This window comes from Gavia stellata, chromosome 32 (assembly GCF_030936135.1).
Source record: "Gavia stellata isolate bGavSte3 chromosome 32, bGavSte3.hap2, whole genome shotgun sequence".
NCBI classification, from domain to species: domain Eukaryota; kingdom Metazoa; phylum Chordata; class Aves; order Gaviiformes; family Gaviidae; genus Gavia; species Gavia stellata.
Window position 1 is genome coordinate 4,203,002 of NC_082625.1, and position 142,436 is coordinate 4,345,437.

General features: G+C 47.8%; 4 protein-coding genes across 10 annotated transcripts in view; 2 read left to right on the plus strand and 2 right to left on the minus strand.

Annotated features, from left to right (window-relative positions):
* The first annotated feature begins 45,204 nt into the window (after positions 1 to 45,204).
* ACSBG2 (acyl-CoA synthetase bubblegum family member 2) lies at positions 45,205 to 62,728 on the plus strand. The gene is made up of 15 exons (XM_059831717.1): positions 45,205 to 45,237; positions 49,772 to 49,901; positions 52,451 to 52,530; positions 53,117 to 53,358; positions 54,368 to 54,456; positions 55,037 to 55,157; positions 55,605 to 55,685; positions 56,193 to 56,342; positions 56,545 to 56,721; positions 57,327 to 57,508; positions 57,772 to 58,005; positions 58,699 to 58,916; positions 59,843 to 59,982; positions 60,947 to 61,193; positions 61,599 to 62,728. The coding sequence occupies exons 2-15, from the start codon at positions 49,777 to 49,779 to the stop codon at positions 61,712 to 61,714; spliced, it is 2,202 nt and encodes a 733-aa protein (XP_059687700.1). The 5' UTR covers positions 45,205 to 45,237; positions 49,772 to 49,776; the 3' UTR covers positions 61,715 to 62,728.
* Positions 62,729 to 65,785: 3,057 nt separating this feature from the next.
* Positions 65,786 to 96,315, minus strand: MLLT1 (MLLT1 super elongation complex subunit). Its single transcript, XM_059831805.1, has 12 exons — positions 96,291 to 96,315; positions 93,040 to 93,220; positions 90,211 to 90,293; positions 81,274 to 81,417; positions 79,351 to 79,476; positions 77,067 to 77,612; positions 73,239 to 73,326; positions 72,307 to 72,418; positions 70,902 to 71,001; positions 70,605 to 70,676; positions 68,783 to 68,854; positions 65,786 to 68,265 (listed from the first exon to the last, which is right to left on the minus strand). The coding sequence occupies exons 1-12, from the start codon at positions 96,300 to 96,302 to the stop codon at positions 68,137 to 68,139; spliced, it is 1,665 nt and encodes a 554-aa protein (XP_059687788.1). The 5' UTR covers positions 96,303 to 96,315; the 3' UTR covers positions 65,786 to 68,136.
* Positions 96,316 to 111,200: 14,885 nt separating this feature from the next.
* Positions 111,201 to 121,334, minus strand: ACER1 (alkaline ceramidase 1). The gene is made up of 6 exons (XM_009820959.2): positions 121,242 to 121,334; positions 114,716 to 114,830; positions 114,213 to 114,351; positions 112,926 to 113,063; positions 112,192 to 112,329; positions 111,201 to 111,369 (listed from the first exon to the last, which is right to left on the minus strand). Exons 1-6 carry the CDS (start codon positions 121,332 to 121,334, stop codon positions 111,201 to 111,203), a joined length of 792 nt encoding a protein of 263 aa, XP_009819261.1.
* Positions 121,335 to 138,752: 17,418 nt separating this feature from the next.
* The window catches only part of LOC104260145 (acidic leucine-rich nuclear phosphoprotein 32 family member B), a 6,930-nt gene continuing 3,246 nt past the window's right edge, over positions 138,753 to 142,436 (plus strand). For all 7 annotated transcript variants that reach the window (XM_059831756.1, XM_059831760.1, XM_059831757.1 and 4 more), the window contains exons 1-3: positions 138,753 to 138,833; positions 141,472 to 141,621; positions 142,121 to 142,243. In XM_059831756.1, the coding sequence (XP_059687739.1) occupies positions 138,780 to 138,833; positions 141,472 to 141,621; positions 142,121 to 142,243 (327 nt within the window). In that variant the 5' untranslated portion in view covers positions 138,753 to 138,779. The remainder of the gene's footprint in view (positions 138,834 to 141,471; positions 141,622 to 142,120; positions 142,244 to 142,436) is intronic.

The window sequence follows — 142,436 nt, forward strand, 5'->3', positions numbered from 1 at the left end:
GGAAGGAACAGAAAATGCATTTCTAAATATAACTGAAAAGTAGTGTTGGAAAATTATTGTGTCATAGTGAGGCTAACTTCAGATCTGGAAGAGTAAGAGCATATTTTAAAAATAATTTTTTCTCTCCCACTGCCTTATCATGTTTAACTACTGCAAAAAAAAAAAAATTAATCAAATCTAAGCACATGTCTAGAGCTTAGCTAATGCTTTCATTTGGAAAGTGGGGTGGTCAATTTGGGTTTATAATCACAACCGATAATCAAATAATGAACAGCAGAAGAACAGCAATTGACCACCATTTTAAAACCTGCACACCACCCCCACAAAGAACCACCTCCAGTCTCCCACCCGCACCCCTGCCCCGACGTCCCATCAGCCTCCCCAAGGTCCCCAAACACAGACATGCCATCGCCCTCCGGTCCTGCTCCTGCATTGCCACCCTACGGGGCTGATGCCCGCAGCACCTCCAAGTCACCCCGGTCCCCCTGCCCAGCATCGCTCAGCCACCTTGGGAAGCATCCCAAGGGCCGTGCAGGAATGTCTCGGGGATGGAGAGGTGGTGCGAGAGCAGGGCTGAGCGCCTGCCCTGCAGCACAGGCTCTCCATCCCCTTAGGCTCTTCGCTCCCTTACGGCACTGCCCTGGCACCCCGTGTCCGTCCCCCGCGGGACACGGGGCATGTTACCGCCCAGCCGCCCATGGGACACCGAGGGTTGCTGCGATGGTGCTTCCCAAGAGCAATGTCATTTTGGGGTTTTTGATGTAATATGGAGAGTTGGGGGAGCCTTTTTTTCTCAGTTTCTTGTGAAAGTTCCTGTTTAAAAAACTATTTTAAGAGGGTTTCTGCTGTCACTTCAAAACCAAAAGATTCAGAAGCATCCAGATTTTGAGCAGTGTCATTTCTCCTTTCTCAGCCTCACTGCTGACCATAACGTAGCCTCCAAAGAACAATGTGAAATCTGTTCCGTTTTATTTCCCTCCTCCATCCAATATTTAAACTTTTTCCTCAACTCTGTGCAAGTTAAGAGGCAAAAGGAAAAATGAGAAACCGAGGGACACCGGGCCCTGCTCATTTGATAGCTCTTTGCAGTAAAAGGAAATGCAAGGGGGAGGTGAAGTTACAAAAATTACCTGTTTATTCTCATTCAACTATTAAAAAAAAAAAAAAACCACAATATTTAGATTCTTCACAAAACAGGTTTTTAAGATTTTTTTCCGGTGAGTGCTGACCCCATATTCCCACGCTACCCATTAGCAAATTACAGCAATTACTCTCCCGACTTCCCCGAAACCCCACAGCTTGCAAGTAATTTTCTCTTTCCCATCATCTTTCTTGCATCCAGGAGAAAGAGTAGATACAGCACCCACATAGTCACTGCTCCAAATACAACCACCAGATTAATTTAACAAGCCAGAAACAAGGTAAAGAAATTTAATCACTATCTTTCACCATTCGTGTCCCTTCGTAGCCCTCGAGTCCGCCCGTAGCGGACGTGCCCAACCCCACTCCCTGCAGCTCCGCTATATAAAGGCACCACCGGCTTCTCCCCATCACTGCCTCTGCGTGGTTTTTAGCCAAAACCTCTTTGCCAGAAGATACCAGTTGCAATAGCGCTGCGGGATCATGAAAATAATCATTCTCGCAGTAAATTAATGAAATAGCCTCCCGCCTGTTCCAGCCCAAAATCATTTGCAACTAAACATCTGGCCAGCACTGTTGGCCGAGGAGGCAGGTTTATAAAGATAAAGCTCACGTGAAGGTGCTCAGGCGGAAGAGAGGCGGCACTTTTAGCATACGTATTCTCCTAACTGTTGCAAGTGTGCTTTACCATCCACCATTTGTGCCCCGGGCTCCGGTTCACAGCTTTCTAGGGTTTTGCGAGTGGAAAAATATAGGACGGTGAGGTTGCAGAAGAAAGGTGGGTAAGTTGCCAAATATATTTTAATGATCTATTTGAGAATGGTCCTGGCAGGGTCAGATCTCGGCATTTCAGGTCTACGGAAAGGTCTCTTTTCAAGTGTAGTTATAATCGGAAAAGGACACTCAGAAGCGATGCTATCTCAAAATTACCACCTACTCATCTCTGCTGATAAATTTTGTTTTCTGCTTTCCCTCAGCGACCAAGAGACCAGAGAGAAGCAGGCAGGGTGGAAGATGAATTGTCTGCTGCCAAAATACATCATCAACATTATTTTCAGATTCCTTACAAAACGCAGGCTCTGTTAATGATGACAACCAAGCCAGACATAAAGACCCCAATGAAATCTGCGGCTGGTACTTCCAGACAAGGTAGACAGACACAGAAGTACTGGACTGCCAAGGGACACGTACAAGACTTATTATTTTGTTTATCAGTGAAACATCCTGGATAAAGAATAATTCATTTCCCATTAAAGCCATCCTGCGCTTCCTGAGAAATGAAGAGACAGATACGTGTGCGCCATCCGCTAACATTAATTTGCACTGATGAAAAGCTGACAACATAAACAGAATTCCTACGCTCTGAGAAACCATCGCAAGGTGCTACAAAGCTTTGCCGACATCCTGGGAGCACAGCTACCAAGCGAGTCAGCACCCGAGCCAAGGCTTCCGAGGATGAATAAAGCATCGGCTTTCAAGGAGGAGAGGAAACGTGGCAATCAAAGTCTTGCTCTTCTCTCTTCTTGGGAGTTGTGCGTGCAAAGTAAGGAACACCCTTGTAGCTCCTTAACGAACATCGGCTGCTGGAGCTCGGCCGTCTGCTTGTGCAGATCTTGGCAGTTCTGCCACATCCCTAAAGCAAATGCCCATGAAAGGACTCGCTGCTCTCCTTCGATTTCATTTTTCACCTCCCACAGGGGAGGAAGTTTTACAGTGTTCTTGATCATCCTCTCCTAACAGAGACTCGGTGGCCCAAAAGCGAGCCCTCCTGTTTCCTAAAGACCTAAGATTTGCTGCCTTCCTCTTAGATCTCATCTAAGAAAGAGAGGTTCATCCCAGCCGCACTTGCCTCCCACTCCTGGCTGGGGGAGAGCGCTGTAGATCTCTCGCAGCCAAAGTGACTGACAGACGCTATTAAAAGGTGTCTCGTGGTTTCTGACAGCCGGTGAAAGCCTGGCAGCTTGGCAGCCCCCCGGTACTGGGGAGTTTGCACAAACTGGGAACCCAATTAGTAGTCAACAAAGGTGCAGATGCGTCACAGAGAGGATCAGCATCCACAGTTGACTTTCTCAGCTCCAGGGCTCCTTACCGGGTTAAGGACAAGTCAAACGTCAAATGCCAAAAAGTCAATTATTTTTGCCAGGGGAATGAGCAGACGGGACCCGACCATGCACAAGGAATAAAATCGCGGTGAGAAGGGCCTTACTCAGACATTGGCGTTTCAGGTGGAGACAAGTTTAAAACACTGATTGCTCAACGCGGCGGTGATGTCAAGTGCAGCATCACGACTGTGGAAGGCATTGCAGAAATCTGGATTCCAGGTTGCATCATCGCTGAATGAATCAGGCAGATAACAAGGCTGCTGCGCTCTGGAAACCTCCTGTTTACACACAGCTATCTCGGTATCCAAGCAAACAGCAGTGACAGGAAAGGAAATACAGAAAAAACTAGTAACTTCTGGGTGCTATTTCTGGTTCTGCCACCAGCTCGCTCTGTGACCTTGAACAGGATGCTTCCCCTTCCCTGTGCTTCAATTTTCCCACTCCTAAAAAAGCCACAGTACTCCCCTAGATAAGGTATTTTTCGAGCACTGGTCTCCGAGGGCTGTCAAAGTGTGAATGCATTTGAGAAAGACAAGTAGTAATATTACCAGCCTTGAGGGCTGATAAAAACTCCAATTGTCACCGTTTCATTCATAAGCCACGTTGCCTTCATGTAAATAGCCTTGCCTTTGTTAATCTCTCCTGCCTAAACCAGCTCCAAAATGCTGGGAAAACAGAGATAAGAGGAGCATTTCAAAATATCTTTCACGTTCAAGTTTGCAGCGAGAGGGGGGAGAAAAGGAGGGGGCAGCAGAAGGATATCGCCCAGCTTTCTCCCGCGAGTCGCCTTCGAGTGCCGAGAAGGGAAAGCAGCAGCATCCTCTGCACCAGTTCCCAAGCTCCCAAAAAACTTGGGGAAGGAGGGGGGCTGATGCGATGCGAGAGCCCCCAGTAGCGAGGAGGGTGCCCCTGGGTGCTCGGTCTGTGCTGCAGCCCACGAGCTCTGCCATCCGGGAGATGAGGAGGAACCGCAAGTATTTTTCCACAGAATGTTTTAATATAAACTATCAGCTCCTGAACACTCAAACAAAAACGTTTCGGAGCTAAACGCCGAGACCTCAAACGTCTAATAACTGCTGCTGATTAGAGCCAGAGCAGGGAATCTGCCCCGGGGAAGTATTTGGTTTATTTTTCTCTGGTCTTCGCTCCACGGGACCTGCAAGCACAGGGCCAGCTGAGCACCCGCAGCCAGCCCAGGCGGCTCCCAGACTTCAAATAAAAGAGGATTTAAGCCCCTGCCTTCCCCAGGCCCAGGGTGGCTTCTGTCGTAACTGCGGGCTGACCTACTTGGTGTTTTTATACCAGAAGAAAATGTCAGCATTTGAAGTGATAGAACTCTCCCCCCCGCCGCCTTCTTGTTTTTTAAGAGCAGCCTTACATAAATCAGGAGGGGGACTGGCCCAGTCTTGGCTCTCGTGGGGTACATGGGTCTTGTATTTACAGATCTTCCATTTTTTAAGGTGAAATATAAAACATATTAGCTACCCCACACCAGCAACCAGTGAATGCTTTTTTTAATCCAGAATAATCATACAATATACTAGTGTTGCTTTCAAAATACTAAAATCGCTGCTGTTCCAGTGAACCACTTGCTCATTTGAAGACAAATCATGAACCATCTTATTTAATTTGCTTTTCAAAGCTTACTTGGTCATCCTTTGATCTTATTTAAACTTTTAAAATGCCTTTATTACATCCTTTTTTTCTGGAAGAACTTTTGAAATAGAATATAATACTGGAACATAAATGAGGGAAAGGAAAATGTCTTCGATGAGTTTTTTGTTGCTGTTTTTAAGAAGAAAAGCCAATTATTCTACCTCTGGGACAAAGTTTCTCACAGCTACTTATATTTAAGCTTCCCAGTAAACCTTGGTGGGTGTTATTACCTCTGCTGGGTAAGTAATTCCCTCCAGTTCCCATTTATAAATGGGCTTAACAACGTCTTCTCAAAGAAGATTTAAATGTGGAGCATAAAAATCCACCAGGAAAATGACTGCCTTGAAGTACAGGAATCAACGGTAAAGCAGATTTTTGATGACTGAAGGATGTACTTCGTGGCTTTCGTTTCAAATTAAGATATAAAGGCGGAAAAAGTTTATTTTTCCAGGTGAACCTGCTGTAATTATGCTTGCCTTTTTATTAATGAGATTTAGTATACCCAGCAGCCAGGATGCTCAGCGGTGCAGTTTGTGCTCCAAGTTTTCCTTCTGTTCAATGGATCTCGGGCTGACCAGGGTGTACAATAACCAGGGAATCACATACGGTCACATTTTCACATACAAGTTCATGACACAGCTATGCATTTTTAATAGAAATCTCCTGATATCTGGTATTTTGCCAAAAATAAAGGGAAGGTTGTAGTTTAATTTAAAAAATGAATTATTTCTCATCCATAACGTTGAGCTGCTAGGATCAAAACTCAAGCCGAAGTTTTTGGGGTTTTTTTTGTTTGGTTTTGTGCAGTTTTTGCATACTTTGAAAGGAAGGCTTACATATAAAAATAGTTATTTGGTTTCTGGAACTTTTATTCCGGTTTAGTTGGCTTGGAGCTTAGATAAATAGGAAAACCAGAACAGCAATAACTGAATTCAGAAGAAGTAAAAATGCTATTTAACCATCACATTCTACACAGGCTCTAAGTGGCAGTTTCTCCCCTGACTACAGAAAAAGGAACTATGGTTTTTACATTTAATAGATTCACTACTGAGGATCCTCAATGCTCTCAAAAGTGACTGAAAATAACAGGAATGCAGGGAATAGCAGATTTTGACTTTCTTTTCTAGCAGATGCACACTATCCATCAACTTTATCCACCACGCTCTATGCCACATTTATTTTACTAAAGAAAACCTTCTTAAATACTTTCCATTTCATTCAACATTTTTGGCTTAGTCTGTATTTAATAATTTGCCCTGAAAAGGCATTAGTTGTGTTTTAACCAGAGCACAGAAAGGAAGTGTTTCATTCTTTGGAAGAAGAAACTTTTTTATTTTATGTGAATGAAAATGCAACTGAGTGAATTATACCGCCTTAGAGCAGACCTAAGGCAAATACTTGTATCAAACCCAGCTTGCCTCCTGCCTCCACATGCATCCTTTATCCCCGCTGCGCATGTCTCCAAAGCATGATATCGCCAAGAAACAACAGGCGTTCCCCTGAAATTCCAACCAGGAAAATATTAATTTTTTTTTTCCATCGCCCATAAAACTGGGAAGCCGGAGGAGCACACGAGCAGGCACTTGCAGATGGCCAGCACGTGGCTCTGAACTGAGACCAAGGGCCAAGTATGCCCCCATCTTTGCACTCTCTTTGGAAAAAACACAATTCCAGCTCCCCCATCTGCGAAACCAAAAGAAACTCTTTGCTTTTGGAAAGCTGAGCCAAAGACAACCTGCTCTACCAGCATCCATGCTTGGGAGTTACCTTTTCCTTCAGACCATACAAGCGATGCTCAGAGCACAAAGCTCCCAACACGGCTGTTAGCAACGGGTGCAGCTCAAAGCATTTGGAAGTCTGGCTGCTTAGCACCTAAACTTAATCCTTGTCCGAAATGTTGTACAACTGGCAGTCATGATACTAGCTTGACTTAGGAGAGCTAGAATATTTCCTGGCTTTTTAACTGCTCTAAAAGCCTTGGAAGAAGAGCCTGCTATTCTGGCTTTCAGAGGGAGCCAGGAAACACGGGAGCAGGTTAGGACTAGACAGTCTTGGCTCATCAAAACCTTGGCCTCCGCACCAAAACCCCTCATCCCACGCTGAGGAGTGTCCGTAACGCCTGCAGCCACGCGACACCAAGCCACCCCACAGAGCCTGGGATACTGCGGGATGCTGCCCGGCATCCCGGCTAGCAGCAACAAGTGCTCGTGTACCGTTCGCATCCCGAGGGCTGGAGCGGCGTTCGCCTTTCGCATCCAGCCCCTCCTAAACCAGCATCCCCTTCCAACAGATGGGGGAGAGGTTTGGGCCATCTCTGGGCAGCGTGAACGTGCCCATGACCCCATAGCAGCTGAATGTGAGCTCTTCCAGACTAACAGGAGCTGGCACTTGAGCCGGCTCATCTAAAGAGTGGCCTGAACTGCGTGTCGTAACCTTTAGCCTTTTAATAAGCGGTGGTAAGTGGAGAGGATGGAAGGGGGAAGCAAACATGACAAGGAACTTGATAATAAGCTGATTCTGGAGAGGCTGCTTATTACATTGCTTCAAAATACTATAAACAGAGAAGGCACCAGAGCCTTCCACTGATTAGGTTAAATTAATTTAAAACAGAAGCAAACACTGCTTGTCTAAGAGCTCTAGTTACCTGGAAACACAGATAAACCCAAAACACGCATTTCAAGGGCAGCAGGCGGTATAGCTGGTTTTTTCAGAAACCTGGTCCTCATGGAAAAATACAAATTTGGAAATGGCTTTTATTAGCAATAGTTAATAATATACCAAAATACAAATATACACTCAGTCTTTAATTAGCTTTCATGGAATCAAGTCAAGTAATAGATATATACACACACACACGTAACTGTTGTGTAACAGCAGTTCCCTAATCTTCGCTGTTTCTTTAAAAGTAACTTTCAGAGGGGCAGAAGAGAGCAAGGAATGTATCTGTGCTGGCCGTATAATTTGGAGTTTCCTTAAGAGCCAGCTGAGACTGAATAGCAGAAGCCGTGACGGTTTAATGTTGCTGGCAGCAGCCTGAGGACAAATCCCATGCGCATGGATCTCAGACCTGAACACGGGCAAAGTAACGTCGCGAACCTCCCTCCCATACAAAAACCTGTCCCATTTTCTTTCTGGGTTAATAATACGAACACTCTCCAAGTGTCAAAAGCCAGGACTGGTTTCCTTCAGATCTGAATGATCCCTTCTGGTGCTCAGAAACGCAGGGGCCAGCATACAGCCTATTTACTGCCAGGCTGCACTTCACCCCCCTCTCCCGCAGACTTACCTGCACGAGTCCCAGCTCTTTGCTCTTAAGAAAAAGTCCAACAGCTTCCAGATTTTTAGCCTAGCACAACCCTGTCAACAAGTGCTTGAAACTCCTTGTTTCTTTCCTATTAACTAGCTAAATCTTCACTTCAGAAAAGTTTTGCTACAATGATGGCAAATAATGCTATCCCCCCCAAAAAAAAGTCTTGTTATCTGCTGAGCAGCACGGAAGCTTTCACATCTGGAAGGGAGTCACGCACTACACTGAACTCCATGTCCAGGCCTTTCAGATACCGGCTGCAACATACACACTGCTGCTATCTGGCAAAAGCAAGCACAAGTTCTGGGCTCAAATTAATAATTTTCCCATATTTTTACTATGTACATTGTAGGGGTTTCCCAGGGCTGTGATTCAACAGGGGAAATACAGTGTGTCAAGCAAAAATCTGGCACAAAAGCATTTCAAAGGTTCCTTTCTAGGACAAATCTTGAAGTTTCAATCATCAACCAAACCAGAACATCTGGTTACTTGACGCCTGCGGTCTGCAGCTCTGCTTCTGCATGCTCCCAGGACGATCCCAGGTACCTGCATACAGCTAATCCTCCCCCAACTGAACTGGGCTCATTTTGGAACAAGGAACTGGAAACCATGGTACTCAACTGCGTTTTTGCAAGACCCACTTTTATAGCTTGTCCTGTGGCAGAGAACTATGGAATATGTCACTTATTTTAAATTAATTCCAAGAGATCAGCTTAATTTAAACCTGTACGTTAGTCAGCCCTCACTTTTTACTTGTTTAAGTAACTTTTTACTTGTTTAAGTAACTTTTTACTTGTTTAAGTTACTTTTTACTTGTTTAAGCTGACTAGACAATCCATTCAATGGTCTTAAAGCTAGCCAGCCTTTTGACAATTTAAGTGTGAAGTAGGAGATCTGCTGCAGTATTTCATTTAGATGTGGGGCGGCATCAGCAGCTGCTTCCATCATGCCTATCCAGTGAACAGCAAATACAGAAGCAACTGCTGCCAACACAGACCAGTATATTGTTATTTATTTATATAGCACCATTCACAAGCATTGTGGTGCTTAACAAAGTTAAGCAGAACAAGCCACAAACATAAACTGTGGCCCTTCAGAGAAGAGAGAACTTTGTCTCAGATTTTACAGCGCCAGCCAAGTCAGCGCTCCGGAGGTCTCCGGGAGAGATTCCACCATGGGGTGGACTGAAACATGACACGAGGGGATAAATGAGTGGTCACGAGTGTTAGTGTTGCTGTGGGTTTGTACTGGGGAGTTTGAGAAGCCAGAAAGGAGAGCTGGAGCAAGGAGAGAAACAAGTAGTCGTCACTTTTCCCCTCTGAAAGGCAGGTAGTGCCTGGGTGGGCACGAGGAGGAGGAGGAGGAGGAGGAGGAGGAGGAGGAGGAGGAGGAGGAGGAGGAGGAGGAGGAGGAGGAGGAGGAGGAGGAGGAGGAGGGCTTGTTTGCTTTCTCCTGACACTAAGGGCAAGTTTCTTTGTCTCTCTCAAACATCTGCATGAGCTCTGACCCCACCGTCCTTCTGCCTGCACACGAGATGCTCCTCCAGGCTGTGCTAACTCCCGGGGAGCATTGCCCTGAGCAGGGACTGGTGTTACTGGGAAGGAACCACCACGGAGGTCTGGGCTCTGCTCCCGCACTCCACAGAAAATGGGGTCTCGCCCTTTACGTGATGGTGCCACAGCAAAACATCCTCATGGGGATGTGCAAACTTTTCTCACGAGAGTTTGGGATTTGCTTGTTGGTGATTCTGCTTCTACACGGGCAGTAAAACCGCCCCAATTCCAAAATCCGCGTTGCCTGAGCGCACTTGCAAGCGCGCTCATCAGAGTCACAGGCTGGCACGGGGGGTCCCAAAACTAAACTCACAGCTGTTGCTCAACTGTTCCATCGCAGTATTCAGTGCATGTTTCAGCAAGTCATGGGACAGAAGCAATTGCTTTCCAGATCACTGTGCTGCTACCAGGGAAGAGGGGGAACAAGCTGGGGCTTTTTTCTTGTGGAAATTTAAGGTACATGCAGCTCTTGGTGAGGGGTACTGCAGACTCCAGGACTAAAGAAGACCCCAAATAGAAGACACAAACTATCTAGAGACACGCAGTTCTTCCTGGAAAGGTAAAGAAATGAGAAGGCTCCTTTAGATGCCCTAGAAACACAGTTTGGGAATATGTATTTGAATATTCTGGAGAAAGGCACTACAATATTTTTGGTGAGGACACTAAAAGGACAGACTGTGTTCCAGATGAATGGGAGAAGATAAAGGCTTGTGACAACTGTACACTGCTCTAATAGCTCACACTCTCCCAAAGAAAGAGAATTGACCGTTACCAACCTAGACCTAACTGAGTTATATCTTTTATCCAGTCAACAAATTCCTGTGGGCAGTATTTCTGGCCTGGAGACACAAGCGGGTGGCTTTCCCACAGACATCTCAGCCCACTGAACTCTCTGTCTGCAGTCTGGCTGGAGCGGGGTTCAGGTAACACCCAGAAAACACTTTTTTTTATCCATTGAATAAGCAGGCAAGGCCAAGCTGCAGTTTTAAAAGCTCGTCCTCCAGGGCCGTGCTGATGGATCAGGATTGTGCTTAGTCCATCAAGCCGAGTGGGAAAGATTTAAGTCCTTATGAATCATAAACTAATGGGAGGGGGGGGGGGGTGTAGCTGTCTTTAGCCCTAGTTCTGAGGCTGCTCGGAGGGGTTAGGGGGGCCAGGGGTCCCCCCCCACGCCACATGGTGCAGCGGATGAGCCCGAGCCCCTCTGAAACGCGGTGCAGGGAGAGGAAGAGGCCGATGGTGGGGTGGGCGAGGGGGGGTAGTTGTCTTTAGCCCCCATTCTGAGACTGCTTGGAGGGGTTAGGGGGGCCAGGGGTCCCCCCACACGCCACATGGTGCAGCTGATGAGCCCAAGCTCCTCCAAAGCGCGGTGCAGGGGGAGGAAGAGGCCGATGGTGGGGTGGGTGAGGGGGGGTAGTTGTCTTTAGCCCCCATTCTGAGACTGCTTGGAGGGGTTAGGGGGGCCGGGGGTCCCCCCACACGCCACACGGCGCAGCCACTGAGCCTGAGCCCCTCCGAAGCGCAGTGCAGGGGGAGGAAGAGGATGATGGTGGGGGGAAGCAGAGGGGGGTAGCTGTCTTTAGCCCCAATTCTGAGATTGCTTGGAGGGGTTAGGGGGGCCGGGGGCCCCCCCACACCCCGCACAGTGCAGCTGCTGAGCCCGAGCCCCTCCGAAGCGCAGTGCAGGGGGAGGAAGAGGCCGATGGCGGGGGGGAGCGGGGGGGGGAGATGCGGGGCCCAGGCTGTTTGGGGAGCAACAGCGGTTGCCAGGGGCAACGCGGTCCCCTCCCGCGTCCAGGGCGCGTTGCTAGGCGACGCGGGGAGCGCTTCCCAAACCAACCCCCCCCCGCGCAGTAAATGTGTCCGCGGGTATTTTCGGAAGCGCGGCAGGGCCGGCAAATAATTTCTTTGCTATAGTAACTGCGCGGGGGGGGGGGAGGACTGGGGGGTTCGGCGCTTCGGTTTGGTTTTGTTTTCTTTTATTTAATTGTTAGTTCAGAATAAACGGATTAACAGGCTGGGCAGTGCTCCTCAAAGCAGATGCCCAGGAAAGGAACCTTTTTTTTTTTCCCTTTGTTTTTAAAAATATTCCGAAGGAGTGAACCTCTTTTGGAGGCAGCAGTAACTAACCATTACACAACCCCCCCGGTCCCCGCTTGCTGCCCAGGGAAGCACCACGCAGGCACCGGCACCCACAAACCCACAAGTCCCTCAGCAAGGACCCTCTCAACTTTTTTTTTTATCTTTTTTTCCACCTATCTGTAGATTCCTAGAAGTTTCCCAGCAGAATTTAGATCCCTTTAAAGCAGGATTTAGCTCACTTAAACCAGGTTTGCTTTTCCTGGTGGTATCTATGAGGCCGGGGAAGGTGGTCTGGCTGGGAAATAAACTTTCGTGCGAGGGCGTGCGTGGTTTTTGTGTCCTCTGATTTGATGAAGAGGAGAAACTCACCAGAAAGATGTTTTCTTCCAATTCCAGGAAGATGGGAAACTAATTTAAATTCTCTACTTTGCATTTTTTACATTAACATTTGAGTCAACTAATCATAAGCACAAATTTATAAACACTCAGAGGATTTTAAAGGGAGAGCTTGCTCTCCGTGGAAATAAAGAATAGAGAGAGGCTTTTGTTGGGCTGCTGGAAACAGATCATTGTCCCGGGCGCAGCGGTACGATCTAAAATATAAAGGTTCTGCTGTGCTTGCTAATCATCATTATGGCCACATGCTGCTGTCACAGGCTCCCAAGTTCAATAGGAGCAGAATTTGGGCGGAATTTCTCCCTCCAACTTTTCAATCTAAGCTTAGGCATTGGCATCACATCAGTTCACCTTCGGAGTGGTTAACAATAAAGCCTATCACTGAAGTTTCCAATTTCCACGTGTGCTTTTAGTGCTTCCTTTGGCATTTCTCCGGCCTTTTTCTAGGAAAGGCGCAGTCCTCCACGGCGCTGCAACAGAACTGCAGCAAGGCGTTCACTTCTCTGAGGCAGATGTCATGAAAAGCAGAAATCACTCATCCACTGGATGAAAAATAAAAAGTCATAGTCCTGGGCACTTCTTAAATAAAGTCTTTCAAAAATTCTGTTCTTTGTTTAAGGATTTTTTTTTTTTTTCAAAACTATTGCTGACCTCAGCCCCCAAACTACTCCTTGGTCTTCTAGCATTTGATTGCATTTACCTCCTTCTCAGGGGGACTCACATGCCTCTTGCATGAGAACAGTAGACCCAGGAACATTTTGAAGGAGGCAGCTGATCTTTTTCTTGTGATGTTCAGAGCAGCATTCAACAGAGAGCAGACACTCATGCAAGACAGCCAAGAGTTCGGCATAGCTTGGCAACTTAAAAATTACAACTGAAAGTTAAGAAATGTCACAACTTGAAGAATCTGCCCAGCAAAGGGATAAAATACGCACCATTTGCAGCTATTTGAGGTGATCTGGTAGCATTTGCACTCAGTACAGAAAAAAGTAAACTCAAAATAAGCTCCTTCACTTAACGGTATCCCTGCATACCCTACCTATTGCCTTATGGTAGACTTCAGCATTGACGTCTCCAAGCTGTCTGAAATACGGTTAAAAGATGCTTTAACATTGCAACGTTTGGCCAAGTAAAGGACTTCAGAAGATAATTCTGTCTGAGAGGAACATCTCTGCCATGACAGCAGAAGCAGCGTAGATGAAGGTGGACCAACCCCTTGATAACTCTGGTCTCGCTCAAATGCCAGCCTGCGAAGCAAGCCAAAACTCGCTGTCTAGACCCTCTTGCTCCTTGGTTCTTCCACCAAAATTACTAGAGTGATATTGTGCTGGCATTGACCCAAGACCTATCAACTCATTTCAGAGTGTAAAAGAGGCTAACTGCCCTGGAAGAGCCACTCTATTCTCATTTCTTATTAAGATGGGCAAATTAAGTAAGTCCAAGATTCTTCTCATTCCATTCCTTTTGGCTAAGTGCCCTCATTCCTGTATTATTATGCTAAAAAGTTACCGCTGGGATGAGGAAAACACATTAAAATTGAGAGCTGACACCGCTCTTATCTCCAGTGAGGATGCTAGTGGGGGGTTTTAGGGTTTCAGTTGCTGGAGTCCTGTTACTCCCACAGAGCTATGCCTGACAAGAAAAAAGGTTTCCAGCTTTCCAACTTTTACTGAAAAAGTAAAAAGAACCACCCAATTTCAGAAAGTCACTATTTAAACAGTCAGCCTGCCTTATTTTTATCTCTTAGTGGTTTTTAATCCAACCTTATACCTTGGGGAATTTCTGGCCCCATGGGAGAGGGGGCCGTTTATTTGCAATCATATAGATGCTCAACCCCGCTTTTTTTTTTTCCCCCAAAGTATCTTTCTACTTTTGCTTTCCAGAAAACGAAATGTACATCCACTTCTTGCAAGAACAAGAGCAACATTAGAAGCGTTAAGTGTGACTGCAGAAGCTATTTCCAGTCTATACAGCATTTACTGCATGTGCTGAGTAGTATATCGAAGAGGCCGTGAAATGCTAATGATCTCCAGACTGCTAGAGATAGAGTCCTAAATAGAAGGAAAAAGTCACTTTGAGAGATTTTTTTGCCCATTCCATCTCCAGAAACCATACAAAACTTTAACACCTCCCTTTGGCTCAAGCTTTCCAAGTTACACTTGAAAAACTGAAAAGGAAAAACAGATGGGGGTGGGGGAGTGGATAGAGATGATCCGACAGAGCTAAAATATCCATTAGTGGTAAATTCCACCATCTCCTCCCCCTCCCAAAAAAAAAAAAACCACCGGACTGCATGGGTCAGATTCCACCCGCAAACTGAGAAACCAGCTCCAACCACATTCACTCAGACAGCCCTTTTTATTCTCTTGCTTGTCTAACTGGCTGCTAGGCAACCTGAGCAGCATTGCTGCTCATATGCATTAAGTATTAACTATTATTTCATTCCTTCCCCCCTTTCTACAAAAAGGCAGCAACCTCAATTCATAGCAGACGGATCTTTTCCCCAAAGTGAATGCTGGCTAAACTAAGCTGGAAATAGAGTTAAAGCTGTATAAGGGTTGAATCTACCCAGTTTACCTATAGGATGCTCACGATGCAAGCGCTACGGGATGCATGGGATTTCCAGCACCCAGTGTTAGCCACCTACCCCAAGCACCCTCATCAGGGGCTGAAGCCCTCATTTTTGGTATACCAGGAGATGCAGCTACTCTGAGCCAATCTCTGGAGGTAACTGCCTCTGCGCTGCCTGCGCAGGGAGTCCAAAATCCTGATTTAAGTTTCGTGCTCAGAGTGAAGCAATGCAAACATCCCCACTGCTCCTGCTGCATCCAGCCCCGGAACGGCGGAAGGCGTCCCTTCTGAGATCGTAAGCTCTCCCATGATAATAAAGCCCCAATTTTGGGAGATGGACAGCAGAAAGGATGCTGCTGCCCTGCCCAAGGGCAAACTAAGATAGAATTTGAGAGACTACAGTGTGCAAGGCTTTCTGCTCGCCTCCCTCCTGTGAACCAGTTCTGCGGATAGCATCCCCATCATTGCCAAAGGCAACTCTTCCAGCAATTTCAGTAGACATTTTGCCTGAAGAAACAAAAAAATCAAAATCGGGACAGGACAAAAGAAAGCAGCAGCTGCCAGTGTTTAGAAATGGCAGGGATACGTCAGCTCAGCAAAGAAATTCAGTGACATATTCAGCTCCGCTTGAGAGCCTGGTCCCAAGCTTTGGTGACACTCCTGTATCCAAAGTCATTACCACAACAACCCTTTACAATAGAGGGGGAAGGTGCTGCTAAGGTCAATAAGGCCTCAGGACAACAAATTTTTCACCTGCAGGAAGACTCCAAAGGCAGGAGAAGGAGGTGGCTGCACACCGCTGCCCTGGGAGGAAAGGCTGCTGACAGGCAGAGCCCAGCACTCTTCCAGCCCAGTGACATTTTTGAGTAATTACAAAACCTTAAGATCCATTATAATGGTAATTTGCTGGCTAGTTGTTGTGGAGAAGTGTAATTAGATGTTGTATAGCTACGATGCAGACTGGAAGGAATGCTAAGAATGCCTCCACTTGCAAACTGAGCAACAGCAAGAAGACCAGGAGCAGAGAGGAGCATCCACACACCTCGAGAGGCTGGGAAGGAGTCCAGACACAGCGCAGGACCTGGCATCAGAAGGGCCTGGCATCAGATGCAGAAGGCCCCACCACAGCCAAAACACAAGCTGCCAAGCAATGGTGATGTTCAGCCAAGCCACCAGCTAACGAGCAATGAGAACATCGAGAACATCGGGCATGCTTCGCTGTACATCCTTACACACTCCTCCCCTACGCGTGCATCCTTTCAGGGACTAGAAGGGTACCACTCCGTATCACGGAGTATTATTATTATCCGTATTATGGTTGGACTTGATGATCTTACAGGTCTTTTCCAACCTTAGTGATTCTGTGATCACACCTCACATTGCCCTGATCCAAACAAATCACTATTTGCCTCAACTGAGAGCATCCTACTAATTTATGTCACCATCTTAATTCAAGTTTTCAGGCTAAGTGTTTTTTATAATACAGGCCAGCTGGAAAATGTTTGTTTTTCAAATTATGAGACATTTCCTGGGTTGGGGCTGCGCTCGTAAGCAACAATACTGGGCTACAGGTGAGGATGACAAAACCTTTTAAAATTAAAACAAATCTCTTTATACACAATGACTCTGCCCATTTCACTATGAAGAAAAGCAATAACGGTGGGGTTTATTTCGGCTTTTTTTTAAACACTAATCTCAAAGCACATTTAGAACCAGAATCAGACATCATTTCATTTCTGAAACATACCTATTAAAAGGACTGCCAGATTTGATATAAATTTTCTTCCACAAAATAAACTGATTAAATGAAAACTAAATTGGAGTCCCTAAAGCTTTGTAACAGTAAACTTCATGTAGCAGTTTTGTAATTTGCAGGTGGAAATACAGAAGAGTATTCATTTGCAGTCTAACGCAAGTACCTAGTTACTCTGCAAAATAATATTTTTAAGCTATCAATAGTACCTAAATTATTCAGGGATGGAAAAAAACAAATCCATCTCCTCTAGAAAGGAAAGCTATCAGCTGCGGAGAACAAAGTAACTACCCTCCTAAGGCCCAATAATCAGCAAGGCAAATACTAATAGAAAAGTGCAGTAGCGTTAGCAAAGAGAAAAGTTTTCTAAGAATACAGTCAAAAAGTGTTTTGTAACAGAGCACATTTTATACGATACAGCATTTTACAAAGGAGCCGAAAAGGCAGAGTGAGAAGCAATAGCCTAAGCATCACCATCTTCGCCTGGGTGATCGCACGGGGCAGTGAATCGACCTGACAAAGCGAGTGACCGCAGGCTCAGCGGTTGGGACACCTGCTTATTCCTTTTTTCACAGCTATTTCCAATGGCAACAGCCTGCCACTCTTGTTCGCTCAGGCAGAGTTTAAATGGCGAGAGACCTCCCCAGACGGGGCGGAGGGTCTCTCCTGTGCCACTCCATCACCGAAACGGCACGCGCTGCGCTCTTGTGTTCATCCCACCCCGATAACCTGCACGCTCTCGGTCCCTCATCAGTAAGAGTTGCACAGATTTTAATTCTTAAATCACATGAATGAGATGGCGGTGATGGGGGAGGAATCAGGCCTCTTCTGCCGGGTTCCTGGAGGAAGGTGGAACTCCCTCGGCCACCCAGATGTTTGCAAATGCACACAAAGAGCCTAATTAACAGTGCAAGGATTAACAAAACTTGTTATCATTATAAGCAAGGTCAACCTCCCTCACAGTGACACCACAGCTGACTTGAGACTTCTGTATCAAAGCTGCAAAACCCAGGAACAGCCATTTTCTTTCTGGAACAACCAAGGAGATGCGAGGATGTTGTCTGAGCTGTGGCACCCGGACACCCGTGCCTCCAGGAGCACCCACTGAACACTGCGGTTTTAAGCATCCTCCAGAATTGCCTGAAGCATCGACCCATTCTGGTTTTTTGCAAAAAGCACAGTGCAAGAAACACTGAATTGCTCTGAACCATCAGCAGCAACTTTTCCCCCTTACTCTGCTGCAAAGAACAATGAAGATTTGTCATTATATGAAGCAGAGGGAGATCAGTCTGAGACATTAAGAGCCAAGACCCTGCTCCTCTGCGTGGGCTGTGAAGCTTTCAATGGATTTTTTTCTGTACGAGAGATTGCAAGGGTGGCTTGATTAAATCACCTCAAACTGATTCTCCTGTCTGAGCTCGCAGCTTCAAAAGCATCAGAGGAATCAGTCAGCATTTATATCTTCCAGGGGTACTGGGGATTCACTTATCTTTTTTCTTTTTAAATTATGAATTGTTTAGCTATCAACCCATTATTGCTCTCTCTTAATTTTCCTTTCATTCACCGAATTGCATAAACCTGTCTTTAAAAAGAAAGCCAGAAGACACACGCTAACACTAATCTCACCAATCTCACCATTCCGTAGGGTAAATCCCCTATTTGCAGCATGCTTCCCCAAAAAGACAAAGAAAAAAAGACATTTATGAAGGGGAGAGAGGACAGGTCGAGGAGCATTAACTGTGGATGGGTTTTGGCACTGTCAAGTGAAACATCAGTTTATTCTGTTACTTGCAGTATTGGACTGGGGTTTCTACGACATCCATACTCGACCCGTTCCTACTCCCTGACTTACAGGTCTCTCATGGGCTATGATCTGTAGGTATTTATGAGCCAAACGTGCTTCAAACAACTGGAAGTGTTTTAGAAAAAGCTTCCAATACCTCTGGAGAGCCTCACTTCAGCAGGTAGCCAGTGAAGACCATTGCACTGCCAGGTTTAAAAGCAGAATGATTTGTTCTCTCAAAAACCAGTTAACTTTTTCAGTGGCTCCTTTATGTACCGAGAAGAGATTCGGGTGGGGAATAGAGGGAAGAGTTTCTTCAGCGCAGCCAGATGGAATTCCAGATCCAGACAGTTTAGTCAGGGAGCTAAGGGGAAGATGTCAAAACATGCTTTCCATTAACGTAATAGCAGAAAACACAACTGGCTTAAAATACTATATACAAACAATTACTCTTCTGCTAACAGAACCTTTGCCAATACGAGTGATTTTATACCCATAGTTAGTTTAAACCAACAGCAACAGGGTTATAAGTCAGCAATATGGTATTTTACTCTTAAATATTTGCTTGGGATGCTACTTGACATCAGACTTCAGTCAAAATAAACTTCAGCAAATTATATGTTAAATGATCCCATCTGCAAAAAAGTAGATTTTGATAATCCTGAATTTCCAGTTCAAGCTTCCAGAACAGAAGGGTCAGCTTCTGCTCTTATTTAGAATGTTGTAAATCAAAAGTGAATGGGTTTAGTTCAGTGGTATAGGTCAGAGGAATACATACAATTAAGACATTAACAGCAGTTTTTAAAAATCAAGTGTGACATTAATTTTCTTAGTGGACAAGTTCTACTTTCTGCAGGTGGAGAGAAAAAAGAAAACACCATCACCTTCTCTGCATCTGCACTTACGTTGCTCAAGCAAAAAGCACTCCAGTAGAAATAACGCACATTGTTCAGCTGAGCATTCACATCAGATTTTTTTTCCTCCCACCATCACTCTATGCCAAAAAAGTCAGCTAGCTCACCCTTCAACACTGACACGAAGCTACAGAGGGATCTTTCAAAGATACAATTCAAGAAATGGACTCAAAGGAGTACTACAAGCAGTTCATATTAAGTTCACAAGAGACATGGCTGTCTCTGGGAAAGAGGCAGTTACAGCAATGATGCCTGAGCCATTTGCGAAGAGGAGAAAAAAAAAAGAAATTAAAAAAATTGTGTTTGCAGCCTTGATTTCCAGTTCCGCGAGTGTGCACACACATGTGTCCAAGGGAGAACGTTGTTTGTGCTTCTGCAGTGGGGAAACACCCACCGTTTTTATAAACTCATAAGATGGCATCAGTACAGAGATTAGTTTACCTTCCAAAATAGGTTTTCAACACACTATTGTCTCAAAGGAATAACGCAGTCAACTTGCTGAGTATGATTTCTGGGGGGTGGAGAGGGGGGCAGACTTAAAATCCTCTGTTATTACATTATTGGACGATATTGTTGCATACCTTCTTCAACTGATCAGCATATGCTACTGCTGATTTGAGGGAGATCATACTTCCAGGGAACAGACAGCAGCTCAACCCTTATCTTAAGTTTCTGATGCAAAAAAATGAGTAAAATTTTCATAAACCTGATAAGAGAAAGAGGTATAAAAATTATTGCATAGAGGCCACAGGCTATCAGTTCTTATCAACTTTCAATTCACTATTAGCCTAGGATGGCTATAAGCCAGAAGTGTAAAGTAGAAATTAATCCATAGACAATTTACTTTTCTCCAGCAGATATACTGCATAATGTTCTGGCTAATCATGTCATTCAACCCTCATATATGAAGCAAGCAGTTCAAAATCAGGAGATGCATTCAAAATGTTCACTGCAGAACATTTTGATGTCCAACATCAGAATATAAATTCAACCAAGTAGCTGCCAAAATGAAAACTATCACAAAAATTCCTTAATGATAGACTAATAAGAGACTCATAACCAAAGTATTAAGTAATTCTTTGGGGACCATGAATAAGAATTGCAATGTATGATATATTAATACAGTTATTTGGTGGCATTTAAGAAAAAAGCTTGAGTTTTAAGGACATGAGGTTAGAATACAGCTGGAAAAATTCAAGCCACAACATAAATTGCCTCTTGAAATGTGCAAAGAGAGGGAGTGTCACCGAAGCTATCTTGGGTTTCTCATCGGGTACTGCAAACCAAGCAGCACGGAGCAGAGTTGTAGCTCGTCTATAGTTGATGCTCCCAAATATTTTTGTTCCAAAATTCACTTTTTGAGAGCACTCTACACGCGCATTCACTTGAAATGTAAAACAGCCACTCTTTTCCCAAAAAGCATTTCTCTAATTAAAATAATTTCTCCAGGGGTCAGTTGGTTGGTTTCCCTCTCTTAATTTTTCAGAATCAAAACATGGCTCTGAACATGGTTTCTGCATCTTCACCGGCTAGCACCCTGCAAGATTGCCAGCCCTCTGAAGAAGGGAGAGCAAACTGGGGGAGTCAAATCCTCTGAGGAGGTGCTTCTCCTGGAGGACTGTTCCCACGCACGTCCAGGGGAGCAAAGAGAAGCCAGCAACTGCATCGAGCGCTTCTCCCAAGAGGACGCCGAGCAGCCGCAGCCACGCAGCACGCATCCCCGCCCCCAGCGTCCAGAGGGTAAAAGGCAAGTGTCTCTCTGCACAAAGTATTCCGAGAGGGCATGAAGCAGAGCGATAATCATAGAATCACTGAGGTTGGAAAAGACCTTTAATAATGACACCGTCCAAGAAAACGTGTATGTGATTTTGATCAGTGAGTAAAGCAGCAATCACTTGAGGATTTCAAAGCACTTTACAAATATTAATCCTTACATGTCTACCCACCTCAACTTTCTGGCTCCTGGAAAAAAGGCAGGTATTGAATTCTTCCCTAATGGAAAATGGAAATGAAAGCACAGAGCAAATAAAGCAGGGTTTTCCAAACAGACTCAGAAGTACCAATAGATGTGGCGCCCAGATTAAAAAAAAGATGGGATTTGCTAGATCAGAGACTAATTTATGCCTCAGAGCACAGTCCCGCAGGAAAGTCTAAGGTGGTACAGAAACCCCAGCAGGGATGGGGTCTGGAGGCAAGGAGGTACATCAGAAATGTGGAATAAACATCCTTCAGCATGGTGGACTCTTGGAACTACACTCTATCATAATGTGTATATATATACACACATATACAGGTATCTTTTTATATATAGATGTGTGTGTATATATACAAAAAAATAAAATATACATGTATCTCCACATACACAGATATAGATACAGCCCCAAGGCCTGCATAAACACACAGAGAGATTTTATTGTGACAGACACACCCTCAGATGTTTTGATATTAAAATGTCTCCTTTCAGTCCCCGCCAAGGAAGTGATGATTAGTGCTTTTTACAAATGAGATATGAAGACAGAGCTTGCATGGTAGCCGCAGAGCTAAAGACAAAGCACATTTCCCTACAGGGCAACAGGAGGGGACTTAAAAATTCCTGAGCGTTACAATAAGGCGGATCATGTTTTTACGAGTGATTGCATCCATGAAAAAGATGCAGAAAAGTACCCGGTCCACAGTTTGTATTTAGGAGAGACTTACCCTGTAATCCACCATGACAATACAGTGGAATAAACAGAAAGGCACTGCCTGGCCCACAGTTGTGTAAGCTCTGTCCTCACGCCGTGTTAAGAATCAGAATACGGACTCCCAAAAATCACTCTAAAAATTAGGAGTTTGTAGTTTATTACGCACCAACATGACAGCTCACACATCATACATTCCCTCCGTGAAGGCACAGGAGGGTGTTTGCTCTCAGTGAAGTTGATCTCTAAAAGGGTTATGTATCTTAAATAGCCTAAAGATCCTTCACTTGAAGGCACATCGGGCTCTTCCCTGGTAACGACAGGCTGTGGCGACAGCCCTTCCCAACAGTACGGAGATGACGCAGCAGCAGCTGATGAGGCACCGCACTGGAATGTCTTGGATGGGGACTGCGGAGGAGGTTTCTGTGACGGATAAAACACGCTGCCAGCACAAAATAATTAACCCCCATCTTCGTCATAAGACAATCTTTGCTCTGCCTCTCCCACGAAACCACTGTGAGCGCTTTGGGGCAGAGACCGGCCCCCACTGCACTGCTGTACTGCACCCAGGATAATGGATTATCAGGGTACGGTGGGGCTTCCTGGCACTGTAACAGCTCAAACATTCGTCATTTTTAACTCATATTAGATAATCAGTCTGAAAGAAGCTACTTCTACTTAGTGCCTCTACCTCAAGAAAGATTAAATAATGAACTGACTCAAAATTTCAGTAGCCAGATAGAACTCCAGGAACACATAGTTTATTAAATGTTACAGAAATGTTGACTGCATTTTTTATCTAAAAACAAATTGGGCTGTTTGTTTGGGTTTTGGTGTTTTTTTTTTTTTAAATATTTAAGTTCTGAGCAGCATCTAGATTGGGAAGAATAAAAATGTGGAAATCAGCAGTAATAAGAATCAAAAAGCACTTTTGCTGCTCCAGTATAATTTGAAGCTTGAATTATCTGGCTTACAACTCCTTACCTTACACAATTATCTCTAAGGGTTGCAGCATACAAGACAATACTCTGAAATTTAAGTAAGTCCATTATTAGCACAGCAAGCAGCAGTCCTAACCATCTAAGTGTTTCCTGCCTGCCCATGGCTCCTAGCTGGTGAATATTATCTGATCACGGTGTTGGGAGCAATCTTATGGAAACTACCATAAGAAGTGCTATTCCTAAAGGAAAACGTCGATGCCAACAGATCTCTAGGCTAAGCCACGAGTAGGAATGACCTTTGCTTTTGCAACGCCCAGCTCAAATTGGAGTGCTGCAGGTTGCCAGCCTCAGCAGGGGAATGTAACAGAGCTGGTGCCTAAAACATGAAGGGTGAATTTTGTATTTATGGTTTGTGGGAAGGTAATTAATATAGAAAATTCTGCATTTGAGTTCAAATAGCTGTGGAGGAGAGGTAGCCTGCAGGCAAGCCCCAGTTTCTTCAAGGGTTTTAGCACCTGAGTGGAGGATATTTCACTTTCCTGGCGGGTGTAAGTCTTCTGAACAATGGTGTGCATCTATCATATTAAGAAGAATAAATATTTGCTAGGAAGAAGGAAGCTCTGAAGATTAGCTTGGTGACCAGAAGCCATTATTTCTCTTATTAGCTGCACCTATTAAAGAAAAATTTCCTGCCATGATTGGTCATTTAAGGTCATGAATATTTGAAAAGATCTGCATTTCATCTTCTTTTCGGGGAAAGGGGGTGGGGGTTTAAACAGCACATATAATATTTTATTTAAATGCAAGGACTGAAGATAAATTAGACAGAACTACTCCAGGTGCACTTATTCACATATACCCCCACGTTTCACAGCCCAGAGATGGATTTCAAGTTGGTTTTTTGACTGTACCACCCAACACAGCTTGAGGGAAGAGAAAGGAGAAAGATACCCCGGCACAGACCAGCGAGGTGACAACGCTGACGAACAGTGTACCTACAACACACCGAGAGGTTGGCCTTACCTCAGAACTTGCTTCCTCCCAGCTTTCTGCAAGCTTCATCTTATCAGAGGCTATGCGCAAATTCTCTTTACTGCCCAAACAAGAACACAGTCTGGGTAAGAGAAAACATGGGACTGCTGCCTGCTTGCTGGGAAGACCCCAGATCTGGCTGAACCAACTGGAATATCCATCTGTTGCGCAGAATCCGGCCGTCAGCCTCGCTTCCCATGAGCATCCCCTAGCTGCATGGAGATGGGCCATTTGTCCACCTAATGACACATCTCCAGATGCTTCCTTTTGCTTCCCTTCTCCAGCGGTAGCCTGGGTTGCAGCAGACTGGAAAGGTTTGTCAGAGCAGTGAAGAACAGGCGCACTCGCCCGCGGGAGGCAGCGATACACCCCTCGGTAAGGACAGGCTGCCTTCTCCACCCTTCTCAGCAAAGCCCTGCTTGGTCCAGGTGGAGACTCAGCTCTGTCCTCCGACACTGGTGAAACCCTCTCCCCACCACGGCCACGAGGCGATGGGGAGAGGGAGAGGAATGCCATTTGCATGCGGAGTTACTGTCCCTGTGCCTTGTTAACCAGTCCCACACCCTCGTTTATACACCGAGTAAAGGATACTTAAGAAATTGTCTAATTGTGAAATTGTCCATCACCAGCCAGTAAAGCCCTCTGAACCCGTCCTAGGCACAAGAAGCACGGATCCAACCCACACATCATCAAGCACTGGTTCAGCTCAGGATCAGATCTTGGAGAACACCAAGCAGGGAAAAGAAAGAAAAAGGCCTTTTCACATGAGCTGATTAGAGCTCCACTACATCAACACACAGTCCTGCGAGAAACAAAACATGGGAAATCCTTTGTGCAAAAGCTATCATCAGATGCAACATGCTCAGATCATCTGGACTAAATGTCTCTGGCTTGGAACACTGTTTTCCAAAAGGTGCCATTCTAGAAGACATATGCATAATAACCACCATAAATAACCTTTCCAAATTGAGTGAACAGAATAATTTCAACCAGTGTTGTATTCAGGCCATCACTGCATCAAAGTGTAGGGCTGCTGGATGTCTATATATGATAATAATAAAAGTTAAATGCTCAGTGCCCTGCTTTCTCTAATCACTGTAGCACTGTTAGAGGGAAAAAAAAGTCCTTGTAAAGTGTCCCACTGTCTACCTGCTCAGCTACACACCGGCAGGCTAGTCTAACTCAAAGACTCGTAAAACACTGTGTATTTGCTACTCAAGACAGACCAGCGGAACAGGATCTTTGCAGACTGTTGCTCTGCAATTTCACAATGGTCGTACTGAGGTCAGACAGTTCCTCAGCCTGGTACCCCACCATTCACACACACCCCCCACTAGCGAAGCATACGGAACAGTGATCCCCTCCGCCCAAAGCTGCCTACCTGTGGACTAACACGCAACATCAGAATTTTCTTTACACTCCCAATTATGCTCGTAAACATGAAGATTTAAGTTCCTCCTAAAATGTTGCCTTACCTAGCACAGGTAGGGGTATTCACTGTCAGCACTTTTTCTAAAACCCACTGAACTCCCAGCACCCCAGATACCCTCCACCAGGGATGAGAAGAAATAGATAACTAATACAATTCCCAAAAGAAGGGGAACGCTTGATCAGCTGTGTGTTAAGCCAGAAATCATCCAGAATAGTTCCAGGGTTGTCATGGTGGCAATGGGATCTTAAGCTGATACTAAAGAATAGTCTCACAATGACTGACTAGGTGGCAGCTAAGGGAATTGCTTATTATGCTCAGGTTGTTTGCTTATAATCATTCCATCGGCGCCTTTTCCTTTTTCTCTTCCTCCCCTGATGTTTCTTGTCAGTCTTAGCTAGTGACACTGCCAAAAGAAGGAGCATCCTTAATTATGGACTCAGTTCAGCGGGGCCCTCTGCCTTGCGTTAACCTCGAAGAACCACCAACCACATAATCCCAGGCAAACTCCTGAATAATTGGTGCATCACCGCGTAGATTCAGCCTTGATTTCATCCCAGCGCTTCCAAATGAGCTGGGCGCTTACAAAACTCAGCTATGGAGGCAGAACCATCTTTCTTCACAGCCAGATTCACTCTCACCATGTGGACTTTACAAGGGTTCACTCGTCCATAACACGCCTGCCAAGGAGACGTACACACGTTTGCAGCACACGTCTCCTGGTGCGCATGAGCATGTGTTTGGTTCCCGACGGGAAAGGCAAAATGCGTACTCCAAAGCTGCATGGGAGAAAAGTAAATCCAGCCGTGAACCTCTTCTCTAGAAGGGATGGGGAAAAAATAATTTCACATGCAAACATCTCCATCTGTGTACAACACCAGGAGCCACTTGGTGGCAAAGAGAGGAGGCAGCCAGGGGAGGTTTAGGCTGGATATTAGGAAAATTTTCTTTACTGAGAGAGCGGTGAAGCACTGGAAGAGGCTGCCCAGGGAGGTGGTGGATTCACCATCACTGGAGGTGTTCAAGGAATGCGTGGACATGGCACTGTGGGACATGGTTTAGTGGGCATGGTGGGGTTGGGTTGGTGGTTGGACTTGATGATCTTAAAGGTCTTTTCCAACCTTAATGGTTCTGTGATTCTGTGAGGCAGGTCGCCTGCTGCTCCTGCATGCTCCCCCAAACCCTGGAGCTTGCTGCCACGTACCACAGTACAACCCAAGTCCTTTCCTATGAGGGAGCTGAGCAGGCAACGTTTTGGAAACCCTGACCCACACTGCGAATTTCTCACAGCAGAACAGTGTCAGCTGGCAAGGGCGCAGAAAGGAAACATACCCCTTCGGCATCACGTAGCTATGGCAGCAAAATTCACGGCATAGATGCAGGAAGCGACAGAAAAGTGCTTCCATCAGCTCAGCTTGGGCTGCCCTGAAAGGGACCGGGACAACTCCTGAAGAGCCGGTGCTCATCTCCATGGAGAGACACTGCTACACGCGCCTTGGAGATGGCAGCATCCACAAAAGCCTTCTTGCATCCCGCTTTCACTTTGTTTGTGGTTGTGTTCTGCATTTTCTTTGTAAGGACTAGAGACTGTAAAAACTAGAGATGCCCTGAAGAAGTCTGAGCATGAAGTCACTCTGCCACAGAAGACAGGGACATGTTTCAAACCGCCAGTCTTCATCATAGCCTACACACAGGTACCTGCTGTCGTTTGTCCTCATGCACATTCAGACATTCCCGCACATAAAGCCAGAGAAGAACCACCTCAAACATAAAAAATCATTTGTGGAGACTGGACGGGCATAATATGCATCAATGAACAAAATGATGCAGCAGTGAGGGATATCGCTGCAGTCAATGCAATTATTTCTTCGGTCAGCTTCTTGCTAGAGACACTGAGGATTTCCTTCAGCAGAGTATCGCTTTGTGACAAGAAAATGAAGAATCTGGGGTTTTTTGCATTTACTTTATAGAAAAGTCATTGGCACAGCATTCTGTGACCTCTGTTTCTTTGAAAGTAACTGCAATGTTCAATTGGTAATCTCTTTCAAAGCTTCCTCAATACATTTGTACTATGCTGAGACTTCTTCAGCATTTATTAAGCTCAGAAAAAGAAATTCTTAATTTCTTAACAGAAATCAAATTTAGGAAAAAAGCAAGCTTGTCAATTGCCTTTAAATTACTTTTCAAATGCCTTCATTTGGCATTTCTACAGCTCTTAACTCCTGTGTAATACCAGATCAACAAAACAAAGCAGTTTATGAAGTTCTGTTTGGGAAGACTCTTGCTTCTGTTGCAATTTAAAATTCTCCTTGTAAATTTAATGCTGGCTAGATACTGCCTAACCTTCCAGTGTTGTAAGTAAGCAGGAATATCATCGGAAGAGGAAGATTTTTGCATTCATTGACATGAAATCTCATGTCTATACATAACTACCTGCTGTTTTAACAAGTCAGCTGAATTAAGGAAATTTAAACTTTTTGAGTCCTTCTGTTTTAGCTGAGTGAAATGCAGACACAGCCATCTTTCATACAAACATGACCCAAAGCTGAAAGGGGGGCTGGTTGTCTTTTTTCCTTTCCCCTCCACCTCAAAACAGTTTGTGTGCTGATGTGCCCCGAAATAATTTCCTCCCTGCTTTCTGTGTTAAGAAAAGTGATTTTTTGTAGGTAGTGCCTTGTACGAAAAGATTGCTCTTTGTTCAGTCTATTAATGGGTACCTCGCTTGCGCTGAAGAAATGTTTTGTTGTCTATTTATGTATTTACGGCATAATTAGTTCATATGCTACTTAGACAGAAACAGCCTAACGTCAGAAAGCCAGCATATTCTTAGGCACTAAGGTGGATTTGTGAATGTTTGAAGACAGGAATAAAGAACTGCCAGTCCAAGTAAGACAAAATACCGAGTCTCAAAGCGCAGATTACAGAAAGAAACCTTGCATATGTTTCAAATATCAGAAACATAATCCCGGATCACCGAGCTGCATGCGCTGACGCAGGGGGAGGTTAGGCGCTCCTCTCCGCAGCACCCACGGCAAGCCCTGGCACGCTGGTCCGGGCAGGGTTTGCTCCAGCTGGCGGGCGTCCAGACCTTAACTGCGCTGGCATTTGTTTCGAGGGAGGGAAAAGAGGGGAAAACTTGGTTTAAATATAACTCGGCAGCCTCCAGCAGAAACTTTGGCCGAGAAGCCGAGTGGTAAGATAGCCTGTTGAATCAGCACTGCCCTCCCTGTGCTGTGACTCTGCACACTGCAGGACGCTTTTAGCTCTAGAGTACTAAAACTGAACACGGAAAATATGCTAGAATACGTTAAAACAGCTATGTTTACAGGCCTGTATTAAAAGTGAAAACATGTTGTGATTAAACATAACAGCTGTCAATGCTCTGAGGTGTTACAAGCATGAGACTATTTAAAGACAATGACTGGCGCCATCTATTTTACTGCGATCGAGCTAGGAAAAGCTACAGTTATTAACCACTGAGTGAGGCTTTACATTTATGGCAACCCCGAAGAAGTTGTCACAGAGAGGGTAACAAGTACAGAGGTGACTTTCAGTGGCAATGAATACTCTCAGCTGGAGAATTTACCCCAGCAGATAGCCAGGACACACGACATCAGTGGCACTGGCCGCTCACATCTTCAACAATTATGGCCTTAAATTACCATTTCAGATTTACACATGCAAAAATATACAGAAAGCGTATTTTTAATGTACCTTCACATACATAACACATGATTTAACAGCTACTCTTTCTAGACCGCACTCAGCCTTAAACCTTGAGATGGGCGACCCCTTCCCTCCCTCCCACCACTGCTGCAGGGGACTCAACGGGACACATGGTGCCAAGACCCTTGATGAAGATTGGCCTCCATTTATACGCCAAACCTACAAATTAATACGCCAAACCTACAAATTAATACGCCAAACCTACAAATTAATACGCCAAACCTACAAAATATTCTTTGAGAAGGCAGATCTGATGCTAAGGGAGAATTTCCTGCACTGGGCCACGGCACCCAGCGCGTTGCCTGCACATCTTGCACCCTCTCCGGTTGCCGTAGCGCAGCGTTGGGATTTCACACTCACTCGGACCCTTCCACAGCAAAGAGAGCTGGCAGGCAGGGCCGCAGGACAGGGACACCATGCTATGAGAGGAATTCATGAGATGCAAATGGCACAGCAGGGAAATGCAAAGCAGGGACTGTCTGTGGGAGCCCCATGTGAAGTCTGAGGGACCTGGCTGTTGCATTCCTCTGATGCTGTTCTCACCATCCACAAATGCATTGGGATCATTCCTGTTTTGCAGAAAGCAAGCGCGGGGACAAAGAAATTTCAATTGTCGACCCCTCGCTTGCTTTTGCGTGCGTTCTCACCCTTAAGGCCAAGATCCCGCAGTTACCTGAGAACCCAGATTCCGTTTGAAAAGATGAGTATTTCCAAACCTTGCCAGTTCGGGAACAACTTTGAGAAAATGGACTCTAAAGGCTTAAAACAAAAAAACGGAGCATGCCCACATCTGCATACACGGAAAGACAAATGCAAAACATCTTACAAAATTCAAATGAACCTCATGTCCCTTGGGACAGCAATATTGAGAGGTAAAGAACTAGTTGGACATGTTGGGTTTTTTAAAATATGAACTAAGATTTTTCAAAATGAAACAATAAGCGTCACTGTCAGAGTCACCGCATCCCAGTCCCGATGTCAGATATCCAACACCCACAATTTTGTCCTACAAGTGTGGTTTTTTTCCTCACCTGACTTCAGCCATCTAGAAGGCAAACTTTGCTCATCCGAGACTCCCTCAACAAAGAAAGTTACCTTCAGAGGCTGATTCAACCCATCTTGAAATAAGTGACCATGAGAGGGCCTTCCGAGACGCCTTCCCTTCCACAGACTGCCTTCCACTAGATGTGTAACTTTTAAATAAAACCTGAGGTAAGACTGAATTAATCTTAAACTGACTGAAGCAAACTCACACCGAAAAGTCAAACAGCAGAGGCAAAGAATGAACCCCAGTCTTCGGGAGTTTAAGGCTTATATTTCGAGACTGATTTTTTTTTTTTTTTCTTTTTTTAAGCCAGCAATTACTCTCTATTCTGAAATTATCCGTAACAGAGATGAAGAGTTGAAAAGTTTGGGCAGAAGCAGACAAAAAAAGCCTTGACTAACAGATGAATCTGAAGCTCAGCATGATCAGTTTAAGGCTATTCTAAGCACAAAACCATAAAGTAGATTCAATAAAATTATTATTTATTCCTCTTTAATTAGTAAGATTTGCTTCTTTCAATAGCAAAACCAAAAAAAAAAAGACTTTAGAGTAGTATCTAAGTAAAAAGAATGGAAAGATTTAATCAGATTGCAGGAACTCACGCTTGAAATAGGCACGTACACAAAATCCTGCTTTAAGAGGAGATGAGTCTTGTTTCACAACGCACTTTATTCAAAACAAACAGGAGAAACCAAGTCAAGAATAGACGGCAGATGCTCAAAAATAGGGCTTAGTGCAATTTTCCCTCGTTTCTAAGACCAACAAGAAAGCAAAGTGCTGTTGTTTCAGAGCCCTGGCAAACTAAAGGGATGAGCTGGAGTTGAGATCAACCCCCCCACCCCCGGTAAGACTTGGAGGAGCTCCCGGGGGGAGACGGAGACAACCCAAGGGGGATGCAAGCTCCCTAACAAGGCGGCAGAGGGGCTGCAGGGCTGCATCCCCCCTTCCCGGCCCTCACCAGGCACTTGCGAGCTCACACCGCCGCGGGGGGGGCGGGACGGAGCCCGCCGGGGTCTGGAGCAGCCCAGGTTTGCTCCGAACCAAGCCTGATGCTCCGAGCAGGGAAGAACGAGCCGGGGAGAAGTTGGTTACCGCGGGAGCTGCTGCCCGCTCCCCCGCGGGGGGGGGGGGGGGATGCGGTCACCCCGCCGGGGCCGCCACCGGCACCGCCCGTCCGGAGGCGAGAGGGCGGTTTGGATTCCCGTTCCCCGGGCAGGGCGCGGAGCGGGGACCGCCGCGCGCCGGGCGGTTCCCCGGGCAGCGGCACCGGGGCCGGCGGGGGGGGGGGGGGGTTGTGCCGCCTCCCCCGCTCCGCCCGGGCGCGCCGCCGCTTCCCAACTTTCCGGGGGCGGCGCGGGAGCGCCCTCAGCCCCGGGCGGCACCGAGGGGCGGCGGACCGCGGGGAAACGTTCCGAGGCGCGAAGCCCGCGGTCGGGACGGGGCGGGGGGCCGGGACAGGGGGGGTCACCGCGTCCGCTGCCGCCCCCCGCGGAGGCCGCGAACCGCCTCACCTCCACCCCCCCCCCCCCGACCCCGCCGCGGGCCCCCTCAGCGGGCGGGCCCCCTCAGCGGGCGGGACCCCCCGCGGCCAGGCCCGCGCTCCCCCCCTCCACCGGCGGGGCGCCGCGCCCCCGCTCACCTGCCCTCCCCGCCGGGCGCCGCGGGCTGCGCTGGGCTCCGGCCGCCGGGGCCGCGCGTTGCTCCCGTTGGCAAGTAACAGTCTCCAGGGCTACGGTCACTATGGCGCCTGGCGCCGGGTCTCGAGGCAACTGTTGCTACCCTCTCCCCGCACGTCACCGCCCGGCCCCGCCCACTCCGCCGCGGGGCGCCGGCGGCGGTTGGCGCGACGGCTGTCTGTCGGTGGAGGGGCGGGACGCGGCGGGGATGGGCCAATGGCGGCGGGGAGGGGGCGGGGCGGAGAGTTGGCGCGCGCTTTGGCGCTTCAGCGCGGGGCGGGGGGGGCGTGGGGCCGCCGTGGGACGGTGCGGGCCCGCCCCGGGCACGGGAGGGCGGGGGGGCGGCCGTGGGAGGGGCGGGGGGGCGGGGGTTGGGCGGGTGCGTGACACGGGGCGCGGGTGGGCACAAAGCAGCGATCCCGTGAGCTCCGCGCTTGGATACTGGGAAAAAAGTTAATTTCCCCCCTATTAAATATTAATATTTAATATTAAATATTAAAAAGTTCCCCTTGGCTCCTGGGCAACGCATAAATCCGGCCCGCAGGCGGGCGGGCTCGCGGTTTCTCCGAGTTGCCGCTGGTTTCTCCCCACCTGAGCTCCCAGTTCCCCATGACATCGAACCGTTTCCATAGCGACCGGCTGTGAAGTCACAACGACAAAGCGCGGGGGGGGGGGCGGGAGGTGATGGAGAAACAGGGGTCAGGCGTCCTGGTTCCGTGCAAATTTGAGAAAGATAAGTGAATTGCTGGGCAGCATCCTTACGCACAGGTACGCGCTCCCGCTGCGCCGGCTGCGCTTGGAGTTCGGTTGGGGGATGCGATGGATAACGACAGGAGCGGCATCATCGGCCCATGATACAGAATTATCTGTCTGACAGCAAATGCTTCCTGATGGAGCGTCCGTCATGGGTTTTAAAGAACGGGCTAAGTCCACAAAACGCTGGGCTCGAACCCTCAACGGCTGCGGTAGCGTGTTTTCCATTCAGCTCCGTGCGGAGCCGGAGCGTGTCCGGGGGAGACATCTGCCAGCTGCCGGCAACTCGGGAACGGCTCCCAGCGCCGGCACTCAGCCGGAAAACGTGCAGAATCCAGTCACCCCGCAGATAGATATATTTGCACATGTGTGGCATGACAAGGCTTTGGGATACCGCACCGGGGAAAGCCCACGTAGCACCTGCTTATGGGTGGGAAGATGTAACTGAGGTTTTTATGTTGGTGGTGGAGGGAAAATGAAGCCTAAGCTATGGTCTCTGGACGCAGAGAGCTGCAAAAGCAGCAGCTACCTCGGCTCTACACTGTCGCCCCTTAAATCGACATCCCTGCTAGCCTGCGGTGAGAATCGGCGTCACCCGGCACGGACATCCTCTGCCCTCCTGGAAGCGGTTCAGGCTGGAAACTCAGCAGATTTTAGGTGGAGTTTCCTTGAAATCCCTTCCCTGAGTGGCCAGGACAGACTCGAAAGATTGTGCTGGGTGAAGAAGGAGATTTGTAGCCGAAGGCTTACCTTTCCACTCTGGACATGAGCGCCTGGCCTCGCCGGCAAGGCAGGGGCAGGTGTCCTGAACACATGCAGACTAAAATCTATCCATAAGAATAGCCTTTATTCCTTCATTTTGGGGGGAAACCCAGGCTTTTTGTTGTGGGCATCACAAATTCTGCCCCTGTGGGGTTGGGGCGCTCCTCTGGATACAGATTCCTATAAAAACAAATCAGCATGTACAAACCTTTCCAGGTAGTTAAAGCCACTCCCTTGGAAATGAGTATTAAGTACTTGCAAGAACCCCAGCTGGTGCAGAGCCATCTTGTCCTGGTCTTTTTGCAAAGAACAGCCAAATTCTCTTGTTTTCTGGCATTTCATGCAGGCTGAGTTTTGTGTCTGTCCCTAAGAAAGAGACAGTGAAGGACACGCTGACGCTGCTATTAACGTGATGATTTTTCTCTTTTTCACGTTGCATTGGTAATAGCTGAAAAAAATAACCATATTTGAAAGTTAAGATGGTTTTGTCGTTCACATTCTAAGAGGTTTCTCTTTGCAACCAAAGGGTCTTGACAGTATTATGATGAAGATGAGCCTGCTCATGGCTTTGTGGTTAAGGTTAAAGACAGTTGTGTTCCTAAAGAAGAGATCAGGAATGGAGGGATAGCTTTAAAAACAAGCGGGGATGTCTCCTGCCTCTTATTGGGGGTAATTACATCTCTTGCTAACAGACATCAACCTCGCTGCTTCAGAGCTGGCCTGACCCATGCAGAGTTAACCCAGTCCTGTATCCTGGGCATTCCTCTTCAGTTTAAAATGACTGCTACATCTGAGGTGGGTAGGACTCTTGCTTTAATCACAGGAGAGCGAGGTGCTCTGCTCCCCACGTCCTCTCCTGTTTAGTTTAATTCTGGCAGTAAGGGCTGCATAATGAAAACCAATACGTGCTCTAGGTCGGTCTCAGTTCTTCTCGGCGGTGTTTGAAGGCAGGTGCTGCCAAGGAAAGCAATGTTTTTTATAAAGCTTTACAGAATACTTTTGTTTGCGGGGTTTTTGTTGGTTTTTTCCCTCAGTTAAACCCAGGAGAATCACCACGCGTGCTTTTCAATTGCTTTGAAACATCCCCGTCAGAGATGTCAAGATTTCAAGGATCACCTTATTGACATGCAATAAAAAGCTTTTATGACGTATTTTTCTGTAACGTTTTCCGAAAAGTATGTCCCAGCCTAAGCCAAGGAAGTGTGTGGAATTTGTACCCATGGAGACTCCAATAACACAGCCAGCTCCAAACGCCGCAGGATTATTAGTTTTCTTACCTAACATATCAGGAAAGGAGTTACTGGGAAAGGGAGAGACGGAGAGAAAGTGACTGAGTGAAGCAATATAAATTGGAGAGGCCGGACTTGCTGGTTAGCATTTGGTCTGTCCGCAGATTCGGGGTTAGTATAGCTGCTTTCAATAGGTTACTACAAGAGTTATACCAGAAAAATCCACTGAATTGTGTGTCTGAGCACCAAGGACGTGCTGGGTGAGATTTTAAGAAGCTCCAAAGAAAACTAAGTTGCTCACTTAATGGGTTGTAGACCCTTAAGCCAAGGATATTTAAAAAGATCAACTTTTAGGTGAGGGTGTCAATTGCTTAATAAACAGTAAAATAGAAAATAGAGACGGGATAGTTTTTGAGAACTCATCTAACGCACATAAACATCCTCCTTTACCATGGGAAACGGAGACCAGATTAATAGCTTTTTCTTAATATCACCTGCTGATGTGCTTGAAGATAGTTCTCATTTCTTCCCTCAGTCTCTTGTTTTCTAAACGAAACAACCCTGTGTTTTTTCTCTAAGAAAAATCCAGGCCTTTCCTACAGCAGCGCTACGTAATTAGTTATTTCTGATCCTGCAATACTGTGGTCACTTATTCCTGCTTAAGCACCGCACTTCGCGTTTGGCCATATTGAACTGCATCATGTTTATTTTGAGTCATCACTCAAATTTACTAAGAGCTTAATGAAATCCTTCAGAAGTGCCTGCAGTCCTTCCCAGTTTACTATCACCTGCAACGGCTTGTTGCAAATCTGTTACCACTTTAGTTTTTTAGGGCACGATTCTCCACGGCACGGCATCTGTACCTCTGCAAAAGAAACATAAAACGCATTCGGATGGGCTCTTATTCTTTCTGAAATGTCAATTATTGTATGAAAAGCAGAGGTTCCCTGCCTTCTTGTACCCTGCCAGCAATACCCTGAAATTCTTGATAATGCCCAGCACACAACCTTTGATAAAGTCCTACAAACCTTGGAAGTTAGCCAGTTCCCTCCTGGGAACCTGGGGAGTAATCACAGGGCTGTTATCTTTAATTAGGGACCTATCTGTCACCTCTTGTGTCAAGTTGATGAGTGGAATTAATTTTTCCTTGTTTCTTGCAACCTGTTGCATAAGCCAGATCTCATCCCTCTCCGCCTGTGCGGTATCGGGGTGGGTCTGGGGGAAGCAGCCTTATTTAAGAAAGCTGCTGGTAAAGAAAGAGAAGAAACTAAGCCTGCTTGCAAAGAATTACATTTGCTGCAGCTGTGACAGATACCCACAGGAGGGCACGTTCCTCAAAGCAAACTGGAATTCAGCTAAAATCCAATCCCGCTCAAAGGATCCGTTTGACTTGATTTCACTAAAGGGAGGTTTTGACAAAAACTAGTCTTTTGATGGAAACAAACACCCTGCAAAGGTAGTGGGAGACTTTGAAATTTCATGTTTACCCATGAAAAATACTGTTGTTTTGGTTGCTGGTAATGAAACTTAAATGAAGCTATTCCCTTGAATTGTTTTACTGAAAAAATGAAAAAATTCCCAGAGGATTAAAACCAAATCAAAAAATTTGCCTTTGGGGATTTTTTGCTTAAAAAAAAAAAAGTTTGCTTGTGTTCAGCCAGTTTTAATGGGGAGAATCCCTATTTTTATACAGGTACCAACCCACACAGGGCTTTCCTACCTGAAAGCTTTCTGTGTCAGGTTCCCCCCTGTCCGTGCTGTATTTCACTGCTGAGTGATCCCAGTGCATCTGGTGCAAAATATAAGGAGCCTGAACTGGTGGCTCTCTGTGTCCATCCTACCACAGTATAAACAGCATCATCCCATGCAAGCTAAGATTGTCTAACCTGCAATAACGGGTTTTCTTTTAGTATCTCAGCAATAAGATTTAACTTCACAATGATTTTAAATTGCAATGCAGATGGGATAGGTTCCGGTTTTGTAGGCAGGTAGCTGCTCCAGAGAAGCACTTGAGAACAGAGTAAATTCCCATACCCGCTGCTCCCGAGGAAACTTCGGGGTACTGAAACCAACTGAAGCAATGGCTTTTCCTGCGTGGAGCTGCCTCGTCCCTTGAGTCCTGCAGCGTATGGATAACGCTGGGTGAGAGCCTGCTCCAACCGTGGCCCCAGGAGTGTTGTCTTCTGCATCATACATTTCTGAACTTGCTGCTGGTCAGACAACAACCCTCTTCGGTGCTTTTGGCTGGGCTTAAGAGGAGAAATCTGTTGAGTGTGGTTGTGCGAAGGCCACGCTGGAATTTCCCAGTGGCATCATAGCACATCCTTCTCTGCCCACGCATCTCTTCAGCAGGAAAATGCAATCCAGGCTGTTGCTGCTCCAGTGTTACAGGATGCTCTGTCCTGTCCTGACAGCATACCAGAGCTCTGCTTTCCTTCCAGCCTTACCCAGCCTGAAAGCAAACAGGTGAGTGCTAAAGATGGGAGAAAGAAGAAAGGGTGTTCAGCCCTTCCCTTGCCCTTCCTTCCATCTCCCGTGGGTGGCAGCAAGTATCCCAACTATCCCTGACAAAGGCTTCCCGGCTCGCTGTTTTGAGGACGTGGACTTTGACGAGGTTACTCCTCTCAACCTCGTGTCTTCCCCCTAACAAGTTTTTAGCACAGCTAGAAACCCAAATGCTCTCTTTCCCCGCACCCTGGAAATTTCCATTCAGCAGAATTAAAGGACTAAGCATTTATCTGGACTGTTTTCTGTTTGCTTTGGCCATAGCTGTCTGGAAATTCTGCAAAAAACACTGAGTATGGTCATGGAAAAACCAGCGTATGTGGGTTTATACGTGCCACACCCCGTGGGGAGCTGTAGCCTTCTTAGCTCGTAGAAGCTGGAGGAGGATGTGTCCACAACTTGGACGTAATCAAAGATAGTCATATTCATATAACTAAGTCAATATAACTTAATGTCAACACAACTTTAGTATGGAGGCAACATCTGTGTAATTAAACTCTCAATGACTGAACAGCCCTGGCATAAGGTTTCAATGGAAGTTCTGTACAATGCAGAACTTCTTTTCTAGTGCAGTGAGTTTAAATGAGTCTCCCCCTGTTTCCCAGATAACCACAGGCACTAAGAACAACGGGGAGGGACAGTGACCAGCAGCCTGGGAGGGAGTGACAGACAGGGTCAACAACCAAAGGGCCTGGGTGATGTGATGGGAAGGGATCACAAAATCAACAAAGTGGCTTAAGCGGTATCATCTTCAGCACTTGCATGTGAGCAAAGAAGTGTTTACAAGGCACCGTCATGGAGAAATCCCCAAAACCATTTCTAGGAAGTCAGCGTGCTGGGGTGCCTCTCTGAAGCGCCTATGCAGTCATGCCGGTGGCACAGGGAATAAACACGAGGAGTTGGAGACCTGCGTGCAGCTACAGGGCTACCATCTGGTTGGGATCATGGAGATGCGGTGGGATGGCTCCCATGACCAGAGCGCTGCAATGGGGGGATACGGGCTCTTTACGAAGGAGCTCATCTGGGGATGGGTGAGCCTTGTGTTTGCAGGTCCTGGTCCTCATGGGGGACTTCAACTGTCCTGAGAGCTGCTGGAGGGATAGCGCAGTGGGGCAGAAGCAATTCAGGAGGTTCCTGGACATCACCACCTGCTAGGGGTGAGGCCAAGGAGGACCTAGTTTATATACCCACGTTTAGTCAGTGAAGCAGTGTTCTCTAGGAGTGCAGAAAAAGAAACCCCAACCACAAAACCCTTACCTCCAAGCTGTTACTACCGCTGCTTGCAAAAATACAGCTATGCTGGCAAAAAAAGTCCTGTTTTGGGGTTCTTTTTTCTAGCTAATATTAGCAACAGACAGCTTCTGCTTGAAGATGTTACACCTTCATCAGTTTGTTGCCTTCTAACAGGTAGGGTTATTTTCCCCACATCTCACCTGGCAGAGCAGCATGTGTGACCGCTGCCCAGTCTGCAGCCATGTGAAATCAGTCACTAGCTCAAACCACCTCTTTCTGTGGCTTACACTAAGGCTGTTTGCCTCCCAGATATAGAGATGCTGGCGGAAAGATTACTGCCTTAAATTCACACCTCCTTCTCATGCGTTTTAGAGGTGAATGTTACCAGCAGTGAAGTTGAGAAATGATCACTGAAATTGCCATCAGGCAAAATCAGCTACCCTAATTTAGACAAGTTATTTACATGATTTAAGCCATATCAGTTGCTTTTGCCTGCGATCATTTAGCAAACATTTGTGCATCAGCAAATCAACAGGGCTGTTAATCAGCAGGTGTAGCTTGGGATGAGAACTTCACTCCTCATCTGCCGGATCTGACAGCGGTGTCATCTGCGGTTTAAGATGCCTGACTCTGCCCTCGGGTAGGTGGGAAGAGCTGTTGGGTTTCTGTACCAGTGGCCTGCTGGAAGACAGATCGTAGCAAACAGCTTCAGGTGTATTTAAGGGAGGTGTAGCTGCGCGTTTAAGGTTTTGCTGGACAGGCTGTAGTGAACTCCCACGTCTGTCCTCACCTTTCCATGCCAACTCTCTGCCAAAAGCCGTCATCTGCCCAGCAGTGCCAAGAGAAAGGTATGTGTGCTTTGCTTTGGCCACCTCCATGCAAAGCCTGGCTTTGTAGCCTCAACCATGCAGCAAAGTGAGTGAGCTGCGACGCTGAACTGCAGCAGCTAAGGCAAAGGGGGGGAAATGAGAGGCAATAACTGCTTCAACTGCTGTAGCATGATTTCCTTGAGCCATCGGATGAGGGACAATTTTCTTCTACAAAAAAAATCACCGTTGGGAATTGTGCTGCAGTGGCTGTATCAGCATAGCTGGCTGTCCTGCGGGAGGGACGAGCAATAGGGCAAAGACCAGACAGCTGGATATAGCGTAACTCGTGCGCTGACCAGGTAAGCTGGGATGGAATTATTCTGAAAACCAGACCGTGGGAGACAATCACTTTCTATCTGCCTACCTTGTGAATGTTTTCAATGTTTCAGATCACTTCTTCCATCCTGAACTGGGACAAAAAATTGAAGTCTTGTGGAAGTTTGGAACCTGAATATTAAACAGAAAGGTCCCGCTTGTTCCTATGGGGAAGTTCAACACGCTCATGATTGTGAGAGCATTCTAAAGTTCTGAAACTTTTTTATTACAGCGAGTTTATGTTTAAAAAACACAGAAAAATATTAAGTAGCCTTGTGGATTATTAACATTTCAGACTGAACTACAGGCGCATAGGTCTTGCACCGCACTCCAAATACGGTCAACCATCATCAGCACCTTCTCTGCTTGTATTGTCTCACAGCACACAGAATGGATTCTGGACTATGTGTAATCAAGTGATAGAGCATGGTTCTCTGGTGTTATCTCTTACTCTGGTTACACATTCATCCCTTTCCTGGTTACAACACAGTTTAAACAGGGAGGACAGACAGGGCACAGCCTTGTTCTGCTTTGGGCTATTCCTGCCTGGTAAACATTGTGACACCATTGCAACAAAGTCCCTTGGCTTGGGGACGGGGAAGCAAGCCAGCTGTTCTCGTCCTACAGCAGCGAGAGAAAAGATATAATTCTTTTGTTTATTGAAGTTCCAGGGATGCGATTAGGTTTTTTTCTGAGCTGCTGGAAACAACTCTTCTGCATGTAACTTCTGTATGCATCTCATTTTGGAGCAAATGTCTTTCCATCAAATTCTTTTTCAAAAGTGGGATTACCTGTGGGCATAAATAGCATTGCAATTTGGGTTTAGCTTTAACGTTCAGAGGAGATAGGCAAGACCTCCAAAGAGAGGCGATATCTAGCATCAAACTAAATTATTACGTGGGCTAGAAATTCTAGTTCTCCACTGCCTTTCATGCTTTATAAATACGTATGCCACATACTATACTTTGCATGTTATGTAAAACAACGGACAGCCTTTGCCTATACTGCATTGTTTCAAGGTCCACTAGTGTGCAGGTTTTAATGAGTATTAAAAAAATAAAAAGGTGTTTGTGCCTATGACAGACAGGGCAAATACTGTTTGCTCCAGTTTTACAGATGAGAACAAAACTGCAGAAGAGTCATGTTATTACAGACTGAAGCAGATGAAGGTCAGTTACCAGCTGGTGTGTTCTGGTGAAGCCTCCCTGGCTTTGGTGAAGCTATGTTGATTTGTGACAGCTGAGAGTCGGATATGAACCTAGAACTTAATTTAGTGTGGGATTTTTGTGTGTGTGTCTTTTTTTATTGTGTGTGTGTGGTTTTGGTTTGGGTTTGTTGTTTTTTTTCCAGAGGCACCTACACCTATTTGCTGTAGACCATTTCAAATGACCAGAAAGATGCTGCAAGTCCTTGGTGGGGAAGATAACAATGACCTATTTAGGTTTAGAAATGACTGTGCTATAAACAGACTCTTCCGTCTCCCTTCCTTGTGACCACGTGTTTTCCAGCATATTTTCTCAATACATTCATTTTCTCTTGTTGCGCTTCATGTGGAAATTCCTGAACTAGTGTATTGCCCCCCCCTTATCTTTCAAGTCAATGTCCTGAGATGCAACTACATCTCGGGTTGAGTCACTTGCTCCCAGTGACTCTGGAACTGGAAGTTCATGAGCATTATTGGAGAAATGCTAGCCCAGAATAGCTTACAGATCCAATGCCAGGGCTGGACGGGAAGGGTGATTAAAGTGAAAAGTTGTGTAAACTGTCTTGGGTCATTTAGGCGGACAGATGTGACTTGTTCTGTATAGGAAATGATTAAGCTGAAGAAGAAACTTATTTCCACTCTCTTTCTGTGTCCACAGCTGTATGAAGAAACGATTCTTTGCTTGAGATAGATAGGAAATAACTTGCAAATGGAATTTCTTCTGTTTCACCAGAAAGCAGAGCGATGTTCTGTAGGTCACAGGAAATCTGTGGCCAAGATGAAGACCGCAGCTCCCGGCAGCAGCCAGCCTGTGCCTCACTGACAAACTAACCCCTGTCAAGAAGTGTGCTGTCTCTGCACCAGCGTTTCTAACCACAGCCAGGTGATTCGACATGCACAAGCCTAAAGTACCACGGCCCCAATCTGCATTTATCCTGGGCCTTGTCAAGGCACTTCTCCTACCACTCTTGTCTTGTGAGGGACGCCTTTGTCCTTGACGGCATCTTCCTCCGCCTTAGTCTTCTGCTGTGGCATGTTAAATACCTGCAAATGTCAAGGCAAGATAGAAACATGAAGGAAGCAGAGAATCATTTAGGTTGGAAAAGACACTTAAGATCGTCGAGTCTAACTGTTAACCTAACACTACCAAGCCCACCACAAAACCATGTCCCTAAGCACATCTACGCATCTTAAATACCTCCAGAAATCAATGTGTCTACACTCAGGAAATGGTGACTTATATCGCAGTAGTCAACAAGCCGTAATGTACCAGGCATAGACAACCACGGTGCTGCTGTCCTACTGTAAGTGATCCAAGCAGACCATTAACTGGAGATTTTATTGAAATCATGCATGTATCTGCATTTTCAACTCGCTGCAGTATCTGGGTATCCTCAGCATAAAATTTACTAACAGGAACAAGATGGATTCTGCGGAGTTTTTGGTCCTCCCTTTGAGGTCGAGCCTGTGTTATCAACAGAGCTTGAGGCTGTTTAACCTGCTGCCATCTCCCCCTCTCCTGCAATCTCACGTCACAAGCACAATTTAAAGGTAACGTCAAACTTTGATTGTTAAGAGTGACTCTGTAATGGAAAGGCATCTTCAAAGGGGAAGGGTTTTTAGCATTCCTTGAATACTCCACATTTGCCCGGTATCATCTGGAAGCTTGGTCCACAGTCAGACTCTGTAACCGAGAACTCTCCTAGCTCTCACACTTTGTGACCTGCCTTTTCTAAGGGCAGCAGATGTGACAGTTTTTCAAACCTGTGTCAAACTAAAATTACAACTTTATACTAGTATTTGACTATTTTATTTGGATCGTCTATATTAATGCTGTAATGTGGGCTGATCATTTAGACAACACACTTGAATTGTTAGGTCTGCTTTACAGAGCCAAACACCAAGGAACTATGCTTGCTTATCTGATCCTTTACTGTAAAATACACAGCTTTGCTTTGGATGTTGATCTTGGCAGAGAGTGCGCCACAGGGCATGGCTGCTTCTGCAGAGCTGTGCTGATTGGCATCAGATGAGAAACTGGCCTTTATTCCCTTTGAAGTCCCAGAGACTGAAAATGTCTGTGCAGACAGTAGATAACTATTATACTTTTCTTCACTTGCCTCTCTCCTCCCTGTAGCCAACAAATGCAGGACGAAGACATGTATTTAATGCTTTTTTTTTCCCCTTCTTTCCCCCCCACATGCCAGTATCCATAACTCACGCTGGTTGCAATTTTCATGGCATGAAAATTCAGTACGATTGGTCACGAGCTAGTGATTGGAACAACTGATACCTGCAAAGACATTCCAGTCTTTCCTGGCCTAGCCAGCCATTGCTAAAATTCACCCCAGGCGAGCGATTCTGTACTGTGTTAATATTTCCTGCAGCTGCTTGGGCCACGCTGTTCTTGGTGCCTCAGAAGACGAGAACCCTGGGACTCCAATCAAGTTAATTGCTAGCAAATACAGAGCCAGCAAAGGCGATACTTGACAAAGGGTACAGTCACGCTGGTGCATTTGCTAGTTCAAGCTCACCTACTCCATGTTTGTTTATAAAGGGCTGTGCTGTGCTCTCACCAATCAATAATAAGGGTTCTTGTAGTTACGCCAAGGTATAAGCTGATCCCCCGCAGGCAGGGAGAACAGTCCCTCTCCTGCCCGTGGCAGAGTTGCTTGAGGACCATCTGTGCTTATCTTTGCCCTTGTCTGGTCCTTCACCAGTAACGTGGTCCCCTTTGGTCCCAGAACCGATGGGAGTTTTGCAAACACCATGGCATCTACCTTTGTAGCAATGCAACCTCAGTTTCATAGACAAGGACACTGGGAGCACAAAAAAGCAGCTTGCCCAAGGTAATTTGTTGGCTCAGGACATCGCCAAAAATAGAACTGTTTTCTCCTGCCACTTCAGTTAACCTTTGGGCTGTGCCACTGAATCTTTTCTGGGTTCGTTGAGAATTACCTGCCCCTCGTCAGCACAGGAGGTACTGGCTAACGAGCAAGGCATGACTGGAGTAAAGGGGTTAGTAGTCTGCTAAGTTTTCAGATTTCACCAACTTTCCAGATGCTGTTGGTATCCTTGCTCTTCAGAATAAATTTGCCATCTCAATCGAAACGGAGCCATGCAAGGGATTTGGACAGGCTGCAGAAAGGAACAGATGAGATAGCTGGGGCAGGGAGGGGAGCGCAAGCGGAGCTGCAAGGGAAGGCTCAGACTGCAGGAGATGGCAAACAGCCGACAAAGCGAGAACTCAGGGGAGCCTGGACCTGCAGAAGTCACGGCATAGGGCTCCTGGGACTGACTTGGCAGTCACGGTCTCACTGCGCTGTTGCTGTTTTGCAGCTGCAATATCCTCGGCGCTGTTTTGTCCTCTGGACCTGCTCCTGCTCCAGCTGCAGCCCTGACCTTCTGGCAGGAGCTTCCCTCATGATATATTCCTTAGGTTTGCTCATCAACTAAATGGTGGGAACCATACCCTCCCCACCCCGTGTGAGCGGGGAGTATCTCTGGGCGGTGGGGGGAGGGAGGGAAGAATTTGCAGGAAAACCAATGTTTAGGAATTCTTGGTCTGCACTAGCAGAATAGCAGCAATAATTAATTTGACGGATACAGCTGTTTTGCTAACGGGATAAACAGAATTCTAGCTTTTTTGCAACTTTATCAGCTAGAAACAGCTGAGAACAGTTAGATGATCTACCTGACCACAACCTTTTTAAAAAATAAATTAAAAAATGTGCCATTGGACTTCAGTTTAAATAAGCAAGACGCAGGGAGGGCAGGAGATGGTGGAGCTGGCACCAGACCACAGGTTCTGCACCAGACCACAGGTTCTGCCCCAGGCCTGGTAATGGCGTGCCCGCTGCCGCCACGGCCCGAACCGCCCGATGCTCGTGCTCAGCGCAGATCCAGCCCCTTTTCTTCGCTTGCGCTGATCGGAAAACAACAGCGTGGGGCTGCTTTATTTGGAGCCTCCTCCTCCTCTGCCGCAGCACCTCAGCTGTGAGCAACCATCACGCCGTTCCTCTTCCTCTCGCTTTTATTTCTCCTTGCTGGGCAGGGAAGGCCGCGCAGCAGCGTGCCGCGCCCAGAAACACCTCAGGCTCACAGCCCCTCATCCGCTCCTGAGGCGCAGCCGCGCTCACCGGTTTCGGGGGGGCTGTGAGGTGACTCACACCTCTCCCACCGCCTCCCGGGCGCTGCGCCGGCTCAGCCCGTCCTGCCTTCAGCCTGCGGGGGCTGAGCTTTGCCCGGAGGGGCCGCGCTGCTCGGCTCGGCCCGACCCGACCCGGCGCCATGCGCCGCTGCTCAGCACCGGCCCCGCGGCGGGGCAACGACCGCGGGTGACCTCGGCCGCGCGGGGGAGGAGGCGGGGCCTCGCCGCCTTCCGACCGCCGCCTCACCCAATGGCGCGGCCGCGCGGGTCTTTCGAGCGGCGGAGGGGGCGGGGCGGAGGGGAGAGGCCCGCCCTTTCTGGGCGGCGGCCCCGCCCCCCGCCACGAGCGCTCTAAAGGGCCCGGCGTGGCGGCGCGCGGCAGCTGCTGTCGCGCCGCCTGGGGGTCGCCGCGCGCCCGCCGGCTCCTGAGGTAACGGCGCGTGCGTGCGCGGGGCGGCCCACGCGCGTGGTCCCGCCTTCCCCTCGCGGTCGGCTGCGCGTGGCGGGGGCGGTTTCGGGTCGTCGGCCCCTGGCGGCACGGGAAGGGCAGCGCGGGAAACCCGCTGGCGCCCACGCGCGCCGTGACAGGCCCGCCCACGCGCCGCGGCCGCGGAGGAGGGCGCCGGCGGCTTCGCGGGGGTCGCGGCTCCACGGGCCCCGGCCTCGCCGTGCGCGCGTGACGCGCCCGTGAACCGCTGGGTGTCCCGAGTGGGAGGCTGCGCGGCCGTGGGGCTGGTGTGGGTGCTGAGCCCGCCCGCCTCGGGGGGGTTTACTCTTCCACTGCACACTGAATCTTGCCGGCAACCGCCGGGCCGCCTTCCCCGGTGTCCCTTTCGCGCGTGGGGCGGCCTGGCCGGCGGAGCTGAAAAACTTGGAGTTGTTGGTTAAATAAGGTCCGTTTGGGGCCGACCCGCCCTGTGACGGGGGCAGCGCGGAGGGCTGAGGCTCCACGGGTGATCCGAGGCCTGTCCCTTCCCCGCGGGCGGCTGTCACCCACCTGCAGACGTGAAGTAACGTGAGGTGACCTGAGCCTTCGGGGGTGACACGGCACCGGCTGCGCCGCCGGCTCCGAGCTGGGCTGGGCTTGAACCGGAGATGAAGTCTGGGGCGGCGTGGAAGCTGGCAGAAACACGGGTGAAAATCCACCCCCGTGCTTTCTTACTCTGCGTGAGGGGGTTTCCCGCCCGCAGGCAAACCAGCGCAGATGGCGTGGTGAGGCGAATAGCAATTCAGGAAAGAGGAACTTAAACCAGCCTCCTGGTGGGTCACATTGCTAGGGAATTCACCTAAAATATCCCGCTGTCCTGGAGAAGCAATCTGCATAAAATTTAGAATAATGAGTAACGCGGCGGACTACGTGGCTGAGGAACTGCTCGGTGCCGATGCCTCCAGCCCTCTGTCAGCCCACGCCAGCGCCCTTCTCGGGGTGGGCAAGCCCTGGGTCTAGCTGACAAAGTGATGTTCTGTGGGCAGCTTTGTTCAGCCAAAGGTCAGCTCTGATGGTGCTGCGGTGGAGCCAAATGTCTGCCTGCAATGTCGTTCCTTCGAGATCTTTGGCGTGGTATCATCCTTATGGGGGTCGGGGTTATTTTTCCTCGTGTTCTTTCGGCTCCTGCATCACGAGGGCATCAGATAGTTTCCCAGCACAGCCATACGCCGACCCGTGGTCCGTGGTGCTGCCCAGGAGAAAACTTAAAGCGCTTAGGAAGTTTTTCTCACTGCCCTTTTAAAAATGGACTTTATCTAAAAGAGGAAGAGTGGGTTGCTCACCTTTTGTTTCCTCACTTAATAAGCCTTTAAAGAAAACAAAGGAACAAAAAGGCCAAGTTTCACTTTTGGTGGAAATGTGGAAAGGCAGCGAGATAATGTGGCAATCTCCTAAAGCTGATCTGCACAGTGAAAATTGGACCGGATCAGACGCGGTGTCTTTGCCAGTAAAAAGAAAAGAAATCAGCGACAGGAAGCAAGGTGGGCTGTGCTGAAAAATGTCAAGATGGCTGATGAACATACACAGTAATTTGAATTTGAACTGATGTTTTTGAAGCTCTACGTGTGTCTTAAGTAAAGGCGTGTTCAAAGCCTGTTACGAAACCTTCACGCCTGTCCCGTTGATTGTCACGAGTTTGCACGTAATCAAACTTCTATTTTCTTTTGTCAGTGAAGCTCCACAGCGGTTTCAATGAAATCATTCACCAACTTCCAGTTCTTCTAGGAGACAGCACTCCCTCAAAGCAGAAGACACTTTGTATTTAAATGACTTAAGTTGTCACACAGGGTTAATTAAAAGGGAGGTTTCTTTCAGCAGGTTTTTGTTTGGGAGTGTGTTCTTCATGTTCCTGAACATCTGTGGTGCATCACGGTGTGTTAACTCCTCTGGAAACAGCGTGGGGCAGGAGAGGATCATTCGTGATGCCCTTCACCCCCGTGAGCTACCGCCAGCGTTAAGCCTGGCTCTGGTGAGCGTGTGTGTGTTTTCCAGTGGCGTGTGTAGCATCGCTGTGCTCGTAACTGAGCACCAGAGAAGGAAGGGGCTAGCTGCAGTGCTTGGCAGAGCTAGTGAGAGTATATATATTGGCAAATTTTTGTTTCTAACCTAAATTTGTTACAAAAAATGCATGACTGACTTGGGATTCCAGTGGCCTGCGTTCACAAGGAAACCTGCACAACCAGGTTGCACTTCAGCTTTCTGTGTCACGGTGCAAGGGTACCCGGGCACTCCAGAAGTTCTGCTGCCGCTTACGCAGGGAGGTGCTGCTGCTCTCCAGGTGTTGAGGGCCATATGGCGTTAACATCTAGATTCTCCTTGAAGAACCCATCCCACTGGATGTGATGGTGACTGTGATGTCCTGCTGTGCCTCCGTGGACTTTCAAGTCGTGCAGCCTCGTGTCCTTGATCTTTGTGCTGTATCTGGTGTGCCCACACTTGGGAACCAAACACCCGTCAACAGGAGACCCTGTTGTCGGGGTTGTGCCCCGTACAGGGGGCAGAATGCAGTGAAGCTGTGAAGCGCTTTTTCCTCTTGAGTGACTGGGGGTGAGGCGCAAACCCGCAGCCTACCAGCCGAAACGCCTGTCTGGGAGATGAGACTTCTGCCTTTCTTGGCCCAATGTGTTTCTGACCAACCTTCGCCACCCAAGAGCTTGCCGGGGCTGTGCTGCGAGATAGCTGGCATGAGGACACTTCCACCTTTTCACTTGAAACTTTCTTGCTGCGTTAAAGAGCAGATGGCAAGAGAAAGACTATGATTAGTGCGGAGAGAAAAGCTTCCTTCAGGCACGCAAGGGAGCCTTAAACTCCTTGTTGTGGGGCGCTGGGAAGGAATGTGGGTACAGTATTGCAAAAGGGGGTCAGGCCTGATGACAGCTTCTACGGTACGTTCCTCTTCGCCTCATGGCTAGGCCTGTCCTTGCGCAAGAGAGGAGGCGGTGACACCTCCGGCAGGCACCATGCAGTCTGGTAACTGGCGTACCCTTCTAGATGTGGGTTTGAGTTCCTCCGGGCTGGGGAGGGAACTAAACCCAGGTTTCACAGGTCGGGGTGGCTGCTTCTAGCACTGACTGATCTGTAGAGATAATGTTCCTTTTCTCACAGCTGTCTTACTAAAAAAAAAAACCAGAATAAACCGCTGTGGTGTTTTAGCCTAGAATGGGGTGCTGGACGATGTCTGCCAATTATCTTGGCGCTTCAGAGATGGGATTTTTGGAGACATCCCTTTCTCAGCTGCTTGGGAATTAAACTATTTTTTGCGTTGTGAATTGTAGGCTGTAGCAGAGCGTGGCGTGAGCAGCAACGTGTCCTTGCGTAGATGAGGAAGCGGAAGGGGGGGGGGGGATGTCCTTTCCTGGGCTGGAGGCAGGTCTGCCTGCTGTGAATCGTGGCTGGCTGTGGCTTTTCCCACCCGTCAGAGGCAGAAGGCTGCAGCTCGGCCGTGTCGGATTAATTTGATAAAAGGCTCTTTCCTTTTGCTCCTGTCGGCCGTCATTCAGACAAACACGTTCTTCACATTGCCCGCTTTAAATTGCGTCTGTCTAATGCAGGTGCAAAATAGCAGGCTAAAATACACTGTTCAAAAAGATCAAGGATAATGAGATTTATCTCCAATCAGTTAGAAATCCCTTGAAACAATTAAAACTCAGTCTGTCAAGTCATAAGCATCAAAGGCTTTTGACGAATGTAAATCTTAAAACCAACGTTGCTTTCAGCATTAGAAAACACTTTGTTTAGGTGACGAACAACAAAGTACTGAAGGTGGTGTAGGAGCTGCCAAAAACAAAAGCTGCAAAAGCACTGATTTTTACGAGAACAGGTTAAATCTCCAGGGTGTCCTGGGGCTGTGTCCCCCGAGGGGGACCCCAACGCCCCAGTGTGCCCGATGCTGGTGGGCAGGCGTGGGGCCAGAGCTTCCTTAAGAGGCGGCGGTGTGGGGTGACGAGCCGCTTCCAATTGCGAGGCAGGCAGCACATGACATAAGATGCTCCAGATCTGCCTCCTGGGCGCTAGTTTAAAAATAAAGGATATTACACGTCGTCCTCGGTGCTGGTCTGGAGCGGCTGCGGGAGGAGAAGCTGCACAAAGGCGATGCATTGTAAGGCTGGACCCAGAGCCCGGCGGTGGTGGGTTTGGGGGGGTGGGTCTGAGAGCTGAGCGGGAACGTTTTGGGGCAAAAGGAGTGTAAAATTTAAATTGTTAGACTCACGGTGCTCTTTCAAAGCTGTAATTGTCATGCTCGTTTTTGGATGTGGGAATGGATGTATCATCTGCCGCTGGTCAGGTTTTTCAAATGAACCGAGCGTGATGCAGAGTGCACTGCGTCCGCTGTGAGAATTTACTGTGTTTCATGCAAATACAGCTGTCTCGAGGCAAGCATGCTTTGGGATTGCCTTGGTCAGATAGCTATATCAATGAAAGCTGACTTCACTGTAGCGTTTGATTGTGTTTTAATTTTTAAAACCTGTTTTTGCAGGGACAATGCTGTGTGAGTCAGATGCACGTATAGCAGTTGCGGAACCAGTTCCCACAGCTTATTTTAATTCGGATCCTCAAGGGAACTGTGAGGTGTCACTGGATGATGTACTGCTCAACTCTTCAGCTAGGTTTGTCTAATTTCAGATTTTATTTTCTCTGTTGTGACCTGTATGCATAGGATATAGTTTGTATTTGATCATGTTTACTTTGATGAATCAAGATTTTTTTGGGAAGAAATTTCAAACATTTGTTACAACTCCCAAAATCCAAAAGCTGAATCTACAATCTCATCCTCTCAAAAGAAGAGGAACAGAATTACATTTGCTGTGCAAAGCTACCGCACAGAGTACAAAGCTTGAAGTAGAGTGCATTTAATATAAACTTAAAGCACAGGAATGGCAGAATATTCTGCCTAGCCAGAAAGATCACGTCTTATAAGGGAATTTTGCGTAACTGTTAATTCTATGTAATTGGAAGGGCACTGATCAAATACTTAGAATACCGAGCAAGTACTACACTGTTTGTGAAGTGTTGCTGTACTGTAAACAGAGGCGTGCCTCTGTAGGGGATAGCTTGTGTGTGGTACCTATGCTGATTTTTATCAGACTCCTGTTAGTCTGTAAATCTAAGCAGCCTCTTACTAAAGAGCAGATTAGTAGTTAAGGGTCTGTATCTCACCACAGGGTAATGGGATATATCTGACAGGCTTCCAAAAAACCTCTTCACCTAATTTTTTTCAGGCTGCATTTGAATTACATGTAAGGGGGAGAAAAAGATGACTTGATTCACTGGAAAGGAAATAGCTGGGGCTTTTTTTGCCCGTATTACTGGGTCATTTGCATGCTTTGATCATAAAAGCTGGTGGAGAAATGGTGCAGAACTATCGCAACTGAGGATTAATTTGTGCTCAAAAATGCTCTCAATACTGAGGAGGAAATGCGTAGTAGGGAACATCTCATAATCCCTTTAGGGGAAATAAAGAAAAAAAATTGATTTACTTCCCTCTGGTTTCTGGCTCGCAGATTAGATAGGAGCAGCAGTTCTGCTTTTGGACAGTACACGGGAGTCGCCATGTCAAATCTTCTCTGTCTTAAATCTTACCATACGCCCAAAGCAATAATAGTTGACTATCCCCTAGAAATTTGGAGAAAACATAAACCAGAGGGAAGCGATTTATCCCTTACACTGAAATTCACACAGTGCCTTGTGCTGACTTGTATCAGCACAGTAGAAAGAGAAGAAAATGCGGGGCTCAGGGGTAACCCTGCCTGAATTGGGCTGAGGAGTCTGCATGGGACCAGAGGAGTCTGCATGGGACCAGAGGAGCTCCTGCCAGTGTGCAGGTGTGGTCCGATTGTGACAGGCAGAGATGTTGGGGCTTCTTTTTGCCCCAAAGCTGCCCCTGCAGAGGGTTGGGGCTGTTGTGATGTCAGGGGCCTGCAGCCCTTCTAGAAGACCCAGGACCTGGTGCTAGAGAGAAACTTTGCACCAACCGTTGCCCTGGGGAAGAGTAAACACCTAGCACTGGTGTGAAGAAACAAACACCTTTGTGATGGCCTGGAGCGAAGGGCCCCGGGAGGGCTGTTTGGCAAGGCAAGATGGAAATTTTGGTTCTCTGGAATATAATCTTGGGCCAGCTAAACCTTGGACTGTACTGCTACACCGATGGTCTAAGTGGGGTATTGACCAGGGTAGGGGAACAAGTGTCATCTGCCTGTAGGTTGCAGGGTGGGATATCCTTCTAGGGAGCAGAGCACAGGGACTCGAATACCAAATCTCACAGGGTCTGGCTTCCAACTCGTGGTCTGAAGTGGGACATGTGACTTGATTATTCCTTATCCTCATCACTTAGAGCTGTGAGAAAGTCTGTCTTGGAAAGGGACGGAGGAAGAACGCTGTTCTACAAGAGGGGGCAGGTGGCTTTTCACCAGATCTTGCAAGGTTGACAGTAAAAGGGGCAACTTTCAGCCGGCACCGCAGGACAAGCTCCTGGTGAGGAGCATGGCTGAAGTAGATGGGGGATGTGCCTGTTTCCATTTCTTCACAAACATCTGGTGGGAGCCCGATGCACTAACTTTATTAGGAATACCTAAGAACAAGATTTCCTGTTAAATCAATTTCCTGCTCTTCAGCTGGCCTGGCCTTCTGCAGGAAGTCTCTGTGGGTTTCCCCACGGGGTGACTAGCGGGGGGATTGCTGTACTGCGTAGGAGAGAGGCCGCTGGGGCCTCCCCTTCCTTAGACTTGCATACTGCAGAGGGGAGAAAAGCACCAGATCTGTGTGCCCCTTCCTACCCCCTTCCTCCTCACCGCTGTAGGCTCTTTGTTTCAGGCACCTAGAGCGGACCTGTGGTATTAAATCATCACTGTTTTCTGGGTGACGTCTTTATGGATTCTTCTGCAGCTTCTCTGAAATGATAGCTACAATTGGGACAACGTACATGTGTTTAAAAGCAGCGCAGGCAAAGCTTGCAGACTCTCTGAGATGGACCTCTTTTGTTGCCATAGCCATGCTGGCTAGTGAAATTAATAAAGTCACTTGCAGAACAGCAGGAACCATTAATCCTTGTTTGACATCCAAGGACTAATATAATTAAGTGATGGAGCAAGCATGCCTTAAGGCGTTCTTTGGCCAGTGTGCTAAAGCCTATCCAGGCCTAATTGCTTTTGCCTTGCAGAACTGGTGAGGTCCACAACATTGAGACAGTTGAAGATACTAAGACAGAGGGATGTCAGATGGACATGCTTGGCTTCAAAGGTAAGTAAGTGGAAAGAATTTTTAGTTGCTGTGGCGTGCATAAAATTATTATTGAAATGAGAGAGGAATTTATCAAACCATAACAATGGAAGAAACTCAAATTGCAGGATGATCTGTCCGGAAGCCTCTTGAACTTTGACTTTCAAGCACAGATGTGCTTCAAGGAGTAAAATAGGTAGTGTCCCTGCTTAATGCTTACCTACCAGGTAATAATGTACTACTTTCAGTCCTCCTTAAAAAAAAAAAAAAAGAAAAAAAAGAGGAAAAAAAGCACAGTGTATATGATTGTTGCAGGAAGCTGCCACCTTACCAGTACAAGAGCTTTAGGGCAGCAAAGCAGGTTAGAGGGAGATGTAAATGGGAGATGTTTAAGAAAATTTTGAAAGTGCTTTAGAGTCTTCATCCATTAGTCCTGGTCTAAAATACGGGGAGTCGTATGGCAAACTTGCCAGGAATAAAAGGTCAAAAAAGGGGTTGGGAAGGGGTATATTTGCATTTCATGTGTTTGATACTTGTATTTATATTTCTGTTATGGCAGCAAGCAATTTCTAAATCTAAGATGCTGAACACTTTTCTTTCAAACCAGCCTCTTCGCCTCCTACCTCCAGTGTATGGACAACGCGACGAGATGGAGAGGTCAGATTGAGGATGGATGAACAGGGCATAGGCAGTGAGGCACCAAAGACCGTTCATGAGCTATTCCAGGAAGCTGCTAGTAAATACGGTGATTACTATGCCCTTGCATCCAAGAAGGGTGGCCAGTGGATAAAACTAACATATAAGATGTACTATGATGAGTGCTGGAAAGCAGCAAAAAGCTTTCTGAAGGTAAGCTTTTGATGGATTCTGCTCCTCCTTCACATTCAGTCAATTTAACTGCTGAAATGGCTGTGGTCAACTATATCTTAGACCTGCAAATTCTCTGAGTGAGTCTTGAAGTGACAGGGAAATACCTGAACATGCCATGAACAGCTTGGTAATTACCACAGTGGTTTTGTTTGAATTTCTTGCAAGTTGCTTCCACATTCAACTAACAAAAAGTGTGTATGGAAGCATTTAAAGAGAGGTGTATGAGGTATATGTCAAACCTGGCCAATACCCCTCACGAGGCATGTAAATTTTGATCTTTCTAAGAAAAAACTTGAAAGGATGCTTTTAAATCAGACTTAAACGTCCAGACTGGCTGAGCCTTTTGCCTGTACTGTTGGGAGTTAATGAACTCAGAGAGAGAAAACAACATTACATGTACTTACTGTTATCATTATGAAGTCTTATTTCTTGAAGTTAAGGCCACTCTGTTTTTACTGCTATGGTGGGACCTTCCACTCTGGGGCAAAACCAGAGAGCGGCTGAAGGAGATTTAAAGCCTGGGACTTCAGCAGCTAGAATTTCATAGCAAAGTGCCTCTGACTGTCACTGGAGCTTGTTGCTCTTGTCATTATTGATATCTGACATAGCTAACCTGCACTAAATGACTGAATGTCTCAATAGGTGTTGTCTAACTTAACCTCTTACCTTCTCGTTCCCAGCCCAAGGGGAACTGATAACTACCTGGAATGCAGTTTTATAATACCATTAGCATCAGTGAGCTAGTCATACCTAGTGCAGACCTAAGCAAATCCTTTTTTTCCTGCCTACTGATAAAATGGGACAGTGTCTGGTGTGAAATGTAACTGGTTCCATATTAGGTCTTGGGAAGTTTTTCAGTGTGAATTACTGTATATAACAGCATGAACTTTTCCCTTGACATTGTGCTCGCAGCAGAGATCTGTAAATTAACTCTAAGGATTCTTCAAAGGAAAAACAAGATTGCTGTAATCTCATCTCTTGTTTACAGCTGGGACTAGAGCGTTTCCATGGAGTGTGCATCTTGGGATTTAATTCTGCGGAGTGGTTTATTGCTGACATTGGCGCTATCCTTGCAGGGTAAGAATGAGAGTTGTCTCTTGACATACATTTGCTTTAGCATTCAGATAGTCATTTCAGTATTCCTGTGAGAAGCAGGTTTTGATTAAAAAAACAGAACAAAACAAACCACAAAAAACCAGAACAAACCCAACTGCTTATATTTGAATTTAATGAAGATAGCTAGAACTTAAACTCTCTCTTCACTTCATTATGAATTAATGAGACTAATTTTTTTTTTAGCCAGGTGCTTCTCTCAAAATAAGATGAACAGTAGGTTAATCCAAAAGCATGCTTACTTACACTGTGGTTAAAAATATGATGAGAAATGCCAGAGAATCACAGCACTGGATTTTGATAGCCTTCTTCCACCTGAGACATTTTGGTACCTTACACCATTCTGACATTTCCCATGCCCCAGAACAGAGCCTTTGCTCTTGGGATTAAGCCCTCCACTTTTTGTTCTTGTTTTATGGGATATTCTTCCTAAAATTTTTCCTTCGTTAAAGTTTGAAATAGTTTGAATTTTGCCAGGAACTCTGCTTATCCTCTAATCCTGTGTTTTGCTTTTCTGTTTTGTTTTTTTCTTTTTCTTTTATAGTGGATTTGCTGTTGGTATCTACACTACAAACTCTCCTGAGGCCTGTCATTATGTAGCAGAGAACTGTAGTGCTAACGTTCTGGTTGTGGAAAACCATAAACAGCTGCAGAAAATCTTAGAAGTAAATATACTTTTTAAATGGCTGGGGGCTACAGCATCCTGTTGACAGACGTGGGAGGGTAATACCCGAGGGAAATGCTGGATCTGAAAGCAGAGGTGAACTGATCAAGCCTACTTGGTGTGCTCCCTGCTCAAGCCAGATGAGCAGTCACTAGTCCTAAATATCACAAGAGGTTAGATGGTGGTTCCTCAGCTTAGCAAAGCCTCGAGCTTAAAATATGAGAAGCCAAAATGAACATTTGAGCATCCCTGAGGTTTTGGACATCCCAGTCCAAACGATTACTGTCTCTAGTGAGGCTTCCCTGTTCTCTTTCAGTAACACAGATGATATTCTCTTAGCTTTACTTAAAATGGCAAGTAGCAGTAGCATGTTAAGTGGTGGGTTATTTAGGCTTAAAAGGGACAGGCAAGGTTTGCTCCTTCTCACGAATCTCTCTTCTTAACACAGATTCAGCATAAACTACCTCATCTGAAAGCTATTATCCAGTATGGGGAAGAGCTAAAAGAGAAGAGACCAAATCTGTACTCTGTAAGTACTGGGCATCTTAATGGCTTGTAAATACTGTCTGTGTTTAGCTGATGGCTTGCAAGCAACCATCACCTCCCATGGGACTGTCATCATTTGTGTTGGTTTTAGTGAGGCGTTGCTTGCCTTGCTGAAACGGTAGATGTCTACTGTTGTTCAAACCTCGATAGTCCACGTTGTAAGGGAGGGTGTCAGTGTCCTGACCTCTGCAAGGCAGCCTCAGGTCCCACAGTTACTCCAGCTCAGCACTCCCAGTGAATACCAGGGTTGCTACAGAGCTAGTAAGCTTCCTCAGGGTGGATCCGTCCCCTTTTCTGCTTCTCGCCATGCCTCTTGTGGCAGCCAGAAAACATTGTGGGGCCGACAGTGCATATTTACAGCCTCTTCCAGATCCTGCCAGAGGTTTGGATGTAGGAAATGGTTTCGTTCTCTTTATGTGTCACAAAGGGTTTAATTTCACATGTGAATGATAGCCTACAAAGTGATTGAGCTCTTCTCTTCTATCTACAGTGGAGTGAGTTCATGGACCTTGGCAAAGATGTTCCAGATACTCAGCTCCGTGAAATCATTGAGTCGCAGAAGCCTAACCAGTGCTGTACACTAATATATACCTCGGGGACAACTGGACAGCCAAAGGGAGTAATGCTCAGTCATGACAACGTAAGTATCTTTTTGTATAGCTGCCCATTCCAAGAAGTGTGACCTTAGGTGGGTGCTGAGGGAGGGTAGAGATCAGCTGAAAAACATGCCTGATGTTAAGATCACAGGATATGGTAGACTTGCTTTGCGAGCGGCGTGTTCTGTGTTTTGCTGGCTCAGAAGAGCTGTCACTTAATACTGATGATGCGGGTTCTTGTTACAGTTGACGTGGACGGCATCGGCGGCAGGGCGTTTCATAATGCTGACAGATGCTAAAGAAAAACAGGAACTGGTGGTCAGCTATCTGCCCCTCAGTCATATTGCTGCACAGATGTCCGATATTTGGTCGGCAATGACATTCGGTGTGCAAGTTTTCTTTGCTCAACCAGATGCATTAAAGGTAAAAACATAAGAGAATAAAAAGCCTACACCCATCCACCTGCTTGTAGCTGGGGTGGGTGCTTTAAAACAAATGTGGCTGACTTAGCTCATGATTCTGAAAGCTGAGCTAACTTGGTTTATTTGCATAGTGACCAACTGCTCCTGTTTAAGGGTCTGTTGGTTTGACAAATATAGCCACGCTGACCTTTGCCTTTTGACTCTATATTGCAAGCTAGGATGAGCTGACCAAGCACTTCACAACTTGGTGTCTCACCTGACACCAGTTCTCTGCCCTGACAGCTCAGTTGAGCAACGGCTTTGTATTTGCTCTGTCCACATTGCAAAATGCCACCACCATTAAATCTGTGTCGTGAGAAGAGAATGATTCTTCTCTCGGCTCTGTGTCAGCATTGGCAGTGAAAGCATTGACCCATGGTGTCTTCTCAAAACCACTGTGGCATTTGAATGCTCCTGGGGTTCCTTTCTCTTGGTGGCACTGCAGTTGAAAACAAGCAATTCCTCAAAACTGATGGCTGAGTCCTAAGGCTCGGCTAGTGACCAGTGCTGACCTGAAGTCTACAGTGAAGCGCTTTTGAAAGCTGTATTAAATTCTGCTTTGCTCAGGGCACCTTGGTAGACACGCTGCGGGAGGTGAGACCAACTGCTTTTTTGGGAGTTCCTCGTGTCTGGGAAAAAATGGAAGAAAAAATGAAATCCATAGGCGCAAAATCATCAGCACTCAGAAGAAAAGTGGCATCGTGGGCCAAGGGAGTCGGGTTGCAGACAAACCTGAAGCGGATGAATGGGTAATTACAAACTACACTAAGAGATGTTACAAATACTAGGGGAACTTTACTATCAGATCAGGAATTGTATCCCATGTAACAGGCCAGACTTATGGACAGTAAAAGCCAAATGTCATGGTCGGACCAGAGGGTGAGCAGCAAGGGCTGGAGGGGGAAGTAATTAATTTTTTTACTGAATAAGCTAGAATAGGAGAAAGATGAAAGGAGGAGGGGGAGAAGTCCTACTTGATGACTGAGACCTTGTAACCATTTTTCTCCTACAGGTATTCTGAAGTCCCGGTGAACTTCCGCTTAGCCAGGCACTTGGTGTACAAGAAAGTGCGGAAGGCCATTGGGCTGGACCGGTGCACGAAGTGCTACACGGGGGCTGCTCCCATTACCAGAGAGACGCTGGAATTCTTTCTAAGTCTGAACATTCCTGTGTTCGAGTTGTACGGCATGAGCGAGAGCTCTGGACCTCACACAATCTCTCTGCCTCATGCATTCAAGCTTACCAGGTAAACACCTTTCTGTGAGTAGAGTGCTGCTGGCTGGGAGGAAGAGTTGCTTTAAGGTTTCTCCTGCATCTGGTCTGTCCATCTCGCCTGATGCAGCTCATCCCCAGGGTCTTGCTGCCAGTAAACAGTCACTAGGGAGCCAGTTCCTTTGGCCACATCTTGCAGACGAAGAGATCTGCCAAGGGCAACAGCCGTGTTACTGAAATTTAACTTGGCCTGGATTCTCTAGGAACTGAGGAGGAAGTGAGGGATTGATGAGAAGAAGGAAGAATTAGTAACTCTAGCCTACAGTTCACTTTAACATCAAATGAATAAATGCAGTAGGACTCTGCTGTTGCTTTGAGTGGCTGGTTTGGTCCCCATGGGTTCAGTCTGCAGAGTAAATACCATCATCAGTAAAAGTTTGCTGCCAGGGACATAAATCTAATTCAAAGCTCAGGTGTTTTGAGAACAATGGGTGGAAAACACCAGGTGTGGGAGCACTGATCTCCCTGCAGTAACAGCCTTTTCTGTAGTTCCCCTTACGTAAGCAGATGCCTTTTAAGTTTGTAAGTTCCTTTGCAGTTGTAATAAAAGGCTGCCTGGCTTTGTTAAAACCCTTTGGCTTGAGAGGGTACTGCTATAGTCTCACTCCGCTGCTCAGCTATTGAATTTAAAAAAATAAAAGTGCCGTCGGTTTGTATTCTCTTCAAGCTGTGGAAAGGAAGTCAAAGGCTGCCGGACACTGATTCATAAGCCAGATGGAGATGGCATTGGGGAGATCTGCTTCTCGGGAAGACACATCTTCATGGGCTATTTGAACATGGAAGAAAAAACCAAAGAGGCAATTGATGAAGACGGCTGGCTGCATTCGGGTGACCTTGGCAAGCATGATAAAGATGGATTCCTCTACATCACTGGCAGAATTAAAGGTAATACGTCCCTTGACTTTGTTGTCTTGAAGTTACGCAGTACTGTGATATGATGCGTTCAGACCCTGCTAGTTACATAGCTGTGGCTTGTACAGAAGAATATTTAAATACTTCTCTTTCTGAAGTTTTTAATATGACTATCGCTGCAGTGTGTCCTGCCACCGAGCCTGTGATGTAGTGGGAGGAGAGGGATGACCTCTGAAACCACTGTGTGTTTGCGGAGTAGGGAAGCAATCCTCTGATTTCAGAAACAGTACTTAATGCTCTGTTGGCTTTTTTTTTTTATGGTGCCGGACCTGTCCAGGTCCCTCCAGTTTTGGCTAGCTTTGCTAGTTAGCCTCTAAGAGAAAACAATAGCTTAACACTGTTGCAAAAATGGCTTGCAGCAACACGGTTCTTGGGCCAGGACTTTGACCAACCCCAAACAAATCCAGTTTCATGCAAGACTCGAATCATCGAAAAGAGATAAATGGTCACGCAAAGGGGCTGCTTTAAGAAGTCTATAGAAGACAGCCAAGAAAGGCAGGCTCTGCTCTGCATCACACCGCGTAACTTCAAAAACTCTGCTTTGCCTTGGCAAATGTTTTACTTTAGTTTCTGAACGACTTGGGTACCAACTTACAGGCCTCAGGGCCTAACAAAGGTGACTGTGGCAGGGTACTGAGGCACTCATTCGCCACACACATGTTCCCAAACTGCAAACACCTCTGGAGCATCAGCAGCTTCGGCAATGTTGTTTGTGTGCATGCCTCAGTCTCATCTCTTCTAGCCGGACTAGGGTCCTCCTGGTTTGCTGCCTTCTCGGGGTGTGGGGACACAGACTCGCTATTTGATCTGGTAGACACAAAGGAGCTATAAAGTTATTTCAGATTGTGAAGGAAGGGGGAAAAGCTCTAAGCGTTAATCAAGATTTGACTGTTTTCCAGAGCTCATCATCACTGCAGGAGGTGAGAACGTTCCTCCTGTTCCAATTGAGGATGCTGTAAAAGATGCTGTTCCCATCATCAGCAATGCAATGTTGGTTGGAGACAAAGCAAAATTCCTTGCTATGCTTCTAACGCTAAAGGTAATGGAAAAAGGATGGGAATCCACCTATGTTGCTAAATGTTTAATTCTGGTGAGGAAGATAACTGTTATGCATTTTTACAGTGTCTCCTGGAGACAGGGGGCATTGTGGAGTATGATTTGCTGTAGCTGAGTTGCGAACAGCAGTTGTAACTACAAAAAAAATTAGCATTGCCACTTGATCAGTCAGGTTCTTCTGTTCAGGGCAGCTGTTTCTCTCTGTACCACATAGGGCAGAAAGAACCAGAGGTAAAAGACCTAACCAGAGGTAAAAGACCTACAAGTGAGACTGGAAAAAGAAACCCTTCTGCTTTTCTTACCTGTTGTTCAGTATCTCCCGGAGCAGTCTGGCCAGTAATGAGCTGTCAGAGATTTCTTTTTAAGACTGGCTTTAAACTCCACAATGAGGCATCTGTTCTGGCCTGCCCTGACTCCTGGCTAGAGACCTGCAGGCTGGTGGCTTTCCAGGACAGTGGTAATTGCTCGTTAGCCAGACTGACTGCCAAGCTCCTGGCCCGTGTGCGAGAGACTGAGCCAGGCCCTGGAGGTGGTGGTGCTGCGCCTGTCTTCGGCGGGTGCTGCATGTGTTGACTTCCAACAGACTGTTAGGCTGCTGTGGGATGCAGGGAAATAAAGCTGTGGCCCAGAAAAAAGGGATCAACTTGGGACAGCACAGGAGGAATGTGGAAAATGAGCTCTGAACCCAGCCTGCTCCTTGGGATTGACGGGGCTGTTGAGTAGGCAGAGATCTGAAGGAGTTTCACCTGCATTTTGCCTCAATGAGTTTTCATTTGAAGCAGTGGTTTGCATCAAGCGTATGCAAATTGCCGTGGTTGATTAACTGGACAACTGGTACCGGGGTGGGGAAGGAGATAGGGCAGCTTCCTGAGGCTGTAAGGCTCGTTAGTGTGAAGGGAATCCAGTGTTTGGCAATATAAAGTTACCTGTTCTGACTCATCTTGCAGTGCAATGTAGATGTAGAAAGTGGCGAGCCAGGAGATGATCTCACTCCAGAAGCTGTCGAATACTGTCAAAAACTGGGCAGCAAGGCTACGAAAGTCTCCGAAATCATCAGCAGCAAAGACAAGGCTGTCTACGCGGCTATACAGAAGGGAATTTCGGCAGTCAACGAGGGAGCTGTCTCGAATGCCCAGAAAGTCCAGAAGTGGGTCCTTCTGGAGAAGGACTTTTCTCTCTTTGGTGGAGAGCTTGGTGAGCAGTGGGTGGGCATGTGGCGTTACCCCATCACCCCTTCCTTGGACACTGAACAGACGCCACAGCCAGGACCCCCCCATACAGCTACCTGCGGCCCCACCTCGCTGTGCTTTTTCCACGTCACAGTTTTGGGGAGGGCAGGATGAATTCCCACTTCTGCTCAGCAGAATTGAGCCAAGCAGCGCTTACCCTTGGTTCTGCGTTGTCTCTTGCAGGGTGGCTGTGCTGCTTCTGCTCACAGGGGAAGGGAGGGAGATTTTATTAATTGCAAAGAGAAATTTAGAAGTCAATGTCTGTTCATGCATTCTGAATCTCCCTCCAGGCTTGCTTCACTCCAATACTGATTTGTGTCTCCAAATGGTACTGTCACTGTTAAAACCTGGTGCTGTATTTTCCCCACAGGCCCGACAATGAAGCTGAAGAGAGCGGTGGTGGCACAGAAGTACAAAGACCAAATTGCTCAGTTTTACGCGGATGTGGATACACCCACCGCAACCGAGACCACTCTTCGGCAGTAGTGCGGAGGCTTTGTGCCGTGGACTGAAGCAAGCCCAGAGGACAATTCCCTGGCTGTTGGCCTGGGCTCCCCAGGGAGGATTCCCTGGGCTCTGTGGAGATAAATGAGGCTTGGTCATCACGCAGCCCGTCTGAGTCGCTTAACTGTACCTGTTTTGGCCCTCGTACTGCAGTGTGGTGAGCGTGTTTGTGCCCGGTGTTTTCCTGTGTCTGTGCTCCAACCCTGAGATAGTCCCGAGAATCTCTGCTTTATATTTTTTTGTCTTTCCATTTTTATAAGGGCAATACAATGTTTACCTTCAATCCACATTATATGTTATGTTTTAACCAAAGTTTTCTTTTCCTGAGCTGAATGTAAAACAATCAGGAACTGCCATTTTCCTGCTGAGGGAGGAAGGCAGATTTCTTTTTATAGCTGTCCCCTTCATTCTCCCCGATGCATGTTTAACTGCATGCTGATGACATCTGAATTATTTTAAATCTCTTTACCCACAAGCTGCCTTCTGTCAAAAGATGACGAATGCTGTGTGATGACACACGCTGGCTCAGTGGGTACCTGGAACCTCACCTTTGCTGGGTTTGTCTGTGCAATATTTTGAGTCTGTTTTATTTTCTTGAGTTATAATGAAGCCATAGATTGTATCATTAGAAGACAGGCCATGTATACTATTTTGAGAAGTGTTTTATGCAAGAGACTATTTAAAGGCTGCATACAAACGTGTGTGAAATCTGTCCATAGGCTTACAAGCATGGAAATGCTGTCTAGAGCTTCCTGAGCAGGGGGGTGGGCTGAGGCATTGAACCTGCTGCTGGAGAGAGGAGACGGTGTTGGGGACGCAGCTGGTCCAAGGCTGGTTCTTTTGAACCACCGACTGTGGGACACAGGGGAAAAGAGCTGCCTCCAAAGCTGTGGGAGAGCACCCATGGCCAGTAGCTCTTGAGGGTCTCTTCTAAATGGTTCTGCAAGGCTTATTCCAGTCTGCCCAGTGTCTGGAGGGACTGCTACTCCCAACAGCAAAGGACTTGTAAAACGGCTTATTTCAAACCAAAAATTGTTATCTGAACACAAGTGGAACAACTGCGCCCTGGTTCTGAGTAGCATCTCCCATGGCCAAGGGAGGAGTGGCAGGAGAGGGTGGGTACTTTGCAGGAGGCATCTATGCTATGAAATAACACAAGCTGCAGGTCACAGCGGCTCTGGGCCTGCAGCACTGCTGGGTATCGACACCTCACTGGGGTGGGCATTGACAGAACCTGGAGTGGGGCATCTTAATGGGGTTAAACCTAAAACTTTGTACCTGATCTGGGCTCAGTGAAGTTCCACTTGCACACCTGCCTCCAGCACCTGTAGGGAAGGCAGGTAATGCACTCCTGTAACCGCTGCTCAGCTCACGCAAACACTTGTGTTCTCAGCTGTCTGAATTTGAAATGTTTCCCCCTGTTCAGAGGAAAGCCTAATAAACAAACCCTGCCCTTTGTGTCTCTTAGCACTTCAGTAATTTCTGCAAAATAACACAGAACTAGGCATTGAGGTCAGGGTCCAAGGTGAGAGGGGGGCGAGCAGCAGAAAGGTTAATTAGCCCTGGCACAGGGGGAGCTGCAGCCGGGGCTGACTCACTGATCCGTACCAGGTGAAGACACTCCCTGCAGCAGCCCAGGGAGGAGACCAATGTGTACAAACCACTCCAGCTCTCGCCCTTAACCTCTGCGCGCACCCCAGGAACCTCTGCACCAGAGCTCTGCCTCACTCATCTCTGTTCAAGTTCTGACATGTTTTGGGAGCAGTGGATAACCTCTGCAACCCCCCTGGAAGTAGAGAGGCACTTGCACCCCCTCTGGTCTGGTCGGCTCGCTCCACCTCACACTGCCGGCAGACTACAGGGAACCCAAGTGTGCAGCAGCAACAGCATTTTAAGTAACCAACTTAAAACTCTGATGTATTAATGCACATCAGACTCCTCCCCAAAAGCACTTAAACCAAGTTTCCTTCTCTGCTTTTCATCTCCCATGCCCTGAGTGGTGCTGGTGGAGCTGCAGAGCTGCCAGGTGTGCACTACCAGCTTCTGTATTTCTAATGGAAAGCATTTTTGGGAAAGCCTCGTTGCTGTCCCTAGGGAAGCAATACAACAAACAAACAAAAAAAACCGACCTCAAGTTGTACTTTTCCATCTTACTTTATTTCACTTTTTCTAGAAAATTCCTCCATAGTTCCACAAATTTAACAAAAAGTTTAAAATTCAGGACAAACAATCCTGTAATGTATTACAAACATGATTTTTTTTTTTTAATCTTGAAGTTAGTCTTGGGCCAGCTGAATTTCTTACAGCTGAGTGAAGAATTCATTTCCCAACACAACTTTTAAAATCCTCAAGTGACAAGGTATTTAATACCTCGGCTCTAGGCAGAAATACAATTAAAAATTATCTAGAAGTTGAAGTACTTACATTTTTCTTTAGGAGTGCAAACTCATCTTGTCAGTTTTTGATGGCTATTTCGCCCCCCCAGGAAAGCAATACCGATCGGTTTTCGTCGTTTTCAAAGCAATACTCGTACAAGGTGCACAAGGGTTGTCCGCAGCATCGACACGAGCGTGCCAGCCAGCGAGCACCGGGCACCTGGGCTAGCGGGGAAAAGCTTCCTCCCAGTACACGGCCCACGCTCCAGCGCGTTCACCAGCGTGCCGGCTGAGATTTGCAGAACCAGAGCGACTCGGGTCTCTGCTTGCAGAGAACGGGACAGGGCAAGCTCCCTACGGGGAGTTTAAACCTTTCTCACCATCAAATACCTTCAAGATCTGACAAAAACTGCTTCTGGATTGTTGCACCAATTGCTTTGCTAGTTCTGATGCTACCACCGCACACAGCAATAGAACTGGTGGCAAAATCATTGCACTTCCATGTATTCAGCCTGACCACAGCACAGCCAGTCTCGTCACCGATGTGTCCAACACTCCTCAGCTGCTGTTTTGGGATCCAGCCAGCCTTACTATCCTTTCTTTTTTTTTTTTTCTTTTTTCATAGTAAATGTCAGTAATCAAAGCCTCACGGCTTAATGCATACGCAGACCAAGACAAGGGGAAAATGCTCCCGACCCCTCTTTTGCCCTTCAATACAAAGGCCAAGGACAAAGGAAAAGCCGTGTCCTGATCTCACCTCCAACACGATTCAATTCAAAGCAACTCCAAAAGCCTTCTGACTGATCGGCGCTCCTTCGTGCCTTCAGTCACGAGGTGAAGGACACTGGAAAGTAACAGAGTTCTGTCCATTTTCCTTGGAAAAACCATTATGGCTAGAAGTCAATTTTGGGTATTTTTTTTTTTTTCCTTTTTTTAACAATGCAAGCTACTACACATCCTCGAAGACCTGAAGCAATGCTGACAGCAGCACCGCCGCCTCCTTCCTATAGCACAATAATCCATCCATGCTCTCAAGAGTGACACAAGAACAAACACTTTATCCACAAATACCTGTACACGGCATGTTCAGAACAGCATTCAGCCAGCCTATAGAGAATCTACACAGGGAACTCGTTCATATGTAACTAGAAGGGGACACAAGATGAGGCCCAAATTTGACCATTCTTTGTTTGCAGAGTCATTCCTCCTGTGGTCCCCAACGCTACCACATACCCCAAAAAACAACAACTCTGTAGAACAACTAAGTACTTGCAAGAAACCTTTTAGTAACAAATCAGCATGTGCACACAATGGAAAAGAACTATTGCTGGGGGAACAATCCTATTTCAGGTTTTCAAGGAGATTATAAACAGTCTAAAAAAAAAATCCATGTGTAAAATACTTCTTATAAAAACCAAACAAAATTCCTATCAATGCTCATTAGGCTTCACGACTAAAGTCGCTTCCGGGACAGGACAATGCCACAGCTGCAGGCGGGACCCCGGGCGCCTCCAGCCAAGCACAGGAACACCCTCCTACTCGTGTTCTTGGACTGGCTGGGAGCAGCGTGGCCATTCAGATCTTAACACGAGAAGGGGGCAGATGGGAGGCGGCACCTCCGATCCCTCACAGGGTAACTCTGGAGGCTACTGATAGTCCCAGGAGGAACGTGGCCAGGATGGGCGACACGGGCGCAATGGCTGCAGGAGTAAGTTACCTGGGTGGAGAGAGGAGGCAAAGACCTCGGGAGATCTCAGGCTCCGGCTGGCTGCTCCTACTGCTTCGGGGAAAGGACCACATCACCAACCCCACCCGTCCCTGGGGGCAGCGGGCACCACGGGCCACTCTGCACGCCCAGGGAGCCAAGTTCGGGGCCGTAGCGACCACACAAGGCTTGCCTCCTCCACGCCACAGACCCAAACCGAGACCACGAGCAGTTCGCACGTACCCACCACACCTAACACGGCACACGGGCGAGTCTGTGACACTCGTGGGCTGCGTCTGCCATCCTCCACCGCTGTGCATCCCACTGCCAACCAAGAGAGAACTGCAGCTCCTCCTCGTCCCGCTGTCTTCCACCTTCTCAGCATACATTTGCGCACAGGGTTTCTATCCAGGCTTGGCATTGTCCATCAAGAAAGAAAACAGCTGAGATCACTGTCGTGACAGGGTTTGCACCTGGCATGAGCTTGATTTTTTTTATATATATATATATATATATACACACACACACACACAACACATGAAAGATGGTACAAAGACAAAATTAATGGGAATCGGGTCAACATGACCCAACTCAAACAAGCTTATCATCATATTGCCACTTAAGTTGATTAGTTGCAACATTTCCATGATAAAGAAAGGGGTAACCCAAAACAAGGGACTGCAATTTCATAATGCAGAAGGGACAGCAAACCCTGGAGCGATGCAACCCCCCAGCTCCCACACGGGGCTTTCACAGATACAGGAGGTGCACTCATGAGCAGAGGGCTCCTCTCCTCCTCACCGCCCGCAGCCCACTTAACATTTGGCAAAAGCTTACACACTGATGGGGAAAACTGAGCAATTCTTCAAAAAAAAAAAAAATTACTGTATTTAGGGAACAGGAGTGTAATACGGTTTTGACGAAAGCTACGGGACTTTCCTCGCACCCACCCAGATGACACTGGGAGTCAATACTAGTTTAACTAGAAATAAATGCAAGATCGTGGATTAGTGTTTACTGTTTCCTGCCATTTCTTCAACAGGCAGCAGGGCAGGAGAGGGAGGAGGAAACAAACCTGACTTCACTTGGTTTTTACATCAGCGTTTTCCAGGTGTGTCCAAAGACAAAATTCTCCCTTGTTTTGGTTTTCCCAAAGTACAGCCACTACTATAGGGGCCACTGTAGGAGATTCCTCTTTGAGAACATAGAATAAAACCAATCACGTATTTTGGCAAAGTTATTAAACACTGACAAATGAAAAGACGACAGGTGAGTCCCTTCCAGAGCACAAAATGCTTTGAAGATTGCTGTTCAGCTTTCATACACTAAAAATTGTCCACAAGAGGCATTTTAACAAACAAGTCAAATCTTATTAAGCGCCCTTCCCCTGCCATAGCCATTAAAAAACATAACAGAAAAACACACCCTTAAGATCGTAAGACCCAACTAGGCCCTTCTTATACATACAGTACATACATATATATAATATATATATAAAATATACAGCTTACAGTTTTGTAGTCCTATTACAGTTAAAGCAGACTGAAAGGAGTGAGACTTTGTTTAGGAGCTCAGATCAACAAACAAGACATCTCAAAACCCCAGCGGGAGACAGCAGATTCTAGAGGCCTCTTCAAAGAGCACGAACTGTCTCTGCAGCAAGCCAAAGGTCCTGCGCGTGGAACGATGCCCTGTAGGAATCGGGAGCCAAATTACAGCAGTGCTCTGTACCGAACCGCGGCAGAACTAACTTGCAAGTGATCAAAACTGGAATCTGTCCATTTTCTGCTGCAGCAGACCAGCAGGACCCCTGGGAAGCCTCCGCTGTCATCAGTCTCTCGGCTAGCTTTGTAAAAGCCAATCTTGCTTACACAGCATGAACGCTTCTTCACAGAGCTGGAGGAAGCGGGACTCACTAGAGCTCCCCGCAGGCAGGCTGGTCCCTCGATTTGGTGAAGAAAACATTGTCCGGACTTCTTCAGATCTCAGAGACGCCTGAAAATGTGCTCTTAAAACACAGTTTCTTGAAGTAAAACCAAAAAGGTCACACTGTGCAGCTAAGTGCAGCACGTCTTTTGCTCTACTCAGGACCTGTGCCCAAGCGTACTTATGAAGCTAAGGAGGACAGACTCAGCAATACGGGCGCTTGTTTGAAGCCTACAAGAAAGTGCAGCTGGCTGTGCATTCATAGAGCATGGCTGTTCTCTAAGGCAGTGCTTCGGGTGAATCAAGAGAATAAGAAGGCCTAGTTCCGTGGGTTCGTTTCCTGGTACCAATAAACGGGATTTCTGGTTTCAAAAGCAGCCTGCTTCTAAGGCCAAGCGTCATGTTGCTACTGCTTCCAAGTAGCTCTGCAGCTTACGGACGGTTGTCTCATCCAAGGAGAAGAGGTCAAAGTCAAAGGTTGTGTTGGTAACATTAAAATGCCCGGTTTCCTCAATGAGATTTACAATCTGTACAGAAAGGAGACAAGCAAGGATGTATACAGAGACCCCATAAAGATTAAGTACAGCAGAGAGGCCAGCAGATACAGAGCAACCCATCCAGTCCTTTTCTCATCCCTTTAGAATAGCCCCAGAGATGAGAATGTTTCGCAACACGAACGGAATCCTCTCCCAAAAAAGCAAACCAGCTCCTCCTGCATGCCTGACTAGCTCAGTCTGGAAAGTGACGTGGGCACATTTCTTGCCTTTTAAATTAGGCCGAGAGAGCCCAGCTTTGGGACCGCTGCCAGGACGGCAGAGGAAAGATGCACAAACCACACTTCTGTATCTCTTCCAAGAAAAACATTGCATGCACATCTGATTTTTTTTTTTTTTTCTACATATCTTTGCTTTCACAGTGAACCAGACCCTCTCACAAAGGAGAGGCAAGTGAAAGGTCAAGCATCACAGGGGTCTGGCTGAGACCCTTGGACACAAAGATTACCGAGTACAACAGCTTGCCAGAAAGCTGACAAATGGTCTCTACCTGCTGTAGCACATTGCGCTCTCGTAGTGCCATTAGTCGCCTGTGAAGCTCCACTAATTCATCAGTGTAGGCCTGTAAAGGAGGCATGAACAGAAACAGTGACATACGTGGCGTGTTTGTATGACTGCCAAAGTGACTTTCCTAGCGAGGATCAGAGGAACTTGAGGCCCTTTCAGACATGTTCCTGTTCCCAATTTTTCCCTAAATTTTTCACTGCCTCCTCCATCCTTAGCAAGTGCTGGGAGACTAAAGACTTCACATAAAGACGGATGGTCTGAAGACCATCAGCAAGCCTATTTAATGACACCATTAAACAAACACCTGCAACCAGCTTTAAGAAGTGGTCAGACCCTTTGAGCTCAGAGGACCTCAACAAGGCGAAGTTCATCTTGGCGAACTTCAGTGTGAGTTCTTATCAGCAGGTTGTACTAGTAAACTACTCATTACCTGAAAATACCTGCATCAGTGACCAACATCCCAGCAATCTGCAGAACAATGATTTGTGTTTAGGTAAGGAAAAATCCTTTAAGTGCACTGTATTCCCAGGTAGTTTTACATACACCACAATGGGAAATGCAGGACTGTTTACAAGCTCCACATTTTAATTGTTCTTATATAAGGATGGTTTGGTTTTCTTTTTTTTTTTTTTAATTTAGGCAGCCAACAAGGCAAGTTTCTGTTGGCACACTATTGCTCACAGGGGATAGATTCTTAATCTGTAAAGCTGCCCCAGAGTTGTTCACGTCTGTATCAGCAAAACAGAACTCATTTAAGTAATTGTACTATGGCAAAAAACCCCACCAAAAATGTGAAATATACCCATCCCCAGCACATTCACACAGAGAAAAGTATTTTTCCCAGAACACCCGAACAGTACTGAATGCTGTGCTTGCTGAGAGAGCTAGTATCTTTTATAAAACCTCTGACAGTTAGAAAAGCTGATGGTATTTCAGGCATTCTCTTCAATGGGTCTCAAGGGTATCCCCTTCTATCTATATGAAGCAGTCTAACAAAAGATATGTTACCTACAAACCTTGCCTCAGATAAGCCATTTCAGCTCTGGTTAACAGTATTTAGTGGTCGAAGATTTTGTACCTAGCAGGAGACTCAGATGCAAGTATCTCAGGATCACTCTTAGACGTAACATTAAGTGATTAACCTGAGCTGTATTCTCCTGTTGAAAAAGTCTTAAAACATCCAAGTGAGCACTACAGACTGACTCCTTGACTACTGCAGGGACCTCAATGATCAGACTAAGGAAAGGCATTAAGCTCCCATTTAACTGATTTCTTTAGGAAAAAAAAAAAATCACAGTGGGAGAACTTTTTGCACAACTTGGGTTTTGGCCATTTGCTTGCTCATTAGCCATGCTTTAGGAGCATGGACACTGCTCAGCCTTCCTTAGAGGCAAGAAAGAAGGGAATTTTGTTGAACAAAGGTTTCAACTAAATCAGCAAAGCAGAGCATCAAGCAATCTTCAATTTGTAAGATCAAAGACAGATGAAAACTGCCTTTTAATGAAGAGGCACTCGCCACTGCAAGCAGTAGCCAGACCGTTGGTTCAGACAAAGGGCAAACAAATAAAACAATTTTAACATTTTGCGTAGGGAAACGAGCTGGGGGTCCATCATTTAATATACACAATTTCTGCAGTGTCACTCTCCAAAGTCTGCCCTTTCAACATCTGATTTTCATTACACTCAAGCTTTTAACCTGCCAAGGCAGAACAATCTGAACAGGCTAGGCTGATTCAAATTGTTTTCTACACAGAAACGTTAGTGAGCATCTAACAGTTCTGCAATATGTAAATCCTCAAACACACCTTGTCATATGTTCCTTTCTTCAGGATCTTCTCTGGCTTGTTACAAGACTCTGGACTTTTTCTTCCAGATGCCTGAGGTTAACAGAAATCAACATTAGAGACCAAAATTACTTCAGACAACGTGGTGGTTTAACGGTTTGGATGCATAGCACTGAACAGAGAGAAATCACCTGTCTGATGAAGACAGTAAAATAAGGAAAATTTGGTGCAAGTCAGAACTTGCACCATGGACTGAACACAATGCAGGAACCAAGAGTGGTGGAAAGTAGCATTGTATGGGCGTGTAGGATGCAGTACCTTATTATTTGCTGGGGGCAGTTTCTGACCAGGAGGTGGCTCTCGACTTGGCAGGCAGGAATCTGCACTGTTATCACTGTCGCTGTCGCTAAGGCTCAGTCTGAAAAACAAGCAGCAGAGAATTAGCATCACCAGGTAATAGGAAACTTACTTAGCTGTCAGCTGAACCACACAGAGTTAAGTGAAATTCTCTTTTTTTATTATAGACTACTAAATTGTCTGGGAGAAGTGGTCAGTCTGTAATTTCCAAGAATCCCTTTTTCCCCAGCTGACGTCGCGTTTGCTATCTTCCACTCCCTGGGCAGGCGGAGTAGGGGGTTTTAGCTTACACATTACAGCTAGCAGTTCAACTCTTTCATACAGAAGTCCCCTTAGAACAACTGAGGAAGTACCACCTGATTTTCACAAACGGCAACTGTTTATTTTGGGGATTCATTCCAAGATCACCAAGCACCTGCATGAGAGGCTTACCAACACCTCCACTGAGAACACAGGCAAAAAGAAAAAATACATTTAGTGTTTCTGTTGTGATCTTTCAGATTTCCTATTTATTTTCATTCTTCTTGTGGCCCTACAGATGTATTGTAGCAGGTAGCCTACTTTTGATGAGCTTGAAAAACTGTTTATTACCTATCCCCTAAAGGTCTAAAAAATATCCTTTGAAGTCTCTCCAATCCTGTTTAGCTGATAATGACAGAGTGCAAGAACGGATTTTTTTTTACTTTTTTTTTGGTGAACACAAGTATCATTTGAAATTTGCAGCTGCTATTTGGGCCAAGCATTTGGTTTCAAATATTCAGCCCAAGACTCCAGGTTTTGGCTACAACAGCGTTCCCTGAGGGGAGAAGGATGAAATTCAACTATTTCCATTGATTAAAGCAGGAAACAGCTGTTAACCAAGTCCCATAGGAGACGAGTAACCAACTGTCAGCACGCACTATCGGCAAAGACTAAGACTTCTCCGGTTTGTATCACTCATACACAGTAAGGAGAGCACACATGCTGACAGCCTCCACAACACTTCTCTAATCTCTGCAGATCAAAGGTGTCACACACCATTCAGTTCGGCAGAGATCTGAAGATGACAATTAGGTGACTATTTTAAGGGGCTCAGTCACTAACACCTGCAAGCTCAACACATACAACTTCCCAGTGGCTTCCGCTCTTTGAGCTCCGGCGATCTCTCCTCATGCAATTCTGTTCTCACCCTGCTGTTTTCGTCGACTCTGCATCCCCACCCCGTGCTAAATACTCCAACATTTGCCCTTTCTCTCCTTCTCTCACACTTTCCTCTCACGCATAGCCCCATCACTTTGATTCCTCCCTCCAAATGGAGGGCACACAAAAATACCAAACATGGAGGGCAAAAAGACATCAAACATCTTTCTTCCCAATTTGTTACCACCTGGAATCCCGGCTGACTGGGTTTGCTTTGACTGCTGCCTCTTCTCCAGACGAGCTGTCATCATCATCTGACTCCTCTGACTGCAGATCCTCCACCATGGAGCGCAGCGGGCCTGGGATCAGAGCAGAAGAGGCAATTCAGCACTAGGACACGTGCAGCAGAACTCCATCCAAGCTATCTGATCTTAACTGGAGTAGTTATTGTTAAGATACATCAAGATTTCTCAGCAAGATGTCACTGGTGTTTTCATTTTGCACAAAGATATTGCTAAAAGACACTGTATTCCAGTCTCAAAACTAGAACAGAGTTGACAAACTTTACAACTGCTGTAAAGCTGCCCTAGCCTCCCCCCAAATCCTCCCGCTCTCTTCTGTAATGAAAACAAAAGGACATTTTTCATGCGTTTGGGGACTATTTTAAACGTCACTCAAGAGACAGTATTTGTAGCAACACAGCATTTGCTAAGGCTAGAATATTTACTATTGCCACAGTGTATCTCTTTGGATTATCAGTGGAGGAATCTGAAAAAGAAGCTATGTTATGCACTGGCAAAGTGATGAATGTCACATTTATAATTTTTAATAAAACATATATATGAGATTGGCGGAGAAATATTCTGGTGACACTATAGATCAAGCAGCAGCAAACACATTTATAAACCGAGGCAGAAACCAAAGTCAACAGGGAAAGAACCAAATCCAGAGAGATACCCTACTCATAAATTAACTGCCAAAACAAGAAAAATATTTGCTCTTGATTACGCTATGACATTATTGCCTTTTCTTGCTGAAGCGTCACAGCTTCAACACATGGTTGCATACAAGAAACCGTATTAGCCTTATATATGGTGCTGGGACAACAGATCTAATTCTCATGAGCCTTTTAAGGTTATGCAAGGAAGATTTTAACAAATTTTATTTCTTGCAACACACCTTGACTGTGGTTCTGAGATGGCTCGAAATCAGAGTCAGAGCTGGAGTCGGAGCTGGAGCTGGAGTTGGAAGGGCTGGACTGGACAGACTTAACCCCCCATAAAAGGGAAAAAAAAGAAAAAGAATCTTAACCTTTCTAATCCAGAAAACCAGCGCAGAGCACAAAGCACAGTGACACAGAAGCATTTGAGCACTCTACAACATCATACATCACTGAACGCAGTTCTTGGAATTACAAAAAACATACAAAATGCAAGGTGAATAAAAACAATGTTTATGAAAACTTTGGCACGCTGTAGCTCAGCGCTCCTGGGCAGTAGCATCAACAGCTCCCACCAAAAAGCCTTCATGCCATTAGTTCCAAATAGCCTCAAGTGATGAAATATAACATCTGAAAAATGTCGAAGTGAAAAGCCCCTTACTTTAAAATGTGAAAGATGACTAGCATACAACCTAGAACAATTATCAAAGCCCTCTTAAGAAGCGTGTTTATTGCAACCCACCATTATTCCCTCCGAACACCTCGTACTGACCATTAAACGTGGAAAGGATGCCTATCCTAACTAGCTCACTTGACTCCAAAATTAGTTCTAATTTACTACTATACCCTCAAAACAGTTGTTTCTACACCAATTTGAGCAATCCACTGTACGGTTTCCAGTTTATTATGAAAACGTAACAGAAACCAGCTGAACCAACTCCGCTGACTGTCAGTATTCAGCAGAAATGCCAGGAGCATACTATGCAGTAAGAGTGAGTAAAAAGATATAATGAGCTTCTGCTAATAACAGCATCCAGAAGCAGTTTTAGTGCTATGTATGTTTTTAACATAAAACCAGATATTGTACAGCAATCACATGCTTTAGCTTAAAGGACCAGGAGGTGGCAGTGAAGGCTAAATCAACTATTTCATCCCAATAGCCGCAGCGACTATTACAACAATCTTAAAGGTTTTCTTGTTACTCAGTAGAACCTAGTTTAAAGATTCTCAATGTACTGTAATATCATCTTGCTTTTTTAAAGTAATTCCCTGGAAAATTAGCATTTCAATTTCATTGCACCATTGCTGGGAATCCACCTATTACTTCCACTACCAAATCCTGATGCTAGGAAAATCACACATTCCCATTGATCAATAAACTTTATTACAGAAAGTGTTAATACTATAAAAACGTTGTAAACAGGTAGAAAGAGGCACATCAGCAGCTTTCGGCATTAATAAGTGAAAGTGGCAGCAGGACTTTCATCCCAGTACCACCTTTCCCTATAATTTAATCACCTAAGAGAAAGAGTCTCATTTATTCAACTGTAAGAAGGCAGGGGAAAAAAATGTCAAAAAGGGGTATCACAATCCTTGTGAATTATTCAGCAGCAAAGGAGAATAATTTAGCAATTCCAGTATCTGATATATTGGCACACTGCAGCAGCCCTATTTGTTCAGAAAAATTACAACATGAAAGTAAAGAGCAATATTTTCAAGATAAGGGAACACAGCTCTTGTGTCTCACCCACATTCAATCTTAACATCCTTCATTCCTGATAATCTAGCAGGTGCGCCCTTAAAATGACTTAATAGGACCTAAGAAGCAGAAGTTGGAAGTTGTAGAGACCCCCGTCTCCCCTTTTGCCATTAACCCTCTCGGCTATTTCAACCGTTTCGGAGGCATCCAGCTGGACACACTCTGCATGCTCAGGCTGCAGTTACTGTCACCGTGATATGACAAAAGCACATGCCGACAACATAAAAAAGCAATCCTGCCCTCACATCTCAGCCTCGCCTTTTTGTCAGCACTAGCATTTAGGCAGCCAAGCATGAGGCCAGTTCAGGGAACTGGACTTGATGGGAGAAGGGAAAAGAAAAAAAAAAGAAAGGACAGCTAACTTTCAGCAGGAGCTGAAATGGAAGGAGAAACTCCTCCAGCCCATTGCAGTCACACGAGCTCTCATGCCAGCAGCACAAATGAGAGCAAGACTGTTCCTTTCAACAGCAGCCTGCAAAGATGTCAACTCAAAGCAATCGGGGACTTGCAGCCTCTAAGCATGTTGCACAATACGTTGGCTGCAGCAGCGAAGCTGATTTAAGAGTTTCCGGGCCCCGGTCCACCTCCAGCTGCTCATTCGCTTTAGTGATGTGGCTTACCACACAGATCCACAAACAGCTGTACCAGTACAAACGATGGAGTAGCAAACTGCAGCGTTGGGAGGAAAGAACCCCCCAGGGTGGAAAAGGAACTCAAAACAGTCTTCTCTACTGATGCCAATGCATTATGCAGTTATACCCTTAAGCTTCGAGTTCCACAGAAACCTAAGCTGATCTGACTGGCAGCTGCCACAGTTCCCCCTCCATCACACTGAGTATTCCTACCCTCCTCCTGGGCTAGCACTCAAATACCTCTGTCAAGCATCCAACAGACACGAGAGCTGGCGCAAGAGAGGACACAGAAGCGTACAAAGCTTGGTGGGGGCAGGACAGGACTGCAGCAGACGCTGTGGAACCACAACCACAGTTTGTGGTTTCACAGAACAGTCTAAACAGCACTATCAGCTTACAGCTGCATGGTGAGTCCCAAGGGGATGGATGACACCTAAGAAATAATGAAGTACAAGAGACTCGGGACTTAACAGAGATCAGCAGAGTACAGAAGCTTGCAGTGAGGGCCTTGTATCTTGTATGGAAATGAGCTTGCTACACACTGATGCACTTCAGGTATAAGGCTAAAAGTGGAGAGGAGCTGCTTCTTTTTAATGCCCAGGCTACACATTTAATCAATCTGGAAAAAATCTTTGCAGAGTAACTTGAACTAATACTTCCAAAATAAACTCTTCTACTGGGAAGCTTTTGAAAAAAAAAATAAAATCCTTTCTTATCAATACTTACTGTATCATGGTGCTGATTAAATCATAATACGAATTGTCCCTAGAAGATTTATTCTAGTTAAACAAATCTTTCTAAAAGTGGTCAGAAGGAAGCAGTTCAAAAATTCCTGTGACATTATCCTGTGAATCCTATTAGAAGATATATGGCTTCTTTATAGCAAATACAAAATACACAAGTGAAAAGTAGTCAGAGTTTGGATTTAACTTGTGTCTTTCCCATCCCACTATTTTTTTTTTTTTGCCTTCTTTTGGAAAACAATTTTTAGAAGACAGAGGATGAGGAATGTTCTTAGTTGTAAAGAGGAAAAAATATTTAGACAGCTTTTAAAAATAGTACAATAATATAATTCGTTTTATGTTTTACAACACAACTTATTTAGGTTTAGTGGCATGTGGTTGTATTTCGAGCGTTAGCCAATAGCACATTTCTTACAGGCCATGTCAGGAATAGGGGGGTTTATTTACATTTTAATACTTTTTTTTCAGAAGGAAAACTGAAATTATTTCCTCTTTTTCTGCATAAAGATCATGTTCAAAACCATTATGTTATAAGCAGGTAGAAAATGTACAGATCACGTTAAAAAACATTATGTTATCATAAGCAGGTAGAAAATGTACCTACACCTACGATACTCTAGCTCTATAAATATCACTGCAAGGGATGAACAAGAGACTATAACCTTAAACTCTGACTTTTAGATAACTCTGCCTGCAGATAAATCTAAATAGAACTGCATATCTGAAACAGAGGGTAAACCAGGGAGCAGTAACGATTAATACTGATAGGATTTTCAAAGAAGAGTTTTATTTGAGACACAACCCAGCCTAAGCATTCGCCAATCTGGTTCTCCATCTTGTCTGAGGGCATATTTTTTAACATCTTTTTCATGCAGGGATTTAAACCCGTTTAAACTGGTTAAAAATTCTGATAAAGGACAAATCCCTCCTCACCTCTGACTTGAAAGAAGTTTCATCCTCTGAATTCGACTCCTCCATTTCCACAGGCTTTTTGATCTCCTTGGCCTCACTTTCAGATTTTACCTTTTCCACTTTGGCATTCATCTTCTCCTTGGTTTGTTTCTTCTCTGGATACGAGGAAGACGAGGTTCTGGGAGATGTCCCTAGGATATTCTTTACCCCTTTGGAACTACTCTTTTTTTGTTTTTTGGCACTAGGCTTTGGTGACTCCACATTGGAGGGCCTCTTGCTGGAAGACTTTAAATCCGGCTGTGGCCCACCCTTTGGAGAAGTGTTCTCCAGTTTGGTCTCCTTCACGGCCAGTTTTGGTTCCTTGAAAGCAGCTTTTGGAGGTGCCTTCTCCTCCTTAGGCAGTTTGTTCTCAGTTGGTTTTCTGGAGGAGTCCTTCAAAGGCTTGTTTTGTTCTCTTTCAAGGTCTTTGGAGGAGTTTTTACTCTCAGAGTCTTTTCTTGGCCTCTCTCTGTGCTCCTTGGTTACTTTGTGTGGCTTAGATGCCTTGCTACTTTCCTTGTTTGCATCCTAAAATTCAGTAACAGAAACATGCAAGCTAGGTATGAAATCGAAGCTCTGCAAAGAATTACAAAACCCATTCTCATAAATCACATTAAAGCATTTGTTTCATGTAGACATCCACTCACAGATGCCTAAGGTACTTATCTACCTCTGAGGCAGACATCTACATTTCCCTAAAGCTGATGGATAGAAATCGACAGTAGACACAAACATCTATATTAGGGTAGCATGAAACATGTTTCACAAATGCCTGTTCCTTTCCATGGCCTATAAAAGGAGGTCTATAAACATCTATAGATGTTCAGTTCGGATTTAATCTGCAGGGTTAACATCTGAAGACAGGTAAGAGAAAACTCACTCTAGCTGTGTCACACAAAGTTATACTTCACACCACGTTTTAGGGGAAAAAAAAACCCCAGCAACTAAAAAGATTTTTTTTTTTTAAGGTTAAATCACATCCATGGCAAACACAAGCTACGTTCGCAGCGTAGCCCCCAACTCATGGCATCAACCACACTGCAACTTGACAAAAGTACTGAATGTCCCCACAACCATAAGAGAGCCAAAGTCTCTGATATCAGCAGACATTTCATCACCTTTAATAAGAGCTTTAAGACACCAGTCATTAGGACCCTGCCCATCCTAAGAGTCAGGCAAAGGAGTACTTCCCTTTGTGAACTACATGTGAACTCAAAACACTTATAGAAGTGGGTCTTGTGGGGAGACACCGGAGTATGAACTGGACATGCTGAGACGCAAACACACATGCGCCTCTGAGGGCAACCTGGAGGAAGAGAAGCGGGAGACTATTGTCTCTGGAGCTACCAGCAATTTTCACCAGAGCTTGTGTCAGAGACCTTTATTTCTTTTCTGTCCTCTGTGTTTTCTAATGCTTAATTCCTGACCAAAATTAAATCAGCCACTAACAGATAAGTCCTCTTTATTCTGTTTCATAACATCAACATCAGAAGACGTGACCAAGTGCCAGAAGTGTTTACAGCCCTGAACAAAATGGGTATCAGAATTGAATTACACCATGAAATGAATTGCTGTTAATATTTGTGACTGTTCAGGCTGATAAAGTGTATATAATCTGCTTCAAAACACATTGCTGTGGATTGTTTCTCCTATGTCGAATTACACAAAAATAGCTTCATCACACAAGTGAAAAGAAGGACACTTGATCTTCTTCTGAAATCTCAAGAACTAGATACTGCTGGATGCAAACATCAAATCTTGAAATCACTAGTTTGACCAAGTGCGGCATATTTTATGTTCTTTACACCACTACCCTAAGTAGTCCTAATGACAGAGGAAGTGCTGACTCTCTACTCAGCCTCGCTGCTAAGAGATGCAAGGACTTAGAATCCAGCTTTACATGACAGACAGCAAAAGATCCACATGATTCATCAGCATCAAGGATACAAATCAGAACAATCAGAGAGGACTTCACTCAACTTTATCTGCTATAGCAGGTCAGGAGGAATATACGGTTCACCAAAAAAATGCCAGTCTTGGACGTTTAATTTTCTTTTCAAAATTTCCCTGGAGAGAAGTCTAGCAAATCATAAAAAGGCCTCCTAAATTATTTTAAGTTCCAGACCATTAGCTAGCGAACCACAGAGTATGAGGAAGACGTTTTCAGAATTAGAAGGAGCCAGAAACAGATGCTAAACAAGCTCTTAGCAGCAAGTCCTGAAAGACTTCTTCACCTCAGGATGACACAAAAGCATGCTTCACTGACCTTTGACCCATGGGATGGTTTGGTCTTCTTGGGATCAGAGAAGGCAGAGAGCGGTATTGTGGGTAACATGGGATAATCGGGACTTGGCCTTGAAACAGTTTCTGCTCCTTCTGGCATTACCATCACCTAGTAATAAAGAGGAGACAAATTATGTATGAGTAACGTCGCACGGACTATTAACACATGATTACGTTAAGTCACTTGCTCAATTAAAATACTATTATTCATCTTTTGGATGTTTTTTCCCCTGCTTAAAGGCAATAAAAAGATATTGTCTAGGTAATGCCCAGTTTCAAGGCAACTCCTCAAATACAGAACATTAAAACCACAAAAAATTGAAAGGCAACATGCAATATCAAGTTCCCAAGGGGAACTCCAATATTCTGAGCACAAGCAGGCAATAAAGCTCTGGACAAGAACTGTGTGTTCTGCTGCAAATGCTCTTATTCTGCAAACGGGTAGCAAGGTAAATCTGGAAGGAATGAGCAAGACTTCATCAATTTAGGAGAAGCTGAGTTACCTCATTCAGGAAAAAAAAAAAAAGAAAATAAAAAAGCAGGCCTCAGGTCTCTCCCTTGGCAGGATCTTAACACCAAGCACCGAGCTCCATGAAACACTTTCCTTCTTACCTCCCCTATATGGCTTGATAGGCATGGTGCTGTGTGGTGTTGGGTGGGTTGGTTTTTGGTGTGTTGTGGTGTGGGTTGTTTTTTTTTGTTTGTTTGTTTTTTTTCAGGTTGGACTTGATGATCTTACAGGTCTTTTCCAACCTTAGTGATTCTGTGATTCTGAGAATAACCCTGTCAAAAATTTCCACTAGATGAACGGCATCAGAAGCAATTCACAGATGAAAACACCTCAATACATAAGGAATACAATAATGTACTATGAAAATTCTAGAAAGCAAATGATGTTCTAGCCAAACCGTGGCTGAGATAAGCACTCTCCTCTTTGCGCCCCGTACAGAAAAGCACTGGCACGCTGAGGAAGATCTGGACAGATCAGCTTGGAATACTTGCCACTCTTGAGATTTATTATTGACAAACTTCCTCACAGCTTTTTTACTTTTTAAATTTTTCAGGCTAGAAACATGTTTTTTCAGAAGAAAATTTTGCCAGGAATTAAGACCACCTTGAATAAAGTCCTTGAACAGAACATAATTATACATTACTATATACGGGGGGTGTCTCAGAATACAGTCATGACATTGTCTGGTTAAAAACTTCATGCACTTTATGGCTTGTGCTAATTTGCCTAGATCTTGTAGTTATTTGAGGATCATTTCTTTAGTCTATCACTGCATATTACTTTTGCAGAAGTAAGAGATCGTCCACTGTAGCAACCCATATCTTACTGTGCCTTCAAGAGTATATCTATTTTTTTCCTCCCACACCCATTTTCACCCTATACTCTAACAGTTTTCCTTAATTTTTTATTATCTAAGCCACAAGCAGCTGACCTCAGGTTTAGAGTACATTTATTGACCAGGAAGCGCTAAGTATTAAGCCTTCCTGTGGCAAAAATGAGTAAGGAATAGACTGGAAGCATCTCCCTTGTCTTGAACTTTTCTATACTGAGACAGCTCACAACACTAGGAAGGTCACAGATAACTGTAACTGTCTGATGGACAGCGTGCAAAATCCACAGATGATCTCCATTTCCAGAGGGGTTTTAGTGCTTTGATATTAATGGTCACATTTAAATTGAAAATGAAGTGCCACCAATCACACAAGCAATGGTTTAGCTCTGCTTCAAGTGCTGCAGTCATATAACCAGGAGTAAAAAATGGCTGGGTCATCCTTTAGATGAACGTAGAATACTGTAGCCTGCTGGGCTGCAGCTAAAAAGAAACCCCAGAGCAAAATGAGTTCACTACGCATTTTAGCAGAACCTCTTCAGATATCCAGTCCCTTTGGCACTTACCCCTCCAGCCCTAATAAGTTTGCGTCTGAATTCCTTAGTGGGGTTGTTGAAAGTCAGTTTCTCACAACGAAGGTGGTTCACAGGTGGATTTCCCTCCAAATTTAAGAACAGGTCATATGTGAAACAAACCTTTTTCGGCTCCTCCTAAAAACAACAAAGACTTTGAGAAAACGGAAGAAGTTTGGCAAACACACTAAGGCAGAGGATTCCAACAGTCACTCCTGAAAATCCCAAATAAACCACTAAGTGTTGCATTCACAGAGTTTTTCATCATGAGGTGAGAGAGCTAGAAAATAAACTAGTTGTGCCAAAAGTGCCTGAAGTTAACATACTGTTTATCAGAAACTCAGGCATGGCCTTTCCCTGCAAAAGAAATGACAATTGTCTGTTTAGAGCCATTCAAGTCATCCTAGGAAAGCAGATTCACAAGCTTTATCCACTATTCTGTTTTCACTGAAATTCAGATCCTTTCTCCTGTGGGAAGCAACTGAACTATAAGTATAAATATTAAGAAAAGCATAATCCTTTATTTAGAGAAGGAACAACTTCTGAACTCACAGGATCTCTGTGGGTACTGAGAAAAGATTAAACGCAATGGTAAAAGGATGGCTCATTTTGTAAAATCCTTTTCAATATGCATATTGCAGGGGCTGAATGGGAAGATATCCTAGGCTTTTGAACTTTCCAAGGGTACTTTCACTGAAGAAATCCAGGGTTTGTATGCATGTTGGGGATCATCTGCGCCTCACTGGTTTTGTTCCACTTGCTGCAGAAGCACAGCAAACACTCTGCATTTGCAGCACAGAACAGAAGACCGTAGAAAACCCTTCTTTTTTTCCCCCAAAAATTGCAAATATTGGACACTACTTGTGTATTACAAATACCGATACGACATTTCTGGCATTATCTGGTATTCTGTATTTCAAGATGGAAACTCAAAATGTGGCAAAAGAGACTCTCCTGCAAACCACACAGAGCCTTACAGTACATTCAGTATTTACATGAATGCATCCCACATGCCTCGTTCAATGCGCAACATCAAGCAGCTGCACAGCAGTCTTTTCCACAATTCATATCCAGCAGCTTGATTTCCTGGTGTAGTTGCATTGTTGTACGGGAACAGACGCCGCAGGCTTCTAGCCGAAGCCATTAGGTTTGCTGAAAATAGGTTGAAGCGTCAGACGGCTTCAGACCACACTGATTCCTGCTGTTTGCTTGGTGGATACTAACATCGCTAAAGAAGCCATTTCTTGTACAAACTGTACCTCTAATAATAAAAAGTGTGGTAACCACACCTGGTTTACATCAAAATCAGTACCCTAAGCTCACCTGGGAGTCAAGGTCTTGGGTCCTAACTCCCCAAACGGGTGAAGGCAGACATCTAAGCAAACACACACAATAGAATTGTCTCCCATTAAAAAGCAAGAACATGCTACCAACACGAGGGTCTTCAGACCCTCTTCCAAAAGTCCTGAAGAACCCATGCACGCTTGAAAGGGTTCAACGTCTGCTAGAACAGATGAATGGTAAGAAGAAAAGTACTTGCAAAATACACTGCACTTCATTTTCCCCTTTTGCTACAACCATTTTCATTAACTGAATCATTAGTGAGCTCTGCATGTGCATGCTTACACTGGAGTTCAAACAGCAGCTGTAGAGGGTCCCTCAAAGTCTAATAAACTTAAATGAAGTATGAATAGAAATCCAAATGTGGCTCAAGAATGGTTTCTAAAATGCTTTTCCTAGTTTACAACATAGAATAAATTGATCTTGGATATATTAGAAAAAGCAGGCTTTAGTCAAAAGCTGTTATGCCATCACATTATCAGAGCTCTGCTTTGTCATTTGCCTGTTTGTTTTCAGAGCAGGAGAGGGGCAGCAGATTCATTTCCCTTTTACCTTAGGTAACCCATTTTTTATATAGACTCTTTTGAGACTCTCTCTCTCATCAGAGAGCCTCCCAAATATTTACTGTCCCTCTGTTGACAAGCATCCACTTTTTGTAAAATTAAGACGGTTTTTCAGTGTGATTTTTCTCCAACTCAGATATCACGACCGCCCTGGGAACGGAGCCCTAGCCAAGTACCATGATCATTAAAATATCCTTTGAATCGCCTCAGGACATCAGAAGCCCCCCACCCAAGTGAATAGTTAAGATTACAGCACTCCTAAAAGAATGAGTACAAAAGTCTCAAAGCAAAAAGCTGCAAATAAACATTCTTTCCTTTACTGCCTTCACTGACAGCTAATGATTACAGCTCAAGACACTCCAAAGCTTAACCCATCCGGTCCTCCCTAAAAGGTTCTTCCCTCCAAACAACCATCAAGGGGGGGGGGAGAAGGGGGAAAGAAAAAGGAAAAAAAAAAACAAACAAGGAAAATCTCAATTGACCTGGACCTACACATCCTCTAACTTTAAATGGAAAGCCACACTGAATCGACAGTGCCACACTTCAAAGCCTTTCTAAACACCATGTTGGGATCTACATATCCTGCTGCTTGGGGCTGCAACAGAGCGTAGGTGCTTTTTCACCCTAAGAACTTAGGACCAGGCAGTCTGTTTTCAGACTGCAACACCACTTTATGTACTCCTGCTTGAGTAGCAACTACACAGGCAAGCCAAGCTTTACTCTTAGCTGATTCTACCTCCTCATACTCAACCCTCGATGTCAACAAGTAAAACTGAAAAGCAGAGATACTTACTTTCTGTAGATATTTTGTTGCGCTCTCAGACCATAAGCTTTTCTAAAGGGCCTTACTTCCAAGAAAGGCCTCAAAAAGGATGGATCACATCCACTTCTAACTGGCAGATATTGCAGCTATTCAGATTAAAATTCAGTTATCAATTTGGACATGAAATGGTTAACCTGGTATGGCATCGCTGAGCAAGCCACCTTAGAACCTCAGTTTATATCCGCCCCTTAAATCTCATGACGCCAGACAGTAAACTAGAAGCGTGTTCCACAAAGCTAGGGCCAAGCTTTATTTTCAGCCGCTGTGAATTCCCCTCCATCCAGTGAATCCCCCTACTCCACTGCCAGTCTCCAAAGTGGAGTATATTACACTTTATTTTTACTGTTTTCCAGCTTCCTGCCTGCCACTGCACTGTTACGAACACTGAAGTTGCTTTATTTTTTCTTCTGAGTTCCAAAGTAATGGGTTAAAGTTCTTTTGGCACTTTTCATAAGAAGAGGAATTTTTCAAAGTCTTTTGTTAAAATTTCCTTGTCCTGTTTTTAAGGCAGGGTGTGCCCTTTGCCACTTAAACACAAATCAAAAGAATTTCACTGGTAGCGTGCGCATACAGCTCATAAATCACTTTTAGAAAGCCATAAAACAAAATTATCTACAAAAATCTAGCACACCAAGGAAGCAGACTCATGGTTATTCAATAACTATAACATCTAACACTACTTCCCTTTTGCCATAGATCCAATCTGACAGAGTAATTTATCCGTAACCGGTTCATAACGTCTGTATAAATGAAATCCCCTTTCCAGGCTTGTACAACCCGTTTGACTAGTCTTCCACCCCACTTCAGGACAGGACATTTAAAAGTGAATAGCCCAATATTCGTTTTTTGAAGCAAGTAGCTTATGTTACACTCTGCTAACAAGTCCATGAAACACCCTTATCTTTTTTGAGATTCTACAGGGTTAAGTAAAATAACAGAGAACAGCATTTTGGAACTCTCCCCCATCTGAAGCTTATTTGTTTGAAAATTAGGAAAATATACTCATTGCTCAAAGACAAGCATTTAATCATCTACTAGCTCTTACAAATACATGAAGTGATGCTGGCATGCCTAGTAAAGTTCCTACGTTCGACAAGGCTTCCTTGCCAGGTGCTGCAATCTATTCAGCATATGGACATGCCTATCAATGTGCCACACTGAATGGCTACTGAAACACACACAGCCCGTGTGTTTTGGCCAGGAAAACAGTCTGCTCAGAGAGAAGAATGGGTAAACTGATAATATGTATTAATTTATGACAGAGAAAGGTAAAAAAAGATTCACCACTCAGCAGCAGCACAAGAGACGGTTCTGCAGGTTTGGTAAGTAAAGACAATGCAGAACAGACCTAAAAATCATGAGCAACAAATATTTCCCCTTAAAGACCAGAGAAAATGACAAGTTTTACTCCTCTTTCCACACCTTCCACCAACACTGAATAAGTACTAATAGGTTAAATCTACTCCTCCTTTCCTCAAACCTGTGCAGGCCTTGCCCCCACAACACAGCAATTTGTTAAGTAAAATCAAATGTCTCATGCAAACACGGGCTCTTCAGCAACCTTCCTTAGGAGTCTTTCACAAGCCAATACCTTCCTGATGGCACAGTCCTGACACGTAGTTCTAACTGATCTCCGGTTTCACCTACCCTGCCACATGTGCAACCCACGTACAATGTCTCCACTGAGTTCCTACTTTGAAACACAAATAATTTTTCCCTTGTCCAGTATTTTTCTATGTATTTTATATATCACACCTATAAATACTGCAGAAGGGGTAAAATATGCATTTTTAAAATTCTGAATGCTTTTATTTTGAATGTTTTTTTATTTTGAATGGTTTTATTTTGAACCTAACTGGAAAAATCAAACTATTTCTCTGCTTTCTTTGCTTATCTCCTTTTCACTAACAGAAAAGCCCAAGTTACATGTATCCATTATGTAAATACTGGAAGCCTTTTATCTCTAGCACTGAAATTGGGAGGTAGTATCTTTAAAGAAACTTTAATACAACATCTTATCCATGTTGTATTAATATAATCTGCCTTATATCAGAATAGCATGCAAGTATACTAGACCTTTGCCTTTTGTTAGGGGGGTGGGGATTGATCCAATTTGTTTAGGATAAAAAAAAACATAACAGGATGAATACCAAAGTCTTACCTGTATCACAGCCTCCAGATTATAACATATGTCACTATAAGAGATGTATTTGGAGACATGAAAAAAAGCCTCAAGACTGTTGAAACTGAGTGGGCGAGAGGGAAGGGGAAGAGTGGTAGAAAAACAGCAACGCATTTATTGTACCTACTTTGCATTGATTCAAGCACCAGAAGCCACTAACAGCAGCCCTCATTATAGGAAGGAACACAAAGGATTAAAAATAAAAATAGCATACTAACATTTTCAGTCCAACAAGCCCAAATGATCCACTATCATTAGTCAACTGTGCTTTCAAAAGATTTATCACCCAACCTACTGAGACCCTGCCATTTGTTTTTCAGGTTCAGTTACAGAGGCAACAGCTCTAGCAGGCTGCCAACACCAAAGGAGGCTGCAAGTCCCGTGGCCCGTATGGGCCACTGCGACTCCCTAGAAAGCTCAGATGTACAAACTGTCCAGCTTCTCAGCAATATTCAAAATATATATTCTGCAATTCAAATGACAAGACTGAGAAAGCACCTGCTTATTGAGGAACTGAATTACAGCACAGGAAGGACAAACACATGCCAACAAGGCGTAACTACGTCCGTGGAGGATAAGAACAGGCTCTTGCACCTTTTTGAATACTCTGCTGACACTTCCCTGTCTGACAGAAAGGCACCAAAAGCTTCAGTGGGGCCAAGAGCACCGACTCTCCTACTCCAAACAGACAACAACGACAAAAAGAGAGTACTCCAACACAAAGAGATAACGGGTAGTTTTATGCAAAGTTGCCTAAAAAAAAAATCCCTGATGAACTTCACTAAAACCATTCGTAAGTTATTCTCAGTAAAACTGTTCCTTAGCAGTGAACAGGCCCGTGTTTCTTTAGCCAAAGCAAAGAGTACACTGGCTCTGATAACCACTATTTATCATCCTAGTAACAAATTAGAACAGGGAAAGGAAACAGCTAAGAAAGGAGGCTTAAAACTGTGGAAAAAAATTTCAGCCAACCATGGCAAAGATCAACCTCCACAGATTAGTTCACTCCCTCTTTAAATCCTTTCTCTTTTCACCTTTACAAAGCTAAACATGCATCAATAAAGAAATCCCAAAGCCTCTGCAATTCTTGTTTCCACGGAGAGGACACATATCAATAAAAACGTGCTAGAATGTAGGGAGCATATGGCCAGAAAGACCCACTCGACGACTCCTGCCCAGCCACCTACAAAACAGCGTTTTCTACCCAATCCCAGAATCAATCCATAACATCTACTTGAAAAGAGTTATTCAAGGATGAGTCCCAAATGCTGTAATCAATTCAGGCAAATTCAGAACAATATATGCTCCACACAAAACAGCTGATCCCCACCAGTGTCAACAGGTTTACAGAGATCAGAGTGAACATATGGTCTCGAAGTAGTAAAGACTTATTTATTTGGTGCTTTAATGTCATATTCTTTAAGGCAGAAGAAAACAGGCTGTATTCTAAAGGCTTTGCCATTCCTCCTCCTCTTTCCCAATCTTTTTCATTTCTACTATATCCCAGTCTTTGCTTATCTTTTGTCTTTGCACTTCTATCTTTGCAGAAGTATTTACCTCTTACGTTTCCTTCAACTCCACTTACTGAAAATAATCATAGCTCTTAATATTTCAAGATATCACTGGGCAGTAGCAGTCAAAGGAGCCAAATTCTTCACATTGTCAGGCAGCTCCTAAGCTTCCAGCAATCGTAAGTACCACACTTAACTTCCAAACGTGCAGAGAATATAACATTTGCTGACATAAGGACAGAAAATTAAGGAGTAAAAGCAAATTTCAAACAGCTTCAATATAGCTCACGTATTTCAAGTTCATGGCTGAACCTGGGAACACGTCTCTGTTCAAATGATGGGCTGGAAAATGGAAGCTATCATGTTGGTTGCCCCAATTTAATAACGGGAGATGCTGCCTGAAACTCCTTAATTAGTCAATCAGCTTAAAAGTGGAAAAGAACTTCTCCATAGTGCATGCATCTAAAAAACAGGGCAAAGATGAGTATTGTGAAGATTTGTAGTTTTGAAAACAAATCTGCAACTAAACCAGTTCTATTTATTTTTCATGTGCCTGAAGACCAAAATGCCAAAAACAAACTGCCTTCGCCTAAATTAGCTGCTATGTCCATTGTTTCCACTAAGGACAGAGACCACCTATTTCCCTTATTTACAAAAGCCATCCTATCCCTAATGCTAGAAAGAACAACTATGCAGTCACGTGTTTAGAGAAACAATGACAAGCGATGACCCCGGTGGGTGTGAAACCAAGTTACAGTCAGAAAAGCTGCCAGTTCCGTATTCTGTGAGGAGCGTATCAATATAAGGGACAGAAAGAAAGTGTACGAATGCAGACGACAGTCATTATAAACAAGCGCACCTACAAAAAAACATACAGGAGAGGCAGAAATGAGAAAGATCTGAGGACTTGTGAAAGACAAAGCCATCGCAGACCTACAGGGAAAAGGCAAGTGCGAGAAAAGACCGGGTGAAGAAAGGAAGGAAAAATAAAAGGTAAGATTAGAAAAAAAACCATAGTTCATCCATCAGAGTCATTCAAGATTCCCCTTACATGAAATAAGCGTGGAGAAGTTGACATTTTTTGGTCAGGAGTGTAAAGGTAGGTTTTGAACCTGAATTAAGCCAACATACAGTGTAGACGAAGCATTTCCTGATTTCCATCCAAAACCTCAGAAAAGCCACCAGAAGTCAAACTACTTTTAAGCTTTTGAGGGTTTTTTTCCTGCATTCAAGTCATAGTTTTCAGTGTTTGCCAAAAAAGCTTCTGCTACCAACAATTTTCGTCCCCTACCCTCTAACTGCCCCTTCTCTTCACATCCTTTTGGCTTACCCCACCCACCCAAAAGAAAGCTGTGGGGAAAACATTCCCAGGTTTAGAAGACAAGTCTTCTTGTGGTTCAGTCTCATCATTTGGTTTATTACTCAGACTCATAAAGTGGGGTAAGAGCAATGCGGTAGGCCAAAAAAACAAACTAAAACGTTAATTATTCACAAATGACACTGCCAGGAGAGTATACTGTGCTAGACTGGGGCGAGAAGGAAACGATAGACGGATATGCTTGTGGGAGGTACACGGAAGGGACACTGGGAAGCTAAATGGAATTAGGTTGTTGTATGTGGTCTGCTGTCAACAAAACCTGGGGTAATGGCTTGTGCTTGGAGGGGGTAAGGGTGAGAGCATACATTATAGTGATGTGGCTTAATGGGCGAATTTCAGTTTATCTAGGTTCCCTCTTAGGGATTTTTTATTTAAGTAGTAATGAAAACCAGAAGGATTCAGTATTCATGTTTAACAAAACAATTTAACTGAAACTGAGTTAATATGAATGCAAGTGCCCAAATCCCTATTTTCATAACCTTCTTCATGTCATGTTAGCATGTGACCTCTGTGGTAAGACTTAAAGCAAGCAATAAATACCAAATTTTAACTTTCATATACTTGTTGGCAATGCATCTTAAGATTTAAAATATCTAGTGTTTTCTTTTTGGAAGAGTACTGAGTCAGAACAACAATATTTTTAACATAGCTGTAAATATCTCTCCTATATATGCAAATCTTTGTCTTAGCCCTATACAAATTTTATACCTGCACAGTTAATTTAATAAGATTGCAAATAAAAAATGGATTTTTAATATTTTGCCAGTCAACACAGTATTTACAAATGTTTATAAAATCAGTGTTTTATGTTTATTTACTTCCCTATTTGCATAAAAATAAACTGCTTTAGTATTATCCATGCTAGAGAAGCTTGTTACCAGTGGTACAATCTCTGTTCAGAATCTCTAGGACCATCACACTGTCCTGATATTACCTTTCTATACAATTCCATTTCTGCCAAAAGCTTTCTTTTGAAGTCTGGCAGGAGCTTCCAACTCCCAGTTAAATTCTATTTATTAGACTAATAAAAAACACACACATAAAACAGTCACATAATTTAGAGTCTTTCTGTCAGGCAGTTTCAGGCTCTGGCACAGCTCAAAACAATTAGAAGACCAGAAATCAGATTCTACCTTATTTTTGAAGTATACTTCAATGGGCATAATGAAGCCTGCGTAGCCAGACTCCTCCACTTTGTAAGGGGGCTCCTTGCACACTGAAAAGAGAACAGACAAATGTTAACTTTGAATACAATGCAACTTATTCTGAGCCAAAAAGGAGTTGCAAGATGAGAAATGGGCCTCTGACAACTCAGGACACATTTAACACACTGACCTTTGTGAAAAAACAAAGTAAGATGGTGGTCACGGGCTTAGTTAAGAACATGAAAATCTGTTCTTAGCTCCTCCCATGGAAAGGAAACATAAAACACTCCATGCCAGAGTCTCTGTGAGATTCTTGCCCCCCCTTTTGCAGTGAGATACAATTACATTTCTGTGCTGTTCCACAACAATGCAAACTGCCAGTTAAAGCCATCTTGCAAAAAAAAGGTGAAGACCCAAAAGGTGGGAGTTTGAACAGTAGGGAAAGGTAAAATTTATTTCGATGCCAATATTTATTAATCAAAACACTATACCATGCGAGCGCATTTTTTTTCCTTGAAATGCTCTCCTGCAGTGCTCAATCTTCATAATTATGTAACAGCCTTACTACAAGCTGCTTCATCCAAACCTCATAACAAACCTGAAGGGCAGGTAAGCACTGCTATTTATTTCACGTACAAGGAAACAAAAAGGTTAAACAGTTTGCCGCTAAGGTCACAGTGCTGCCTACTGCAGAAACATCGATTAGAAAAGCTAATCGCTTCAAAGAGGTTAATCTACGTGCTTCCTGCCTCAGTTCCCCCATGCCGCTACCCTGTGTATCTTTATGCTACGGAATCCTTCCTATCATCTACCACCGCATTTCAGCGTAGTGATAGCTGACCCAAAGAATTCTAGGGTCATTTATTTGGTCATGACATAGCTATACGTAACAGCTGCCAGAAGAAGCATGAGACCAACACAGATATTCTCCCTCTCAGGAACTGGATGCACTTGCGTATAATTTATGCACTACAATATATGTAAATAAAGTCAATTAAGTAATTAGGGGAATTCAGTGCAAATCTTTTTATTTTCTCTAAAGAATTGCAAGTAATTATTATGATTAGCAAACAGTACCTCAAACCTAAAAAGCACAGAAATTATTTTCCTTTAACGAAGATATATTATCCCCAGCTCTAAGCACTTCTGCCATCATTAAGGTGCTAGAAAGCAGTACTCAAAATTCAACTGTGAAAAAACAGCATATCTAAAAATAATGAAAATCTCTAGACTTGCTTTAACTTGAATTTCATGTAAGAACCCTATCATTTAGGGGAAAAAGCCCAAAACCAAAGAACAGTGCCAATATGGCAGCAGGAATCTTAAGACTATCTGCCAAGCAGCCTTTGTTCCTTTGCCACTCTATTCTAACAAATTAAAATTACTACACGAGCAATCTGCTAGCAGCACAAGCCTACCTTCACCAGTAGATTTTGCTCCAAGTAGAGCAAACCATCTGAAGAAACCCTGCAAACAAATCTAGAAATAGTATGCATACCATTTATGTACAACCCAGACACACTTTGGTCAAAAGCAAGCTGGCATTATGGGAAAGCTTAAGAAAGCATGCAAAACCTAGAGATGGGAAAAACTGTCTCTTTAAAGGTAGATGATATGGCAACCGGCTGAGGAAAGACCCTGTACTATCCCAACACAGTTGTTTGTAATAAAGTAATTACACCAGATGACAAGAATCATAGCACAGCAGATTGTAACTTTTATTCTATAAATTAGCTTTCAGCTCAGTATTGCACTTGCTTATCATATATCAGTTTTACTACATCAATTTGAAAGAGATATTATTAACATACAGACTAGATTCACAACCTTACGAGCTTTCCTTACGAGCTAACCTTTGAGTTACTTTCCACTGTGGACTCTCACAAATAACCAACGTAGTAGGTAGCCCTAAGACATCCTGTGTGACCAGCAGTCTTCCAAAGAAATATTTCAAAGAACGCACGTTACAAAGTAATTTACAGCAATGCTCTTAGGCAGCCAGCACGCCTTGTAACACTACGTAACAATAACACCACAGATGCCGTTAACACAATCTTAAGCAGATCTAACTCTGCGCTGCTGCCGAAAAGGGCAATTCCTGCTCCTCCACCTCAACCATGCGTTCCTGCTGCCCTGCGCCAAGAATAAGGTTCACATTGCTGCACAGTCAGAAAGAGCAATGAACAGATCCAGCAGAAAATAACCCTACAATTTCTATACTCTCCCCAACCTTGCTGATGGCACAGTGCTTGCACACATACATGCAGCTGGAACATACAGCCAGTGGCATGAAGACCACCACCCCCTTTGGCATCGTTGGTTTCTGCTGGCTTAAATACTACCTCAATTGGCACGTGAGACTAGAAACTGCAAGAATCCTGATGGCCACTAACGACCAATGCAAAAGTCTAGATACTCCAGTATGTATATGAGCCCAGTATTTGAGCATCTCTCACCAATCAGATGCTTCCATCTTGTGTTGGTGAATATTAACAAATCCAACCCATCTTTCCCATTTTGTAATATGAATTATCTTCTGCTATCACTAAGTGTCTTGAGAACCTGCATGTACTAATGCTTAAATAAGAGGAGAAAGCATCTCACCTCCAGCCCTTTCATCAGAAGAAAGGTCCCATTCTCCCTGACCTTCCTCAAACAAAGATGGTAAAGGTTAAAGCTGAAGTGCACACAATGTACGTTTTGCTTCACTTTAAGGAGATATTTTACAGAAAAGTGACAGTCTAAGGCAACCTTGACTTGCACAATGCTCTTTCATGCAGAGAAGACCTAATAATGCATCTTCAAAAATACACTCACCTCGCTTGGGTTTCGGGAAGCTCTCATGTAGCCGAAAGACCACCCTTTCCACAAAATGCTGGATGTCACACTGCTCCGGGCCACGGACAAACACCATCCAGTCATGAGTAAACCCTTCAGTAGTGGGCTTTTTCCGCAGTTGGGCTCGGTGCCCCAGCTCCAATTTTACTTGAACCGTGCACTGTTTTAGGACAGAGGTAAGACCATAAGCAAAATGTAACAGCTTACATGTTATGCATAATGCTGAGCCCCACAGACAGAAGACGCTGGATCACCGCAGGGGAGGAATACAACAGCCTCCACAGGGAGATTAGTCTACTCTGAAAACTACAGTGTTGTCAACAGAAAAGGTATCATAAAAATAGCTCCCAGCACTATTTCATACCTATTTTCTTCCCAATATTAGCATTGCAGAGAAAACAGCTTTAGAAGAGGGATAGGTTTATCTGGCTCACTTATCAACTAAATTGTCAGCAAAGTCCTAATTGTGGAATCTTTATTTCTAGAAAGTGTCAGAGACAGAACTTGATGTTCACAGTTTACGGATTTCACAGCACTGACAGAAAACTGATCTTAAAACAGAAAAAATTAGATCATGAATTGCTGGTTTACGATATTCTCTGGAATAGGTAATCCATTCCAATGCAGCTATGACGCCCCTTGGTATTCTTTTAAATGTATTTTAATGCACTTTCAAAGACCAAGTCTAACATACAGCATGCCTGAACAATATCCGACACTAAAATGACCTCATTCTGATTTGCACTCCCGAATCCTACTCTAATCATAGAATAACAGAGGTGTATTCAGTATCTCACTCAAAGCACAAAAATCCTATTAAATGTCTTAAAAACCAGATTAAATTAATTGCGAAGATCCACATATTATTGCAGACTTCAGAGTCAGAAGAAAGCAAATGAATTAAACAGCTGTAACAGAGGAAAGGCAAATGCGATTCAGACACAAGTTGAAGCAAGCAAATCTTAGGGCAAGATTTGGAGAGACAGGGAATAACACCTAAGGTATCCGACTACGTACTAATTTTGTGCATGTACGTTATACAAACTAGACCAGCAGCATGGCTATCTCAAATGAAACCCAACAAAATCCAGCTTCAGCAACTGGAAGCTTATAGAAAAGGGACAGTTTTTAGTCCTTACCCCCTTCTTCACCTAAGACTTTAAAGTAAGTGTCTTGTTCTTTCTGGCAGTTCTCAATTACCATTGGGAGAGGCAACATTATTTGTCATTACCTATACTACACATGGACACAGACCCAAACTGAGGGCATGATTTTAGACAATGAATAGAGAAAGAGCGAGCTTCCCGAGATCTAGACAAATGCTTGGGAAAAGTATTATCCTTATTTTCCCATTGAGGAACTGCAACAAGGAGTATGACCATGATTAACCCTCAAAAAATATTCTGCATATCCAACCTGACATTTTATGGGAATGTGGTTTTCAGAACATCGTTAATACTTTCTGAGAATGCGTAAGTCACTCAATCTCAGTATTCTTTTCTTTGTAAAAAGATCACACAGGAGGTCTACAGAGTACCATGCATCAAAGCTCGACCTCCCAAATTGCAGTCCAATTCTAATTTCAACTATAAGCCTTAACACACTCTTTCAGGCAATTATCTTTACAGCAAGATACCTTCAGCTGCCATCCAACCCATCAATTCTCAGGGACAAACTCATCTAATTAATTGCTTCACCTGTTTTACTGCAACATTTCTTTAGGTTACCTTCCTCTGCAAGTTCTCTTGGCAGGGCATTTTTTCCCATTCTGCGCTTTAGGGCTTATCTACACTGGCTCCATCTCGCTCCTGCGCTAAAAATGAAGGTACATGGCCGTCTGTTCTTTCATGTCGTATTAGGGAATAAGAAACAAGGCAAGGTGTGTTTCACTCAAAGCACAGCAATCTCTCCTACAGCGGAAAAGCATTATGTGGAGGCAGCCTGCCTAAATCCCAAGCTCACAGAGAAGGGTGCTTGTGGGCCTGCTTTATCTGGGGTACTTCCCACAGCGTTCACGCAAGCGTTCACATCAACTGATCCAGTCTGTTCGGCAGCTTCACGTTATCGATTCCATAATTACCCTTTAAATTGTGCTACTGTTGCCAGTTACTACCCCTCTCTAGAGAAGTGCAAATGACTGTCAGTCTACAAAATTCGCCTTTCTGGTTGAAACGGCTGAGAAATTTTAGCTGAGAAACAGATGGGACTATGTGGAAGAGAACAAAATTAAACATAAAAGAGAACTGTTTAACTGAGAGTGAAAGTTGTACTTGCTATACTCCTCACATATCGGTCCAATTAACAATCGCTATGAATTAAGCCAGAAGTTGAAACACATTTGAAAATAAGATCTCCTAACACAACAAACATCCAAAGTTGCTCCACTGAAAATGGAGGGTTTTCTTCCAAGCGTGTCTCTCAACAAAGGGAAATCAGGATCCTATTCAAACAATTTGTAATAATACAAAGGAGTCTGCTTTTCAACTTCTCAATAAACATTCTGAAGGCTGCTCCGCGTTTTTGTTTGATGTGCTAATTGCCTGAAAGCCATAACCACTCTCCATTCGCTCTCCTGCGGATGATTATTCAAAGGATAGCGGGGCTCACCTCCTGAACCTCGGGCTCGTAGGTAACCTGTTACCAGCTCGCCTGCACTCGCACACAAAAGGCCTGGGCCAGCCCGCTCTAGATCACCTCAGGTAAACTTCCAGCATCCATCCCCGCCCGCTGCAGCCCCGCAGCGACCCGTCCGCTACCGGGCGGCTTCCCACCGCCTCCCCGGGGCGGTAATAACTCTCTCGGTGGCATTAACCCTTTGCACGGCGGCTGATGGGGGTAGCAACGCCGGCACCACCCCTCTCCGTAAATAAGCCCGGGCAGGAATTTGCGGGAAATGCTGCTGCCACCCCCCGCCGCGGGCGAGGCTGCAGCGCGGCCGCCCATGAAGGGGCGAGGGCTTAGCAACCCCCCCGCCAAAAAAAGAAAAAGGGGGTGCGGGGAGGAGGTGTGCCTCCCCAAAGCGGGGGTGATGTCCCCAAGACCACCGGGGGGGATCATCCCTCTCCCCCCCTCCAGGACGGGGGTGCGGGTCTGCCCAGTGCAAGGCCCCCCCCCCCGGTGCAAGAGGGCCCCGGCCCCTCCCCACGCGTGCCCCCCGCGTGGGGGGGGCGGCGCCGAGGGGCCCCACCCCCACGGCGGCACGGCGGGGCGGGCTCCGCCGCTCCCCTCACCTGATTGTCCATGGCTGGGCGCAGCGCCGCGGGCCCCGCTCGCTCGCTCGCTCCCGCCGCGGCGGTTTCGCTGGCCGGTCGGCGGGGGAGGGGGGGGGGTGTCTCTTCCCCCCCTCTCTTTCCCCCCCTCTACGAGCGAAGCCGCTCTCCGTCCCCCCCACCCCCCTCCCCGCCGCCTCGGCCGCCGCCTCCTCGGTCGCGGCCCCTCACGGCCCCGCCGCCGCCGCTCGCCTCATTGTGTGTCACTCACAGGCAGCAGCCCCGCCACCCCCCCGGCGCCCGCCCCGCGGAACCGGAAACCGACGCCACCAGAGAGGCACCCGCCCGCCTCCAATAGCTGCGTTCCCCCACGCCTGGAGGCGGGGCTTCCGCCTGGGCGCCGCCGGCCTCCCCCGCCTCCGCCTGATGGGCAGTCGCTGCACCCAATCGGCGGCGGGCGGGCTGCCGAGGGGGCGGGGATAGGGGCGGGGCACGCGCTGGGTCAAGCGGGTGGTGGGAGGGAGCGAGGCCTCACCACCCCCCCTACCCCCCCCCCTCCTTCCCCCGCGGCGGGCGCGGCGCTGCGGCGCCTCCTGCCCTGCGGCGTGGCCGGTTCGGGCCCGCGCCCCGTTCCCGGGCCCCGGCCCCCCAGGACGGCGCAGCGCGGCCGCTAGCCGGCACCGGGACCAAGCCCAAGCCCTTGGGCCCTGTTGTGCGCTCCGGCCGCGCTAACCCGCCCCTTTACCCTCCCTCGGCCCACGCTTCCCCGCTGCTGGCGGCAGCGAATCTCACCCGTTTATTAACTTCCTACACGAATGAGCTGAGAACAAGGGAAACCACAGCTCCCAGTTCAGCGGACACGGCAGTCCAGAATGGCTGGGCAGGGCTGAGCCTTGGCTGGGGAGGAAGCTGGCGGCACCGCTCGCCCTCGCTGGTCCTTGTTCTCCCTCAGCCTCTCTCCTCATTTTCCCTCCATCTCTTCCCCCCTCATTTTCCCTTTGCTTCATCTCTCCCCTCACTGTCCTTCATTTTCTCTCAATACCCCCCCCCCCTTTTTCCCTCTTCATCCCTCATTTCTCCTCAGTTTCTCTCTCCTCCCTCATTCCCCTTCACTCCATTCTCCCTCGGTCTCCCTCATTTTTTCCGTGCTTTTCCTCGTTTCATCTCAGCTGCCCTCGGTTTCCCTCATTTCCCCCTCGGTCTCCCTCATTTTCTCTCAATTTTCCCCCTCGGTCTCCCTTATTTTCTCTCAATTTTCCCCCTCGGTCTCCCTCATTTTCTCTCAATTTTCCCCCTCGGTCTCCCTCATTTCCCCCTCGCTCTCCCTCATTTTCTCTCCCTTTCCATTTTCCCCCCGTCTCCCACATTTCCTCTCAGTTTCAAGTCTCCCCTTCGGTCTGCCTCATTTTCCCCCTCAGTTTCTCTTATTCCTCCCTCACGTTCCCCCCATTCTCCCGCACTTGCTCTCGTGTTCCCGCGTTTCCCCTTCTCTCTCCCCGAACCCCCCTCCGGCCGCCGCCGCTCTCCGGCCCGGGCCTCGCAGGCCGCCCGCCCGCCCGCGGCCGTGCCGTGGTGGAGACCGCGGGGGAGAGGGGTGTTCGCGGCGGGGGAAACAATATCTCGTTTTCTGGTCTGTAGCGGGGGGTATTTGCAATGCAAATGGACCCAGGGATGCCTTCAGTGAAGCGGTGGTTATCAGCCGCAGGCTCAGCTGGGTGACGAGCCCGGAGGTCACTGTCCTGGCTGAGAAAGGAGCTGCTGGCTGCGGCGGAGGCATCATTAAAAGCCGCCCGCCCTCCAAACGCGGTTTTCTCAGCACCGCTGCTGACTCTGAGCGTGGCATTTGCATCTCAAAAGTGGGTTTTGTTTACCTTTTCTTAGAGCTCTAAATGACAAGTTATTGCGCTCGATTTTGTGAGCCTTAAATTAACGCGGGACTGTCGTTGCAAGTGCAATTTGTGACTGTTTCTGAGCAAATTTTCTTTTAGATGCAAGGCAGAATATTTTCTTCGTGCAAGTTTCTTGTTTGAAATAGTTTGTTGATCTCTGTAAGGCTGCAGAAAAATGCGTGTTAGCCAATAACGCTGCGTGTGTTGCTAACTGATAGCCACAGGCAAGGATTAATCGGTTCCCAAATCATTCTAAAGAGGCAGTTTACCTCATCAACCTGATAGAAGATATTAGTAAAGCAAAATGCTTAATCGCTTCAGTTAACAACAACAACAACAACAAAGAGCCTGATTTGGATTCTTTTAAGTGCTCCAGTTTTAATTTTCCATGTTTCTGTCTGATGCAGTCCCAAGAGACATCTCCTCGGACAGTCTCTTTTCTTCTCCATTGAGACAGGGCCTCTTTCTCTGGGAGTTCTCATTGATATCTTTAATTGTGGACATTATTCCCATGCACGTGACTCTCAGATCTAAATCTTTTATTTTCTAACTCCCAATCCTAGCTATTCACTTGCAGCCTCATCGCAGTACTTGGTGGTTACATGCTCCCAGGCCCGACTCTTTTCTGGAAATGTCTCCATCTTTGCCAAGTTTGATTCCACTCTTGCTCTGTTGAATTTCCTCCTTGTGCAAGAGATGGTGCTTAGACACACAAGACCCTGGACTTTTCCCTTTCCTGAAAAATTGTCTGTTACTTCCTCTGAAACATCATTAGAATTTGCTTTTTATTTTAATTCCCATCGATGACAATTTTTCTGTGCCTTTATTTTTGCCCAGCCTGGTGTTAACGGTTGTTTTCGTGTTCTCCCAGCGTGGGACTCAGACTGCCCTCGCACTTCAGCACACCTGTATTTACTTCTGCTGGTTTGGAGACAAATCGCTCCTCCAGCTTTCAGCTGCTCTGTGGCCTGGGACAGGATCCGAGCAAGAACTTAGATACTTCCAAGTCAGGGATGGGAAACCCTGAGTCAGGCGCCTCAGCTTCCACAGCACCTCAGGCGGGCAGTCCAACACATAGACATTAAACTATATTAAGAAGCTGGGGTGTCCCATTCAGAGGATGCACATCATTATATTGACGCCTGCTCCAAGCCAGCACCCTGGGGCTCTGTGCTGGGACAAGTAGTGCGAGTGGATTAATTTAAAATGTGCTGGGCTAGCTCTTTACATTCAACTGTGAAAATACTCAAGGAGAGAAATTCCTATAACCAGCCTTTGCTCCACTAGCATTTCCCAGTTCTGAATGGTTTCCAGCCCAAGGACTGATCAAGCTTACCCCCGATTTTCTTTTCAATCTTCCCCCCCCCCAAAAAAAAAAAAATCACAGCCAAGGGTAGAAAATTTGCCAGGCTCTAGGGGAATGCGTTGGGAGTTTCAGGTGCTGGGGAAGGTGGAGCCAGCAGCCATCCAGGCTCTTCCAAACTTCTAATTTTGCAGGGACATCTCAAGCTAACGAGCTGTCAGCTGAGCGCCTTCGCACCCAAGGCAGCCGTGGGCTGAGCTCCTGTTTCTTTATATCTATTCCAGCAACTTCTGGGTTTTGCAATAAGTGCCTGCAAATCCAATTAGCGTCTTTCTTTGTGGCACTGTATGCTGGCAGAGATCTGCTCTGTTGCTGCCATCTACAGTAGGGCCAGTGCCAATGGATAAGAAACAGATCTTATTTGCATATTCAGATATGCAAATGAAACACGACAGCAGTCCCTAATTTTTGTTTGGGTTTTTCATTTTTCTTTCCAGAGTCTTGCTTCAAAGATCCTCGTCTTGGACTGAAAGGTGTGTGTTTAATCTGGCTTGGCCCACGGTAGCGGACTATGCCAAGGATTGATTCTGTCCCGAGAGAGTTGGGGATGGTGGAAAATAAAGTGGAAAAAAGACTTTGCACTGCACTTATCCCTGCCTTAGCCAGGTAAACCCAGGGACAGGAATGATTTCTGGGGTTTTCCCCCAGCACAGGCTGATCTACAGTCCTGGGAAGGTACAACACATCCTTTCTCCTTCCTGCCTGTACACACCATGGCTGCTGTACAGGCCAAACCTGGCTGGTCTTGGGGAGTGAGGGAGGCAATGACTGGGGTGTTTGGGAAGAGATGAGTCCTAGTGCTTCGGTGGGGAAAGTTGTGTCAAGTGCACGTTGGGGCAGCGCAGCCCACGCTCAGGCATCCACAGACACCTCCTGGGAGAGGACTGGCGGGCGCTGCTGAACTGTGACAGAGCCCACGCCAGCTTTTCCGAGGCTCCATCCGGGGAGCAGGCAAGAGCTGTCAGAACTGCTCCTCGAGGCGCCTCTCCTCCCTCCTCCTCAGTTCCCCCTCTCTGCAGGAACACAGCATTGACCCTCCCAAACACACACAGCCCACCCCCCCGACCCCAGCAGCCCCCCCAGTCAATCCCAGTTGCCGTGCAACCCAAGAGGCTGTGGTGGGTTGACCTTGGCTGGATGCCACGTGCCCACCAACCCGCCCTATCAGTCCCCTCCTCAGCAGGCCACGGGGGGAGAAAATAAGATTAAAAAAACCTCATGAGTCAAGATAAAGTCAGTTTAATACGGCAAAAGCAAAGGCCACGCATGGAAGCAAAGGAAAACAAAAGATTTATTCTCTACTTCCCACCAGCAGGCGATGTCCAGCCACTTCCCGGGAAGCAGGGCTTCAGTAGGTGTAGCAGTTGCTCCAGAAGACAAACATCATAAATAACGAATGCCCCCTGCTTCCTTTTTCTTTCTCTTAGTTGTTATTGCTGAGCAGACATCATATGGTATGGAATATCCCTTTGGGCAGTTTGGGTCAGCTGTCCTGGCTATGTCCCCTCCCAAGATCTTGCCCACCTCCAGCCTCCTGGTGAGGGGGGAATGTTGGAGAGACAGCCTTGGCGCTGTGTGAGCGCTGCTCAGCAGCGGCCAAAACGCTGGTGTGCTATCAACACCTTTCTAGCTACCGATACACAGCACAGCACTGTGAGGGCTGCTATGGGGAAAATAAACTCCATCTCAGCCAGACCCCATACAATCTCTACCCCTTATCCCATACCATTTGCGTCACACTCAGGTCTCACATAATTTAATACACACACATATATATATATCGTCTAAACATTCCACTGTATTTAATTCTCATTACTGAAATCCCTTCTTACCAACAATTACAACTTAAACTACATGCTTAACCCATCTTTATACCCAAGATACAGATCTGTATTAACTACTATCCCCTGTCCTTTAACAGATAGATACTACTCTCCCGTTCTATGTGCTTCCTCCACTCCTCCAGATGTTCACAAACAGGCTATGACTTGGGCTCCATCTGTCAATCGGGTGCTCAGGACAGGAGAAGCAGTATGTTCGATTGTTGGGCACCAACACTGGCTTGGTTTGAGTCATCGTTGCACTTGTTTGGTCCTTTGCAAAACTCACTCTTTTGTCGGTTCAGGTCACTCCTGCTACATCCTACAACATACAACTCACATCACAGATTATTTTTCCCCCCAGGTTAAATTTCCCTGAGGCACACACTGGGGCTCCCCATCCTTCCGCATTACCCACCAAGTACACCCAGGTCCTTGAGCGAAGTCAATCCCACAAATGGGTTTGCCTTTTCCCATGGGAGGAGCAATGCACACCGCCTTCCCCACTGACTTCCCTATATGCACTACGAGGACCTTATCTCCTCCCACAGTACGTAAGGGGTTTGTTTGGCCAGGACCAGGACGGTTAGCAGATCCTCTGGTGTTAACCAGCCAAGTGGCTTTTGCTAAATTTGTATCCCAGTACTTCCATGCCCCATTGCCCAATGCTCTCAACATAGTCTTTAACAGATGCCCAAATTGCTTACTCACCAGCCTCCAAGCAACATCTCTCATTTTCCAGCAAAAGTACTTTCCTGTAGGCTTAGCGTCACTCATTGGGCTGGTTGGCCCTATCGTCAATTTATATGTATGTGTCTGTATGTTTGTGGCTTGCCCTTCCTATCCCTGGAGAAACAAGTTTGTTTCACTGTTTTTCATCATTTGTTATTATTTTCTCATTACTAATTTAGTTGCATCTTCCCTTTTCCCAGTCTGAACTGAAGACTACAAGTTCTGTGGTCAGTCTGTGCTTTGAGGGGCTTGGACACCAGCCAGCCAACAAGCAAGGCTGTCTCCAGCGCTTAAACAGTCAGACAGTGTAGAAAAATTATGATCTTGTAATAGTCCCACAGACTTAAAGATTAAGACACAAATCTTGCATTTGACCAGGGTTTCTCTGAGAAAATATATGCCTCCGTGTGTCCATATGCAACATGACGGAGTGGAAAGACCCCTAAGTTCTCTCCTGGACATGTAAGTAAGTCACTTCACCGCCTTCTTTTACCAGCTGCAAAATGATTACAGTGATCTTCGTCTACTTTCATGAAGCACATCCGATGAGCAAAATACTTTGTGGCGTTTCCAAGATGAACATGCCTGCAGTCGAAACAAAGAACTGATGCTATTTTAGGTAATAAGGGGCAGATATCTTTCTCCTGGTACTTACCATGGCTTTGCCAACAACAGTCCTTACTTACAGCCTCAGGAAACATCCTGAACCTGAAATCAAGAGAGGATTCAGTTTCTCCGGTGGCACCGAGGGGAGCTGGGTGTTGCGTTGGTTTGTGTACGGCTGTCTGTGGCCTTTGTTGTCTTTAGTTCATGGCACAAGCTCACTGCGGGGCTTGTCCATGTTGGCTGCCAGGGAGAAAACAGAATACGTAGTGACAGAGAGAGAAGCTGTGAGTGAGGAGGAGTGAGTGAGTTCTGCAGCGATGCTTGTTCTGGTGTAGCAGGGCTCCTGGTTTGCTAATCAGCATTGGGATCCCTGCAGGGAAGCGTGTTCGTTCGAATCAGCTGTTAATCCCAGCAATATTTATTCTTCTAAAAATGATTTTGGTTTGCCTGTTCTCTGCCTTCCCCTCCTTCTCCAATTCACACTCCCCACTACTGTATTCACAGCACATATTCAACACCAGGGTAGTATAGCGAAAGTCCAGATTGTTAATAGCCAAAAACCCTGATTGCCAAAAAGATACTCCTAGCAACTACTAGCTGCATCTGGGAAAAATTACAGACAGCTTGGAAATTCTTTAGTTCCCTTATTAATGAAGGACTTAGTAGAAAAAAAAACCCACACTGTAATACAGTTTAGCTTAACTAAGTTCTTTTGTGCCTGAGGAAAATCTAAATTATAGCATACTATAGCTACTGAAAAATGCAAAAGGCTTTTAACGTACAATAACCATCCAAACCAGAAGGAAGAGGGAAAATTTTCTTAGTAAGCGGGAACACAATGAGAATTTACTTTATTCTTTCTGTGTATTTACTGCTGGTGAAAAGAGCCAGATGAATAGTCAGAAATACGTCATGTCCCTTGCAGATGCAACACGGGCAGCACAAGCGTCCTCAAACTGCCCCGCCAACGTGCTTCAATTCTGAATGAGAAGGACAAGCTTTCTGGGTGAGAAAGGAGTCTGTCTCTATTCATCCCCTGACCCCTCTGCTCAAGGCTGTTAATGAAGGGGCCTCATTAACACCAAAGGTGAGGTTGGCATTATAATGTAGCTACTGGTCCACTGCAGGCTGAACTGACACCTATCAATTTGTTTCACCCAGTTATTGAGCAGCCGTCGGATGACGGTACCTTTCTCTTGTGCTCTAGAGACAGAGGTCAGGTTTGGCCAAGTGATGTAACGGTCTCTGTCGTGCCAAACCCGCCAGCCGGCTGGACCTGCCACGAAGAGCATTTCACAGGCTGGATTTGTCCAACAATGAATACGAGCTGCTGGCAGAAGTGCAGGCTGGAGAAGACGGGCCCAGGCACCTTATGTGCCCGTTGGAGCAAACACAATCACGGTGCAACAGGAGGGAGTGACATTCACTGCCGAAATTTGTGTCTGCTTTGCATGGAGCTTCTTTCGGTTGATGCCAAAGTCATTGAAAGGTGGTCATCTGCATGCTCGGAAAGAGGCCACCTCTGACTGTTGACTGTCACCCTAAATGGGATAACCTTTATGCCACTGAAAAATGCCAGATGAGGGAAAAAATAGCTTGACAAATAGGACATGACAGGAGGAGATCAGTAGGGAAGTCTGACAAGCACAATAAGCCTGTTCCGAATTGTTTTCTGGATTGAAGGGTCCGAAAAGTGAGTAGGAATTACTATCCCAGGCTAATACACTGTCTGAGAAAGAAGCATTCCCAGTGTTTGGAGTTTCCTAGGGCTCTAACGTAGCAGTCCAGTGGCCGCACACTCATACTTGCCATGTTTCTGAGCATCCTGAGTTCCGGCTCATGTTGTTTGGTGCCTTTTCCTCTTCGGCCTGGTGTTTCTGCTATTTCCAACCCCAGTAAGTCAGCCTGGTGGTTTTCAGAGCAACTGGCCATTTCCAACATCAGCAGATACCCAGCCTGGTGGTTTGATCCTCTCTGCACTCAGAGCAGATTGTGAGACATCCCAGAGCTGGTGGAGCCGCTTTTCAGAGCCTGTTCAACATTCAAATCGGTATGAATTTCTGATTTTTGTGGATTCTGGGTCAGCTGCTCTCATGACAGGTTCCAGCAAAACTAAGCTGTTTTGCTGGAATGATATGAAATGAGCTTTCACCTGTCTACACAGCAACTGGAGGTGGGGTTGCCACATATGTAAATGTATGCAAACCACCTCTAATCTAGCTAGCTCAGGTATGATAGCAGTTCAGATAATCCCCCACACTGCAGTATGGGCTATGCAAACTTGCCTGTGACTCAGGGAATTTGGCTGGCCCTACCATGCTGAAATTTATCCCACTGGAACTTAATCATTATCACTGATATCGCTACCTGTGAGACAATAGTGCACCTGATTGCAGCAAAGTCATATCTTAGCCATGTGGCATGTCTCAAATGCCTTGGAGCTTGATTTTGTTGCATAAAGGCCCAGCCAGGGCAGTTTCAAGGGAGTCAGGTCGGAATATAAAGCAACATAGACGTGCGACAAATTCCATTTCGAGCAAAGCAGGGAGAGTTGAGAATTGTCTCTGTAGCTACATGCTGGAGGCAGAGCTGTAACAAATTCTTTCCCTTTGTTACTCAGGCGTCAGAATAAGGCATGTAATACGTGCTCATGAGTGACTCCATTACACATACATTTTATATGCCGTCAATATTTTAGATAGATGAAGAATACAATCAGTTTGGACACATTTCATGCAATTTTGAAATGCATTATGTAAACATTGCAGATGCAGGCCATTTTCTTCCATTGCCTGTGCCTTTTTATATGCTATGAAATCTATGTTAAATATATGCGTGAAATGTGTCATGAAACATCTGACATATGTGGAAAACATATTACTGTACCGTATGGGCAGTGTATAAGGTCGCTCATGAACAGCTTGAAAACAGCAATCATTTGCATATGGATATATAGCTGTTTATATGATGATACCATCATAGGGGAATAAGGGTTACGTCCCAGGTCCGTGTAGGTCACTGGCAACGTCAGTACTGTTGGACTCGTGATGAGTAAAGTTATGAGAACAAATACAAATACCTAAAGTGTTTGGTGCCTGGAAATTTTCATCCGTTCCTCATAACAGAGGAATTTGTAGGGTTTTGTGAAAGGTAAGGCACCGTAAGCAGGACAGCAAAATCATGTTTTTAGTGACCCTTTGCTCTATCTTATTTTGGTCATTAAAAGTCAGCCGTGTTCAAGGCGCTTTTCTGCTGCTACAGAGCAGATCTGTTCTCCCCTTCAGGCATCCACTTCGGACGGGACTGGCTCTCTGGGCTGAATAGAGTTAGTACACATTGGGGATGGTACAAATGGGGTCAGACCCTGTCTTTAATCTATACGTATGTCTTTCTGTAAGGATGGCAAATGTTATTCAGTGTTAAATGAGTAATTCTTTAAGTCTGATAAGATGATTCATGATGAATAACAAATTCAACTTGTTGCCATTTTTGCTCTGCTTCACAGATTTGGTTTTCATTTCACTTGGCAGTGCTCTGGTGGATGTTAATACTTGGCAATATTAGGATAGTAAACAGCAAAAACTCACATATATTAATTTTTGCATTTTCACAGTACAGTTCTTCATTGATTAATTTTTAAATTGGTCCCAGAAAGCACTTAGAGAAACATTGCAGTTTGCACTTTATTGGCATTACGTGGCACTATTTCTGGCTCCACCCCAGCAAAATATATTCTTAAGTGTAAGCAAGTGCCATTGATATCAATGGAATTATTCATATTCTTAAAATTAAGCATATGCTTAAACATTTTAGTGAACTGAGACAGCTGGTCTCTTATGGAAGGCCTATCTAAATCAATGCAGCATCGATTGCAGACTGTGAATTTTATAACCCGATGCACAATTGAATGCTGCTTTCGGTGAATACTTCAGCATTTGAGATAAATCTTTGCCTTTTGTTAAATACTTGAGACACTGAAACTAAGTGTGCCATTTCAGGAGAACAACCTGATTCAGTTTTATGTTTAAACACATTTATAGAAAAAACATGTGCTTAAGTGAGCTCATGAATCGGGACCCAAGTGACTGAACGTTCATAAAAGGTGAATAAGTAAGAAGTGGAGAACAGTCCTAGTGGAAACCATGTTCTGAACCGTAATGTGAAGGCACAGAAAAAGTAATCCTTCCATTTTAGGTATTTTGATAGCACCCATTACTAGGGAATTGAAGTTATTTGAACCACTTTGTCAGACAAATGTGAACTGCTTGTTTTTCTTCTGAAAGCAGCAGTGAGAATTTTTTACTTAAATGGAACCAAATCATGGAGTTTTATAGAAACGGCTGAAGAGATCACTTGATCTTTTGATCAAAAATAATTTTTGTCAACTGGTTTATTTGGCCATCTAATGGCCGTGCTTCTCTTTACTGAGAAGTGACTTTTACCCACATCTCCTCTACGATCACTGGTCAAAACCGGCCCCGATTATGTGTGCAGCCACCGTGTGAGCTAATACAGAAAGACATAGGCAGGGGACCTCAAGACCCTGACTGCTGCAAACACAGTGACAGAGTATTTGCTGAAATACGACTTTCAGCTAATCAGGACCTGATACCTTTCATCTGTCCAGAACAGCCATCAATATCTGGAAAATCCTGGCATTTGTTTATGTCTCTACGGCTAATTTTGTCTTATATGAAAAGTGATAGCAAGGATGTAGGTAAAACAGTGAAAAAAAACCCCAAACCAAACAGCTTTCCTAACAGTTGTGAGGTGGGTGTAACAGAATTGCCAGCCCCTGAGTTGGAAATCCTCTGTCAAACCTCAAAAGTAGCACTTAAAGTTGAAAGGACAAGACTTTTAGAGGTAATAATTCTTGGAGCTTATCTCTTTCCTTCCTGGGTTTCCTAGCCCTTTGCGTTCATGGTTTCAAACTTTTGACTGCAGACCTAGGAAATTAAAACTAAAAAAAATCAAAGCTGAATCGATGTTGTTTTAACATGACTCCAGCAGAGGGTTCTTTAAATCAATCGTAAAGATTGCCAGGCTGGCAATAAAATCCCAGGACCTAGCGATATCCGTTCCGTGTTTCAAAACTATTATCTTCCTTTCTCTCTGAGACAGTTAACAAATAAAGATCTTTTGCAAAAGGCATAAGAGACACTCCAGTGAAGCAATTTCTTCTCCTGGCTTTGTTAAGAGCTGAGACCGGGTTATTATTAATTACTTCTGCATTATTTATGTAGGTCTATGAATGTGCAATGTCCTTTACAGATAAATCACTCTGCCTTGAAAAGTTTCCAGTCTGTGAGCCAAATCCTGCAGTGTAAATCTGTAACAGCAGGAGGCAATTCGGTGCAGCAGAACAGGTAAGTGCTAATCCTTGATGCTGCAGGACTGGTGCGTTATCAACATTATTATTTCATTTGTGTTGCAATTGCACCAAATAGACTCAACTGATGGCGTTGTTTCACAACCTCTGTAATCTGGCATCAGTTGAAAGCAGCAGCCTCTATCCTCTTCCTCATTCCTGCTCCTTCTCTTGCCTCTTTTCTTGTGGTTTAGGCAGCCACATGGCGAACCAAATCAGGGAAATGATCCGGGTTAAGGCTCATCTGGCAGAAATAAGGAAAGGTTTAATTTTGACCAGTCCTAACTCAGATCCCCGAGTGCAGGGTTTACAGCTCTTCCTGCCCTGCCTGTTTTCCGGTGTTGCTCTGATGAGCGAGCTGGCTGGTTACACCCGGAGAGGCACTCACACGGCCAAGGGTCCCAATGCAGAAGGAACCGTCAGAGCTCCCCATGGCCTGGGGCCGTCGAGAAGGGGCCGCTGTTGCCTTTTGCCCTCTGAGGTCTCCCAGTGTTACCTGTTTAGCGTGCTGGTCATCCCTGCAGGACCCCTTTTCAGCTCAAGGCAAAAATGCCCTGACTTGTCCCTTTGATGGCCCCACTCGTTTTTACGGGGTGTTTGTCAGCTCTGCGGTGCAGGCTGCGCCCCGCAAGCTGGAGCCGTGGCTCCCTGGCGGGAAGGACAGAGCATCCGCAACAGCTCAGGGACCTTTTGGAGGTGCCACCCCCGCCTCAGATAAGCCGGTGCAGCCCCGGGGACGCCCAGACCACAGTCACACACCGGTGTCAGGGCTGCTTCGCTCTCTCAGGCTACAGCCCCGCTTGGAGCAGGAGGCCCTGCCTCAGGCGCTGCAGTCCTTTTAAAGCTGCTTTGTGGGTTTCTTTTCTTTTCTTTTCTTTTCTTTTCTCTCTTTCTTTTTATTCCCCCCCCCCCCCAGGTTCCCAGGGCTGGGGATTCAGCTTCTGGCTTCATCCAGAAATCCCTGAGGGTTTCAGATCCCCACGAGGCCTCTCAATGTCTTGATCTGCTTGAATAGGCATTTTTAACGCGGCCCCGGCTGTCATCAGGGCCTGTTACAGTCACTCAACTGCAGCAACATTGTTCTCAAGGCAGCGGCGCCCGGGACACCTCCCTTATTACCATACTGCACGGGGGATTTTGCTCTGGGTTTCTCTGCTGAGCATCACACCGGCTCTGCGGCCGGAGGTGGCCACTTAGCCCTCCTCGCCCACGCCCCAGCCTCCATCCCTTCGTGGCTCTCCCAGCATCTCCGGCCCACAGGGCTGCTGGCGCCTGTCCATCTCCAGCCGTCCCGTCGGAGGTGAAGGTGACCCCCTTTTCCTGTGCCAGGCTCCCTGGCAACGCGGCCTTTCTTTTCGAGCGGCCTCCTCCACCCCCTGACGGGGAGAGGGGCTGTGAAAGCCCCGCTGCACTTTTGAACTTGCTGCCGCCGTGCTCAGTGGCTGCGCAGGGCAGCGCCGACGGAGGGGCCGAGCCCAGCGGGGACCCGGTGCAATTGCCCAGAAGTTATTAATAGGCGGTAGAAGAATGTGATGGGCTAGGGAAGGGGTGATGCGGGGGGAGAGCAAGAGGGAGTGAAACGGGGAGGGTCAGCGAAAGGGAGATGGGGTGATGGGGGAGAGGCAAGAGCGATGGCATGCAGGAGAGACAAAGAGGCAAACAGAGGAGATGGGCACCGGCGTGGGGACACAAGGGCGTACAAAGGCTGGGGCTCTGAGTCCCCCTTGTCCTGCACCTTGTAGAGGTGTCTCACTGGCGGCGGTGCTGGCGGAGAGGTGTCTGACCCCGGTGCCGGGGGATGGAAAGGCCAGGGGGACCAGGCCTGGGGGTTCAGTCCTTGCGCAAGGCATCCCTTTCCCAAGGTGAGAGATTGCTCGGGGTTCCTGAGCCAAATTTGCCATCTAGTGGCTCTGGGGACCGTTGCAGAGGGACCCACGAGGCAGCAGCGGCCACGGGAGGGCCAGGGCACAGGCGCTGCGTGGCACCGTCTGCCTCAGAGGCTAAGCCCAGAGTGCTTCTGCTTTTGTTTTACTCACAGGGGCCCGAAAACCCTGCGGTCCCTGGAGTGGCATTACCTTGTTCTGGCTGCGTTGCAGGGAGCCAGCCTCAGCCACTCTGCCAGCCTCTTGGTGCTCTCCAGAGACAGTCCCCACTGGCTGTGCAAGGACACAGACCCACGACACGGGTCAACCCATCACAGTAACGCAGCAAGGCTCGGAGAACAAGAGTGCGTCCCGTGGCTGCGAGAGCAACTTCTTCGCTGTTACACCCTGGGCAGAACCTGGAAAGCATCACTTTGTACCCGTGGCACAGCGTTGGTCTTTCTCTGAGGCTTTACGTCTTCTCTTTGTTCTTGCGAAGGTAGCGACATGTTTATCTAATGTATTGGCTACTTACCTCACTCTCTGCCACCAGCCAACCCTTTCAGCAAGCAGAGGAGTCTCCAAGTTACACATGGCCATTGGAGACTGTCAGAGCTGGGGGGGAACAAGGGCCACTGCGGGTTGAAGAATGGGTAGAGCACCCCAGGACCTGGGCCAGCAGAGCCTGTTTTGGGCTGTCACCCAGGAGGATTTCTCTTTCTAAACAGTTCTCCCCATGTCAGAGAGGGCTTTGGCCACCTCGTCTGTGGGAGTGACTGGCAGATAACAGGGTATGTGATACAGTCAGGCCAAGGAAAGGGGCTCAGTGCAAGTCAGTGTCCATAGCTTTAATGCGCAGCTCTCCTGAGCAAGACCACATACATCAATAAATAAAATTAATAATAATAATTAGAGCAGCCCCAAAAAACCCAGCTGTCACCAGTTTGGCTTCTGCGTTCTCTGCTTTGCCCTTGTCAGCAAAGGGTGCCGCTGCTTGACTAACGCAGAAGACACAGAAGAAGCACCGTCTCCCTCCCCTTCTCAGTGGGGATCTGCTGGAGGAGATCTTCGCTTCCCCGGATGCCAGTCTGGGCAGAGTCTTCCAAGGCACCTGCGGGCTCCCACCCTGCTTCATGCCCGGCATCACGAGGCCTCAGCTGCTCCCTGCCCCATCCGCTAGCCACATTGCCCTTGTCTGAGGAACAGGCGCACAGCCGAGGTGTTCCCCGTGCAGACGCACACGTGTGCATCACACACCCCGTGCCTGAGGGATGCCTGAGGGCAACCGGCTCTAGCACTGCTTGTGGGGTTCCTCCAGAGCAACGTAAGGCACCACGACAGGCCACGAGTCACTGGGCCAGTATCCCAGCTTTGGCTTGAATGATGGCATCTCGTAGTTGACATCAAAGTAGATGACCAGTGGGCAGCAGTATAGGAGGGACATGGCTATCAGCACATGCCTGGCAAGGAAACCAAAAAGACATGTGTTGGACAGGGGTAACTCCATCTGCTCCTCCTGCACTTGGGAGCGGTGTGTGGCTGGCATTGCCACCGTGAGGCTAGAGCCAAGGGGTACGGCAATGGCAGGCAAAGGTCCCAATCCTGTGATGCATGAGGGCTGCAGGGAGTGCGGGTCCTGCAGGGTTCGTGCCTACGGGGAAATCCTAGAAGGGCTCTGTGAGCCTGGGCAGGGGCAATTCCTTGCGCAGAGGGGATGGGGTGTTATAGGGGACTTATGCCCCAAACCAAACCACCCATTCCGCCTTGCCTGGCCTAGCCCAGCAGTGCTGGGTGTCTGTCCCAGTCATCCCAGTGATCTGTGAGGATGAATCTGAGAATGCGTGCTGTGTGCAGCACATACAGCCATGCTTGGCCAGGCACTGAAATGTCTTGCCCAAGCAAATCACTGTCTTTCAGTTTGGCTATTAAAATAACTCAAAGAACATTGCGCTTCATGCAGCTTTCTGGGAGCAGATGCAGCCCTTTGAAAGCAAGCTGCTTACCTGGGGGGACTTTTAGGACAATTTCACTTGCAAAACCCGGCTTTGCTGTGTGTAGAGGAGGTGAGGGATATTAAGCAGTGATTAGGACCAAATCCTTGTCTGGGGCCAGGGTGAGGAGCAGCATCATCAGCGACAGAGGAAAGGGGGAGAGGGTTGGGCAGAGATGCGGCTGCTCCCTGGTTGAGTACCACATCCCTGCTGCCACCTCTCCTTAGCTGTGGCCCTTCAGCCCCTGAAATGTTTGGGCTGGGGTTCCTGCCTCTACGCTGGAGCCCTTACCAGAAGCTGTGGAAGTAGGGGAAGTTGATCGCCTGCCAGAGCCCACAGAGCCACCGGTCGCTTATCCAGCTGCTGATGGCCAGTACCCACCACACAACCATGGCTGCGGCCATCCGGTGAACCCTTTTGTCATTGCACCTGGAAGACACAGCGAGGGAGAGGGAATGGAGTATCGTGTTGGAAGGAAAGAGAGTTTTAAAGAGGGCTGGTTCTTGTCTGCAAGTGCTAATGCAACAGAGCAAAACCCAGTGAGTTTCTGCTGGAGAGTACTCATCAGACCACAAGAACTAGAGAACTGTGGCTCTGGAGAGGGGGTTTCTGACTTTCTGTGGGTGAGGACGATGCTAGCAGATGCCAGGGCGCTCCTGTCTCTCTCCCCAGATTCTGGTGAGTTCTTCCAACCCCACACTGGTTCCCAAATCCCCCACAAAGGGGAAAGAGCTGCAGAGATGGCAGCTGGGGAGGAGAAGATGTACTTGTCCCATGAATCGTCCCCATTCTGTGTGGCACCTGGGCCAGATGGCCGCCTTGTACCCCGCTGCCCACAGTCCTGCCTGTACCTCTTCCTGCATCCCTCCCAGGCTACCCCAATTCTTTGCAGAGCTGATAGTCCAACATGTGGCTGATGAAGACTTGGGGTCCATTCACTGTTGTGCACAGAGTCACTGCCACATGTGAGCCTGCCAGGAGCGTGCCATGGGCCTGCAAATAACCCCTCTCAGCCCCCTTCTTACTTTTTCAGCTCACACCATGTCAGGTACAGCAGGTGGAAGGCGATGCAGTTGAGCACGTAGGCATTGAAGGCCGGTTTGATGAAGGACATCAAGGTACTGATCACAGTGGTGACACCACTCAACCAGAAGAAATGCTTCCTAAAGGGAGTTGGGAGTGAGTGTCAGTGCCCCAAGGTTCACAGTATGGCAGGATAAGGATGGGAGAGGTCCTGTTCATTGCCTGGGAGAGGAAACCCTTCTCCAGCACCTCCAATCTTTGCTGACCTCAGCCTCTGCAGTAGCCCTGGCAGGAAGGCTGAGGTATCTGTTTATATCTGTGCTTTGCCCAAAAGCCCCGAGTTAGTCCATGACAGAGCGGGGAACACAGCCCAGAAGGTATCTTGTGCACTTCCATGGTGATGCCAGAGATGAGCATTGAGAGGCAAAAGCATTGGGAGCTTTGCACAGGGAAGGGCTGCAGAGCAGGAGTCCCAGCAGTGGCAGGCTTGAGCCGTGCAAACATGCAGATTTGGGCTGACTGAACAACAATAGGGCTCAGAGGGGCCTTTCACATGCAAATCCCCTCCCAAGTCCCTTCCCCTCTCCCCCAACCATGTCTCCGCAGTGAACTCCTGGTGACCTCCTCTTTGGCATGGGAAGAGCAGACTTGGAGCAGGCCTTTGCAAGGCTTCTAACTGGGCTGGCTCAGAGGGCTCCAGCAAGCCTGCCAGGGTGGGACCATCCTTTGAGCAAAGCCCTGCTGGGTTCCTGTTTCTGCTGATCCATGCTCACCCAGTCTCCCCATCCTTTCTGCTGAGCTCCTCTAGCCCAGCCAGCTCTCCTGCAGACAACCTTTGAAATGTGGGGTGTTAACTTGGACCAGCTTGTCCTATGGGAAGCTCTATCAGCCTTCAGGAAAAGGTCTCTGTGGATGGCAGGGGATGCTATGACAGTTTGACAGCATGGGTAATTGAATGTCAGTGCTCAGGAACATTTAATTTCCTAATTAATTCTGAAATTCTCCATGCAAAGTTTCCTCTGCAGCTTCGCAAAGACAAGCAGCTCCAGTCGACAGGAGCCCAGCCCAGCCCTTCCCTTGGGAGGGTTTGTTACTTTTCCTCTGTCAGCATATCCACCACTGAGTGATGGAGGGTCTGGTCCCAAAGCAAACTGCAGTAATCTCAACGCTGACCCCTTGCAGGGGAGCTGGCTGTGGGCTGGGGGGTGGATCTGTGGGTCACACACATCAGTGTCGATGTCCCAACCCTCCCTTCAGAGCCTGCAACCCTATGTCCCTGTGAGTCATACCTGCTCTTGATGCACCTGGGGAAGTAAACCCTTGGGTACCAAAAGGAATATGCCACAGCCAGTGTCCAGAGGATGGAGAGCTCATCCAAGAGTTGTCCCACGTAGCTCAGGGTCATGTGAAAGTACATGGAGAAGATACCTGCAAGGAGCAAGGACAGCTTTGTGTCAGCAAAGCTCCGTCCTCACCTGGGAAGTTCTTGGGGGCCATTCCTAAAGACACACCGTTCCTGAAGGGCAGGGCATAGACCTTGGCATTAATGGAGACTTGAGTGAGTCAGTCCACACAGTGCCACAGGGAATTACTGTGCTGGAAGCTGTGCATCCACAGCCAGCAGGAACCATGAGCTGCAGGGCTTCAAACAGATGCGGCAGTTCGATTTCCCACCCCAGCTTGCCCCTGTGCTTTGGCCAGTAAGAACCAACCTCCAAAGCCAAAGGTATCACGAATGAACAGTCGGGTACTCTGGCAACCTGTCTGGTCTTCTCACAACCTTGGCACCCACCTACGCAGAAGAGCAGACCAGAGACGAAATACAAGGGCAAGGCACGCTGCTGACGGTATTGCCGGTTCAGGTAGAGCAGGGCAGGAGAAAGGACAAAGAAGCTTACATTGCTGATCTGAAAAACAAGAGGCACATTCAGCTTATTGCATGATCTTGGGCAAGTCCCATCCTACCATGTGCCTCAGTTTCTCCATGTGCAAAGAGGATACTGATCTCTAGTGAAAAGCATCGCGTGGAAGCAGGTATTACTCTTGGCACAGGGAGAGGGCAGAGGCGTTTCTCAAGAAGCGAGGCTGGAACTGGAAGGACAGCTATTGCTGTGACAGCAATGGCTGCAGACATCTGTGCTCTCCCTGCAGGCACCTCTGGGGCCAGCAAGCCCAGGATAAGCTGGTGTGTCCCTTTTGGGTGATGGTTTAGCTTCAGCTGCCCACTGTCTTCAAGCAAGCTGCCAAAGCTCTTCTGTTTGTGGCCATCTCCCTCTCCTGTCAACCCAGACCTGCCAAAAAATTCCCTGGATGGCTTCTGTCCCTTTTGGCCAGCAGGCAGCCCCCTGCGAGCGGCTGGGTGGGTGTGAGAAGCTAGGCCACCACAGCAAGCCACGGTCAGGAAAACCATCGTTAACTGGGAGTGGTTGCGGTGGAGAGCAGAAGGACGAGCAGGATGTTGGTAGGTGGGAACAGGATTGAGGTGACATCCTGTAGTGTCACATGCGAAGCCGCCTGGCCTGGGGAGGTCGGGTATTCTGGACACTAGTAATTATATGAAGTCATAAACCTCCTTTAAACATACCTAGCAAATGAATGCAGCGAAATTATTCTGTCCTGATTTCCAACTCTGCAAAATTGCTTCATTGACAGACTTTTGTCTGGGGAGGAGGGGATGGTACTGGGGCTCAGCCTGTTGCTGCTGCCTGGGCTGGTTGAAGGTGCCAGTGCTTTGGGGAATGGCAGATGCTGATGGGCAAAATGTGGGAGCTGCAGAGGACCAGTGAGTGCCCAAAGCCTGGACCTGTCTGCTGGATCAGGCCCACTCCACCCTCCAGCTACGGGGGAATGAAGTTTAAAATAATCCTTACTCTCTGTGGCTTTTTCACCTGATTTTGCAAACTCCGTAAAGGGATATCACGGGGAAGCCTCCCCAGGGAAAATCTTTCTTGCTCATGAAAGGTTGGGATGTGGTGCCACGTTTTACCTGCCAGGCAGCTCTTTGGGGCTTTGGGAGAGCGGGGCAGAGCCATCTGCTAAAATGCCATTTGGCAAGCCACCAGGGTGACTTTTATCTCGCCCTGACAATCCTTTTCCTTTCATCTTCCAGCTAGACGCTGACCTAGACCCCAAGCCTGGAATCTGACCTCCACAGCTGGAGTCTCACCCCTCAGCAGCCCTTAGATGCACCAGGTAAACTGCAAAATCGATGCTTGGCTTGTGATGTCCCATGGGATCCAAGTTTATGGTAACAGGGCTGCAAATCACAGGGATGTTGTCATATGTATAAACCACACCCTCTCATATTCCAGAGGGAAACACAATTCACGCTTAATGTAAGGTCTCTATTCCCTTTAACACCTGGAGATTAATCCTGAATTTCACTAAGGCTTTCATGAAACAAGTTGATGCTCCTATTAACAGCAATTCTCAGGCCAAATGTATCGGTTTTCTACAGACGCTTAGAGCCAAATCCAGGCCTGTTCCCGTTCCAGCTATGAAAAAAGAAGTGCTGCTCCCACTTCCACACTTGAGGTCAAACAGTTCGGAAATGTCCAAGAAACCAAACCATGTGTTAAAAGTAACAACCGTGTTGCAAACGTTTATTTTCCTGTGAAACGGTTAAAGAAGCTTTTGGAAGACAAGCAGGGATAGCAAGAAGAGAGAAAATGCTTGCGGAAAAAGCAGCAGTATGCAAGTGCCAGCATGCACGTCAAAGTGAAGAAATGCGGGACTTTGAGATTGCGTATAGAGAGGTCTGAATCCCTGCTGCAGTGGGCATTGCAACAGTGCCATTAATTACATGACAGCAATGTTATCGCTTCATTAATTCAGTATGAGATGTGCAAGATCAGATACCAGAGGGGAGGGATAATCAGGGGAACCATGCCAATAGGGTCGAAAAGATAGGGTGGTTCCTTGTAGAGCAGCCAAACCCAGAGCGTAGGGGAGACCCGCTACAAAACCGCATCTGTTGGGGACGCAAGGACTTGATCACTCATCGGATCCAAGCCCTGATTTGTAAGTGCTGTCTTATATCTTCCCTCTAGGATGTGGCAAGCTCCATCTCAAATGTGGTTAGGAGGGATTTGCTCCCAGCTCTCCCATTAGGAAGTTTTTCCAGAGTCTCTGCTCATGCTGAGTGCCCCCAGCGTGACTTCTACTTATACCTAGCTGGGTCATACTGGCCAGGAGGCACCAGGTCCCTCTGCCCGGGATGCCAGGGAGGTAAGAGAGTGGTGATGGAGCTGAGGTGTGATTTGACCTGTGAGAGTGACTCAGCCCTGTGGTCTTCCACTGTGTGAACTCACAGCGATGTCCCACTTCCTAACAAGTGTGAGTTATTGCTCCAGGTGCCTAAGCCAAACCTACCTATACTGGCATTTTCTTCTTGCACTAGGAGAAAAGCGAGACTGGGATCAATGACATGGCTCTAATCTTGGTGCATTAGCAGGATCATGGGAAAGGCCCCAGGTCTTGTGCAACTTGGCACTTTGCAACCTAAGATGGAGAGAGAGACCTGCAGAGAACCTGTTTGCATCTCCATTCATGACAGGGTGAGAACAAGCCTCCAATACGGATTGGGACAGGAGATGCCGGTTTGCAGAGCTCTGCCTGGCTCTGTGAGCACGGCATCAGCGCAATAGCAGCCAAGATATGTGCTGGTCCTTACTCAAGATGGCATTTTCTGCAGTGAAAGGAGATTTCTGCAGGACTCATTGGGGTGCATTCATTCACTTAAAGGCCAGCGAACCAGCTTTAGCTGACAGAAGAGCCCACAGGGCCAAAGAGAGAAGTGAAAGCCTCAGAGGCTCTCCAGACCTGTATAGCAAGTTCCTAATAGCCAGACCTGCGTAGCAGATGAAGCTCCGTGCCCTGACATTGCAATGTCATGCCAGTGCTTTGGGGCAGGAAACTGCTGTTTGTCTAGTGTTTGCAGAGCACCGGGCAAGGAGCTGCCGTACTCCTGCACGGGACTTTCCGGGCAGGCGAAAGAGCCATGCGTCTGCGATGCCGCGGGGTTACTGAGCCCGGGCGGAGAGCCGGGGCGCACGCCACGGCTCTGACACACTCTGAAAGTGAGCGCTTCTCTGGGCATATCTAGGTAATTTGCACCTGCAGTTGAGCTTATCTCCACCGATCGATGAAGCATCTGGGAGCTCTGGATATACGGCAGTGTCAGAGCTCCTGCTGCTTTGCCAGAGAGACTGCTGAGGATTTGGGTGTCATTACCAGCATCCTGGATCAGTCATTTCAAGAAAGAAATGAGGGCAGAAAGACAAGTCCCTGACTGATGACCCTCGTGTAGCACAATACTGTTCTCCTACGAACAGCCAGAAGACAATAAATTTCAGGGTCACTGAGTCACTATAAATAGTTAGCCCTTTGTTGCTGAACTGCATTGAATCACGAGCCACCATGCATTATTAGGTACTTAAAGACACTGTTTGCATTCTTTGCTCATACCCTTGGTGCTTATTTCTAATAAAAAGCATCCAACCCAAGCAGACCTGAGAGAGAGTGCGGCTGGCACAGAGCAATTCTCAGCAGCACATTGCTGCTGCTGGCACAAAAGCACCCTGCTTGAGCCCCAGGCAGTGTTGGGAAGAAGACGTTGAAGAGGATGCTCCATTAGGAAGCCCTGCTGATTTAGTGGTGCAGGAGTCTTGGGTAGGAGCTGGCTGGATTCCCAGCTAGTCTAAAACTCTGGCAAACTGATGCTGAAGTCAATATTGATATAATTATCTCAGGGCAGGCCAGTGAGATAAGGCCCATAAAGCTTGCTGCAGGGAGGAAGCACTCTGAATATGGGGAACAAATGAACGGAGGAGAGGAGAGAAGAGAAGGAGATCCAGGCTGTTAGGATCACATCTGAGACAGTGCCCTGAGCCCCAGCTGGATCTGCAACATGCTGCCAGCCAGAGGCATAGCTAGGGATCTCAGTCTGGTCTGGTTTCTGTAGTCCCCCTCTTTAGGGCACATGACAAGGAGCCTGATCCTGTGAGAGAGCCCAGAGCATGACAAGGGCTCCCCTGGTGCTGCTGCAAGGGGTGAGAGCCAGGCAATGCCAGCCAGCGTGTGCAGACTGATGAAGGGGTGATGCCTGTGTAAGTGATGCTCCTGCCGGCTTTTGGTTACAGGGTCTGGCCCTGAGCATGGTGCAGCCTTTGGGGCTGTTGTCAGATGCTCAGACAGCAGCAGTTTTTAGGAGGGTTTGCTCTTTTGTCTCCCCTTGCTTGGACCGGAGATCACATGCCAGCCCTGATGCAGGCAGCTGTCAAGATCTCTGCTACTTTCTCTAAATGGGAATCACATCTTAAGACAGAAACTGCAGAAGTGGTACCCTCTGTCTGCACAGGCACTCTGCTGAGCTCCATGGACTGGTAAAAGCGAGCCTGGCAAGAAGGATATCAGTGCAGGGACCAAAAAAAGCTCTTTCTCTGCTGGGAAAGAGGTGCCCTGTGTTCACATACAGAGAGGAACAGGGGCTAGTTTAATCCCTGGAAAAACTCCTGCAGGGTTTGCTCTGCCCACATCTCTCTGTGTTCCTCGATATCGCACTGGTTTGCATCTGTGCAGAAACATGCATTGGAGAAGTTTTCCTCTCCTGGGGGAAAGCTGTGTCTCAGCCCTACCTAGTGCAAATTCATCCAGACAAGCCCGGTGCCTTGAGGGTGGTGTAGTATGGAAACATGGGAGATGGCAGTGGCTAGTAGGCACCTCTGTCCAGAACTAGGCACCTGGGTAAGATTTTCAGGGATAGCTACATGATTTAGAAACCTGTGTCACAAAGTGACCTAGGCAGCTAAGAGTTAAGATTTTATGGGAATTAGAGGGCTTTGGGTCCTAAGAAAGACAGTTATGTATCTGGCCCCACCAACTGGTGTCTAGCAGTGTGCCGCAGAGAAGTTAGACACGTAAGTGCTTTTGGAGAGCTCCTGAGATACTTCTTGCTGTGCTAAGGATCCTAAGCCACTTTGACAGTCTGGGTGTAAATCAGGACCCTTGTGAAAATGGGGTCTCAGCTCCAAAGTTACGTTTGAAAAATGCCTCCTATCTACTAAACTAGGAGGTTAGGCAAATTTATCTCCCAGAAAGAATTCTGATGAAAACCATAACCTTCAGACTTCCTGCTTTTTGTGGAAATCAGCCCCTCTCCAGTGTTGCCAGTGACACTTTGAAACACAGAGGCATTTGGCATCTCCAGCTACATTTGAAACGCTGATGTGAGTATAAGTGATTTCTGTACCTCCTTGCTAGTTACGCCTTGCTCTGCAGCTCTGAGCCCATCCGACGTGGATGCAGTGCCAGTAAACAGGCAACAGCACAACACATTCAGCTGGATGCCAGAGGGAAGCAGGATTTGGTCTGGACGGGCAGGTCTTTATTTGTTAACTGTCTCAAAGAGAAGTGACTATATACAGCCTGAGCATCCCTCCTCTGAGACCCTGACTGGGCAATTAGAGCTTGGGAGCTGCGGGACTCGGGTGAGGGAATTATCGTTATTATAGGCAATTTATTAAAAGCAGGAAATGCTTTAAAAAAAGAGGAAGAGGCATTTCCATGAGAACAAGAACTTCTAGTGTTAGACAGTAATTGCTAAAAGTTGTAAACAAGGCCTTTGGAAGGTTGTAAATCCACATGCCTCACACCCCTGCTAGCCTGTAATTGCACTGAGGTAGAAGGACATGCTTGCAGAGACGGGTTATCTACCGAGTCCTCTGCAGACAGATTGGATGCTTCTAGCCATGCTGAAGCCAGGAGACTGTATTCAAGGCACTGGCGCTGGATGGAGTCTGAATTATAAAGGATCATAGGAGGTGAAGCTGGCTCACGCATCAGCTTTCCTCTGTCTTGAGTTCCGGATTCCCAACCTGCCTGACACGGTTCATGCAAGTGCTGTCTCTCATTTTGCCACTCCTGTACATTTAGCTGGAATATATGAGCCCTGTGTGGGACTTACCCCAGTTGGCAGGAGAGCTGCAGGACTGGTATAACAGGATCTCACAAATCTGGGCTAAGGAGCACTGCCAGAGTTTTCTCACTGGGAGCTCAGCCCCACACGTGCCAGAAGTACCCCCGACCCCAGCTCGTTTTGTGAGCAACCGGCTGTTGTAAGCAATAAAAGTCCCACGGTTTACCTGAAGCTCAGAAAATGTTCCCCATACCAGCACCCTCCAACACCAGGAAGTTCAAAGGAGTGAGCAGGAGGAGAGAAAACAAGGTTGTCCCATCTTGTCTCCTAAAAGCAGCTCCTGGGTGCCCAGAGCCGGCTGCCTTCGCGCCCCAGCCTGCCCTGCGGATGCGCCCGCACTCACGGTGTTGTAGTACTCCGCAATGACCGTCGAGTGCTCAAAGTTGCCTTCGCACCAGTCGACTTCGGCGCTCTGGTAGGAAAATATGCTCGGCATTGTTGGGCCACCTTTGCAAAAGGGAGAGGAGCGGGTTAGTTTTGCGCCCAGGGAAGCGGTGTGCTGCACACCCAACGGGGAAGGGGAGAAGCGCACTCGCCTGCCTGCCCCTTGCACGCACACGTGCTTGCGTTGCACCAGCCTGCTCAAGCGCAGCATCCTTACCCTCCTATGAAAGACTCATCCTCTTCCCGGCACGAAACATATTGCAGAATGTTTCCTCCTCTCTCCCCACGACGCAGGAGTGACAAATCCCCCTAGGAAATGTTCTTGAACTCTGAGCCTGGGAATGGTCGCCACAGCTCCAGCCACAGCATTAACATCTCTCATCAGGGGTCGTCGCCGCCACACGATGATTCCCCATTTCAGCCCTGTCCTTGTCACCCTGTCTTCTCCCTTCTCTTCGCTTTCTTTATGACTCAGATCTTTCTGCCGAGAGGACTTCCCTGCACTTTGTGGGTTGCGAGCTACCTTTTGGGAGTGGACAACTCCACGGGGTTCATTGCTCATTGGCTCTGTTCTCCTTAGTCGTTTCTCAGCATCTTCCAGAGGGCTGGAGCTCACCTTATGCAAGCTCAGCCCTGGAGCACCAGCACAGACTCTGGGTATTACCGGAGTCCTGGGGGCGCAGAGCAAAGGCATTGGGAGGTGTCTCTTCAGTGGCAGCGATTTCACTTCGAATGCGCTCCCATGCAAGCCCCATCCTGGTTTCCCAGTGAAAGGCTTCACACCTCGAGTGGGCTCTCCGCTGCCAGGTCCCCCAGCCTGGCCTCTGGCAGCGGCAGAAGCTGCAGTTACACGTGGGATTCTAAAAAAATCTAACCTTTTGCCTGTTTTTCTTCCCCATGCTACAGACTTTCCTATCCTCACTGTGAACATAATTTCTCAGCCCTCTTTTATTCATTTGAAAAAGTAAAAGTTCTGATTAAGTTTCCTATCTGGCATATTTTATTTCAGATCCTTGAGATTTTGGAGCTCTTTTAGAAGCTGATAGGAGGATGCCAACCTTAGAGGTGTTTGGAAGCACTATCCAAACCCTAGCACCTGGGTATTTGGTACACAAGAGCCACAGAAATTCCCTGGAGCTAAGCAGTTAAGTCCCTGGATGCAGTGTTGAACTAACCCGTCCGGCTGTGCTTCTCTAGCTCTGCCGAATGAGCAGGTACCGGGGTGACACCAAGCACTTCAGTAGCACCTCTGAGCTCCCGAGACACTGGTAGTAAGGGGTGGAAAAGAAAGCTTTCTTTTCTTTGAAAAGCCATTCAGCTGTCTAACGCTTGTCTAACACAAGGGCGGGAAGTTTATCTTAAAACCACTCATCAGTTGATCATGTTCTTGCGGAGAAACAGTCAAGGCCCTGTTTACACCGGTGTCAGCTGAGCAACACCACTGAGTTCAGCAATTACTGTAGGTGTGCAGTGGTGTGAAGCTACCACAGCTTCCTCTGCTTCTCTTCCCAAGAAGAATTTCAAAGGGAGGAAACACAGGAGTGTAACGCTAATACAAACAAGCCCTTCTGTAACCTCCTGCTCCAACCAGATAAACTGACTTGTGGATAAACCTCCACCGTTCTTTTACAATTGCAAGTTAACGATGCCCTCCCTTTAATCCAGGCGGGCTGGTTCCCCAGAGCAGATGAGTTCACAGCTACGGAAGAAAAATAAAATAGATGGCAGGCAGATTGGTTTGAGGTCTGACTCTTCATGATCTTGAGTTTCCATGTGTTCATTCGCATGACAGCGACTCTCTCCTGATCCCTGGTGCTCTGCATTATGCTTTTACAGCAATGCGAGTGGTTGGGTAGGGTAAAAAAAGAATCATACCCAGGATGGTAAATCCCATCTCCTAGCTGAACAGACCTCAGTTGAGAGATGGTGAAGGGATGGAGGAGACGCGAGACAGAAGAAGAAAAAGGGAACAGAAAAATCGAAGCAGCGACCAGAGTGCCCAGTGGCTGGTGGTTTGCTGCTCACCTCTCATTCCAGCCTGGCTTACCTGTGTTCCCTTGAGACGGACCAGCACTGCTTCCACGCGGTGAGGCGAGGTGTCGGGAGCTCCAAGGTTTCTAGCAAAGCTGGAGCAGTAACCTGCCCTGCCGCTCTAGCTCTGAAGGAGTGCCCACGGTGTGAGCTCACCGGGAGCAGCCGCCAGGAAATACCCTTGCTCCGGCTCTAGGGAAAGCGTTGGGATAAGACAAGAGCCATGCGCACCCTCCAGGCAAACCTTCCAGTCCCCCAAAGGAAACATATTGGCTGGAGGGTTTATATCTGTGCACCCAAATGGGCAGGGGCAGAGAGGGAGGGCAGAGAAGCGTGAACTGGAAAGGTTGGAAGAGCGGGTAGAAATGCAGTCTGAAATCATCAGTGTGCCCCTAGGCAGGTTACCTGCGCACGCGCACACACCCCAATCCTAACCCTGTTTTTCCCAGGGGAGGGACTGATCCGTACGGGCTCCCTTGCAGGGCTGGTTAAAAAACAGTAAAAGAGTTTTCACCAAAAAGCATGTGGCAAGGTGATGCTGCCTCGTTTTCAGGGGTTACATTCGAGCCACTTTTCAACTTTTCCCCAACTGCTGTTTTACTATCAAAAATAATTTTATTATCAAATCACACTTCTTCTAGCTGTTATTTATTGTTATTGTTATTTAGCTAAAGAATTGGCTGACTAGGACACTTCAGGGTGACTGCTTTGCAAACATTTTCCTCCTGAATCCCATTCAAGATGTCAAGAAAATTGGCCGCACTTAAACTTTTCCCAAAAGTCAACGTTTTTTCCTCCACGTAGGGTTGGGAAAAGAAGAAACATGTTGCTTTTTTAAACATAAAAGCTTATTATTTGGTCAGTTCTTCCTGTTGGAGCAGGGGAGACACCATGTTCAGCATCACAGGGCAGGGTCAGCCCAAGATCCAAGGTGTCCCTGTCCATGTGCTCCCTGAAGAGCAGGGATTGAACAGCCTTTGCTGTGACACTTCAGGTTTGCCCTGGGGACTGGCTCTTTGGGAAGCTTAGCCATTTATTTAGATACTTCTATAAAAAGGAGCGTACCTGGGAGACCTGAGCTGTGCAACACCTCCTGAAGATGCCAGGGCTTACAAAAGCCTCACAAATCCACATGCATTTTGAAATGAGAGGGTAATTAACCACTGAAGCAGCTTATATTACAACACGGTGGAGCCTCCGTTACATGCAGGTAAGTCAAGGCTGTGTGTCTTTCGAGGACAGATGATGCCGCTTGAAGCAGAGGGTCAGAGGCAATCCCCAGCGAGCTGCTCTCACCCCCTGGATGGCCGCACTGCGGTGTCCGCGTTGAGGAAGTCTGGGGTGAATTTGCTTCTTATTCACTTATAACTCCTGAATGGACCGTGGGAGTAGGAGTCTGAGTTCGCAGGCTGAAAGAAGGTACCCAGTTCCCCAGGGGATCTCAGCGAGAAGCAAGTGGTGACTTGTCCATCCCACTGCGAAGGGAGGCAGGTGAGGTACAGTGTTGGCCAGGGAAGGTGGCAGAGGTGGATTTGAAAATAAGATAGATCGTTGCCCAGACACGCGTTCCCTGGCCTGTATGAATATCTTTGAAGAGAATGAGTTTTCCCACCCCAAAACCTCTGGCATATTTGGCGTGAGCAAAGCACCCAAGCATCACTGATATATCCTGTGCCACTCAGTGAATAAATAACTAGGGAGGTTGTCACGAATCCACATCTTCCCTGATTCATCAATAAGTAGTATTCAAGTCATAAAGAGAGAGGCCGATTTCCTGGTGAGTCCTCCTTCCCAGCTCCTCCTAATGGTTACATCCTCCTGCCTGTGGTCAGAAGGCCTGGGATGCTGAGGATGCTGACGTGAGGGTGAGCTGGGGAGGTGGGGGTGCCCACGGAGCACAGGGGTGAAGCTTTCTGGGCTTCATGTGAGACTTAGAGAGAGACTCCCCAATCCTCTCTGTATTTGAGACTTCTTTCTGTCGAAGCTTCACCCAAAGTCCTCACCTCCTTGCTAAGACTTGCTGCTTCCCCTTCACCTTCCTTCTAATGTGTGACATCTCAGCTCGCTCAGATGTGTCACTTCTGCAGCAGGAGCTGCAGGGAAACCTCATGGATGGGGTTTGTTCCTCGTCCTGTCCCCTTAGCTGTTCCCTTCCCGCTCCCTGGGACTGATGCTGTCTTGCAGGACCCCACATCCCAGGCAATGTCCCAGGCCTTGTGATACGGCACTCGCTTTCATCTGGAGAGCCTCATCCCGGCTCCTCTGCCCCTCTGTCATCCCTCGGGTGGGCAGCAGAGCCCGAGGGCATTGCACCGCGACAGCGGAGGGCAGGGGGTGGAAGGGGCAAGGGCTTTCACAGGAGCCAAGCCTGCAGCCTCAGGGCCCGACTGCAAGCGTTTTGTAACGCTGTGTGCTCACAGGCTGCGGTGCGGAAGCAGTTCTGCTGCTGGTGCCACCAGAAGAGGGAAGTGGGGACTCTGGTGGGCCAGTTTGGGGGAATCCAGCTGCATGACTTGAGGCTGGTCCTGCCCTGCCTTGTCCTGTGGCACCTCAGGCGGAGGCTTCCACCTGAACTGCTGATGATGGGGTTTGGGGTTTTTTAAAGCCCATTTGGAGAAGCTGTGGCTCAAAGGCACGCGTCCTTATTTATTGCCTTGGCTGGCGTGGGGCTGTGGCTGTCGGCAGAGGGGCAGTGACAAACAGCCGGGGCAGGGAGGGTGAGGTGGGAGTGCAGGCACCCCACATCCCCGCTGCTGTTTGCTCAGCAAGCGTGAGTCAGAGCCCTGGGGTGGAAGGAGAAGAAATAACTTAGCTCCATTCTCGCAGCGAGGCAGTGGGCGCGTCGGGAAGGGAACCCGGGCGTTTTGGCTCCCCGGTACCCTGCTGCATCGCTCTGCCTGTGTCCAGGAAGGCCCTGAAGCAGCCTGGACAGGCTCCGTCCCACTGCCAGCTCCTTTGCTTTTGGTACGCGACGCTAGCTCCAGGGCTGCAATTTCATGCTTCCAGGTATAAAAACACAGGCAGGTGACCCGGGAGCCTTGCTAATGCTGAACAGTTAGATAATCCCTGTCATTCACGGCTCCACAGGGCAGGAATCACGTCCTGTGCTTGGTTTGGAAGCTGTTTAGCAAATCACGGTCTGGAAGAAATAATAACAGCAGCAGGAGACATGCTAAAGCTGGATGTGCTTTACACAGACAGATGAAAGCATTCATCTCCATTGCTGCTGTACAGCCTACCGGGAGCAATGTACCCGCTCTTACGCGCGTCTGCAGAGCTGTAAATGTCTGTGTTTCTCCAGCAGGTAGGACAGGGGCTGCAGGCAACCGAAAAGCATCAGTAGCAACAGCAAAGACAGCTTGCACCCCACACGAGGTGTGGCTTTAAAGTCTCAAATGTCTGAAACACCTGCTCTTTACAACATCGTGGCCCTGGTACTTGTGCAAGTCAGCCTCCGGAGGAGCAGAGCACAAGCCTTGTCAGGCCCCAGAGGGTTGCTCTCAGGGTCCAAGAGAAATTCCCCACCGATCCATCATCGTTGAGCAATCACCCAGGCACTCTATTATCTTTACTCCAGGCAGAATGCCATCCCAGTTAACCCAACAGTCTTTGTCAATCTGACCGCCCCGTGCTTGTTTTGAAATACAGACAGGTTTAAAACAAATGACTTAATTGCTAATAGTAACAGCGGTAACAGTAATAATTAAAGGAAGTTCTCCCAGTGCTGTCATCTGTCACATGCGCTTCCCGGTGCAGTTGTGTATACGCTGCAGAGACTTTGGCTTATGTAACTCAGCAGTGCACACACTCAGGGTGTGCAGGGGCTAAGCAGAGACTTTTCTCGTTCTCCCCTTCTTGTAGATGAAAATAGGAGCTATCTAAATCAGGAGAGAGAAAAAGCACCTTATTCTTGGCAGTGCTGTAAGAGCATAGCCAGGGCTCTCCCACTTAGGTGCGGGCCACAGACACAGCGAGGGCTGCCTTGAGCGCCGGAAGGTTTCGAATTTAGCAGACACGGAGCAGGGAGGCACCTCTTGCCAAACCAAACCCCTGCATCTAGCAGCTTTTCACCCTTTCTTACTTGCAGGAATCTTGGCTCTGAAGAGATGTGAAAATGGAAGGAGGTGAAGAGAAAGTTCCTTTTTGCTTGGGCTGAGCCCGCAGCTTTACATCACAGCTGGCAGAACGCTTGGCAGCGCTTTGCACCCCGGTAGATGTGTTTATCTAACGTTGCAATCCTTTCTCAGAGTGGCGCAAAGCTTTGGCAGGAGACAGCGATGGTTTGTGCAAGTTCTGCGAGAGACTTAGTAGCAGAGTCTGCAACAGGCCCTGGGAACCAGAGGCTTCGTCGTGCCGGGCCATCTCCGAGTACTCGAGGGGGAGACCCCCCGACCCCTCTCTACTCTCTGTTCCCCACTGGGCAGAAAGCAGGAGCCGCTCTCTCTGGTTCAGGAAGGGAGAAGCTTCATCTTGGTTCATGGTGAAGGATGGGGTAAAGCCTGGGGAATTAGTTCCTTCATTAAAACTTTGCAAGCGCCTAAGAAGGCAGACCATGGGTTTGCCTCTGAGCCTCTCAGTGGCAGTATCGGTCTGTTGGAAGGAAAATAAGAAGGAAGGCAAGCAGGAAATAATCCTGCCCCATCTTCTGGTGGTCAGTGACTTAATACTTCCTTAGCTGGAGGTCCTGGACCATCGTGTTTAACCGGTCAGAACAGACCGATCCTGCATATGTTTATCTCAAGCTTTTAAAGGTTATTTTTTGAGGTCATATCTTATGGCAATGAGGTCCAGTTTAATTAGGTGCTGGGTGAGAAAGTACCTCCTTTTGCCTCCCTGCTGCCTGATGGCTGCATTGGGTGCCCTCCAGCCAGGTCACTTCTGGAGTGGGAAATCTCGTGTAGTTGTTCTGTGCTCCCGTCCTCCCTTCGCTGTATCTCCCCGCAGCATCCCCGTCCCACCTGGGTCGTTCCCAGTGCACATCCCTGTGCATTGTCTAGTTTCCCATCTCTGTTCAAAGAAGCATGTCCCATCCCAGATTCTTTGAAATCTCTGTCAACCTACAAAAATAAAGGGAGACTCATATTTAACACAATCCCTCTCTTTATGCATTATTTTGAAAATAAAAATTTGGTGTGAGTGCCTCACGGGCAGACAAGAGGGGTTGTTATAACGAGGACACGGTGACGCTCAGAAGCACCACTAGATAAACCTCATGGAAGAGTTTGTCACCTGAAATAGCAAAGCCTGAGAAGGGCACAGAAATGCCACCAGCAGCCACAGAGCAGATCCGGTGGGACTGCGTGCAGGGGCCATGTCCCCCTCTCTTCATCCTCGGTTTGGTGCCTGGGCTCTGAGACCACAAGGAAGATGTTCTCCATCCTCCTGCAACCACCGCCTGGTACAAACCTCCCTCTTATTTCCGAAAGCAATGAGATCCCCCCGTAGCAGAGAGCATCCTTTGTGATTCAAACTCAACCCCGACAGATAACAAGCAATGCTTGTGTCCCCCTGCGAGCTATTTAACAGGCTCTGTCTGTGTGCCCGTGCCCAGGCGGTGGTGTGAGCGCAGCTGCCTCCACAATAAACCACGTTCACGTCAAGACCACGCCGCTCTCCCACGCATCCCGCTCTTGGTGGCCTTAACGCAGAGCCGGATGCGTCCCTGAAGATGGCTCTCCCACTGTGCACGTTCCATAGGAAGGTCCTGATGCCATTTGCCGGGTTGTGCCAGCGTTGATCTGTTAGCAAGCGTGTGCCCTTCTCCCAGCGGCTGCCACGGTGACACTACTGGAAGTCACCAAACACAGGCAACCGATGGGCCAAACTCTGGGGAAGAGCTGATTTGGAACGCGCCTTCCATTGAACATCCATCCCTTCCCATGCCGGCCCTCGCCAGCATAGACATTTCCTTTATTCATTTAATAACTCTCCATTTCTTGACTATGTTGTTCGCTTTTTTAATTTCCAGCTTTCCCTGGGAATACAGAGGGACTAAAAACCACCGCTAAATAATAAAACCAACTAGTCCTGAGAGTTTAAGAGTTTGCAGGCAGCTCACTGGATAAATGAAGAGGTATATCTGAAGGGCCCAGAATAACCCCAGGTTGGTGCAATTCACTTGACTTCCTGCTTGCATCAGGGCTGAGTTTGACTCCAAAATAGCTCTGAGGTGTAAAATCGGCCCTGCCTGCCTCCAGTCCCGTCTCCGAAGGCACGCGGGGCGCACGAGGGGCCGACGCCGTGCCGTCGTGTGGCCGCAGCCGGGGCGCGTGAGGCTGGAGCGTGTGCCGCCCGGCGTGGTGCGAAGGAGGGTGCCCGCAGGGCTCTCCCGTGCTTCGGTGCCGGTGCGGGGGTGTTTCCCAAGCTCAGCTGCACCCTGAGCAGCACCCGCCTGCAAGGGCTTCTGCCCACACCCTTTGCAGGGAGGGCGAGAGGGTTGCACAACGGCGGGTGATGGAGGAGGAGGCTGCTCTGGGAACCCAGCCTCCAGGCTAGGTCCTTGCCTGTCTCCCCAGCGCAGCCCCGTTGTTGAAACTGGGAAACTGGGATGGGAACTGGGAGATGGAGCCATCCCACCCACAGCTTGCCTCTCCCCGTGGCACCTGTGGGACTATTTCCCAAAAAGCGGAGTTTCCCAAATCCTATTTTCACGCCCTAAAATCTCGCTGCAGACAGTGAGCAGAGCACAGCAGCCCCCCTCATGTTCTGGCATCGCAGAGGTAATGAGGAGGAATTCCAGTTCGTCCGGGAATGCTCTTATTGCGATGTTACTCCTGCAAGTAACCAGAATATTAGCACAAACTTTGCAAATTAGGGGCAAGGGCAGCTCTGACTGAGCGGCGGTGTGATAACAAGCTGAGAAATCCTGCTTTTTCCTACCTGTTCACAGAAATTCTCCAGACAAGACAAACAGGCAGAGGGATTTTTAAGCCTGGAAGCAGGAAGTTTTGCAGCATCGGAGCTGGGGTATAACAAGGTATGTAAGCCCGGGCCAGAGAAGGGAAAGACCTCAGGGTTCACCCATCGATGCCCACGCTGTGCAGAAGTGTCATGAGCTGGCTGAGACCCGATGCAGTTGAAGCATAATCCAGGTGTCAGGAAAATGGTGCAGGGACAGGACATGGTCTTGGCAATATCCCAAAGGAGGAGGGTGGGTATTGTTTCAACCACGTATTTTTGAAGATATAAACCAAAAAGTGGTGGCATTTGAGAATCCTACATGTGTCATTAAGTCCTTATGGACTGAAGTGTCCGCCGCAGCTCTTGGGGGGGGGGTGAGGGGTGTTTTGTGGGGTTCCCCGGAGGTGTCTGTCCCAGCAGACGCAGCATTACTTAACCCTAACATCAGGGGCGCATCTTGGGGCCTGAGGCACCTGAAGTCCATGTCCTGACTGTGTCACATGCCTTTTGTAAGCTCTTTGGGATGGGTTTTCTCTGTGGTCTCTCTGGGTGTTGGCTCCTTTACAGGGGATCCAAAATCCGGCGGTAGTGCAAAGCAGTAATAGCTGTGATGATAGTTTCTGGCGTTGTCATTGCTTGGTCCAGCCGAGCAGGGAGAGATTGCGGAGCTGCTAAAAACAGTAATTATCCACCGCCCTCCTTCTTTTTTTAGCAAGTATTGCAAACAGCCTGGAGGGTGCTGGGGCAGCTTGGAGGTGATAACTCCTCTTGCGGGGTGAGGTGGGGACAGTGCCCGCCTGGCCGAAGGCAGCCCCGTCTCCCCAAATCCCACCCCAGGTACATCCCCGCTGCCTCTCTCTCTTCTCCCTGGGGCTGCAGCCGGACCCGTTCCCACCCCGTGTTTCCAAGGCACTGATTGCGATGGAAATGATGCTGAGTGTGTTTGCTGGGAGAAGCTGGTCCGAAGGGCACTGGCTCCTTACGGCGTGATGGGGGATAAATACCTTCCCTGCTACACGGCTCGGCTTCCCTATCGGGGAGTTCAAATAGCGATCTGCAAGGTGCCTCCAGATCTGCTTTGAGATAGGGGCTGGGTGTTATTATATGGTTACGCTGCATAAAGATGCCAGTATCCACAGCTAATTACTACAGGGCAAAGCTAATTACTCCAGAGCAGAGGGAACGAGCCATCCTGGGCTGAGGAGCCCCTGGACTGGGATAATGAACCCCATATTCAGAGAGTTCAAAGGAACCTGCCTGCCGCCTGGGTGTTTCAAACCAGGTACAGACTGTCGTGGGGGACAGGACACAACAGGTAAATTCCAGGGAGAATGGTTGGATTTTCTTTTTCAATAGCTGACAGGTTGATAAAATATTAAGGCACAAACTACACAGTTTGCAAGGCCACTGCTGTGCAGAAAGCTCAAGGGGACAGCCCGACGTCCCTGCCGTGCTGTTAAGAGAATCACCGATAAAGGAGAAACACTGTAAATATGAGAGAATCGTGACTTTATCCTACTGACACGCGGAAACAAGTTGTTATGAAGTATCTTCTTTACATTCTTCTTTCTTACTTTTAACCCTTGTTTTTCAAGATGTCCTGTAACACTACGCTGGGCAAACACTGTGCATAAAGTGGAGTGCCAGTCCCACTCCTCTCTCTCTGCTTGGGTACTAATCCTCCGCACTCGTGGAAAAACAGCGTTCAGGTCAGAGGCAAACCCAAGCACATCTCTTTCTGGAAGTGCCTCCTTCTCCCTGCTGCCTTTCGGGAGCTCCCAGACAACTCCTGTCTCAGGCACTTCTGCCAAGTGCCTGGAGGGAGGCTGGTGGCATCCAAACCCTTCGGGCGCCTCTGTCTTGCCCCAAAACACGATCAGCTGCTTGGCGGTCGCACATCCCATGGACAAGGGTTGCAGAGCCCGGGCGGGAGGCACCAGCACTGGCTGTACCCCAAATCAGGACCACTTTGCCCGGCTGCGCCTCGGGGACTCCAGCCACGCTCGGGCTCTCCTTCTGCAGAGGTGGTGGCTCCTCCTGCCACTTCCCCCCCACCACACACACACACCCCCCGGGCTCCCCCCGGGCCCTTCGGGGCCGCGCTGCAGCCGCCACCGGGCCCTGCCCGGGCTGCGGGGCCCCGCTCCCGCACGGCCGGGGGGATGCTTCCCTCTGCCGGCACCGGCGCCGCTCTGCAGCGGGGAGAGGCGGGAGGGAGGGACGAGGAGGAAGGACGGCGGGGGCCCAGCCCGTCAGGCCCTGCAGGTTTTAGAGCCTCGATTTCCACCAAACAAACAAAACTCGTGGGAGTTTCTTCTAAAGGTCAGCGAGGACTGCCTTAACCTTATTCGCCTCCGCTTTGGGGGGTTCTCGGGGGGCATGTGGGCACGTTTTTATCTCCCAGTCTCAGAATCACAGAACTGTTAAGGTTGGAAAAGACCTTTAAGATCATCAAGTCCAACCACCAACCCAACCCCACCATGCCCACTAAACCATGTCCCACAGTGCCACGTCCACACGGTCCTTGAACACCTCCAGTGATGGTGACTCCACCACCTCCCTGGGCAGCCTCTTCCAGTGCTTCACCACTCTCTCAGGAAAGAAATTTTTCCTAATATCCAGCCTGAACCTCCCCTGGCGCAACTTGAGGCCGTTTCCTCTCGTTCTATCGCTTGTTACATGGGAGAAGAGACCAACACCCACCTCACCACAACCCCCTTTCAGGCAGTTGTAGAGAGCGATGAGGTCTCCCCTCAGCCTCCTCTTCTCCAGACTGAACAACCCCAGCTCCCTCAGCCGCTCCTTATTGGCTTGTAAATCTTCAGTGAAATTGCCTGATCACATCTTCCAGCTACGGGATATCACTGGACACCCCCAAACCGCCCTGAAGGCCTCTGGAGCAAGTCGCCTTGATGGAACAGCTCAGCCATGCAGGGACCAGCTCTCGTTGGGGGCTCGTGCAGCTCCTGGCTCCGGCAGGAGAAGCTGTTGCAGCTGATTTGGTGTACCCATCACTCTCCTGCGGCTGGATCCCAGTATATCCCAGTAGGACTGGCTGCTGGGGATCTACAGACACCAGGAGATCTTGTCCCTGTTTCAAAGACAGGAAAGTACGGTGTGGTGAGAAGGTCCTTGCGGTGCAGGCAGCAGTAACGGCCCGTTTATACAGGATTCACTCTCGGGAGGCACTGGGCTAGGAATGAAGTAGTTAAAGCAGCGCAACATGCAAGCAGATAATATTGTGTTGTGTAACAGACAGATAACACGTTATTCCGAGCATCTGTGCTCCAGCTTGCGTGAAAAGCTCCAGACCCGCATTTCGACCCATGTCAGCATTTACGGTCCAGCCTCCCAGTTGCTGTCACTTGCACAGTAAATTACGGGCTTCACGTTAATCTGCCCAAACACAGAAAATCTAGATCGGTTTAAATGCATCTACCAGACATCAAATACCAGACGCAGCTTTAAAATCCATTCGGTTAAATCAGAGCAGGGTTTTGTATTTTAAGGCAAACATAAAGCCCAGCTCCCGAGGGAGTGCAGCCCACGGGAGGGGAGATAAAGCCACCCTGGGACGGGCGGGGAGGGGGGGGACACCATTGTTTGCTACAAAGAGCAGGAAACGAGCCTCAAAGAGTACATGAAAGAGACCTTAAAACAAATGCAGATCAGCAAGGGGGGACTCTCGGCTCATCTCCCAGCTGCTCTGCCCGGGGCAGCCTGCAGAAGCTGCTGCTGTAGCCAGTGGAGAGGGGGGCTCGGAGCGGGGAGAGCCGGGGCCCCCTCGGGTGCCGGGACCTCCCGGGTGGGTCCCGGTGAAGCCAGAAGAGCCTGGGTTCAGCCTGCAAAGGAGGGACCCGGTTACGGTTGGACTCGGTCGTCTGAAAGGTCTTTTCCAGTCTGAATGATTCGATGATTAGACTGGATATTAGGAAAAATTTCTTCACCAAAAGGGTTGTCGGACACTGGAACAGGCTGCCCAGGGAGGTGGTGGAGTCCCCATCCCTGGAGGTATTTATAAGATGTGTGGATGAGGCGCTTGGGAACATGATGTAGTGATGGACTTGGCAGGGTTAGGTCAACGGTTGGACTTGATGATCTTAAAGGTCTTTTCCAACCTGAATGATTCGATGATTAGACTGGATATTAGGAAAAATTTCTTCACCAAAAGGGTTGTCGGACACTGGAACAGGTGGCCCAGGGAGGTGGTGGAGTCCCCATCCCTGGAGGTATTTATAAGACATGTGGATGAAGCGCTTGGGAACATGGTTTAGTGGTGGATTTAGCAGGGTTAGGTCAACGGTTGGACTTGATGATCTTAAAGGTCTTTTCCAACCTGAATGATTCGATGATCAGATTGGATATTAGGCAAAATTTCTTCACTGAAAGGGCTGTCAGACATTGGAACAGGCTGCCCAGGGAGGTGGTGGAGTCCCCATCCCTGGAGGTATTTATAAGATGTGTGGATGAGGCGCTTGGGGACATGGTTTAGTGGTGGACTTGGCAGGGTTAGGTCAATGGTTGGACTTGATGATCTTAAAGGTCTTTTCCAACCTGAATGATTCGATGATTAGACTGGATATTAGGAAAAATTTCTTCACTGAAAGGGTTGTCGGACACTGGAACAGGCTGCCCAGGGAGGTGGTGGAGTCCCCATCCCTGGAGGTATTTAAGTCGTGTGGATGAGGCGCTTGGGGACATGGTTTACTGGTGGACTTAGCAGTGCTAGGTTAACGGTTGGACTCAATGATCTTAAAGGCCTTTTCCAACCTAAACGATTCCATGATTCTACGACCCACTTGCTGCTTCACCCGTGGGGATGCGATTAACCCGGGCAGGGCAGTAAGAGGATGCTCTGGGCCTTGCAGCCAGACCCGTCCCGGCTGTGGGCTGCTCTCCCTGCTCCTTCAGTGCCCCACCACACGGCAAGTCCTCCACAGCATCTGCCCACCTCCACGCAGCCTCAGCGCTGGGCGTTTCGGGGGGCGATCCGTAGGGGCGCGCCAAGGAGAGGGGTGACTGCTGTGGTGCCCAGCGGGCTGCTCGCCCCACGGCAGAGCACCGGGAGCTCCCTGGCACGCGGCTGGGCTGGAGAAACCGAGCTGCAGTCAGGGAGGGAGCGGGGGGGGATCACAGAGATGCAAAAAATGCGTCAGCGTTAAATGCAGTTTTTCCTTCATGGAGATGTCCCATATCTGCTCTTTAAAAACCCCTCTGGGTTTGGCACCTTTGGAGTTGGGGTTGTTTAGCCTGGAGAAGAGGAGGCTGAGGGGAGACCTTATCGCTCTCTACAACTGCCTGAAAGGGGGTTGTGGTGAGGTGGGTGTTGGTCTCTTCTCCCAAGTGACAAGTGACAGGACAAGAGGAAATGGCCTCAAGTTGCGCCAGGGGAGGTTCAGGCTGGATATTAGGAAAAATGTCTTTACTGAGAGAGTAGTGAAACATTGGAATAGGCTGCCCAGGGAGGTGGTAGAGTCACCCTCCCTGGAGGTATTCAAGGAGCGTGTGGATGTGGCATTGTGGGATGTAGCTTGATGGGCATGGAGCTGTGTGGTGTTGGGTGGGTTGGTTTTTGGTGTGTTGTGGTTTGTTGTTGTTGTGTGGTGTGGTTGGGGTTTTTTTTGTTTTGTTTTGGTTTTTTTTTTTTTTTTTGGTTGGACTTGATGATCATACAGGTCTTTTCCAACCTTAGTGATTCTGTGATTCTGTGATTCTGTGAGCTTAAAACCCTCTGCTGAACATCGCCGCTTCATTTTGCTACTCCTAATAAAATAAGGTTCATGTTAGAGCCAAATGGCAAAAATTAACTGCAATGTACCAGAAAGCCATTTCCTCCCATACAAGGCAAGCCAGTGGCCTGCTGCCAAAGGGGACAATGAGGGACTATGAGGCCGGTCCTGCGAGCCCTCGTGTTCCTGTTTACTTGGAGGCCTGGTAGTTGATCAGAGAGATTTCTCTGGGTATTTTTTAAGATCATTTTTAATGAAGTCATCGGCAGCAGTGCCCACACCCTGCAGGAATCCTCCTCCTGCGCAGGGTCCCTAGGAACGGCGGCACCGTGTTGCGGTGGGGGAACCTTCCCGAGCCCCGTGCGGCGAGTCCCACCGGCTCTGTTGCACCCTTCAAGCGCAGCTGAGCCCGACAGCACCTGCAGCCGTGAACCTCACGGGCTGCGGCCGCCGCGCTAACCCTCGCCGCGCTCGCCTCATGATGGCAGGATTCCCAGCTCAACGTGTTCGCACCCGGAGCGCAGCCCTGGCCAGGGCGAGCCGCCGGCCTCTGTGGGCTGCCCATCAGATGAGAGACGGGAAAAACATCATCATAACCCCCACAGTAACGAGGGAGTTCCCGCTGTTATCTCGTCCTTCCTTTAGCAGAAAGCCCGGCCAACACCCCGGCTTTATCAGCCTCCCCGGCTGCGGCACCTCCGGCAGGCGTAGCCTCAGCAGCGGCTGAAAGAGGAGGCCCGGCATGGGGATGGGAAGGTGGTGCTGGGGATGGGAAGGTGGTGCCTGGGGATGGGAATGTGGTGCCTGGGGATGGGAATGTGGAGCTGGGGATGGGAACGTGGTACCTGGGGATGGGAATGTGGTGCTGGGGATAGGAAGGTGGTGTCTGGGGATGGGATTGTGGTGCCTGGGGATGGGAACGTGGTGCCTGGGGATGGGAACGCGGTCCTTGGCGATGGGAACGTGGTCCTGGTGATGGGAATGTGGTACCTGGGGATGGGAATGTGGTGCTGGGGATGGGAACGTGGTGCCTGGGGATGGCAACGTGGTCCTTGGCGATGGGAACGTGGTCCTGGTGATGGGAACGTGGTACCTGGGGATGGGAATGTGGTGCTGGGGATGGGAACGTGGTACCTGGGGATGGGAATGTGGTGCTGGGGATGGGAAGGTGGTGCTGGGGATGGGAACGTGGTGCCTGGGGATGGGAATGTGGTGCTGGGGATGGGAACGTGGTACCTGGGGATGGGAATGTGGTGCTGGGGATGGGAAGGTGGTGCTGGGGATGGGAACGTGGTGCCTGGGGATGGGAATGTGGTGCTGGGGATGGGAACGTGGTACCTGGGGATGGGAATGTGGTGCTGGGGATGGGAAGGTGGTGCTGGGGATGGGAACGTGGTGCCTGGGGATGGGAATGTGGTGCTGGGGATGGGAACGTGGTACCTGGGGATGGGAATGTGGTGCTGGGGATGGGAACGTGGTGCTGGGGATGGGAACGTGGTGCCTGGGGATGGGAATGTGGTACCTGGGGATGGGAACGTGGTGCCTGGGGATGGGATTGTGGTGCTTGGCGATGGGAACGTGGTGCCTGGGGATGGCAACGTGGTCCTTGGCGATGGGAACGTGGTCCTGGTGATGGGAACGTGGTACCTGGGGATGGGAATGTGGTGCTGGGGATGGGAAGGTGGTGCTGGGGATGGGAACGTGGTGCCTGGGGATGGGATTGTGGTACCTGGGGATGGGAACGTGGTGCCTGGGGATGGGAACGTGGTCCTTGGCGATGGGAACGTGGTCCTGGGGATGGGAATGTGGTCCCTGGGGATGGGATTGTGGTGCTTGGGGGTGGGAAGGTGGTACTGGGGATGGGAATGTGGTGCCTGGGGATGGGAAGGTGGTGCTGGGGATGAGAACGTGGTACGTGGGGATGGGATTGTGGTACCTGGGGACGGGAAGGTGGTGCTGGGGATGGGAATGTGGTACGTGGGGATGGGATTGTGGTACCTGGGGATGGGAACGTGGTGCTGGGGATGGGAACGTGGTACCTGGGGATGGGAATGTGGTGCTGGGGATGGGAAGGTGGTGCTGGGGATGGGAACGTGGTGCCTGGGGATGGGAATGTGGTGCTGGGGATGGGAACGTGGTACCTGGGGATGGGAATGTGGTGCTGGGGATGGGAAGGTGGTGCTGGGGATGGGAACGTGGTGCCTGGGGATGGGAATGTGGTACCTGGGGATGGGAACGTGGTGCCTGGGGATGGGAACGTGGTGCCTGGGGATGGGATTGTGGTACCTGGGGATGGGAACGTGGTGCCTGGGGATGGGAATGTGGTCCTTGGCAATGGGAACGTGGTCCTGGGGATGGGAATGTGGTCCCTGGGGATGGGATTGTGGTGCTTGGGGGTGGGAAGGTGGTACTGGGGATGGGAATGTGGTGCCTGGGGATGGGAAGGTGGTGCTGGGGATGAGAACGTGGTACGTGGGGATGGGATTGTGGTACCTGGGGATGGGAACGTGGCACCGGGGCCGGGGGCTGCGCGCGCGGGCCCCCCCAGAGCGCGGCCTGACGCGGCTCAGCGCTGCCGAGCGCCGCGGGGCGGGGCGGGGCCGGCAGGGGGCGCTGCCGTGCGGGGGGCGCGGCGCGGCGCGGCGCGCGGCCGGCAGGGGTCGCGGCGCGCGCCGCCTTTGTTGCCGTTGGCGCCTTCCTCTGCCGAGGCGGCGGCGGCGCGCGCGGGCTCGGGCGGGAGGCGGCGGGCGCGGGGCGGGGCGGGGCGGCGGGCGCGGAGCGGAGCGGCGCGGGGAGCTTGGGGCGGCGCGGCGGGCTCGGCTCGGGGCGGCGGGAGGATGGAGATGAAGAAGCGGTTGACGCTGGAGCTGCGCAACAAGAAGCCGGGCGAGGTACCGCGGCCCTGGGGCGCGTGGCGGGGGCGGGGGGACCGGGCGGGCACGTGCTGGGGGGGGTGGGGAGGGGGGGACGACGGCCCGCGGGGGTCCCGCACGGCGAGGAGGGGTGCGGAGGGGGGGTGGCGGTTGGGGGGGTGCGGAGCGCGGCGGCGGAGAGCCCTTCCGCCCCCCCCCGCCCCCGCGGCATGGCGGCGCGCACGTGCGTGGCGGGCCCCGGCCCGGCCCGGGGCGGCGGCCGGTCCCGACCCGGCCCCGTCCCGCAGCGGGGGGGGGGGCGCTGGGCGGCGGCGGGGGGGCGGCCGGGCCGGGCCGGCTCCTGCCGCGCCGCGGCGGCCGAGCAAGGCCGGTGCGGCCCCGCGCAGCCATGGCGGCTCGGCCATGTTAGCGGCCGCCCGGGCCTGCCCCGGCCCGCCCCGCCGGGGCCCGGGTTTCCCGCGGGGCGCGCTCGGGCCGGGGGCGACGGGCCGGGCCCGGGTCTCCCCCCCCTCCCCGCGCCCCGGGGGCCGCGCTGTTAGAGCCGCCTCAGCGCCGGGCGGGCGCCGGCTGTCCCGGCGGGCAGCGGCGGTGCGAGGCCCGAGCGGGGCCTCCCCCGCAGGCCCGGGGGGGAGCTGGGTGCCGGGGCGCGGGCACGAAGAGCCGAGCTGCGCTTCCCCCTCGCCTGGGGAAGGGGCTGAGGTGGCAGCCGAGCCGCCCTCGCCCCCCGGGCCCCGCCGCTGCCCGCCCCGCTGCCGCCTCCCCTCAGCTTGCCGCCTCCCGGCGAGAACGTCCCGCCCGGCGGGGGAAGCGGAGCCGCCCGCTCCCCTCAGCTGGCAGCCATGGGGCCAGGCCCGGGGCCTCGCAGCCTCCCGAAGCGTTTCGCTTCGTCCTTCAGGCCTGCGCTCCCGGAGCCGGCTGGGTTTCGGGAAGGCGGCCGCCCCTTATCTGGGCCGGGCCGGCAGCCCCGCTCGCCGCCTTGCAGTGAGATAGCTGTTGGCTGTCACTCGGCTTGGGGACAGTCTGCCGTGTCGTGGCAGCTCTAAAATCAAGCATGAGGAAAACGGGCTGTAAGTGGAGCTTTTGGTAGAGATTAAAGATGCTTTGTGGTTGGCAAAGGGGTTTGCAGGACGAGAACAATTTGAGGAGTAGAAGCGTCCCTCTGAGGCTGCGAGCTGCGGGTCTCCTCTAATTTGACACCAGGAATTTGAGCGACTGGCAGGCCGCGGAGGCGAGCAGGGTCAGAGCGTGCGTGCCCTGGCACCAAAGCCAGCGTGAGCCAGCGTTGCTGCTGGGAGAAGCCGTCCTGGCTCCTTCGGCCTGCTGCAGCGCTTGCTCTGCGATCCAGGGCCCGGGTCCGGTCTGGGTTAAAGCTGGTCTCGGCCAGGTTAGTTCATAACCCGATAACATTCAGGCTCACCTCTGCGCCCGCACCAACAAAGCGACAGCGGCGGAGGGCTGGATTTGGCCACCTTTACAGCCACCGTGGTAACAGAGTCTCGGTTTAGTTGGAGGCTTGTCTGGGGTGTTGGGAGCAAAACAAGCTCTGCTACAAAACTCCTGGCTGAGCCTGTTTGCTGCTCAACTCGGAGCCCTGACCAGCGATGCCACTTCTGGAGTTTTTATGCATTAATTCGTTCGGAGTTTGTACCACGAAAATGGCATGGCAGCCCTGAAACTCTGCTGCCTGTAAGGCAAAGTGATTTTAAAATGACTCTCTAACTCAGGCGGCTGATCTGAGCAATAGAGGTAAAATGGGAGCGCTGTGAAGGAGGAATTTGGAGAGCATCACGAGCCATCTGGCCAAGGCTGATTTTTGCATCTTGCTGTGAAGAATGTGTGGGGTAAAAGCAAGTTTTGGAAGTGGCCTGTGAGAGCTGGGGCTTGAGCACTCACCTGTGCTTTGGGGGAGAGGGGGATGCCAGCTATGTTTACCCTCCGGCTGTTTAAGGGGGGAGCAGTTCTGTGCTGGTGCTTCATGCTCCTGATGCCACAGGGGGGTTGATTTCTATGCTGAATTATCGGGTAGCGATGGCTCCTGTGCGTGTAGTCTGTGCTGGGCAAAATATTAGATGCCATCAGTGGTCCTGCACTACAAGCCTGAGGCTGAGCTCGTCTGCTTAGAGAGCTGCCTAGGCAGATGTGTGACCTCTGCGTGGAGACTGTCACAGGGAAACGAATCCTCTGGAGGCAGGATTTCTAGCACCCCAGTGACGTGGGGGAGAAAGTTGAAGGGGACAAAACCAGATGACCTTGTTTGGCCTTTTGTTAGTGAAGCCTGAAGTGTGACTCTGAAAGCTTTTTGATGCCTTGTGCATGAAATGTTTTGATGCAACCTCATGGTTCAACCCCTCAATGCTTTTTAGTGGAGAAGGTGGACCTCGGTTGGAGCCACAGGGTGTGGGGTGGTGCAGCGGTCGCATGTTGCATGGCTCGTGCTTGAAGGGTGAAGTCCTAACCAGCGTGAGGGAGTCTCACCTTGCGCTCTCGCAAAAGTTATTTGTCTCTTAAGATCTTGCGTGTCCCTTAATGTGAGTAAGGAGGACCTTCAGCCACACCTGCTTTGAAGTGTCGGTCACTCTGCCTGATGTTAGCGTGGCAGACTTGAGGTGAGACTTAGCCGGGTGTGATGACAGCTGCTGGGTGTCTCTGTTGGCAGGTGAAGGAGCTGGTTCTTGATAACTGCCGTTCGGACGATGGGAAGATCGTTGGTCTCTCTTCAGATTTCGAGAACCTGGAGTTCCTCAGCATGATCAACATCAACTTGCTGTCTGTCTCCAATCTCCCCAAACTTAATAAACTCCGGAAGGTGAGTCAGACCTGTGGTCCCATCTCCAGCAGTCCTTGCTCTGAGGCTTTTGCTGCCCTATCCCTGGTGACAGTTGCTTTTCCTGCATTTGCCAGAAAAAGGCCATTTGATTCTGCTTTTTCCTCTGCAGCCTACAACCTGAGCAAGCGAGAGAGGTGGTTTTTTAGTATGCAACAAAATGCTTTTGAGCTCATATGTTTAGCATCCTTTCTCTCTCGCTTTTGCTGTTGTGCTACTGTCAGAAGCTTCAGTAACATCGTAAATATTTTGGGTTTTAGAGCATGTACCCCCGTGTCCTGCAGTATGGAGGTGGCAGGGAGTGCTGTGTTACCGCGAGGAAGGGGTTTCAAGTGAAAACTTGAACTGCTGCTCTATGGCGTGGTCTAACGAACAGGGCCTGGAACTTGGGTGCCCACTGTAGTCTGGTTTTCAGGGCAATTTTATTCCCCATGTTGCAAGCCAAGACACTTTGTGACCATGTGATCTTCCCTCCTGGCAGCTGGAGCTGAGTGATAACAGGATTTCTGGTGGCCTTGAAGTTCTAGCAGAAAGAACTCCTAACCTGACACACTTGAATCTAAGTGGCAACAAGATCAAAGACATCAATACCCTGGAGCCCTTGGTGAGTGGAAGGCTGTGCTGGAATCTAAGGGATGACGTTGTTTCCTTTGGGGAGCGTGTCTGTGCAGCAGAAGTCCAACGTCTTGGTAACTGTTCCAACAGCACTTCGTGGTTCTGATGGGAACAGATGAGTGGGTCCAATTTGAGGCTGGGCTAATAGTTAATGGCTCCTCTGTCTGGAAAACCAGCAGCCA

Bases quoted from the DNA above. Each gene is read 5' to 3' on its own strand.
- ACSBG2 (XM_059831717.1), top strand. From the start codon at position 49,777: ATGCTGTGTGAGTCAGATGCACGTATAGCAGTTGCGGAACCAGTTCCC. The intron at 58,006-58,698 runs GTAAACACCTTT...ATTCTCTTCAAG, and splicing joins CATGCATTCAAGCTTACCAG to CTGTGGAAAGGAAGTCAAAG. The intron at 59,983-60,946 runs GTAATGGAAAAA...CTCATCTTGCAG, and splicing joins CTATGCTTCTAACGCTAAAG to TGCAATGTAGATGTAGAAAG.
- MLLT1 (XM_059831805.1), bottom strand. The intron at 70,677-70,901 runs GTACTGCATCCT...TGTTAACCTCAG, and splicing joins TGCCCCCAGCAAATAATAAG to GCATCTGGAAGAAAAAGTCC. The intron at 68,855-70,604 runs GTGTGTTTGAGG...CCTCCTTTACAG, and splicing joins AGAAAGGAACATATGACAAG to GCCTACACTGATGAATTAGT.
- ACER1 (XM_009820959.2), bottom strand. From the start codon at position 121,334: ATGCCGAGCATATTTTCCTACCAGAGCGCCGAAGTCGACTGGTGCGAA. The intron at 112,330-112,925 runs GTAAGAAGGGGG...TGTGTCTTCCAG, and splicing joins ACATGGTGTGAGCTGAAAAA to GTGCAATGACAAAAGGGTTC. The intron at 111,370-112,191 runs GTAAGGGCTCCA...TTTCCTTGCCAG, and splicing joins CCCTACTTCCACAGCTTCTG to GCATGTGCTGATAGCCATGT.